This window comes from Magnolia sinica, chromosome 2, assembly GCF_029962835.1.
Source record: "Magnolia sinica isolate HGM2019 chromosome 2, MsV1, whole genome shotgun sequence".
Taxonomy (NCBI): domain Eukaryota; kingdom Viridiplantae; phylum Streptophyta; class Magnoliopsida; order Magnoliales; family Magnoliaceae; genus Magnolia; species Magnolia sinica.
In genome coordinates, this window is record NC_080574.1 from 120370340 (window position 1) to 120514518 (window position 144179).

Here is a 144179-nt window from a genome sequence, read left to right on the forward strand (position 1 = left end):
CAGGTATCGATAGGATGCAGTCGAGCTGAGGCAGGAGCGTGCGGCTGAGCTTCTGGAGTTTTTGATATCTCTATATTGTATTTTCATTTATGCATTGTACTTAAAGTTTTCAATTTATAGTGGATATGTGGTGATGATGTTATTCTTGTGATTTAGGTACACTTGTGGTTATACTTCTTTTTAAAAAAATCATACTGAAAATCTTCCTTATAGGTTCCAGGATCGAAATTTAGCGTATAGCGCTGGGAGCCGAGAATAGGGTACTACGGAGGCTGTCAGCACCGGATTCGGCGATCGAAAATTCTGTGAGCCCGGATTCCGAGTTTGGAGCGTGACATAGACCACATACATTCAAGGTGGGCCCAACTGAATTTACTCAGTACGATAAGCAATCCAATTTTGTGTACCACACACTAGCTATATAACTGGTGTACGTATGTGTCGTGCGAAGACGAGCGCTAACGCTCATTGGACTCTGAGTTGTACGATGAAAATGTTCTTTCGAAGATGAATATCGAATTAGAAAATGATATGCTTAAAGTGGAAAGAGTATTTGGAAACTTTAAACAAATTATTATGTTGCGAGAAGAAATTGCAGCCACACGTACGCATATAAATTATTAATTTTTTATCTATTTTTATGAATAATTATATTTCAATTTTCTATTAAGTACTTTATAGTTTATTTGAATTAAATAGGATAATTTTATTTTCATTTAATAAAAAATAATTTCTTTATAATATAAAACATTTCCAAAAAATAAGATCAAATGTATCAAATTAATATATCTCACACATTTCATATGTTTGTTAACAAACGAATTGTTTCAAATTCAGTAATTAATTTTCAGACTTGAGCCATATTTACTGGAAAAGATTTTTTTACTTCAGATTTCGTATTCGGCCTCAGATTTCAGTTTTAGACTTTAGATCTAACAAATGGGCCTACGTGTCATTTTTCAAGTAGTTTAATCTGCGTGTTTAAAGTTTCGTGCTACTTTACTTTTTGATAGTTACGTTGAAGGGTAAGATTTTATTACTATGTGCACGGTTCCAACACGTGAAATTGGATCGCGTGCTAAGTTACCCAGTACGCTTTTATTGTACCGAGTAAATACCGTTGCTTTTATCGTACCGAGTAAATTCTGTTGGGCCCATCGTGAATTCGCGTTGTTTAACCAAGCTGTCTGTCCATCTGCTTATATATCTCATTTTAGTAGTTGAGCCCAAAATTAAAAGAAATATAGAGCTCAAGTGGGCCATGCCATAGGAAACAGTGAGAATAATGATTTACACACTTGAAACCTTCCTAGGGCTTACAGTGGCGTTTATTTGTCACCCGGCCTATTCATAATATCAAAAAGTACATGGGCGCAGGGAAAACACAAATATCAACTTGGTACAAAACTTCTGTCTACCCAAAAAAATTTCAATGGTAGTAGTTCAATTCACACTATTCCCTGTAGTGTGGCCCATTTGAGCTTTTCATGTGCTTGATTTTTACCATCCCATGCTAAAATTAAATTATAAAATGGACGGGTGGAGTGGATAAAATAAATACATCATAATGGTCCCCCATAGTTTACTCAGTAAGCTTAGGGCGTGTTTGGGCGGTGGGAGTAAAAGGGGTTAGGTGGGATGGGATTCATCTAGTCCTGCGCCAATTCCACTAGGAAGAATGGAAAAGCTTGGAATTAGATCCGATGGAATTGCATTGGGTATTGTGCCAATTTCATTCAATGTTAGCAAGTTGTGCAGGTCCTACCATAATGTCTGGGCTATATCCACACCGTCCACCCAATTTTTGAGATTATTTTAGAGCATGGGTATATAAATCAGGTAAATCTAAGCTCAATTAGACCCTACCATAGAAAGCAACTGGGATTGAATACTTACCGTTGAAAACTTCTTTGGGGCCACATAAGTTTTGGATCTACCTCATTTTTAGGCCCGTGCATAAAATGAAGTTACAAAACAAATAAACGGTTTAAATATAACATACGTGTGTTATTCTCAATATTTTCAAATGATAGTGGGTATATCCATTCACTGTACCATCGTATTACCAGCAAAGCATTAATCTTCTTCCATGGCAACAGGAAGCAATCCCAGCCATGGGTAATGGTTATATTTTTTGAATCCCACCCCCACCCAATCCCTTCTAATCCCACCGCCCAAACAGGGTTACTCAGTACGCAATCCGCTTCCCCAACACGTGGTAATATGATACTGGTCCATGTGGTCTAAACGTCCCGTACATCCTCGGATCTCCCCAGCAATGATGAGACGGAGTTCCGAGTCACCTTATTTGCAACCATGCGTGCTGCCATGTGTCGCTTTGAGGGTGAAAGTCCGTTGGCCCCGACTGATGAGGTCCACGTGTTGCTTTGTGTCGTATTCGTTTTTGGCAGAGCGTGACTATTCGTGCCGTTTGATCTGGACTAGTCCAACATTAGACAGGGACACGGAACGCAATAATGCATCAGATATTTATCATCCATGTGGTCCATCAACCTGCGTTGGTCGGCAATTGGCAGTTCTGCACCAAGAAAACTCACTCACCTGCTATGGTGAAGTATGAAAGGTGTACAAAGAAAATGGTCCCAACGTAGCGTGTGTTTCAGATCTTGGCAGCTCATCGTGGCAAAATGATGTAGAGCGGGATGTGGATAATTTTATGACCAATATGGATCATAGAAGGCCTAATCAGAGATGGAGATATGATCCAGATCATTAGAACTTAAAACGGACGTTTCTTGCAAATCAGAATGGATTATTGGTTGTAAAAATATATGATTTTGGGTAGAACGGCTACTTTAGCCACCTAATCCCACGTACCAAGATGGATGGTCATTTCTCTATTTTAATTCCATTTTTGTTGTAAATAATAAGCTTTAATTTGATTATAACTCTTCATCCATTAAGCTTCAATGGTTCTACCAACATGAAAAGTGCTTAGAATAACTAGGAGAACATCATAGGAAAGTCAAATAGTACACTTACTGTTTTTGGCCGAAAACCTTGTACACTAGCCGGCACAGGACTGTCCATAAATAGTAAAGTAAGTTGTGAATTTCAAGAGTTTTAGTTGTAGTTTGATTACGAAATTTTTATCATTGTTTAATATTTCTATTTAAAGGTTCACGGACTTGTTTATTTGATCCATCAATTAATTTTAAATTTTATAAAATTTATTTTTTCTATTCTTTACCTCATAAATCCAAAAAGTTTATCCGAGGAGTCCAGAGAAGTTTTAAATTCAGAACCATTACCACCTTGAGGGAGATTGTGCTCGTCCTCACGTACTTCCCCATGACACAAAAGATTGTATACAGCAGTTGCATGTGATCTTTCATAAATACCTATTTCTTACACACGAACGTGTCACATGTGTGGAGTATCCAGTCGGCTGATCGACTTGTTGGTAGGCCATAGAAGTACCTGAAATCATATAATTGGCTGTCTATTGATTTTGCCAGTCCTCCTGGGATGAGTGGATCAGATTGGTTTTCATACTTGGTACCTAATCATCACGTGAGGCGCACATTCTTCCCAGATCAGATCATGTAAAAATGTGAAGCGCGGGAAAGAAATTGCTGTAGTTAAAAGTTCACGTGCAGCCGCACTGTATGCAATCAGACCTCGCCACCCCATTGAAGGCCTGCAAATCCTTCAAATTACAAAACTCAAAACAGCTGGATATCCAGAGCATTCCGATCAGTACCACGTACATGGCCCACCAGATCAACAGTCATGATCGCCACAAAGGTTACTCACATGCATGGTGATGAAGTAACAGAACAAAAATTTGGTGCACCTGCTTGCAGATTAGCATTCTCCTGATCCCACGTGCTGCTGAACAGGGGTGTCAAAGGGCTGGGTTGGGCGGTTCTACGTCTGACCAGCTGGGCACACTTAGGCTTGCCCGCGAGTCACACTCAAGCTTAAAATATAAACCCATTGCTAAATCAGATTAGATTAGGATTTGATATTCAAAAGCCTGATAGCCCAGGCCAGCCCATCATGCTCCCATTCTGACAGAGAGAGAGAGGAGGGGTGTGTGTAGAAATGGATTTTTATTTTTATTTTTATTTTTTGAGAGAGGTGAAGACAAGAATGAAGAGATTGGACCCAGAGAAACCGGATTAGATGTTAACCGGGTAACACTTTAGTGGGTGTTACCCAAACTATGTGGGGCCCCCCTTAATGATTATTAGTTTTTATATCCATGCCGTCCATATTTTTTTATTTCATCTCATTTTTAGGATGGGATCCTAAAATTTAAGAAAATAAAAATCTCAGGCCACTAGAAATAGTGATGAATTATTATTAAAAACTTTTTTTGGGCCACAAAAGTTTTGGATCAAGTTGATTATTGTATTTTTCCTTCATTCAGCTCTTCTTGACATTATCAATAAGTAGGATGGAAAATAAACATCACGCAAACCTTATGATGACCTCTTTGGAGTTTTTAATGGTGTGGCTCTCAATCACCACTTTTTCCTGTGGCGTGGTTCACCTAAGAGATACCGATGTGCTTAAATTTTAGGACCGCAATTTAAAATGGACCGTAGAAACGAATGGATGGCATGGATATGCAACAAATCATCAGGGTAGGCCCCATGATAAGGGTAACACCCACTAAGGTGTTAACTGGGTAACACCTAATCTGCTCTGACCCAACGATAGGAATGGTAGAGCTTTGGCTCAAGCGATGCAGTGGACATCTTCACTGACTTGTGTTCCTGTTGATGCAGAAATATGGTTAGCCCTCTCTAGGCCTACGAACCTGCACAGACAACAAGCAAGGAAGACCCTGACTCGTGCGGGGGACCCTCCAATGCCTAAGTCAGGTATGGATATGGGTCTAGTCGAATAAGGGGTTTTAGGATAGAGATTGTGCGTACCTTTCACCATTAGGGGTGCCTCTATTTATAGTTTAGGAGAGGCGGTAGTGTAAGAGTGGTTTTCTCATTTAGTAGGATATCTCGTAGACCATCGGCTAGAATCTAGGGTGGGCGAGGTTGGATTTCGATAGGAAGAGGCCCGTGCTAACCTGAAATGTATCAACTCGGGGCCTGCTGAGCTGGGGCATGTCAACATGTTTCCTTAGTCGAGCCTGCAGATTTCTTTCATTGAGGTTTGTGGTCCCTCCATCTTGTTGGCGAGGCGTCGAGCTCAACCTCATCTCCTGCTGGGCTTCGAAGCTAAAGGTCGATTCTGAGATTTATTACACGGCTCGATTGAGCGCATAAGATTTTGACCTGACATATTCCCATTGGTCGGTCTGTTTTTCCCCATAACAATTCTCATTGTGGTAATAAGAAATAGAAATGCATCCAATTTAGCTATGGCAAAGAAAGAGAGTAATGGTGAACATCTCCAAAGACTCCCACCACCACCAATGTTCTCTATCATGCGACAATAAATGACCCACATCATGTTCTTGAGAACCATACGATCTACAAGGTGGGCTTAAGAGGAGTAGTTCGGACTCAATGTTGGGTGTTTTCAAAACAAGAAAAGTTTTTTTTTCAACTTATAAAGAAATTGTAGTAAAATGGTTGTGACTTTTAGTGATTGTTGGTGACCATTTATTTATGAATGGTGGTGCCTCTTAGTAAATAGAGTATCCTTTGAATTTGAAATGATGGTGAAAATGTCATTAATGGTAGAGGGATGTCATTGTTGAAAAGACACCATGGAAGAAGATGTATTTCTATAAAAAAGATCTTAAAGCAACACTTATGACTCTATATAAATCCATCTTTAAGTCAATCCGAAAACAAATTCTAACAATCACCTCTCATTCTTCTTCTCCATTTTCATTTTTGGATGGCTTTTGAAAAGTTACAGTTTTTCAAGCGTTAAACTGCAAACAGTTTTCAGGGGGTAAACTGTAACAACATAGAAGTCAAGGGTGTACGATATAAAAGTGTGTTCGGTGTGCGGTTTTTTTAATTTTATAGACCGAAGCCCACATTTTTTCGATCTCGGAGAAGAGGCTTATTGTATCCTAGAGACGGATTTGTTATAACCCTCTTGCAAACTGATTAAATAACCAGTAGGGTGCGAATATCGCCTTAAAGATAACAACATTGTAACGCATATTAAGCCTATCTTTAAGTGATTAATTTTCTATCTTTTTGCCTCAACTCTTAAAATTTTAAGGCAATATTATGGCCTCTTTTATGGGTCATCACGACTTTATTCAAATTACGGCATTTGACGGCTCAAATTTTCTTCGATGGCAATCGAGGGTACATCTTTTCTTCACATCACTCAAGTTGGATCACGTGCACACTTAAGATCCTACTTCACCGCCATCTAACAATGATAAGGCGAAACAAATTCAAAAGCGACAAGATTGAGAGCATAACGACTACTTATGCAAAGGTCATATTTTCAACGCGCTTTCTGACTCGTTATACGCTCTTTATCGTCAGAAGAAGACCACTAAGGATTTGTAGCAAACACCGCTCACCAAATACACATCAGAGGACGAAGGTAACAAAAAATTCCTTGTAAGTCAGTTTTTAAAATTCAAAATGTTGGATGAAAAATGTCATTGATCAAGTACATAAGTTAAAGGTCATCATCCAAAAGATTATTGCCGATAACACTAATCTCGACGAATCCTTCTAGTATCCACCATTATAGGTAAACTTCAACTTAAATGGAAGGATAGTAGAAAATCTTTGAAATAACAAAAAAAATATCCTTGTAGGATCTCCTAATGTTTCTTCAAATAGAAGAAGAATCTAGGCTCCATGACAAAAAGGAAGAACAACAGGAGGCCCTAAGTAACGTTAATATTGTCAAGAATAGTATTAATCGGGAATCGAAAAAGCCATCTTTCAAGAATGATGATCGGCTCAAACCTATTAACCAATGGTTCAAAAAGAACACATCTAAGAAGGGTCCATACTTCTTTTGTAAAATCTCTGGTCACTTTAAGAAAGACTGTCGAAAATATTTTTTTTTAAAAATGCAAGAAAAGAAACGGCAACTCAATATGACAAAAGACATAAATCTCGCAACTATCATATCTAAAGTTAATATCGTAAATGAGGACATTGAATGGTGGATAGATTCTAGTGCTACCAAACGTATTTGTAAAAATCACAACATGTTTAATTCTTAAGAAATAGTGGGGGATAAAAAAAAAACTATATATCAGAAATGCCTCCACATCTAAGGTTGTAGGAAAAGGGTAGGTATGGCTTAATCTAACTTTCAGAAAGTCCTTACTCTGAACGATGCATTGCATGTATAGGATATTAGGAGGAATCTTATATTAACTAGGCTACTAAATAAGTTTGGCTGCAGACTCCTATTTGAATCCGATAAAGTGATTGTATCTAAAAATGGGGCATATGTGGGGAAGGGCTATGTATCCAATAGAATGTTCAAGTTGAACCTCATGAATGAAAATTCTTTTTCCATTTATATTAGTTACCGTAGTATGGATAATATGCTTGATTCACATGATGTTTGGCATGTTAGATTAGCACATATTAGTTACCGTAGTATGGATAATATGTTTAATCTTAATCTAATTTTTAAGTATACAAAACCTAATGACAAATATAGTATTTATGTACAATCCAAAATAATTAGAAAACCATTTCCTAGGGTGGAAAGAGAATCATAACTCTTAGACCTAGTTCAAAGTGACATATTTGCAATAAGCGGTCTAATAACGAGAGGAGGAAAGAGATATTTCATAACCTTTATAGATGATTTCTCCTATTTTACCCTAGTATGCCTATTGAAGAATAAAGATAAGGCATTAGAAAAATTCAAGATATATAAGGCAAAAGGAGAAAACCAGTTAGACCGAAAGATTAAAATCCTAAGGTTGGATAGGGGATAAGAATATTTATCCTTAGAATTCTTAGAGTTTTACAAAACTCATGGTGTAATTCACCAAATTACGGTTCCCTATTCGCCCCAACAAAATGGGATAACAAAATGAAAAAATAGGTCTTTTATAGATATAGTAAACTCTATGCTCAATAATGTAGGTTTAAGTTTAGGATTTTGAGGAGAAACCTTATTGACTGCCTTTCATGTCTTTAATAAGATATCTCACTCTAAGACTCGTAAGATTCTATATGAACTATGGAAGAATAAGATTCCAAACATCTCATACTTTAAGGTATGGGATTGTAGAGCCTTAGTTAGGCTTATTGAGCCTAAAAAATCCAAGATAGGGTTGAGATCTCTTTATTGTATTTTCATAGAATACGCACAAAATAGTAAGGCTTACCGAACAGATTGATTGATACTAAGTATTCTCTTATTCGAATAAGAGCCTTGTGGTCAAACTGTCAGGCCTCATGAACTTTTTTTATTTGATAAAAGAGTATCATAAGCTCCATACCATGATCGAACATCTTAAATCTGAGCACGCGAATGCGGCTTCTTAAGTAGCTACAGTTAGTGATGCTGCAAAGAAGCTCTCAATCAAATATGATGAGTTGAAGAAATATGATGCCAAGTTATAGGGTATGACTGTATAAATTGTCACTCTGGAAGCACAATTGGAGGTGTTGAAGAGAAGTTTTGAGGATAAGCAAATTGAGCGTGATAAGAGGAATAAGGCAATCAATGATTTGGTCGAGTTTGCCAAGGCACAAACCAAAGTAATTGGCCAAGTTAGACTGGCAACCTTAAGACATCAAGTCATTTTGACCAAGAAAAAGAATAGGCAAGAGGAAGTGAAGGATGCGATCACTGGATTTTCTTCTTTTAAATTCTAGCTTTCCTTTTGTACGTTTATTAATTAATAAAATAGGCTTGTGTACCACTTTGTTTTGTTTTCTTGGACGTCTTTTACTCAGCATTCTCTTTTACTTTTGCCATTCATAACTAACTTGATGACGTGGCACATGGAAAACAAGGAGTCATGCACTGCCTTAACCAAAATAACTGTCATGATGGCTACATGTTTTGACTTCTCAGGAACACGAAGCGTCATTACATGCCATAACTGCCCATAATACATCGAGCGCAGGGGAAAGCGTAATTCCCTATATAAATAGTATTAGATCCCCTATTACAACTCACTAAGAACCCAGATACTTCCCAAAACTCCTCTGATTTGCAAATTTGGCTCTCAACCAGTCCCTTCTTCTTTCCTCAATCAGGCCAAGGCATATCTGAAAGAGATCATTGACCTCAGCTTTATTAATTATGGCCGGTGTTCCCTCTTGTTTTAAACTACTATCTTCATCAAAGATGCTTCTAACGCAACCAATATTGATACCTCTCTAGGAGAAGTTGTGGAGGTACTGAGAAAACTCCACTATCTTGAAGATCAATACTTCCAAATCAAGTTTGAGTCACAGAGGGTCATTGAATATCTAAGACAATAAGCTTCTGCCCAAGAAAAGTCCAATCTCATGAGTGATACTTATAGGAGAGCATGGAACAACTGCCTCCACTAGAACAGGGTCCATCAATTCAACAAGACCTTGCTGCGAGTCTTTCAAGCTCAACGCAATGAACTTACGAATGACATCAAGTAAAAGGAGAATGCTTATATCGGAAAGGATCTTCTTCCCTTCTTGGACTCACAAATTGTTGACTACCAGGCTCGATCACGAGAGAGCTCTGCTGGGAAAAGAGATGTAAAAAGAAGAGTTTCCTCGATAGCAATCGCGTCGATCAACACCTGCACTTTCTGAATATATTCATGGATAAAGGATGTTAGTGGAAGAGCTAAAAGGAAACTGTGGAGGGCGATAAGTTGCATGTTGTCCAAGATTTTAAGAAAATAAAGGCAGCTTATGCCTAATCAACTCTTCTCGGCCGATGGCCATTTATCCTTCTTCCTTGTAACTCGACCGATGGCCCACATTTCTTTCAATAAATTTTTTTTTCATATTTTGCACATCACTCATATATTTCTACTTAGCCATATCATTTCCAACATAGAACAATATCATTAATGTTGCGATATCGGCATTTCGACATTCCAGAACACAAAATACCAAATAATAGTATTGCCATTGTGATCGACCGCATTCAATGTAAGATACTTGGCCGATGAGGATTTTCTAGTTGTATGCACCATTAAATGCACGTGAAAAGAGACCAAGATCACTATATTTATCGAAATTTACCTCATAAGTTAGCTTCATGGAGAGGAATGTTATCATTGATTGACTCATTAACAATTCTATACTTGATAAAATCAATAAATGTCATATTCTGAGCTTTGTCGTAGCCAACACTTAGTAGTTTCACTCTTTCCTTGTCATAATTGCTTGGCTGACGAGGCACGTAAAAGTGAAGAGACGTTCACGTCATTTTTCAAGGATTTGGCATTTATTGCGGTTGCTCGTTCTAACTTCCTAGGAATATGATTCGGCATTGCAAACTTAATTCTATTATTCCAACCTCCATGTCTTATTGCATGTGGTCATTAAAGGCCATTAATGACACTAATAAAATCATCAATCCTTTATGTTTTGCATCCTACACCACTCTAATATTTCCTTCACCTCCAAACTGTCCATAGACTTAGCCTCACGTCTTCCTCGATCTTCTACGCACAATCCATAGCCTTCCTAAAGGAGATTCTCGCCATGGGGATCGAGTATTTTTCTCAATTTGCTCTCCTCCACGATGTCTATCCTTTCATCAGAGATGCTATAAAGGCTTCTAAAATCGACCCTCCTCTAAAAAAACTTTTAGAGATTTTGACCAAATTGTAGCACCATGGGGATATTTACTTCAAGGCAGACTTAGAGGTCCATAAATATACTAATATGATGAAGAAGCGCTCTTCTATTCATGTGGAGTCCAAGACCCTTTTTGCCTACTATAACATGGCATGGAACTATCGCTTGCACTTGAACCATCAACACAATTTTAACAATATAGTGCTATGAACATTCTACGTCCAGAACCAAGAACTAGTCGATGATCTCAATGAGACTAAATGTCTCTATGCTGGGAGAGATCTCACTAACTCTCAGGAACTCATGGCCTTCGTAGAATCTCAAATTGACCTTTACCAAGCTCGATCGTAAGATAGCACTGCCTAGAAGAAGGAAGTTGAAAGCGAGATCACTATAATCAATCATTGCAATGATGAAGTTCTGGATTTCCTTGACTACATCGTAGTTGGGCAGTAAACTTAGAAGAGTCAGAAGAAGCAGGCCGAGGAGGCTAGATCTTCCATGTTCAAAGATTTCAAGGAAATCAAGGCAGCTTATACCTAAGCCATTTGATCGACCGAAGTCCTTTTCTTACATGTTTTTGTTTTTGTGTTTTGTAAACCCTACCTATAGTAATGAAATCCTCTCTTTCCATGATTGGCAATAGGATATTTATTAATCATCTCTTTTTCTACTACTCGGCCCGACCCTGCACTACCTCCCATAAAGAAGGGTAGTAAGTTTTCAAGAATCGACCGTTAATTGGAGTTTTTATAATTTTTCATTCTTATCGTGCAAGATATAAGCTTCACCCTTAAGGACTTGGGCGACAATATAGGGCCAATCCCAACTGGGTGACCATTTCTTGCCCAAGGTTTAGTCCTTATGCCCTATGGATAACACTATCTTCCAAACCTTATCTCCTTCTCTGAAGTATTTCTCTTTCACTCTTTTATTATATGCCCGAGCGACCATGGCCTTGTTGGGAATGATAGAGTCTAAGGCTCTCACGTGGGTCTCGTCTCACCTTTCAAACTTGACTAGCATGGCTTATGTAAACTCAAGAGGAGTCAACCCAGCTTAACGTGTAATCCTTAATGATGGCACCCTGACTTTTAGGGGTACCATTACATCGTGTCCATATGTTAATGTTAACGAACTCATTTCAATACTAGTGTAGGGTGAATTCTTGTATGCCTGAAGTGCCTCAGACATCTTCTTATACCATTCATGGGAATTCTCCTCAATTATCTTTCTCGAAATATTTTTTTATTACCTTGTTATTAGTCTCGACCTGACCATTCGCTTGCGCGTAATATGGCGTTGAGTATAAGATTTTGATTTTGTATTGGTCGGGCATGGCCTTGACTTTTTTCTCTAAAAATGTCGCGTCTTGATTCAGAAATTCCAAACCTATGGATGATATGAGTTTCGACAAAATCGATAATCTCCCTATGATCGACTCCTTTAATGGATCTTGCTTCCGCCCACTTAGTGAAATAATTAATGGTCGTAATGATGAAAGAATCAATGCATGATGAAGGTGGATGAATTTGGCCTATCAAGTCAATCTCATATCCCCGAAACGGTCATGGCTTGATAATCAGATGAATCTCAGCCACAGGTATGTGTCATACCCAGTTTTCTGACATGTCTCCCACCATTTGGCATACTGAATACAATCAACCATAATTTTTTTATCTTAAATATTCATAAGACCTGAGTGTAAGCCTCATTTTTCTTCCGATTTGATGAGCTCTACTGTCACGCCCTAAACTCGAAAACGAGGCTCACAAAATTCCCTATCGCCGAATCCGGTGCCGACAGCCTCCATAGTACCCTATTCTCATCTCTCAGCGTACATGCGCTAGATTTCGATCCTAGGATCCTACAAGGAGGATTTTCCAACGTACATTTGTCTCATAAGAAGCATAAACACAAGTTTACCCAAATCACAAAGGCAACATCATCATCACATATCCACTAATATAAACATTGAAATAAAATGCTGAAAGGGAAATACATATATCAAAAATTAAAGCTCCAGAAGTTAGATGCACGCTCTAAGCTCGACACTGCTGCAACCTAATGCCACTTGCACGCATCTATTGTGCATAAGCTTATAAAAAGCTTAGAGGGTGGTGTAAGTGTATGCACAAGATAAGTGCCAAGTATTCAATACAATGCCTTAATCATACAATATCGGAATTACAGGCAAAATCATGAATCATACGATATCAGAGTAAGCGAAAATACTGTAAGTTTATAAATCATACAATATCAGAGTAAGCAGAAATACTGAAAAGTCCATAAAAATATCATCAATCTCATACAGGATATACGATGAAAAGACATAACAAGCCAATGTCATATACTGAGAAAGTAATGTAAATCGGCTATGTAATGCGGAAACATAATGAACCAAATATCAGATATCGAGGATGCAATACAATATGCAATTCGGAAGAGCTACGCAAATAAGGAGTTTAAGAGAACCAAATATCAAATGTCGAGGATATTATGTAATATGTAAATCCTGCTAAGTCCGTCTAGGTCATATAAGTGCAGAAACATAGCAACCCAAAATGTCATATGCCTACGGATGTAATGCAATATGCGATGCGAATGAAAGGACCAAGCTGGAGTGTGAAGTTGGGATGATAGTACGTAGTATCGCAGGCTATGGGGTCCATAACAAGGGACTTTTATCCAAACTAGTCCCATACCTAATTTGGATAGTCAGACTCAATGTGGTAAACTCCTGATCTCAGGTTAGTTGCGCACCCCAACTGAAATCCTATCCATTGCGAAGGTATATATAACAAATAGTTGCGCACCACCAGCTCGAGTGGATAGTGAATAAATGAATGAATGAGTATGCAACTCCTACTCAAAAAGTCCACATAACGATACCATACGTCTCCGGGATCATCTCGGGGTCTAGTACACTCTACGCCAGCTTGCGGCCCCATCAAATGCACAATACAACTGGGTAAGTGGAAGAGACCTCACTACCCGCCTACCAATATCAGCCCGACTCATTTATAGTGGACCCATTTAGGAGCTGATTAAACTCACCTAGCTATGCCTACTCCTTCAGGCAGGTAAGACCACACCCCCTCCCAACCAACCATGACACAGAGGGAGACACGGCTTACTGGTATATAGCCCTCATGCGCTCACATATATCCACTCGGTATAGACATTGGGGCATCCTCTGGTACGACACTGATGTCGTTAGGGCGTACAGTAATCACAACACACAATGCAAGATGCATGAGTCATTCAATCCAGTCATGTATCAATCCTGTGCATACCGTGCGCTCATGTAAGATAACCTCAGCCTATCAGGGAGTCTCATAACAACCTGTCCAAGGACATATGCAATGGTCAATCACGCCTCATAACAAACATGCAAATGATGCGTATGGGCATATATCATGATGTTATGTTGTCACATACTCATAATCAATATCAATAACTGGCATTAATAATTGACCTCAATAATGTGGACATTTAACCAATATTGCCCCCAAGGAATGGCCCACATAGAGCCTAACATATAGTGGACACATGGCCTCACACAAGGGCCAAATGTACAACACCATGGGCCTCACTCAAGAGCTTAATACACATCACGATGTGCCTTTCACATGAGCCTAACATACATCACAATGGGCTCCATCGCTTGGCCCTCAAATGCATCACAATGGGCCTCATCACATAGCCTCATATATATCACATTGGGCCTTAAACACGGGCTGAATACACATCACAACCGGCCTCAAATACGGGCCGCATATACATCACATTGGGCCTCAAACACAGGCCGAATGCACATCACAATGGGCCTCAAATACGGGCCGTATATACATCATATTGGGCCTCGACAGTCGGCCTCGATAATTGACCTCGACAATCGGCCTCAACAATCAGAATCGGCCTCAACAATTGGCCCCGACAATCGAAATTGGCCTCAACAATCGGAATCGACTTCAACAATCGGCCTCGACAATCGGAATCAGCCTCGATAATTAGAATCGGTATCAACAATCTGAATCGGCCTCGACAATTAGAATCGGAATTGGCCTCAACAATCGGTCTCGACAATCGGAATTTGCCTCAACAATCGGCCTCGTCAATCGAAATCAGCCTCGATAAATGGAATCGGCCTCAACAATTAGCCTCGATAATCGGAATCGGAATCAGCCTCAACAATCAGAATCGAAATCGGCCTCAATAATCGGAATCAAAATCGACCTCGACAATCGGCCTCAATAATCAAAATTGGCCTCGACAATCGGAATCGGTGAGAATGGGCCTAACAAGGCCTAAGGGAAGGTCACAATGTGAACATCCAACCATCATTGCCCATCAATGTGGACATTCAACAAACATCGCTCCCAAATAGTGGCCCACATAGAGCTAAACATAAAGTGGGCCCATGGGCTCATACAAAAGCCTAATATACATAGCAATGGGCCTCATACAAGGGCTACATACACATCAGTATGGGCCGCATCACGTCGTCCTAACACACGTCACGGTGGGCCGCATCACATGGGCCTAATATGCATCATGATGGGCCTAATACGCATCATATGGTCCTAATACACGTCACGGTGGGCCTCAAATACAACAAGTGGGTCGTATTAATGGACCTCATATACACAACAGGTGGGCCCTACTCATGGGCCTCAAATACATAACACGTGGACCCTACACATGGGTCTCATATGCATCAAATGGGCCACGTATTTAGGTCTCAAATACATCAAATGGGCCACGTATTTGGGTCTCAAATACATCAAATGGACCACGCGTCATGGGCATAATACACGTCACAATGGGCCGCGCAATAAGGGCCTAATATACATCACAATGGGCCTTGCCCAGAGGCCACGAATACATCACAATGGGCCTTGCCCATAGGCCTCAAATACATCACAATGGGCCTTAACCCATGGGCTCCAAATATATCACAATGGGCCTTAACCCATGGGCCCCAAATACATTATATTGGGCCTTAACAAATGGGTCGCAAATACATCATATTGGGCCCCATACAAGGGCCTCATATATCACATCAGGCCTCACCAAATGGGCCCCAAGTTCATCACATCGGGCCTCACCAAATGGACCCCAAATACATTAAATGGGTCGTATCGAATGGGCTATACCAACTACACCATTCATCCATCTGTAGAGATCATTTTAAAGCATTATCCAAATAAATGAATCATATCAAAAGATCATCTAGACCATACCATAAATAATAGTGTGATAATGATTTCCACTGTTAAAATTTACAGGGCCCACCATAGCGTTTATTTTTCATCCAGCCTGTTCATAAGGTCACAAAGACCTGAATTAAGTGGAGAAACAAATTTCACATTGATCCAGAACTTCTGCACTCTCAGAAAGGGTTTCAATGGTGGACGTTCAATCCCCACTGTATATGCAGTGTGGTCCACTTGATAACTAGATCTGTCTTATTTTTAGTCTCAGGCCTTGAGACAAGCTTGCCAAATGGATGAACGGTTAAGATGTAACCACATACATCAGGGTGTAAGTTCCACCGTCTAGCCATCTGGACGGTGTGACTAAGACCCATTCATCATGGTGGTCCCCACGTGATGGACGGCTGGATAGTCCTCAACATCCAGGTGGGTCGTACGGCATGGCTAAAACATATACATTAAAGTGGGATCTCCACCATCTTAGACAGTGGACGGTGGAGATGAACGGTCTGGATATTACACATACCCCGTGATCAGACCCTCTTGCTGACATCACCACAGCAGGTAGATGGGACCCACAGAGTTGCTGACGTCAATGCAGCAACCACGGAGCTGGTGCAAGGTACGCCAGTCAATCCGCTTTTATCCACGTCCTGGATTGGATGGTGTGGATAGCCACATATCAAGGTGGGCTCCACCGTGGATGAATGGATGAAATGCATACATCTGGTGGGTTCCATGTGGGGTCCACCATATTATATTATATATATAATATATACATATATGTATAATATATATTATATTATATTATATATGTAATATATACATATATATATATATATATATATATATTTATAAGAATCTACCAACGTCCAACAAGCCACCGTCCAGGGGGTGTTGGACAATGTGATGTACATCACATCACAAGGTAGGGGCCCACCCCACACGTGTAGCACGTGTTGGTGGGTCCACGTCCTGCCATATGGATGGACGGTGATGGATATACATAATATCAAGGTGGGTTGCACGGGAACGTGGCCCACCTGATTGGGATCAATCTGATATTAGTGTTTTCCCTTCGGTCCAGCCAGTCCAAATGAACAGCTAGATTGGGCCCCAACCAAGGCAACTAGGTGGTCCCCTCTTAGGCAGCAGTGTGGCCCACAAAATGGACAGCGTGGATCAAGTGGGCCACAACCATCACAAGAAAGAGAGAGAGAGAGAGAGGCGGTGAGTGTGAGAGAGGTAAACGTGAGAAGGGGAGGGACCCCGCCACTAGTGGGCCCTCCCTAATACAATGCGTACATCAGGTGGGTCCTAAATTATGTAGACCTACATTAAAATCAAATACTATGAACACCCACCTTTGATCATGGACTTCTCCTTCCATCAACGCATTCTAGAGCTCTAGTGGATGAGATTCAACAGTCGAGATTGGTTTTGGAGGGTGGAGATGGGAGATAGGAAGTGGGCCACACAAAGCTCTCTCATGAAGCTTGCTTGGACGTGGGTTGATTGAAGAATGAGAGAGAGAATAAGAGAGAGAGAGGTGATGGGAGAGAAGTGATGGGAGAGAGGGATGGTGAGTGATGGAAGGGTGTACTTTGTTGTAAGAGAGTTGACTTTTGGAGAGGGTGGTTGTACTTGGGGATGGGTGTGAGTGATGAGAGTGATGTGTACTTGATTGATGTGATTGATGTGATGTGTCGTAGAGATTCCCTTAGTATTTGCAACACGTGGCGTTTTCCTCGAACTGAACGCAGATCCTCATCTCTTGGCCCGGGTATCGCCTCGGTGCGTAATATGCAGCATCGGGACCGTGGTGTCGGCGTGATCGCAAGAGTACAAGTTTCGAGTTGAGCCAACTCTGATATATGGGACACGACTTAAGATCACGCGCAAACGCCAATAACAGATCACGGGTCGCCGAAATTCGACCGGGAGGACCTCGAAAGCCTACAGAACTGTACGGTCTAGGATACGGGTCTCACATCTACACAATCCTTCATGGACTTCGCTTATAACCAGTACAGCTTCTCCTTTAGCTGAGCATTTCAATAGTACACCATCGACCTCTTTCTGGTACAATTCATTGTCAACCATGATATAATTGACAACTAATCTTCTCAGATCTCTATCAGCCTTAATCTGTGGGCTTTGAAGATAACACATAAGGGGAGCCCTCCAATCTTTATTTTCTATCTCGACCTAGCATATCTCCATAATAATTTCCCTCTCAAAGACTGGAGGTAAATATATCCTTTACACTGTGACCGTCCTTTCAGTCGATGCTTTCAGAATGCACAGTCCTGCAACTATCCGTGCCATTTCATTAGCATCCATATTATGATCTCGAGTTATATACATTAATTCTACCTCATCGAAGCTATCCAACATTTGGGATACCAATGCATAGTATGGTAATAATGTCGGGTTGGTGCACTTGAACAGTCCCGCCATCTGATTTATCATCAACTGTGAATCACCCACTACTATCACGTTTCGTGCGCCTAGATCCATCAGTAGTTTTAAACCAATTATCATAACCTCGTACTCGGCCTGGTTGTTAATGCATTCGATTTTTAATTAGAACACGAATTCTTGCCTATTTTCATTTGGTACAATTAGGATAATCCCAGCCCATGAAGCTTCATGGGTCTTCGAGCCATCAAAAATTAACTTCCAAGGAGTTAAATACACATAATGCAAATCTAAAACATCTGAAAAAAGTTGGCCCTCCAGGTGAGACGAATAGTTGAGTAGAAAATTGGCTATAGCCTGACCTTTTACTACTTTTTGGGGTAAGTATTTAAGATCGAATTCAGACGGACCTAAAACCCATTTATTGATTCGGCCGCTCAAAATTGATCGATTCAACATATATTCTACTCAATCGGTCAATGCTATTACATTAACTTTTTTAGTCGACAAATAATGCCTTAGTTTGATGGCCGCAAAGTACAAAGATAAGCATAACTTCTCTATTGCCGAGTATCGTCTATCGGTATCAAGGATCGTTCGAATCAAATAGTACATTGGTCGCTCTTTCCGATCATCATCATCTTGGACTAGTAGTGCTCTAACAGACTCTATCGATGTCATGATATATAGCTTGGGCAGTTAACCTTTGACTAGTTGCATTAACACTAACGACCTCATTAAATACTCTTTAATGTTTTCGAAAGCCAGATGATGTTTTGCCTCCCATTTAAACTCGACTCCCTACTTCAAGTTTATCAATGAAGAAAACATGTTAATTTTTCTTATACAATTAGAGATAAATCTTTGCATAAATTTGACATATCCAATGAAACGTTGCAATTCTGGTTTATTCCTTGATGGGTGAGCATTTATGACTGGTCGAGCCTTGTTTCGATCCACCTCAATCCCTCGCTGGTTTACAAGGAATCCCAAAAAATTATTTGCCGACACCTTAAAGGCGCATTTAATAGGGTTCACTTTTAACTTATGAAGCATTATTCGCTCAAACAACTTTGTGTAAATGAGGAAATGGTCCCTTACGTCGGTCAACTTAACTACTACGTCGTTAACATAAACTTCTATGAATTGATCAATCATATCATGAAATATAACATTCATTGCCCTTTGATATGTAGCCCCCGCATTGTTGAGCCCAAACGGCATAACGACCCAACAATAGGTCTCTAAAGGTCCAAGATACCTAAATGCCATTTTTGGCACATCATCGAGCGCAATATATATATCTAGTTATACCCATAATGGCTGGCCATGAAGGAAACTATTTGGTGTTTGGCTGCTCAGTCGATTAACTAGTTGGCCACAAGGATCAGATATTTATCTTTGAGTGTGGCCAGATTTAAAATTTTAAAATCGATGCATACCCGCACCTTACTGTTCTTTTTAATCATTGGGAACACGTTCAAGATCCATTCGGCGTACTTAATTGACTTGATGAAACTGACCTTTAGCAACTATTTTATCTCTTTCTTTATTTTTTGAGTGACTTCTATTGTCATTCACCTGGGCGACTGCTTGTACAATTGATACCCTTCCTTTATTAGAAACCTATGCTCAACTAAGCTTTGATTTAGCCCTGACATCTCATGATAGTCCCACACAAAGTAACCAACAAACTCTCTGAGCAAACCAGTGAGTTTAGCTTTATCTTGTGGCTTTAACAGTCCACTGATAAAGGTTGGCTTAGGGTCCTACTCGGTTCCTAAGTTTACCTCAACCAAGGGATCCTGAACTTGAGCTTAAAAATCTTCAAACTTATCAGGGGCTTCTTTTAAGTTCACGTCAATTTCATCTTCATCTGTTTCATCGACAGGTTCAACTGTATCGGCCAAATTCACAAAATAACCACCATCAACCTATTTTAGGCTCTCTTTGAGGCTCTTTTATTCTAGCTGTGAGGTTGGCTATTTGCCTCTCGTCTATCGATATACTAGTCATGTGATTTCTTCAATGGTGTAGTGTGGAACTAGTCGAGAAAGTACAATGTCCCTTGGTGGGTTATTAACTAGATGAATTATAGCAATAATGACTCGCACAATACTACTTGGATTCTTTTTTACAGATATCACAGTCAGACATTCATGCTTGTTCCTTTCGGTAAAGTGAATTGATCCTACTTCATCCCCGTAGTAGTTGGCCTCATTTACATTTGATATAGCCAAGAATGACTTGCTATCGGCCAATACCAATTCGACTTTATATTGGTTCTAAAATATTATGAATTGATGTAAGGATGATGGGACGAATGTAAAAGAGTGGATCCAATCTCTCTATAACAGAGCATCTAGATGAAGTATCAATTCCACGAAGAAAGGAGCCAATAGTCTTTTAGTTCTTATAGTCGAGTTGACCAGTAACACACCATATGTATTTGTTACATGCCCAACAAAGTTAGTAACCGTGACCTTAGATGGGATCAAATCAGCTGAAGTCTTTTCCAATTTTAGCATCATTCTTGTTGGGAGAAGATTAACGACAACCCTATTGTCAACCAGAATTTTGGTAACTAGGCAACCCTTGAGGTGGGTAGATATGTACAATTGTTAAGGGTCAAATATTGCATATCAGACCCCAGTTATTGCTTGGATTTACGAACATGGTACTGTTTAACGGCCCGATTTAATCGTGTTTGTGATGCATGGTGTATTTACGAGCTTGAACTGAAAAAGGATGCTAAAAGCACGAATTTAACACTCAAGAATCACCAAGGCAAGGGACGGGCCCCAGATGACAGAGATCGAAGAATTTACATGCCAGGGACCCGAGGAAATCACACCACTCACGTTAAACGGGCCTGAAAGTCAACCAGAATGCAAAATCACAGGGTTTCCACCATCCATTCAGCTCGAAACTTGATATCTAGCCTGAGGACCTTAAATTAATTGTACAAGTCAAAAATCAACCATTGGATCTTTGTAAAAATGCCCAACGGACAGATCAGCCCACAAATCATCAATTTGGGGCCCACTTGATCTTTGGATATGCTTCAATTTTGGTTTCAACCTATTAAATGAGCTGGAAAAGCGGATGGACGGAGCGGATTTCTTGAAACATCATGGTGGGACCCACTTTACATAACATGAGTGTGCACATCTCCCGTGCACAGGAGGTGCACTGAACTGATGAACATAGTCAGCGGGTGCTGAACCGACCGAATCTGGAAACTAGGATTTATGCAAACAGGGAGTTGCGTTCGACTCTTGGTGGGCCACCATCAAAATCTATTTCAATGATCCACACCGTTAATTGGATTGAGAGGGTCAAACCGACCGTACATTGCTTTGTGGCTCGATTCTCTCAGACATTACATGTATATGAAGGTTTAAAACGCAAAATGGATGGTAAGAAAGGGAATACTGTGGGCCACATCAAAAGACAGTCAAAACCATCCATGCTCAACCGGTTTTGCGACCTGAATCTAATGGACGGCTTGGATTTTTCTGTTGAAATCAACAATGGGCCCCACCAACGTCACAGCGCATTCTTGCGCAAGCTCTATTGCGCGAGCTCTATTTCGCAACCGGAACTGACGTTCCAGGTGGGCCATCACAGACGGCTCTTTTCAACAATCCAGACTGTTCATCTGAAAGCCATGCAAAAATCGTCCATAGGGACGTTTTCTTTTTACAAAAACTGGGCCCAACGCAGATCAGTTGCGTTGTTTTTCTGCTGCGTAAGTAACCCACCGATTTCTCTCCCTTTCGCACCGACCTCTTGGTGCGTAAGTTGTTACGCACTCCACCACCACCCCTGGCATGTATAAAAGAGAAGAGAGAAGAGAGAAGCGGGTATTGAATCCAAGCTTGGACATGTGATCAGCCGTGAACAACGTGGAATTTTCTCCCTCCTTCTAGTCTTTTTCTTCCTTTCCCTTTTATGTTTTTAAGATATTTTAAGTAGATCATGTCTGGCTAAACCTCTTAGCTAGGGCTAAGAGGTGAAGCTTGTAGCGTGATGGGAGAATTTATGCGTGTGCCTTTTGTTTAGATTGAATGGATTTTAATTTAATTTTATTATGGGAATATTTTTAGTTTTTAATAGTTTGTTGTGACTAAAATTACAATGGGTCTGCGATGGCTTTGAGTATTTCTTTTTTCTTATTTTGATTATGACGTCAGGAAGCCCTGTTGTTCGTCATCGTCTCCTGGGCATGGTTGGATGTCGGTACCCTTCCTAACCTTCATACATTGTTGATTGGTTATAATTAGTTAATTCTGTTGTTTACTTTGTCTCATGGGCATGGTTTGATGATGGAATCTATTCTAATTCATATACCTTTCATCTCTTAAAAACTATATCAAAGGAAGTTCAGTCTTGATTTTCATGAAGATGGGACTCTAAGTCCAGTTGAGTTCTTGAAACAGGCATAAGATCTCCCTGATCTCTACAAGTGGATCCTTTGAATCCCTAGTTTCCTACCTCTAAATTCTTTAAAGTTTTAAATAACTATTTCATCATTATTCCTCAAATTACAGTTGATTTAGATTTCATCTTAGTCTAGTTCTAGTTCTACTTAGTTTCAGATTACGTATAGGTATCAGTCCCTTGGGATTCGACCTCAGTCTCACCGAGTTTATTACTACATCACAACCCTATACTTGGGGAGTGAACAACAATGGCTTAAGATGCTGAGTCATATTATGAGTGGGCCTTTCTATAACTATTTTTTTGGATTATGTCCCTGACTCCACAGTAATAGTATTTACCTGTGGTGTCTCGCTCACTCTCGATGTTCCTTCACTTGTATCTTTTAGGGGAAAAAAACATGTTTTATCACTACAAGAGGACCGAGTTCCTCTACCTCACCAACCATCTTAGTGGTTAAGATGGCTTGGCTTTAAAACTGGATGGCAAAGTAAGTACCATGTTGCAAGCAAACAACACGGGTGACAATGATCTAAAAATGATCTTTGAACCTCAGCAATGCCTCTCAAGTGTTTCCAAACTGTGCAGCTCATCAAAACCTACGTTGGAACTTTCAGCCTTCTTATCGGCCATTAAAATCACCCATATCTACTTGAAAGTATGTGAAGATACTTTAAATACATCTTTCGTTGCCATTAGTTCTTCAATAAGCAGATCATCCCCTAAGAACCACCCATTGCTGAGAGTATCGGACAAGTTGTCACGATTGTCAATATATGCCCAATTCTGCTATATTGTTAGGCTGGGTACCATCTTTCATGACTTGATCATGTACGACAGGCTTTAGAATTACTTCAACCATGTTGATGGTTAGCTGTTCCTCTGGTCTAGGAACTCTCCAGAATGGACATGGCTGCATGGTTCGTAACTGAGATGCATTCTCGGTCTCTGTTAACTTTCTTCTTCTAGTTGCTTAACACTGCTGCAAATAAAGTTTATGGGTTCGAGTCATTACTTCAAGGGCGGTAGGGAATTTGGGATGCATAACCCTTTTCTAGACTTCCTTCTGAGTTGTTGGAGGTTTGACCACTCTTTGATTCAGAGTGCTCAACTGAGGCTGGCGGTTGTGGGGCAAGAACGCTTTTCACGGTCGATAGGGGTCTCTCTTGTTGGTCCCTTTAGGGTTGCATGTTTGACTGCTTCGCTGGCCAAGGCATAGCATCTATGTCTTGGGCCATTTTGGCGCATAGGCTGCATAGTTACGAGTCTCAACCGCAACATTGTATTGCCCTTGGTCACTCTATGAAAATTGTGGTCATTGCATTGGACTGATATCGCCCTGACTTTGGCTGTCACAATATGCCATGATATTTACCAATACTAAGATCAACCTTTTTTCTTGGTTGATCCAATTTTCATACATTCACCATGGCCATATTGATGTCCAGATTAGGCAGAAATGGATCAGTATTGAACAACGTTTCTTCTTCACCCTTCTCAGGGAACTTTAACAATCCACAATCAATGTTATCCTAGATGACGTTCTTGAAAACAACACACTTATTAGTGGAATGAGAACTCGTCCCATACCATTTGCAATACTCTACCTTTTTCAATTCATCAGCTATGGGTATTTTGTGATTACTAGGAACTTTAATAAGCGTCCTTACTAGTAATATCTCATCGACTCGAGTGATATCAAAAGTATATATCTTCTGAACCTTTTATGTGGTCAGGGTGGTTGTTTTCACCTTGACCAACGCTGAATATACGAGTGACTTTTTTACCACTACCTTGACAATTGCAACCTCATAGTTAGGGTTCTGATAATATGTTTGAAATGGTCGAGTTCTTTTGCCTAACTCCTTTTTTAAGAAGCTCCACATATCTGGAAACTTTTCCAGTTAAATCATATAAGTCCACAAACTCCGTTCTGATGAATTTCTTTCAGGGTTTATATTCCAGGACGTCTTGCCCAAGTTGCAAAAATTCGGCATTAGTCGTAATGACCTTACACTGGCTTTTCGCTCTTTTAAATCATGTAATGTAACTCTTACAAGATTCCCTTAATAACTACTGGAAGCATGCAAGCTCAGCCATGGTTATCTCTCTGTCCTTATAAAAGAACTAAGCACGGAATTTTTCTTCCATATCCTACCAGTATGGATTAAATTTGACAATAAGTTGGAGTACCGCGTGAAGGCCATTGCCATTAGTGAATGACCGAATAATTACGACTTGTGATATTCATTGTTAGCCAGTTCAACACATTGCATAGTGAATCGACTTACATGTTCAATGGTCGATTGACCAAGATTATCTAAGAATAGGGCAAAATCAGGTCGATAGTTCCTCGACAATGGGTATTGTCGATCAATCCATTTGGGATGTGGCTTATGGTAAATTGGAATAATATTACTGTCAAGGACTCATCTTGCTACCTCCTAGACATTTGGATGATCTAGTTACGATACACTCGTTGAGGTTTAACCATTGGTGGTGGATCGGGACCTACTCGGTTCTGTCCCTCATAGATCAATGGAATTTTGGAAAGGTTGTCCTCCCAACATACTCTGATTCTGGGCTTCAAGGATAAAATTCCTAACTTCCCGCTTTGGTCGGCTAAACTCGGCAGGTGGAAAAGCATTATGCACATCCTGGATCGAAAAGCTAGGGGTGTTCGGCTGCAGGGGAGGTATCAATGGCGGCTAAATCATATTACCGATAGAACTTCCTTTGGCATTATATTGTGTTGTCGTATGTACTCTTTCAGTAATGACGATCATCAACCGATGCATGACTTTGGTATGGTTAGTCATCCATATGTTAACATTCTCAGTCTGAACATAAATTGCTCGGCTTGGGTGTGTACCAACTCTGCTTAAGCTCTCCCATATTCTTGAACATGTTGAATACTCAGTCACATATCCCGGAGTCCGACCGTTATCTCTTCAAGAGAAGCAGTCCGAGAGGTCGATGCCCCCTCTTGGTTAACGGGATTGAGTGTTAGACTATTGTTTAGATCCAATGATTCAGAGTTTGCTTGAATCGGCACGTCCTCGGTCAGAGGTGGTGTGGTCGGTGTTAAGGGTTTAAACCTAGAAATTCAATTGCTTCTTCTATTCATATTTATGATTGGTAGATTATCAATGTTGCACCGATAAATAAACTAGAGAAATGGTCCCACTGGGTGTGCTAGAAATATGTTGTCCCTTTTTTTAGTTTCAATTCCGGTCACGTGGATTTGTGCAGGTGTGTTAGAATTGAATATACGGCTCAATTCAAACCAAACAACAATGACCCCAAGCACCAAGATAGGCATATACATTGGAAATCGACCATATACGATCAAGATCGAATAAGATCGGTCACTTATTTAATCACTTGCACAACATTGCTTAAGATGATCAGATGATTATCAGATGGTGGGGTTCGTCCTCTGAAAATGGATTATACTTCTACCTTCCGTACAAAAGAACTTTTTCAATATATATAAAATAAAAGAAAATTCTTACAGTCAGCTGCAGAGAACAACTGCAAGACATCTTTGTAAACCGAAGAACTCAGTTTGATACTCGAACTGAATCCAGTGTATGAGCGTAAGTTTAAATTACAGCTAAAGTTAATAGCTACTTGATCACTGCTATGAATTACACTAAGGAATATAAATGGCAGATAATACTAAGGTTAATAATTATTGCTGCAGATTACACTAAGGAATGTAAACAACAGAAAATGTTATAGAGTATAAGATAATTGAAAGATATATTTAGTTTGGTTTGGTTGACATGAGACCTCATTTTATACTGAATTCTCTTATTATTTATATCTCTAAACTGATTATCGGGATGTTTTCAACATTCTTACTATTGCTATAATTTTTTTAATATTATTGTCAGTTTTAAGTTTATAACCTATCTTATAACTGTTCAAGTTTCGTATCGACTTAACCATGTTCAGCTCGGCCAACGTTACTTTTATGGATGACAATGACATTATTGGATAGATATAAGCGGTATTATTGCATTACTCTCTTTAAACATCGCTACCCATCTTAAATACATCACGCAGCTCTTGTAGAATTCTGAGTAAAGATGAACCACGCAGCTCTTTTGGAATTAGCGGTGTACCTACCGATTGGCTCTAGCAGGAACAGATAGAAATATGGTAGAACACATCGATTGAGAACCACTCATTGGACGGTGAAAATTGGAAATCATCCAATGGGACTGTTTCAACCAACAAGTGCCCACAACCACCGTGATTTTTTGGACTTGCATGCGTACAAAGCGTCATGCTCTGTCGGAATATAAAATCACTTCGCCAATTTGAAATAGTAAAAGCAGAATTAAATCAGCGTCTTTGCCTCTCCTTCCCATTCATCCATCACAGGGCAGAAAATAATGACCCTGTCTACCACCCCCCATCGCTTCCTTTTTCCCAAAACCAACCCCAACTTTCCAAAATTCAGCCCCAAAACATGCACATTACACCCCCCAAAATGCACATTCCTGACCATCAAATCTCTCCAGAAAAGCCATGAACAGAAACCAGAGAAAAACCCCAGATGTGAAAACATTCTCAGCACAGCTGCAAGCCTATATCCGTTGTATGTGACTGCTGGAGGAGTGGTTGCATGTGTAAAACCATCAGCTTTTTCATGGTTTGTAGAAAGAGGGCCTGCTTCTTATAGCCTCTCTCTCGGTTTTATCATGCTGGTCATGGGATTGAGTCTTGAGCTTAAAAACCTCATCAGCCTCGTTTTGCAGAGGCCTCTCTCTGTAAGTTCTCCAAAAAAATAAAAATAAATAAATAAAACAAAAAAAAAAACAAATAAATAAAATAAACAACTTGATTGCTTTTGGGTTGATATTTGGTGATGTGGGTATTGCATATTTGGTTGTTTTTTGTTTGAATTTTGAGGTTTGGAAGACTACCCATGATATGGATTTCCACAGAATTGTCAGGCTTTTACATCATTTAAGTGGGTTTTCAACTCTGAGAAGCGGGCTGTTTGCTTTTCCAATCCAGACCAGTGATTGTTTGTGTCTCCGCTTGGATTGATCGTGCCTGAAAATTCTCGTCAATGGGATGATTGCAGCCTTTCAATTTGTGGCCTGTGAATAGATGGTTGAGAAATGATATTTGGCAATGGGCCACAGTTAACTCAATAGTCCCAAGATTAGCGGGTAGGGACTCCCAATCTTGAGATTGGCAGGACGTCGGATTGCCGAATATGAGCCCCATATGTCAACTGTGGAAAGCCTGCCGTTTTGAATACTAATATTCTTCTCGATTTGCATTTTGATTTGAAGTTTTATGTTGTGTTTGGATGCACAAGTGAGTCAATTGCAAACATTCAGTTAAATTGCAAATTAGGAAGCAGCCCCGAAAATTGTATCATGTGTTTTGTGTGTGTGTGTGTGTGTGTGTGTGTCCAACCAGAAAATAAATTAATTGCAAGATCTAGAATGGCAAGGAAGGAAAGTTCAATTTGGTTATTTTTGCTTGATAAATGAGACCAATAATTGAAATTCAATTTGATAATGCATCCAAATAACCTTGATTAGATTTGAATGGAGTGGATTGCTGGATCAAATTTATAGTTCACTGATGTGCAAGATTCTGTAGATGTGTGGCCCGTGGGTCCATGACTGAAACATTGGTCTGATGTGTCCACCATGCAGGATTCCCAGATCAGGAGATCCTAGTCCTTCACATTTGGCCTTTGCTCTGCTGAATCTGGATCATTGCTCTCTCTCTCTCTCTCTCTCTCTCTCTCTCTCTCTTTCCCCACACACACGTGTGTGTGTGTGTGTGTGTGTGTGTTTCTGTGTACACACACACACACATACACACATCTATGATAGGCTACCACATCAAAGGACTGGGATTCCCCAATTTGGAAGATTTCAGGGGCATCTCCTAGCCATGGGGGCTGATCAGATCAACGATTTAGACCACCAAACCATATGTTCCATTGTGCAAAAACCATGTGTCAATGAGCTATTATGTTTGTTCATGAGCAAGATTGCAAGACTGTATAAGTCTTACAGCTGCAATATGAATCTACACCTGGACCTTCTTTTACCACTACTCTTTGGATAACTCTTCTTTTACCACTAACTCTTCTTCGGTGATCATTCATGTTTTCCAACTACTCTTCGGCAATCTTTCGTATTTTCCGACTACTCTATCTGGCAATCTGTCATGCTTTCATCTGTGAAAGTGCCTCTCTTGGAAGAGCTTCATTCGGTGGTCGATGCTACGGAAGGCACACTTCGAGTCAGAAGATGATAGACCAAACGATTCCCAATCGAGGCGGTTTATGGCTTATTGGAAAGTTTATCAAATTAACCTTTCAACAAGCCCAAGATCACTTAGATCCGAAGTGCAAGGAGGGAGATCAGATCCCTTTACTGAAGTTGTGTAGTGTTGACTGTGCAAGCAACATAAGTTATTCCATTAGAGACTTAGGGCTTATTTTTTAAAGGTCAAACAATCTCTAAATAAGATTATTCCAATCCTATTTGAAAGTTCGTCGAATGATCTTTCCAACAAGCTCGAGATCAGATTTGTAAGGGAGTAATGAGCGTTTTGGTGGGATTGTGCGGTTCTGGGACAACCGCAATCGTGGCTTTGTGTAGACCGTGATCGTGGCTTTTCAGCATTGCGCAATCCCATGAAAATGCTCATAACTCCCTCGTAATAGGTCGGGTCAGGGCGATCTTGGGCTTGTTGGAAAGATAATTCAACGGTCTTTCAACTAGGACTAGAATCATCTCATTTAGAGATTGTTTAACCTTTCAAAAGTGTGCTCACAGTCCTTGAAACTCACATTGCTTGCACAGTCAACACGGCATGACTTGGGTAAACGGACCAAATCTCCCTCGTTACACCTCAGATCTGAGTGATCTTGGGCTTGTTGGAAGGATAATTCAATAAGCTTTCTAACGAGCTATAAGATACCTCGATTGGAAACCATTTGATCTGTCATCATTTGGCTCGAAAGTCATGGAGAAGTGAGTTACGCCATTAGGGACTTTGGACACACTTTTAAAAGGTCAAAAGCTTTTCAAATGAGATGATTCTAGTCATATTTGAAAATTCGTCGAATTATCTTTCCAATGGGCCCAAGATCACCTTGATCTAAACTATGATGAGGGAGTTATGAGCGTTTTCAAGATATCGCGCGATGCTGGAAAAACTGCAATTTTTTTTTTTTTTTCTAGCACACGCAATCTTAAAAAAATTCTCATACTCCATCATTACAGGTCAGATTGGGGTGATCTTGGGCTTGTTGGAAAGATAATTCAACGAGTTTTCAACAAGGACTAGAATAATCTCATTTAGAGACCGTTTGACCTTTCAAAAGTGGGCATGTAGTTCCTAATGGCATAACTCACATTGCTTTCACGATTAGCACCACGTGACTTGGGTAAACGGACTGGATCTCTCTCGTTACACTTCAGATGTGAATGATCTTGGGTTTGTTGGAAAGGTAATTCGATAAGCTTTCTAATAAGCTATAAAATGCCTTGATTGGGAATCATTTGGTCTGTCATCATCTAACTCGAAAGTCAAGGAGAAGTTAGTTACACCATCAGAGACTTTGGGCCCACTTTTGAAAGGTTAAAAGGTCTTTAAATGAGATGATTTCAATTCTACTTGAAAGTTCATCAAATTATCTTTCCAACAAGCCCAAGATAGTCTCGATCTAACCTGTAATCAGGAGTTATAAGCTTTTTTGTGGGATCGCACAATGCTGGAAAATATTTCAAGGGCCTTATAGAGTAAATAGGCATTTTGGTCTTGAAAAAATATAATCCCGTCAATCTTGCATATGAAGGTGTAGAAAAGTAAGTTTTAATAGGAGAGGTGATTTTAGGGCTCCCACAATACCTTGGGTGTATTTAGGCAAACACTCTTTTCTAGAAAATAAATATATCATATTAAGCCTGGTTTGGCAAGCGGTTAAAAATGAATTCATCTCATTTTAGTTAACAATAATGATGTATTAGAGATAATTATGTATCTAATTATTGTTAGCATGAAATCATTATGTATTAGAGATCAAGATCTCTAATATGTCATAACTATTAACTAAAATGAGATTAACTCATTTTTAGGCGTCTACCAAACAGGGTGTAAGTGTGATGGCCAATTGATCTTTTAATGGACACCATACAATGCAATTGTTTTTTAATAGATATTTGCAAGTTCACTGTCGTGTAGCGACATCTCCGCAGTGAATTATTCAAAGAATTTAGATGTATAGATACATTCTTTGGATTTCTTTTTTCTTTTTTCTTTTTCTATTTTAGAAAAATGCACAATGTTTCCCTGATGTCGTCTCTGGTTCATTGCAATGAACTCATGTTGGTTCACTGCAATTTGCCACATACATGTTGTTCTATGATTGTTGTGGTTGGGCCCTATTGTGAATTGCCCATAGTTGAAAAACTACAAGGACTCCATATCCTATATATCCAATCTCTTTAAATGGATGATGAAAATTAAAGGGTTCATGCATCAGATTTAGTGGGGCATGTCCAAATCGGGGATGGTCTTTACTCTTCGATTGGTGTGCTCTTATTGGTTATTTGTTTTGTTTCTATCAGCTATGGAATATACTGTAGCTTCTACTTCCTAAATTATTTGAATTTTCTTGGGCAACATTTTGTATATTCTTTCGATGTCTTGCGCAGATACCGTTTGGGTGTGCTGCTCAGTATACGATCATGCCAGCTTTAGGAGCGATTATTAGCAAATTATTCGGTCTCTCACCCTCTCTTTCAGTTGGTTTGATTTTGCTTGCTTGCTGCCCTGTAGGTACTGCATCTACTGTGGTAAGATCCACGATCTTTTGTACTTATAAATTCCTTAATTAGTTTGGCAATATGATTGGTCGAATGATCAGCACTTTAAACTGAGCTAAAAACAAGCTGACACACACACACACGCGCACATACCTGATTTTGCAAAAGTCAACATATTCCGTGAACCAAGGGACCTATTGCTTGACTAGTTAAAATTTGGATTGGACCCTCATTACATTATAGTACAGTTGTCAATGGGCGGGTCCAGGCTGCTCAAAGTCAAGATTTAGATATGGCTCGGTCCAGCTAGTTCAAAATCTAGGCCAAAACCAACCCAAGCCTGGTCAATTGAGAAGTCTACATAATAGGCAGGACAGAGATTATGTAGAGAGAAATCTTTAGGGCTGTCAATGGGTACCTGATGGACCCAGCCTGATTCTAATGGGTCCGGGTCCAGGTCCAATTTTTGGACCCATAAAATAATCAGGTGGTTCTTGTCTCAGCTTTTGGGACCTGGTTAAATATGGGTCTATTCAGGTTGAGTCCAGTTAGTTCTAATGGCAATATATATAGTTTATTCTGTCAATGGAATAAGGTTTCCCAAGCCATAGGCATGTAAGAGAGCCATTTACATACCATGCATGTGTGAAAGTGGTACATGCGTGTGATCTAAAGCCATTCATCAAGTGGCCCAATCATATACAGGATCTTATTTGACCCAAACCAACTGGAAACCTAGATCTAAAGACCCGATGGGTACCTAGATCCGTTCAAATCCAGGTATTCAAGAATGAGAACTGGACCTGAAGGACCCAGATCTGACAGGACCCGAACCCGGTTAGCCTAGTACGGTTACTGTAGGACCCAACCTGTTGACAAAATCCTTTGTAGAGCCATTAGCATCACATTTGTTTTGTTATTCTGACCATTGTCACTTCTTTGCATGCATATTAGTTGTACAAATTTGGAATGTTTAAATTCGAATAATCACATTTTCACAAGAGTGGTCACAATTACTTTTCAGAAAGCTGAATTCTCTCCACCCCATGTTCAAAAGTAGTTTCCACATTTGCTAGCCAGTAGGGATTTTTAAGTTTGATTATCTTTTTGAAATGAACCCTAGCTTTGGTCCTTTTAAAATTGGGGATCCATATTGTTTGTGAACTTCAATTTCTTTAGGGCCCGTTTGGGAGCTTGGATAGTATTTGGGTGGAAAATACTTTCCAAGAAAATGACATTTTCACCTTATTGGGAGTTCAGTTTTTGGTGGAAAACATTTTCCAAGTATGTGTTTTCATAGAATGTACTTCGAGAATGTGTTTTCTCCAAAAATTGTTCCCAGCCATTCCTCTGTTTTTTCGTTCTCTCCAAATAGGCTCTTGGAAAATAACTTCCAAAGAAACTGTCAGTTTCTTTCCTTTTATTTTCCAAGCTCCCAAACAGGCCCTTAATGTTCTTTTGATTTTCATGGAACCCCCATCGCCATGAACATGTAAGCATATCTTCTTCTGTTGATATGGTCTGGAGCTGGGGCGGGTGTCAACTGAGCAGGTCTGGCCTGTCACTGGTCAGCATTATGCCTAGACTAACCCTGTCAGGTAGGGCTGGCTCTAAAAGTTTGGGACCAATCAGTAATCTTGCCAGGCTTGCGTCAAGCCTGATAGGCAAATCGGGTTTTATGGGGTCAGGACAGACCTGGCTCATGGATTCCAATGATGACATATATTACCCATATATTGTAAATTGCATGTGTTAATATACAAGTAGAAATTTTTAAACGGGCCAAGCTTGGGACTAAAAGGCTCGATCTGTTTCATCTCTAGGTTTCTATTTTGGGGGCGAGCTCGGGCTGACCTTGAATTGGCTCTCTGACATCCCTTATCTAATTGAGCCTGGATTTTTTTTGTTTTTGTTTTTGTTTTTTGCTTTTTTGCACTAGATAACCTTATAGACCAAAGACGGTTTACGTGACCACAGAAAATGAATTTAAAGTCATAAAGAAAGGGAAAAAAAATAAAGTGGTCTTGCTAATGCTCGCAATCTTGCATTATCAATATATTTCCCATTCTTTTATCTGTTTCTGTGAAATAGTGTTACAGGTGACCTTAATTGCTCAAGGGGATGTGCCGCTCTCCATTGTAGTGACTGTGTGCACCACACTAGGTGCAGTAATTCTCACTCCTCTCTTGACTAAAACCCTCGCTGGAGCTTATGTACCTATCAATGCTGTCAGCCTTTCCATCAGTACTCTACAGGTGAAATCCGATTTTTTTTTTTTAAAATACCATTTCTTCAATTACATGTTATCCTATTCTCAATAGATAGACCCCAAAATAGCATATCCAAATGATAACAATTGAATCCACAGTTGCAAAACTCACACCTTGCCTACTCTGATTTTTCTAGTATGCAAATCCCAAAGATAGTCCAAGTACTTGTAGGCCCCCATCTGCGGATACACAATGTCCCAATAACTCCCTGTCAGATGATCCTGGCTTTATGATGTACATAGATGACTATCAATGGTCCACATTTAACCACCGTCCAACCAGTGACAGGATCATTCGGTTGGGAGACTTATATATTATCCACCTCGGTGCCTCTAGTCACCTAAATACGATCTCTGCTATCAGTTTACTGAGCCAAGTAAATGCTCGATCGAGCTTTGTGTATGTCTCCTCTTTTGAGGCCATCTTTAGTTCTTCCTTCTTTTTTCTTTTTTTTCTAGGGAAAACTCTTAAATGCATCTGTTGCAGGTGGTTGTTGCCCCAATTCTGCTGGGTTCATACATGCAGAGCACGTTTCCAAATGTTGTCAAAATGATTACACCTTTTGCTCCACTTCTTGCTGTCTTAACATCATCATTGCTCACAAGCAGGTTTGACATTGTCATGAATAGGTTTGCCTTTCTGCTTATATAATTTCCTAGCACTGCTGTGGCTATTTGCTAGAGTAGGATTCAGAATGCTACTCTTACAATTGTGCAAAATCCAAGTTATTCATCAGATTATCCCACCATGTATGTGCCATGCCCCAACAATCACTCTAGTCAGATCATCAGGTCAGCCTCACGGAGAACAAATATAGACCATTTTGCAAATCTAACTGTCCATCTTTTCATATATCTGTGGCCCACCTAACAATCTGATGGTTCTGATTTGCACACCAAGGCACATGCAAAACAGGCCCACTAGATGAATGGTTTATATCTTGCTCAAACAAGTAGTATTAGAAGTCCTACCATGGTATTGAAAATGGCCGTTATGTAATGGTAACGGTGGGACCTGTTATGTGATATGGGGATGTAACGCTCGTTCTGACCAAAAAAAAAAGGGCCCTTTCTGGGCCTGTAACCAAGGTATTCCATAACGGTAACAGCCACCACCTTTACCGTTATGATCGGGCCATAATGGCTGTTGCGATCTTTTTTTTCTTCTGGAAAAAAAATTGTATCAGCTCCATAACAGACCGTTACGAGTAATTTTTCCTGCAACAGCCATTATGACCCTGTAATGGGTAACGGTTGCCCCCACTACAGTTGCACAATGGCCATTACTGCACACCATGCCTGTAACGGCCTTTACAGGCTTGTACTTGGCCGGTACATTTTCTTTAAAAAAAATTGACCATTACAGGGCCGCAACGACCATTATAGCATGTATTGTAATGGCCACAAGGCTGGCTATTGCAACCACTGTTACCAGACGATACATTTTCTTCCATTAGACAAATTGGCCATTACAGGCCATAATGGTGTTACGGCTCGTATCGCAATGGCCATAAGGCTTGCTGTTACAGCCACTGTTACGATTATTGAATAACTTCAGTCCACGAATAACCATCTCTCTCTCTCTCTCTCTCTCTCTCTCTCTCTCTCTCTCTCTCTCTATATATATATATATCCCTCTCTATTTCTCTCTCTCACTATCGAGTTTTTGTCCTCTCAGTGTATTCTCGGAAAATGTTGTTTGCCTAAAATCATCAATGCTTGGTGCAACACTGGGGTCTGGTGGAGGGCCACTAGTTTTAGTCCGACAAATCTTCACTGGAGAATTGGGGGGTATACTATTGTCCGTTATGTTATTGCATTTTGCAGGCTTCATTCTTGGGTATGATCTTCCTAACTTCTTCATAAATGGTTTTGACCCTTTATTGCTTGCTTTATACTATATATGCGGTTTTAAATAAACATTTCATTGTTCGTTATGATGCACGCGATTAGAACATATCTAAAGTATTGATTACAGATGGGACACATTCTTAATTTCCAGCAAAGGATGATGATGATAAGCTTGACTTTGCAAGGTGTTCTGTATCTATTACCATACGGCCGTAAAGGCCGTTGTGTATAGGTAACGGCTGTAACCATTATGCAGTACGGGGGTTAAACGGGGTAGTTGGTTTTTTTGGTACTATATTGGCCATACGAGGAATAACAACCGTTACCCCCAAAACGGTCACTTTTTTCAATTTAAATTCAAATTTCTACTTTTCTCATTCCAAAAACTTTCCTAAATTAATCTACAGTAAATTTCAACCACTCTTACTGTAGTTCTTAGAATTAAAACCCTAAACCCTTAAATGCGCAGGTGAAAACATGGGCAAACCAGACACAAAACCCTAAACCCTAAACCCTAATAAACTCTAAAAACCCTAGAAATATATGTACTAAAGGAAGAGATAAAGAAAAGATAATGTTGATGTAGCTGTGTTACCATGGCTGCATTACTTTAGACGTGTTACTGTAGCTTCCTACTACGGCTATAATGCATGACGGACACATGAGAGAGATGGGAGTTGATGCGGTCGTAAATATACTGTGCGAGGAAAGGGAGTGACAAAAACAATATCTGTAATTAAAAGAAAACGGGGAATATTGTAGGGAGATAATTTGCTAATACGAAGTCTGAACTTAAAACGTATTTTACTTCTTATAAGCATATTACAAAATACACTAACGGAAAGACTAACTGCTACTACTACAAACTCACGCAATTAAACTACTTATCAACTCACTACAACACTTGAACTCTTTCAAGTTCTTCACTCTTTGAATGCTCTCTGCTTTACAACTGAAGGGATGCATGCTATTTATAGGCAACAGCGGACGTCAACTGAAATTTAAAACCAATACATTGTAACGATAATTGGTGCGTTGCAGGAGGGCGTGGGACACGCGTCTTCTGCCTGACTGCTTTTGCCGGGGATAATGAGGAATACGTGGGACACATATGTCCTATGGTACAGTGACTTGGAACAGGTGTTGACGGACGCATCGTTGTGGCCTGGGAGAGGTTGCTGTGAGTGGACACATATGCTGCTGCGGGAGGACACCTACACCTAAGCTGTCTGGATAGAGATGGGTGTGAGAGAGGAAGACGATGGTGACATCTAGCGAAAGTGACTTCTAGGATAATAACATCTGGCGATGATGACATCTAAGGATAGTGTCATTTGGGAAGAGATTTGCTTTGAACTTCTTTATCTCTTCACTGTTTTGGGTTTCGAAGCTTAGTCACTGGAACTGTCACTATCATCATCAGAAAGTGGGGCTAGTAGTATGTCCATGTTGCACTCAATGTAGGTGACGAAGTGTGAGAGACAGAGATCGCCATTAATGGCTGCAATGGGATGTTGCCATATGGAAGAAGGAATGTCTGCAACTTAGACATTGTTGAGTTCACGCATTTGGCGCTTGAATAGATGAAAGATACCTGTGTAAATGTTCGAGGTCAGCCAAATTGAACGTTCTCCAACCCCGTATGGTACAACGATTAGGGGCATAGGTGAGATAGTAGTTATCACCATTTTCCATGGGGAAGAAAGTTCTGGGACTGCGAAAATTGATTTCTAGATACTCAACATGGTGCTTGGCAAGTAGGGAATGCCAAACAAGGAGAGGATGGAACCTCTCAAGGAACTTCATTAGATTTTTGTTGCATTGAGTGAGGGCATTTGTGCCGGTGTCGCGTTCATCCTGGATGCGGCAAAAGTATGCAACAAGCTTTGCAAGTTCGAACACAAACATAACTATCCAGGTTTTAGTGAGATAGTACAGGAAGCAAAGAGCTTCATTGGGATAGTAATAAAGGTCTTTGAAATACATGGGAGTGAGAAATGGGTAATGAGGATTAGGGATGTGGAGGAAGACGGGAGCATTTCTAAACAGATGTATGTCGAGAAAGGTTCTCAGGTTGTGAGAGGGCCTATTGGCGAAATACATGTTGGAAATGATGGACTTGATTTCTGGAGGGAGGTTTGTAATTCTTTCGAGGGGAAAGATGTTAGGAATGGAGAGCGCATGGATGGCTGGTTGGGAAATGGCTTTTGGAGGGAGTTGAGGAGGAAGGCGAGACAAGAAGTCTGCAAGAATGTTGTCCTTTCCTTTGATTTTGTTGATGGTGAAACTCCATTGGGAAAACCAATTGTGCCATCGTAACAACTAAAGTTGAGAGATCATCTTCTGCTTGAACTCAACCATGTGCGGGAATGCGGGCATGTCCATCTCTAGCAAAAAATGGTGACCAATTAGATGGAACTGGAACTTCGAAATGCCATATTTGACTGCCAGAATTTCTTTGTAGGTAGAGTGGTAGTGTTGTTCGGAAGGCTTGAACTGACCACTGCGATACCCGCAAATTTGCCTAGTTCATGTGGGGGAATGTCGTCGAGGGTGAAGTGCTTCTTGTTGTCATTCTCAGGAATTACCATTCTTGGAATATTCTGTGGAGGTTTGTCTTCATCAATATCACTGGCTGCCTCGTCTATCTGAGGTTGAGGAGCCTGGGACTGCGGTGTAGACATGACACCTTGTGTCTGTTGCATCAACAGATTAGGGATGTCGAGATTGACATCGTCAGAATTGACGGAATTGTCTGACGCAACTGGTGAAGAGGGAAACAATGCAAGGGCCTTAAGAAAGGAGGCTATCAGATTTAATGGGTCAGGGGAGAGATACTCTGATGACGGGAGTGAAGAGGCCATTAAGTCATAGGTAAATGGGTGATCATCATCAAGGTGTTGCTTGCCTTTAGATAAAGAAGGAATGGAAGGCTGTGAAGCTGGCTGAGGTTTTGATGGAGTAGGCCGAAAAGATTGTGATGTGGGTATGGTGGATGAGGGAAGGTGAGGCTGAGACTGTTGGTGGACAGGAGTAGGTATATGGGTAGGTATAGTGGGTGTTGTGGCCCAAGAGACAGTTGGAGGTGGCGAAGGGATCCATGGTAACAGTAGAGGAGTAGGAGGAGGCAGACGCGGTGGCGTCTGGATAGAGTAGAGTTGATCCTTCAAGAACTTTCATTCCTTTTTCTTTTGCAAGAGGAGATTTGAATCTCGAACTTTAGTCGCAATCTCATACAGTTCCTTTTCAACTGCTGCAATGCTGGCTTCAAGGAGAGGAATGACTAGACTTTGCTTTTGGACGGAGGCAGCAAGCTGTTGTTGAGTGTGCAAAATCTTTTGGAGCGCTCGATTTTGCTGGGTAGCATTCTCTGCTTGCCAATTTAAAGCTGCTTCAGCTGCAGAAACACGTTTGGGAGTGCCATCGAAATGTAGACCAGGAGGGTCTTTGATCTTCCAAACGTAATGAGTTCGTTCTGCTGGGTGGTCAAAGTCATCAGTTGCAGGAAAGCTTGGATCATCTATTGGTTCATATGCACACACCATGGGTGGAAGAGAGACTGGATGAGGCTTTTGAGGAATGGATTGGGAACACTTGAGATGGGCTAAGGCTTTTTGGTAGTATAGCATAAGAGGTGGCTTTGGCAGTGTGCGTTTTGGCTTTGGTGGTGAAGGCTTATAAGGTGGAGGAGTGCACAATGGCTTCCTTTTGGGATAGAGGACGTAATAGTCGAACTTTCTAGAGGATTCTCTAAGGAGTCCAACTTCTGGATCTTCTGCTTCATATCTGCATTGAAGCTGTGCTTGGAAGGACTTGGATTTTTTGGGTTTGTCCTCATACTCATTATCAAGACAATCATCACATGAGCATGCATCCCAACTGATGTGTAAGTTATTGCGGCGACGCTAAGCAGTATAACGGGAACCAAACGGATCTGGCCCAATAGGAGTGGGCTCAGCAACATACTTGCCATCGATCATCTAACCAGAGACCGAAGAGGTGGTCGTGAAGCAATTAATCTCAGGGAGAGGCGTGGAGAAGACTGGCGTGGCCTGAGAGCTAGTCTCAAACCTGGTCTCCAAGGACTTGTCTTTTTTGCGCACGAAAGTGGCAGCGTCATTGGAAATGACTTGGGAGGCCTCGACTTGGCATTCATAATTGGTGACCCAGTAAGAAGGAAGAATCTCCTTCAGCTGTTCTTGTGTAAGTTGTTGCGGGACATACGTACACGTGGGGGTCTTGTTCTGGTTAACAGAGATCAACAGGGCATCTTGACGTGATGCAAGCCCTGGAAGCTGCAAGTCGATGGAATGATTCTGCACCCGGAAGGCTACCTAGTAGTGAAGGGTAGCTGTCATAGCACCCTCTTGGAAGTCAGCACCAGAGGGTTGAACTTGGGCTTGGAGAGCTGTGAAGAGGTGCGGATCACTGAACGGGATATTGAAATTGGGATACGGGGTGACAAATACCGTATCCTGGTTTAGTGTGGTTTGGATAGTGCCGATAACTGCATGATGGTACTGCTTGAATCTAGTATCCAGCAAAGAGAGTTTGCAGGCTTGGGGAAGACCTTTCTTCCCATGGAAAGTAATCGCAGGACGGACAACACTAAAATGCAAATGAGTGAATCCTTGCGTCCTCCATTCAGGAAGATTTTCTTTCGGCAATCGAAGAGAAATTCTTCAAGCTAGTTGGCTCGGATGGGAGCCTGGTCAAACTTTGAAGACAAAGCATACTCCTTGATGGAGTTTGGCTGTTTTTAGACAAGCTGTTTGAATTTGGCTGAAATGGAACCACGGTTTTTCTGGAAGAACTGATAAGGATTTGAGACTGGAGTTTATGTAGCAGGGACCTTAATATTTACATATTCTACCTCATATAAAAAATCATATTTATTATGACTACATGATGCAAGGAGAAGAGACTTAGTAGAAGAAGAAGAAGACGAAAACGAGGAACGAGCCGTAGACATGATGGAAGAGAGAGAGCAAGATGTATGGTCAGGATAAGGCAACCCTAGGAGACCCGATGATACTCGGTGTGTCGCTTAGTTTGATACAATTCTTATTCCTTCTATCAAGAACATATTGGCTAAAAGGGGGGTGACCTCAACGCCTACCACAGGCTAAATGGTCGAAACTCACCAACGTTTCCTTGATATCCAGAAAGGAATTTTATAACCTGCTTTTTCAATAGTTACTGTCAAACCAAGTTTTCTGATACAGAAGATTGCACGAAGCGTAACTGTAGAGCATACTAATCACGGTGACTGTAGCTATCTACTAATAAAAGGAGATGGACTATGTTAACACCGAAAGTCACAAGGTTTACCTGAAGGTAGTCCTGTCCATCGCATACATGATACATCCCACAAAGGGAACTTAGAAAGACATGGTCATGGCTCTAATGCTAGATAAAAACCGTGGTTCCATTTCAGCCAAATTTAAACAGCTTGTCCAAAAACAGTCAAACTCCATTAAGGAGTATGCTTTGTCTTCAAAGTTTGACCAGGTTCCCATCCGAGCCAACCAGCTTGGAAGAATTTGTGTCTCTTCAGTTGCTGAAAGAAAATCTTCCTGAATGGAGGACGCAAGGATTCACTCATTTGCATTTTGGTGCTGTCCGCCCTGCGATCACTTTCCATGGCAGGAAAGGTCTTTCCCAAGCTTGCAAACTCTCTTTGTTGGATACTAGATTCAAGCAGTACCAACATGCAGTTATCGGCACTATCCAGACCACACTGAATCAGGGTACGGTGTTTGTCACCCTGTATCCCAATTTCAATATCCCGTTCAGTGATTCGCACCTCTTCACGGCTCTTTAAGCCCAAGTTCAGCTCTCTGGTGCTGACTTCCAAGAGGGTGCTATGGCAGCTACCCTTCACTACCAGGTAGCCTTCCGGGTGCAGAATCATTCCATCGACTTGCAGCTTCCAGGGCTTGGTTCACGTCAAGATTGTTAATAGGATAGACAACAAACCTACCATATATTGCTGTAATTAAGGGCTGTGATTAGGGGATATAGATGCTGCTGTTATGCTGTAATTAAGGGTTGTAATTAGTGGATATAGATGTTGCTGTTATGCTGTAATTAAAGGCTGTAATTAGGGGATATAGAGGTTGTTGTTATGCTGTAATTAAGGGATATATTGTAAGTGGGGAAAATGATTTCTAGATAAGAAAAGGACCACTCGATTGAGGGTCATTGAGCAAATTTGACATGGTATCAGAGCCACTCTCTGCAACCTTGTCTTTGGTCCAATCTTCATGGTTCTAGGCTCTGGTTTTCTGGTTTCTTGCGTGCGGGTTTTGGTTTGCAGTTTTTTTGGTGCATTTCGAGAGATTCTAGTTATGGCTAACAACTCCAACTCAGAAGTCTTTCAAACTCGGATTACAGGGAAGAATTATGCTGCCTGGGAGTTTCAGTTTCAACTTTTTGTCATGGGAAAGGAGTTGTGGGGTCATGTTGTGGGAGTGATCTAGTGCCTACCGATCCTACAACGTTGGTTCAATGGAAGGTGAAAGATGCTCGCGTGATGACTTGGGTTCTTGGGTCTATTGATCCACTGCTTGTACTCAATTTAAGGCTGTACAAGACGGCTAAATCGATGTAGGAGTACTTGAAAAAGGTCTATCATCACGATCATTCCGCCCGGCGATTTCAGTTGGAAACTGATCTTGCTACCTATTCCCAAGGTATGCTCTTTGTTCAGGAATATTTCTGTGGTTTTCAGAATCTTTGGGCTGAGATTTCTGACATTGTGTATGCCGACGTGTCGACCGAGTCCCTCTCTGTTGTTCAAGCAGTCCATGAAGTTAGCAAAAGAGACCAATTTTTAATGAAACTAAGGCCAGAATTCGAGTCTATTCACTCCAACTTGATACACAGGGATCCTTCACCATCTCTTGACGTGTGTTTTGGAGCACTTCTTCGAGAGGAACGTCTTCGTACTCAATCTTTGCTTCCACAAGAGAATGCTGTCGCATACGCTGCTTAAGGCAAAGGGAGGGTTCGAGACATGCGTACAGTTCAGTGCTACAGTTGCAAAGATTATGGGCATATTGCTGCCCATTGTGCTAAAAAGTTCTGCAACTACTGTAAACAGACGGGGCACATCATCAAAGAATGCCCAACACGTCCTCAAAACTGACTCGTGAATGCTTATCATGCTACTGCTACTGGCCACACTTTGGATGGGGTAACCAGCATTCAAAATCTCGCTCCAGTGTCATCTTCCACTGCTGCTACACCTGCCCTTACACCAAAAATGGTGTAGCAAATGATTGTATCGGCATTTTCCGCTTTAGGGCTGCAAGGTAAGGGTAAATACCCTCTCAATCTTGGCTTGTTGACTCCGCTGCATCCAATCACATGACCAGTTCTCCTGATATGCTTAGCAATGTTCGTAAGTACACTGGTTCTTCTAATATTCAAGTTGCTAATGGCCATCATTTACCGATTACTGGGTTTGGTGATATCACACCATCACTTACTAATATTTTTGTATCATCCGGGCTTTCTACGAGTCTTATCTCGGTTGGACAATTAGTTGATGATAATTACAATGTTCAGTTTTCTCATGATGGTTGTCACGTGCAGGATCCGGTGTCGGGGAGGACAATAGCGAAGGGGCCTAAAGTTGGAAGACTGTTTCCATTATACTTTTCCATTCCTAATATTATTTCTTTGACTTGTACTACTGTCTCTAATAATTGTAAAGTATAGCACAAACGTTTAGGCCATCCAAACAATGTTGTTTTATCTCATTTGTTGAATTCTGGTTCGTTGGGAAAAAAAAATACTTCTTTGCCTCATGCTTTGTCTTTTGATTGTTCTATGTGTTAAATTGGAAAAAGTAAGATTCTTCCATTCCCTTCTTCCGGGAGTAGGACAAAGAATTGCTTTGACCTTGTTCATAGTGATGTATGGGGCATTACTCCTGTCATTTCTCATGCTCATTATAAATATTTTGTGACATTCATAGATGACCATAGTCGGTATACTTGGGTATATTTTCTGCGCTATGAGTCTGAAGTCTTTGTTGTTTTCATATCGTTTCTAGCATATGTTGAGAATCAATTTACCACTAGCATTAAGACTTTACGATCTGATTCTGGTGGAGAATATGTCTCATGAATTTCTTGAGTTTCTTCGTCACAAAGGAATTGTTTCTCACCGCTCGTGTCCTTATATGCCTCAACAGAATGGCGTGGCTAAGCGCAAAAATCGACATTTGTTAGATGTTGCTAGGACCTTGTTACTTGCATCTTCTGTTTCTCCTAAATTTTGGGTTGAAGCTTTAGCTACAGCAGTGTACTTGATTAATAGGTTGCCTTCTAAAGTGCTAAATTTCGACTCTCCATTCTATCGTCTGCATAAACAACACCCTAGCTTTCTTGACTTACACACTTTTGGCTGTGTCTGTTTTGTGCATCTACCTCCGCATCAACGTCACAAACTCTCTGCGCAATCTGTGAAATGTGTCTTTATGGGATATAACTTATCTCAAAAAGGATTTGTGTGCTATGATGCTTCTTCCAATAAATTTCTTATATCTCATAATGTCGTTTTCCTTGAGCATCAATATTTCTTTCCTAGTTCTATTATATCATCTCCTGCAGTTTCTATTCTTCCTCACTTTGATGATTTGATTTGCCCTCCTGAACGGTTCAAGCCTGGTTTTGTGTATGAACGCCGTCGAACAACTCTACCCCTTCCTGAGTCTGATCTACCACCTGATCCCGTTTTACACCCTCGACGATCTGGCTGTACTTCTCATCAACCGGATAGGTATGGTTTCTCTCATACCTCCTTCACGGCTACCTTATCAACTGTGTCGATTTCTAATTCCTACTCACAAGTTGATAAACATGAGTGTTGGAGAAAGGCTATGCAGGAAGAACTTCAAGCTCTTCAAGAAAATCAGACTTGGGACATGGTCTCTTGTCCTTTTCATGTCAAGCTAATTGGGTGCAAGTGGGTTTTTTCTGTGAAACTTCGGCCTGATGGGTCTGTGCACCGTTATAAGGCTCGTTTGGTTGCCCTTGGTAACCGCCAGGAGCATTGGGTTGACTATGAGGAGACCTTTGCTCCTGTCGCTAAAATGACAACTGTGCGTACTATTATTGCCATCGCAGCCTCTCAGGGATGGTCCCTTTGCCAGATGGATGTAAAGAACGCATTTCTTCACGGTGATTTACAAGAAGATGTTTACATGACACCTCCTCCTGGCCTCTGCTCGTGATCAACGTCGAATGTGTGTAAGCTGAAGCGCTCTCTGTATGGTTTGAAACAGGCTCCCTGGGCTTGGTTTGATAAGTTTCGGGCTACCTTACTTCGATTTTCTTTCATCCAATGCCAGTATGATTCTTCGTTGTTTCTTTGAACGACTTCTGTTGGTATCGTTCTTCTTCTAGTTTATGTCGACGACATTGTCATCACTGGGACTGATTCTGCGCTCATTGATCAGCTCAAACAACATCTTCATGATTCATTCCATATGAAGGATCTTGGTCCTCTCTGGTATTTCCTCGGTTTGGAGGTTCAGTCCGATTCCTCTGGGGTTTTCCTGCATCAGCATAAATACACGGAGGACTTGATTTCCTTGTCTGGTTGGCAGGACTCCTCTTCAGTGGAAACCCCTTTGGAAGTGAATGTCAAGTATCGACGTGAGGAGGGGGATCTCCTTCCTGATCCCATGGTGTTTCGACAGTTAGTTAGTAGTCTCAATTATCTCACTATTACACGACCTGACATTTCCTTTGCTGTTCAGCAAGTCAGTCAATTTCTGCAGTCTCCTCGTCACCTACATCTTGCCGCAGTCCGCCGAATTATTCGATATCTCCGAGGTTCCTCTCACCGTGGCTTGTTCTTCTCTACTGGCACTCCTCTTTGCCTTGTGGCTTTTAGTGATGCTGATTGTGCAGGATGTCCTGATACTCGCCGGTCTGTCACCGGGTGGTGTCTGTTTCTTGGTGATTCACTTATCTCTTGGAAGAGTAAGAAACAGGATCATGTTTCCAAATCTTCGACTGAGTCTGAGTATCGTGCCATGTCGGCAGCCTGCTCGAAGATTATGTGGCTCCGTGGCTTACTTACTAAAATAGGTTTTCCTCAGTCTACTCCCACTCCTCTTCATGCTGAAAATACGAGTGCCATTCAGATTGCTACCAATCCCGTCTATCACGAGCGTACCAAACCTATTGAGGTGGGACTACCATTCTATTTGGGAAGTTGTTGATACTCGGGTTATCTCTCTTCCACATGTCTCCAGTGATCTTCAGATAGCGGACGTCTTCACCAAAGCTATGACACGACTATGTCATCAATTTCTTGTTGGCAAATTGATGCTTCTTGATTGACCAGCATCAATTTGAGGGGGGATGTTAGTAGGATAGACAACAAACCTTCCATATATTGTTGTACCATATATTGCTGTAATTAAGGGCTGTAATTAGGGGATATAAATGCTGCTGTTATGCCCTAATTAAGGGCTGTAATTAGGGGATATAGATGCTGTAATTAGAGGATATAGATACTGCTGTTATGCTGTAATTAAGGGCTGTAATTAGGGAATATAGATGCTGTAATTAGGGGATATAGATGCTGCTATAATTAGGAGATATTATGCTGTAATTCGGGGATATAGATGCTACTGTTATGCTGTAATTAAGGGCTGTAATTAGGGGATATAGATGCTGTTGTTATGCTGTAATTAAGGGTTGTAATTAAGGGATATAGATGCTGCTGTTATGCTGTAATTAAAGGCTGTAATTAGGGGATATAGAGGTTGTTGTTATGCTGTAATTAAGGGATATATTGTAAGTAGGGAAAATGATTTCTAGATAAGAAAATGACCACTCGATTGAGGGTCATTGAGCAAATCTAACAAAGATGCCCTGTTGATCTCTGTTAACCAGAACGAGACCCCCACGTGTATGTTTGTCCCGCGACAACTTACATAAGAACAGTTGAAGGAGATTCTTCCTTCTTACTGGGTCACCAATTATGAACGCCAGGTCGAGGCTTCTCAGGTCGTTTCCAATGACGTTGCCACTTTCGTGCGCAGAAAAGACAAGTCCGTAGAGACCAGGTTTGAGACTAGCTCTCAAGCCACGCAAGTCTTCTCCACGCCTCTCCCTGAGATTAATTGCTTCACGGCCGCCTTTTCGGTCTCTAGTCAGATGATCAATGGCAAGTATGTTGCTGAGCCCGCTCCTACTGGGCCAGATCCGTATGGTTCCCGTTATACTGCATGGCGTCACCGCAACAACTTACACATCAGTTGGGATGCATGCTCATGCGATGATTGTCTTGATGATGAGTATGGGGACAAACCCAAAAAATCCAAGTCCTTCCAAGCACAGCTTCAGCACAGATATGAAGCAGGAGATCCAGAAGTTGGATTCCTTGGAGAATCCTCTGGAAAGTTTGACTATTACGTCCTCTATCCCAAAAAGAAGCCATTGTTCACTCCTCCACCTTGTAAGCCTTCACCACCAAAGCTAAAACCTACACCGCCAAAGCCTCCTCTTATGCCATATTACCAAAAAGCCTTAGCCCATCTCAAGTGTTCCCAATCCATTCCTCAAAAGCCTCATCCAGTCTCTCTTCCACCCATGGTGTGTGCATATGAACTAGTAGATGGTCCAAGCTTTCCTGCAACCGACGACTTTGACCACCCAACATAACGAACTCGTTACGTTTGGAAGATCAAAGACCCTCCTGGTCTACATTCCGATGGCACTCCCAAACACATTTCTACAGCTAAAGCAGCTTTAAATTGGCAAGCAAAGAATGTTGCCCAGCAAAATCGTGCACTCCAAAAGATTTTGCACACTCAACAACAGCTTGCTGCCTCTGTCCAAAAGCAAAGTCCGGTCATTCCTCTCCTTGGAGCCCGCATTGCAGCAATTGAAAAGGAAGTGTACGAGATTGCTACTATAGTTCGAGATTCAAATATCCTCTTGCAAAAGGAAAAGGAAGAAATTTCTTGAAGGATCAACTCTACTCTATCCAGAAGCCATCGTGTCCGGCCCTATATCCGCCAGATAATCCTTTATTCCCCCAGCCGAGGCAATACCATATTCCTACTCCACCGTTACCATGGATCCCTTTGCCACCTCCAACTGTCCCTTGGGCCACAACACCCACTATACCTACCCATATACCTACTCATGTCCACCAACAGTCCCTCATCCACCATACCCACGTCACAATCTTTTCGGCCTACTCCATCAAAACCTCAGCCAGCCTCACAGCCTTCCATTCCTTCTTCATCTAAAGGAAAGCAACGCCTTGATGATGATCACCCATTTACCTATGACTTAATGGCCTCTTCACTCCCGTCATCAGAGTATCACCCCCCCGAGCCATTAAATCCGATAGCCTCCTTCCTCAAGGCCCGTGCATTGATTCCCTCTTCACCAGTTGCGTCGGACAATTCCGTCAATTCCGACGATGTCGATCTCAACATCCCTGATCTGTTGATGCAATGGACACAAGGTGACATGCCTACACCGCAGTCCCAGGCTCCTCCTCAACCTCAGGTAGACGAGACAGCCAGTGATATTGATGAAGACAGACCTCCTCCGCAGAATATTCCGAGAATGGTCATTCCCAAGAATGACAACAAGAAGCTCTTCACCCTCGACAACATTCCCCCACATGAATGGCAACAACGCCTTATATATAGAGAGAGAGAGAGATAGATGAAAGCAGAAATGCATAATCCAAGTGCCACAGCTCTCGCAGAACCTGTGAAAAAGTCATTGCCAGATTCAGTGGTATATTACGAGAATGGTGGAATATCCTTGGTGAATATTGTCAACTCCAGTTCTTACAAGAGAACAACATTGAAGCCTTCAATGGTTTCATCTACATTGAATTTATTGGCGATTCAGCATCTTACATAAGCACTGCGCGAGAAGACTATTTACAGATGAAAGTCCGTTCCTTCAAGAAAGCTGATTTGGATAGACACTATGCAAAGATGTTAAAAAGGTTTTACATCATCGGCAGCAAAGATGATATTAACCTCAAACAGGTCTATCTCAATTCTCTCTTAGATCCTCTCAGTGATGAGACCACCAAGCTCCTCGAACAGCGAAATCTCCCCCTGCATTCTGTTATGTTGGGGTAGATGCATCAAATGTCGCTCCATGCAGTTCAGAAATTGTGCAACCAGCGCAAGTTCCTGAAACATGCAGAGAAGATGAACACTCGTCTCAGTACGGCTTGTGAGAAGCCATACCTCTCCATTAAATGCAAAGATAAAGTCTTGTGATTGTTCTTTCAAGAAAAAGAAGCACCATTTCCATAAGAAACGCTACTCCAAAGATGATGGTTCACGACCACGTCGAAAATTCAAGAAAGGGCGTAAATGGCGATTTCTAAAGAAGAAACCTTTTTGACGCAAGACTACTGATCGGTGTTACATTTGCAACCAAAAAGGGCACTTCTCCAAACAGTGTCCCAAGCGCAATCGTCTGAAATATGCCAAGATGATTGAAAAGGCATTTCCTCTTCTTCCTCACAAAGATAATGACCTTGAGTCCCTCTATTCTCTCTGTGATGCCTATGACCCATCAGCTGTTCTGGCAATCAGGCATACAACTGAAGAAGCAGCAAGTAATTATGATTTTTCAAAACCTTCTTCTAATTCAGATGACGATGAGCAGCAATCCACTCCTGAAGATATTGACGGCATTTTCGAAGCTGTCATGCTCCCTTCCATAACTTTAGTTAGTCCGACTCCACTCATTTAAGTTGAACTATACTGCCACCAGTCTTCCTCTCCAATCTCAGTCATTGCTCTTGCTGATACTGGTGCGGCCATCTCCATACTCAATCCATCCATCCTTCTTGAAACCTGTTGGTATCCCCACTCTCAACTTTTTCGAGCAGCCGATGGATAAGTCTTTCATGTCAACAAAATTACCCATCCTTTATCCATAAAGCTCTTACCAGACTTAACCATCTCCCATTCCTTTCTCAGCTCCTCCTTGTCCGGAAAAGACCTTATCCTTGGTTTTGACATTCTCCATAAAATCAAAGGTCTTCAATGGTTACCAAATGGTCTCCAGTATAATTCCTCATTTTTACCATGGTCCCAGATTCCAAATCTCCATTTGATACAACCCATCCTCAACATAAAAAATCTTGTTGTTGACCAGTGTTGTGCCAATTCCCATTCTAAGTTTGCCAAAAAACATCCTTCTCCCCTTTGGACTCGCCTTGAGTTTTATGTGAACCTTCCGTTCAAACAACAAGTGGCAGTCACTCCGACAAAAGCAAGTCATCAAGGGATGAATCCCGACCATCTGAAACTTGCAAATGATGAACTTGCTGGCCTTCTGGCTGAAGGTCTCATTGAGCCCACTGACTCACCTTGGGCTTACGAAGCTTTCTACGTGAACAAACATGTTGAACAAGTTCGCAGTAAACTTCGTCTTGTCATCAACTATAAGCCATTAAATAGATATCTTCAAGATGACAAGTTTCCATTGCCTTATCGTGCCTCTTTATTTCAACACTTGACCGATGCACATCTATTTTCCAAGTTTGATTTAAAGGCAGGTTCTGGCAACTGGGTATCAACCCAAATGATCGACACAAGATAGCGTTCATTGTCCCAAATGCACATTACCAATGGACAGTAATGCCCTTTGGATTGAAAACCGCCCCGTCTCTTTTCCAAAAAGCGATGGTTCGGATCTTCCAACCCATCCTTGACAATTGTTTGGTCTACATTGATGAGTTGTTGCTGTACTCCCCAGATGAGAAGTCTCACAATGATCTTCTCCAACGCTTTCATGCGATTTGTGTAGAACGCGGTATCATGCTCTCTGAAAGAAAGATGCAGTTGGCTTAAACCAACAGTGATTTCCTCGGCATGGAAATCAAAGATGGACGTTATTGCCCGTAGCTGCACATTGCTGAACATCTCCTACAATTTCCTGATGTTCTCACTTCTACGAAGCAAATCCAGCAATTCGTCGGCATCGTGAATTATGTGTTTGATTTCATTCCACGTGTGAGTTTGTATCAGAACATCTTCATCGCATTACTCAAGAAAGATGCTCCTCCTTGGGATGATTCTCATACAGATGCAATCAAAGCTCTCAAAAAGATTCTCTAATCTAGCTGCACTGCAAATCCCGAGCGCGAATGCAGTTCGTATCCTCCAGACAGATGCCAGTGACACTCAATGGGGTGTTGTTCTCCTTCAAGAGATCAATGGCACTTGACACATTTGTGGTTATCGAAGTGGTATATTCAAGTCATTTGAACAACACTACCACTCTACATACAAAGAAATTCTGGCAGTCAAGTATGGAATTTCCAAGTTTCAGTTCCATCTGCTTGGTCACCATTTTTTGGTCGAGATGGACATGTCAGCATTCCCTCGTATGCTCGAGTTCAAACAGAAGCAACTTCCTCAGCCACAGTTGCTATGTTGGTCTAATTGGTTTTCTCAATGGAGTTTCACAGTGAAAAAGATCAAATGAAAGGATAACATCGTTGCAGACTTCCTGTCTTGCCTTCCCTGTCAATCCCCTCCAAAAGTCCTATCCTCCCTAGTCATCCATGAACTCTCCATACCCCATATCTTTCCTCTTGAAAGAATTCCAACTCTCCCTCCAGAACTCCAGTCCATGATCCGTACCATGTATATTGCAAACAGGCCAACCCACAATCTCTAAACCTTCCTTAAGATCCATCTGTTACGAAATGCTCCTATTTTTCACCATATACCACATCCTCATTATCCATTCCTGACACCCAGATCCTTCCGAGGTCTGTACTACTTGCCCAATGAAGCCTTTTGCTTCTTGTACTATCTTGTGCAAAGTTGAACTATTATGTTCATTTTCAATGTGGCTTTGCTCCATGCGTACCTTGCTCTCATCCAGTGGGACAGCTCCTCCGGTACCAACCAAATGACTTAGACTAACAAGAATCTGTTTATGTTCCTTGAAATGTTTCATCCACTCCATGTTTGGCACTCGCAGCTCCATCATCACAATGAATTTGTTGAGATCACATTCAGAAATCCTAGGGATCTCGTCATGGCTATTGACGATACGTACTACTACATTCCTTTTGTTTCCGATCGTGTGGTAATCCATGGATACAGAAACTTCAATCTGGCACATCATTGACACTATTACGATGGTGCATTCCACTTGTTCAAACGCCAAATGTGTGAACTGAATAATGTTCAAGTCGTTGATATTCCTAATTCCATCTGGCTGAACCCGATCACCACCGCCAGCAGTTATCTCTGCCTAGATCACTTCATCACGTATGTTGAAAGAAACATGGAGATCCTCATGGCTCCTTCTTCCAGTGACAGTGAAACCTCCTCTGACTCAGATGCTTGAAGTGTTAAGTGTCCAGAGAAACCCAAGCAAGCTTATTCATGCAAAGGTCACTTTTAAAGTCACTATCATGAATAGTTTAAAGATCTCACATGTCACTTTCAAAGACATCGCTTTCATCCAGATGTCATTTTCTCAAGCTCTTCACTTAAGCCATCTCCAACAAATGATGCAGGTGTCCCTGCATGTTGACATGCAGGGACACCTGTTAGGGAAGAGCTTGCTGTGGCCGGTGAGAAGGATGCACAGAGTAGCCACGTAGCTTAGCTGATGTTGACATCTAGGGACACCTGCATCATTTGCGGGAGATGGCTTAAGTGAAGAGCTTGAGACAATGACATCTGGATGAAAGCAATGTCTTTGAAAGTGACATGTGAGATCTTTACACTATTCATGATAGTGACTTTGAAAGTGACCTTTGCATGAATGAGCTTGCTTGAGTTTCTTTGGACACTTAACACTTCAAGCATCTGAGTCAGAGGAGGTTTCACTGTCACTGGAAGAAGGAGCCATGAGGATCTCCATGTTTCTTTCAACATACGTGATGAAGTGATCTAGGCAGAGATAACTGTTGGCGGTGGTGATCGGGTTCAGCCAGATGGAATTAGGAATATCAGCGACTTGAACATTATTCAGTTCACACATTTGGCGTTTGAACAAGTGGAATGCACCATCGTAATAGTGTCGATGATGTGCCAGATTGAAGTTTCTGTATCCATGGATTACCACACGATCGGAAACAAAAGGGATGTAGTAGTACGTATCGTCAATAGCCATGACGAGATCCCTGGGATTTCTGAATGTGATCTCAACAAATTCATTGTGATGATGGAGCTGCGAGTGCCAAACATGGAGTGGATGAAACATTTCAAGGAACATAAACAGGTTCTTGTTAGTCTAAGTCATTTGGTTGGTACCGGAGGAGTTGTCCCACTGGATGAGAGCAAGGTACGCATGGAGCAAAGCCACATTGAAAATGAACATAATAGTCCAACTTTGCACAAGATAGTACAGGAAGCAAAAGGCTTCATTGGGCAAGTAATACAGATCTTAGAAGGATATGGGTGTCAAGAATGGGTAATGAGGATGTGGTATATGGTGAAAAACAGGAGCATTTCGAAACAGATGGATCTCAAGGAAGGTTTGGAGATTGTGGGTTGGCTTGTTTGCAATATACATGGTACAGATCATGGACTGGAGTTCTGGAGGGAGAGTTGGAATTCTTTCAAGAGGAAAGATATGGGGTATGGAGAGTTCATGGATGGCTAAGGAGGATAGGACTTTTGAAGGGGATTGCGAGACAGGAAGTCTACAAGGATGTTATCCTTTCCTTTAATCTTTTTCACTGTGAAACTCCATTGAGAAAACCAATTAGACCAACGTAACAACTGTGGCTGAAGAAGTTGCTTCTGTTTGAACTCGAGCATACGAGGGAATGCTGACATGTCCATCTCGACCAAAAAATGGTGACCAAGCAGATGGAACTGGAACTTGGAAATTCCATACTTAACTGCCAGAATTTCTTTGTAGGTAGAGTGGTAGTGTTGTTCAGATGACTTGAATGTACCACTTCGATAACCACAAATGTGTCGTGTGCCATTGATCTCTTAAAGGAGAACAACACCCCATTGAGTGTCACTGGCATCTGTCTGGAGGATCCGAATTGCATTCGTGCTCGGGATTTGCAGTGCAGCTAGATTAGAGATAATCTTTTTTGAGAGCTTTGACTGCATCTGTATGAGAATCATCCCAAGGAGGAGCATCTTTCTTGAGTAATGCGATGAGGATGTTCCAATGCAAACTCACATGTGGAAAGAAATCAGATACATAATTCACGATGCCGATGAATTGCTGGATTTGCTTCGTAGAAGTGAGAACATCAGGAAATTGCAGGAGATGTTCAGTAATGTGCGGCTGCGGGCAATAAAGTCCATCTTTGATTTCCATGCCGAGGAAATCAATGTTGGTTTGAGTCAACTGCATCTTTCTTTCAGAGAGCATGTTGCCGTGTTCTATGCAAATCACATGAAAGCGTTGGAGAAGATCACTGTGAGACTTCTCATTTGGGGAGTATAGCAACAAATCATCAATGTAGACCAAACAATTGTCAAGGATGGGTTGAAAGATCCGAACCATCACTTTTTGGAAAAGGGACGGGGCGGTTTTCAATCCAAAGGGCATTACTGTTCATTGGTAATGTGCATTTGGGACAGTGAACGTTGTCTTGTGTCGATCATCTGGGTTGATACCCTGTTGTCAGAATCCTGCCTTTAAATCAAACTTGGAAAATAGATGTGCATCGGTCAAGTGTTTAAATAAAGAGGCACGATCGGTTTGACCGAAGTGAGGATTTGGTACGACCGAAAGTACACAAAAAGCTCTAGCGAAGAATGATGAATTTAGGAGTTAATTCGGTCCGACCGATAACTTTAGTTCGGTCCGACCGAAATCGGGCAACTGCTGAAACAGAATCCTTTCCAAATTCGAACTCGACTTCGGTTCGACCGAAGCGTAATGCGGAAAAGTTGCAAATTGCGTAAATTGAGGCGGTTTACGGAAATTCCAAGTCGATGCCTAAGATGGAGATTCACAACTATAAATAGGAGTCCCTAGGACATTCTTAGGCATCTTGTAGGGTTTAAGGAGTGGAGCCAAAGGGTGGAGAGCCGCCACCAAGAGTTTTCTTTTTCTTCCTTTGTTTTTATATTTTTATTTGAGAGTTCTTAGATCAATCATGTCAATGGTTGGCTAAACCTCTTAGATAGGACTAAGAGGTGAAGCTTGTAGCATGATTGGGATATTTACTTTGCTTTGATTCATGTTTATATTGAACTTCATTGATTTCTAGTTGATTTTAATGATTATTTTCAGTTTTTTTATGGTTTATTATGACTCAAATTACAATAGATGCTGTGATAGCTTTGAATATCTTCTTTTCTTATTTGAGATTGTGGGATTGGTAAATCCTGTTTTTTGCCATAGTCTCCTGGGCATGGTTAGGTGATGGAATCCCTTCCAAATCTTCACAATTTTCTTCCATTGCGGCTGGATCAATGAGAAGTTCAGAGATTTGATCATCTCTCCTTCCAATTGGATAAGATAGGACTCTGACTCCAATTGTGTCTCTTGAATCAAGTAAGGTAATATCTCAATAGCTACAAGTGGATCCTTGGCACCCTAGTTCCCACCTTTAAATTCAAAAGTTTCAATCTTCACTATTCACAATTGATCTCTTTATTCTAAATTTCTAATTTAGTTCTTCTTCTAGTTTTAATTCTAGCTTCTTTCAGAATACACACGAGTTTAGTCCCTATGGATTCGACATCAGTCTTACCGAGATTATTCCTACATCGCAACCCTACACTTGGGGTTGTGAACAGGTTTTTGGCGCCATTGCCGGGGACTACGGCTGTATTTTTTTGAATTTAATTAGTATTAGAATTAGGTTAAGATTAGGATTAACTTTCTGTTTTGTTTCTAATTAGTTCTTCTTCTAGTTTTAATTCTAGCTACTTTCAGAATACGCACGAGTTTAGTCCCTGTGGATTCGACCTCGGTCTTACCAAGATTATTACTACATCGCGACCTTACACTTGGGGTTGTGAACAAGTTTTTGGCGCCGTTGCCCGGGACTACGGCTATATTTTTCAGAATTTAATTAGTATTAGAATTAGGTTAAGATTAGGATTAACTTTCTGTTTTGTTTCTAATTAGGATTTTTTTGAACTTATTTTTAGAATCTAACTTGGTTTTTTGTTTTGTAGGATTCTAACATAGAGATCTCCAATCCGGTAACCTCTTTCTAATTCTCCTTAAATTTTTTAGATATCTTATTTGTTTTAGTTTTCTTTCTTAGGTTTTGGTTTAGTTACTTGAAGGCTGCGAGTGTTTCATGCCCAAGTGGGTTCGTGACAACACTAAACGTCTCTTAAGTGAAGGAGGATTAGTCGAAGGCCTGCCTATCCATCAGCGGATTAGACACGACTTGAGATCCTCAAAGTCAATAGAAGTGATGGCTTAAGGAAATTTAGAATGAAAACGAGGTGCATAATGCACCCCCGCCTCGTACTCTATAAGATTATTTACAACCGGCGGGGGTGAGCACACCTTCCTGTATGATTTTTCCAAAAAATACGAACAATATGGATATTAAGCCAGGGGTGATCCAACTCTTTTCAAAATTCCATGGACTTGAATCTGAAAGTCTATATTTACACATGAAAGAGTTTGATGAGATCATAGCCACTTTATACTTTCCTAATGTGTCTGAGGACACGATCAAGCTGAAACTCTTTTCCTTCTCCTTAAAAGAAATGGGTAAGACGTAGTTGCATTCACTACGTCCACGATCCATTGGCAGATGGGATGACATGACAAGGGAATTTATAAAAAAAATTTATTCCCATACCATAAGACGAACACCATTAGAAAATCGATCATGAACTTTACCCAAAAGGAAGATGAGACATTCTTCCAATGTTGGGATCGGTTCAAGGATCTTGTCAGTTCATGCCCACAACATGGCTTTGAAACATGACGCATAACAAATTTCTTCTACGATGGGCTATCATCTTCCATGCACCAATTGGTCGAGACAATGTGCAATGGGGAATTCACGAACAAAGATGTTGATAATGCGTGGGATTACTTTGATAGACTTGCTGAAAACGCGCAATTATGGGACCCAACTCCACTTCTAAGCCTATTCAATCAAAGAAGAGGCGAAATATATGTTTTGAAAGAGGAAGATGATATCAATGCTAAAGTGGCTAATCTCACAAGAAAAATTGAGGCCATAGAACGTAAGAAGGATAAAGCTAGAAGTCGTTTGCGGTATTTGTGCTTGCAACGTACATACAACTGAAAATTATCCAACAATACTTGCTTTTCAAGAGGTATCGAATGAGCAATCGAATGCCATAAACAATTACCAAAGACCTTTCCGTGGACCCACCTCAAGTACATACAACTCCAGCTGGAGGACCCATCCCAATTTCAATTCGAGGAATGGACAAACTGCTACTTCTCAAGGATTCCCTAACCAACTCTTAAATCAAGGGAAACCTTAAGAGGATCTAGTCCTAAAACACATCCAAAACCAAGAGCTATTCAACCAGAATACGACGCAAACATTTCAAGATATCTAAACAACAATGGGAATGCTTGCATCATCCATTCAACGGATGGAGTCACACTTAGCGAGTGGGGAGAAAGGGATGCTTCCAGCCCAACCTCTCTCCAATCCAAAGCCACAATATGAAATTAGTGACCCAAGCTCTTCAAAGCAAATGGAGCAAGCTAAGTCTATCACCACTCTCAGGAGTAGGAAAACAATTGACAAATCTATTCTAGTAAAGACCGAAAAGTCTAAAGACCCGAAAGAAGATAAGAATGATAGACCTAGCACTGCCCTACATGGATTAGAACCGGAACCTCAAAGCAAGCCGATTGCTCCTTTCCCCCAGCAGTTGATTGCACCAAAACTTCTAGCTAACTCACGGGATATTCCAGAGGTGTTGAAACAAGTGAAGGTCAACATCCCACTTCTGGATGCTGTAAAATAAATTCCTTCATATGCCAAATTTCTTAAAGACCTGTGCACAACCAAGAGGCAACAAAGTATTAAAAAGAAAATTTTCCTGACAGAAAAGGTGAGTGCCATCCTCAAGCAAAATATGCCACAAAAATATAAAAATCCTGGTAGCCCAACTATTGCTTGTATAATTGGGAATCACCAAATTGAGAACACACTTCTTGACTTGGGGTCAAGTGTAAATCCGATCCCTTACTCGGTCTATGAACAACCGGGTTTAGGTGAATTAAAACCCACCTAGGCCACATTACAACTTGTTGATCGCTTAGTTCGTGTACCGAGGGGGATGATCGAGGATGTGTTGGTCCAAGTTGATAAATTCTACTATCCAGTAGATTTTATCGTTCTAGATACTTAGCTCATTGTAGATATGAGCACTCAAATCCCTATTATACTTGGCCACCCATTCCTTGCTACATCCAATTTTATCATCAATTGTAGGAATGTAGTCATGAATTTGTCTTTTGGAAATATGACGTTGGAGCTCAATATCTTCTTTAACATGAATAAACAGGCAGAGGATGATGACGAGGCCCACGACATTAATATTATAGACTCTTTCGTGGAAGATAGAGCCCTGATGACCTTCTCCTCTGACCCTCTAGAGACATGCTTGGCACACTCCCCCAATTTGGATGATGACACGATTAAGGAGATGGATGCCATGCTTGATATTTCGCCAGTACTTGAAGTTAATCGGTGAAGGCCACAATTTGAGAAATTGCCCCAAACCGATGTAGTGCCTCTACCGTCTAGCCTTAAAGCACCGAAGCTTGACCTAAAACCTCTACCCGCTGATCTTAAATATTTCTACTTAGGTCAAGATGAGACATACCCGGTAGTGATTTCTTCCCACCTTGAGCAAGAACAGGAGAGTTTGCTTATCTCTACTCTCATTGAACATAAAAGAGCCCTTGGATGGTCGATTGCAGATCTCAAGGGAACCGATCTTTTGATTTGTACCCACCGCATTCATCTTGAGGATAATGCGAAAACCTCCGGACAACTACAACGTCGACTCAATCCAAACATGAAAGAAGTGGTTAAAGGAGATGTATTGAAATTTTTGATGTGGGTATCATATACCCTATATTCGACAGTCAATGGGTGAGTCCAACTCAGGTTGTTCCTAAGAAGTCCGGAATCACCATCGTAGCCAATGCCGACAATGAACTTGTGCCAATTAGAGTTACCACTGGTTGGAGAATGTGCATTGACTATGGAAAGTTGAATACCGTCATAAGGACCACTTTCTTTTACCATTCATTGATTAAATTTTGGAAAGGCTAGCTGGTCATTTTTACTACTGCTTCCTTGACGAGTATTCGGGCTACAATCAAATAGAGATAGCCCTTGAAAACCAGGAGAAGACAACATTCACATGCCCCTATGGCACCTTTGCGTACCGAAGGATGCCATTCGGACTGTGTAATGCCCCAGCCACTTTTCAACGATGTATGTTTAGTATTTTTTCAAACATGGTAGGGCAATATCTAAAGGTCTTCATGGACGACTTCTTTGTTTTTAGTCCATCCTTCAACGAGTGCTTGAAAATTGTTAAATGTGTGTTGAAGCGATGTAAAGAAAAGAATTTGGTTTTGAATTAGGAGAAATGTCATTTCATGGTTCCCAAGGGAATTGTTCTTGGACATAATTTCGTCCAAGGGAATCGAGGTGAACAAGGCCAAAATCGATCTTATCTCCAACCTGGCACCTCCCAAAAGCATACGCGATATGCGATCCTTCTTAGGACACGCTGGATTCTACAGACGATTCATAAAGGACTTTAGTCACCTCTCTCATTCTTTATGTAATCTACTTCAAAAGGATGTACCATATGAGTGAACTGAGCAATGCCAGGAAGCTTTTACTAAGCTCAAGGGCATGTTAACTACCGTACCTATCATGCAGCCACTCGATTGGAACATCCCTTTTGAGATTATGTGTGATGCATCCGACTATGCTATTGGGCCAGTATTAGGCTAGAGAAAAGAGAAGAAGCCCTACGTTATTCATTATGCAAGTAAAACTCTAAACTCTACCCAAATGAACTACTCTACTACGAAAAAGGAACTCTTAGCTGTAGTGTTCGCTTTGGACAAATTTAGATCCTATTTGATTGGATCCAAGATCATCATCTACACTGATCATGCGGCGCTGAAATGTCTTCTTTCTAAGAATGATGTTAAGCTCCGCTTGATAAGATGGATCCTTCTACTCTAGGAATTTGATTTAGAAACAAAAGACAAAATTGGAATAAAGAATGTAGTGACTAACCATCTCTCTAGACTTGATCTCCTCGATCCCCTTGAGACGATACCCATGAACGACTTGTTCCCTGACGAACAACTGTTCAAACTCTCTCAACTACCTTGGTTTGCTGATATTGCAAATTATCTTGTTACAGGTTTCATGCAAACACATTGGACTGCACAAGATAAAAGAAAATTCTTCATCAAGGTACGAAAGTTCTTCTAGGACGATCCATATGTGTTTAAACACTGCCCATATCAAATTTTAAGGAGATGTGTACCAGAGAATGAACATCAAAGTGACATCTCCTTTTGTCACTCTCAGGCTTGTGGTGGTCACCTTTTTGCTAAAAAGACCACAGCCAAAATTCTGCAATGCGGCCTTTTCTGGCCCACTGTATTCAAGGACACTCATGAGTTCTGCAAGGCTTGTGAGCGTTGTCAGAAATTGGGAGCATTGTCCCGTCGAAATATGATATCGCTGAATCCCATTTTGATGATTGAAGCATTTGATTGCTAGGGAATTGATTTCATGGGACCATTCCCCCAATCCTTTGGGAATTTATATATTCTATTAGCAGTAGACTATGTCACTAAATGGGTCGAAGCGATTCTATGTCGAAACAATGACCATCGTACAGTCATTCGATTCCTAAAAGAAAATATCATTTCCCAGTTTGGAACGCCTCAAGCCAATATTAGTGATGGAGGTTCACACTTCTATAATAGACATTTGAGAACTTAATGAAGAAATATGACATCTCTCATAAAGTGAGCACTCCATACCACCCGCAAACAAACGGGCAAGCTGAGATCTCCAATAGAGAGATTAAACATATCCTGAAGAAAACGGTTAACCCTGATCGCAAGGATTGGTCAATCCGTTTGACTGATGCTTTGTGGGCATACCATACAGCTTTTAAAACCCCCATTGGAATGTCTCCCTTTAAATTTGTCTATGGGAAAGCTCACTTGCCTATAGAGTTGGAACATAGAGCTTACTGGGCTATCAAAAATCCAAACTTTAACTTGGACAATGCTGGATCGCTGCGCAAACTTCAGTTAAATGAACTCGAGGAAATCCGGAATGACGCTTATGAGAACTCAAGAATTTACAAGGATAAAATGAAGGTGTTCCATGACAGGAATATCTTTCGGAAATCATTCTTAACCGGTGAAAAAGTCCTGTACAATTCTCGATTACACCTTTTTTCGGGTAAATTCAGATCTCGTTGGACCGGCCCTTTCACTATTACTAATGTCTATCTGTATGGGGCCATCAAGATAAAAAATCCAACAAATGGCAATGTTTTCAAAGTGAATGGACATTGTCTCAAGCAATTTGTTGAGAAATTTGATTCAGAGGACATGTCCATACATCTAACTAATCCTGTGTATCAAGACTAACCTCCTAGTTTGATGGAGGTATAGTTAGGTTTATTGCTTTTATACGAATTAGGATTAGGATAGTTTGCTTTCAGTTGTTTAGTCATTTTGCTAACCCATCTTCACATTGGGAACTTTGAAAGAACTGCAATTCGCCATCTTCAGGTACCACCTTTCCATCACGTATCCATTATTTTCGTTGTCTCATTTATATTGCATGCTTATATCTTTTACATTGAAGACAATGTAGATTTTAGGTTGGGGGAATGGATTAGGTAAACTAATCAATATTTTCCCAGTCCTTGGGCAAAAATTTTGATAATTTTCAATCTCTGAAATCAAAAACCTATTTGGAAGGCGATAGTTTGTGCACTTAAGAATGTTTTGAATATGATGAGATTGAGATTGAACTTTGAATTATTGGAGTTTGATCAACCAAGTATACTATCACCCAAGTTCTTACACTCAATTGATTAAGAGGAAGTTTTGAATATCACGTGGATCTAAATCACAAGACACATTCAGTTTGCTTTCTGTGATTATGCTAGAATATCTAATGGTTAGTATGTGAATCATTGATAGATGTCGAGAATTCAGTCTGAAGAATTTTATCCACCTTAAAAGATGGAAAGAACCAGTTAAAAAAACAGTGAGATCGACAAAAAGGTCATGCATGATGAAAAGACTAAAAAATGTTTGAAAAAGAATAAAAAAATTCTTAAAAAAATCTGGAAAAAAAAAAAGGACTGTTGATATAAAATCAAAAACTGGCAAAAGAAGGAGAAGGGGATAAGTTCGGAATCAGCACTTGAGTTTTAACTACTCTTGATATGATGAACATGGCTAACATTATGAAATGATAGTATTCTCATTGATTTCCACTGAGCACATTGAAAAACATGATATAGGAACTTATACTCTGAAGAAATTGATAAAGAACCTATGTGATTGACTGCTCATATGATTCGGCTCTAGGTTTTCAAAATCCCACTGTCTCATCTTAAATTTTACTCATTCATACTTGATTGCACAAAAGATAGTTTTCCGAAAAAGGTTTGAACATTGAGAATTGAAGTTCACTTCACGTATGTTTTGCTCGGAACTCCCAAAATGCTGGTTGGGGAGTGTGTTGAGTGTCAAATATTGCATATTCTCCCCTATTTATATCTTGGTTTTATGAACATGGTAATGCTTAATGGTATATTTTATGCATTTTTGTGTTGCAAAATCTGAGAGCTTGGATTGAAAAGAATGTTAAAGCATGGATTTGATGCTCAAGAATCACCATGCCAAAGGTTAGATCTTAGAAGACTAAGAATGAAGAATTCACATACCAAAGATCCAAGGAAACCAAGTACAAAGGATGAAGAAAGGACTTGAAAGACTTCAGAATCCGCAGCAAAAAATTGACGGGTTCGGTCTGACCGAGCTTACAACAAAACAATCCAGCGTCAAACAATCAAATTCAGAAGTTAATTCGGTCCGACCGAACCTATGTTTGGTCCGACCGAAGGGAGGATTCTGTGGGACCGAAAGTGCACAAAAAGGTCCAACAAAGAACGGTGAATTTAGTAGTTAATTCGGTTCGACCTAAGATTAATTCGGTCCGACCGATAACTTAAGTTCGGTCCAACCGAAATCGGGTAACTGCTGAAACAAAATCCTTTCCAAATTCGGACTCGACTTCGGTTCGAGAAGCGTAATGCGGAAAAGTTGCAGATTGCGTAAATTGAGGCGGTTTACGGAAATTCCAAGTCGATGCGTAAGATGGAGATTCACAACTATAAATAGGAGTCCTTAGGACATTCTTAGGCATCTTGTAGGGTTTAAGGAGTGGAGCCAAAGGGTGGAGAGCCGCCACCAAGAGTTTTCTTTTTCTTCCTTTGTTTTTATATTTTTATTTGAGAGTTCTTAGATCAATCATGTCAATGGTTGGCTAAACCTCTTAGATAGGACTAAGAGGTGAAGCTTGTAGCGTGATTGGGATGTTTACTTTGCTTTGATTCATGTTTATATTGAACTTCATTGATTTCTAGTTGATTTTAATGATTATTTTCAGTTTTTTTATGGTTTATTATGACTCAAATTACAATAGACGCTGTGATAGCTTTGAATATCTTCTTTTCTTATTTGAGATTGTGGGATTGGTAAATCCTGTTTTTTGCCATAGTCTCCTGGGCATGGTTAGGTGATGGAATCCCTTCCAAATCTTCACAATTCTCTTCCATTGAGGCTGGATCAATGAGAAGTTCAGAGATTTGATCATCTCTCCTTCCAATTGGATAAGATTGGACTCTGATTCCAATTGTCTCTTGAATCAAGTAAGGTAGCATCTCAATAGCTACAAGTGGATCCTTGGCACCCTAGTTCCCACCTTTAAATTCAAAAGTTTCAATCTACGCTATTCACAATTAATCTCTTTATTCCAGATTTCTAATTTAGTTCTTCTTCTAGTTATAATTCTAGCTACTTTCAGAATACGCACAAGTTTACTCCCTGTGGATTCGACCTCGGTCTTCTCGAGATTATTACTACATCGCGACCCTACACTTGGGGTTGTGAACACCTGCTCCTTTGTGGACACGCCCTGAATTTTATGTCAACATCCCATTCAAACAAGAAGTGGCAGTCACTCCAACAAAAGCAAGTCACCAAGGGATGAATCCCGACCATCTGAAGCTTGCACAAGAAGAACTTGTTGGCCTTCTCAGTGAAGGCCTTATTAAGCCCACTGATTCTCCATGGGCTTGTGAAGCTTTCTATGTTAACAATCACTCTGAACGAGTGCGAGGAAAGCTCCGACTTGTCATCAACTATAAACCATTAAATAAATACCTCCAGGATGACAAGTTCTCACTTGCATACCGTGCTTCTTTGTTTCAACCCTTGGCAGATGCACACCTTTTCTCTAAGTTTGATCTCAAAGCTAGTTTCCGGCAGTTGGGTATTAGCCCAGATGATTGTTACAAGATGGCCTTTACTATTCCAAATGCACACTACCAGTGGACAGTCATGCCGTTTGGATTGAAAATCGCCCCGTCACTTTTTCAAAAAGTGATAATCCGGATATTTCAACCCATCCTCCATCATTGTTTGGTTTACATTGATGATCTCCTGTTGTATTCAGCAGATGAAAAAACTTACAGTGAACTCCTCCAGCAGATCCATGCAATTTGCGTGGAAAATGACATCATGCTATCAGAAAGAAAGATGCATTTGGCACAGACAAATATTGATTTCCTCGGCATGGAAATCAAGGATGGTCGTTACTTACCACAGCCGCATATTGTTGATCACCTTCTGCAGTTCCCAGATGTCCTAACTACAACAAAACAAATTCAGCAATTTGTGGGCATTATCAATTATGTCTCTGACTTCATTCCGCATGTAAGCAAGTATAACAGTCTCCTCACCTCCTTGCCTAAGAAAAATGCGACGTCATAGAATGATAGTCATACTGAAGTAGTCAGAGCACTTAAGCAAATTATTCCTTCTCTTCCTAGACTCCAAATCCCCAGCGCCAATGCAATTTGAAACCTTCAAACTGATGCCAGTGATACACAGTGGGGAGTAGTTCTCATTCAAGAACTCAACGACGTCCGACAAATATGTGGATATCGAAGTGGAACTTTCAAGCCCTTTGAACAACATTGCTACTCTACCTACAAAGAAATCCTTGCAGTCAAGAATGGAATCTCCAAATTCCAATTCCATTTGGTTGGATGCCATTTTCAGGTGGAAATGGACATGTCGGCATTCCTGCGCATGCTTGAATTCAAACAGAAAACCATTCTTCAATCACAACTGTTGCGATGGCACAACTGGTTCACACAATAGAGCTTCACAGTAAACAAAATTAAAGGTAAAGATAATATTTTAGCCGATTTCCTCTCACTCTTTCCCCCTCAATCACCATAAAAAACCCTCCATCCCATACTGACCCATGAAATCTCCATCCCAAATATCTTCCTCTTAGAAAGAATTGAAGAACATCCCCAAGAAAGCAAGAACCATATTTTTGAAATCTATTTCGCTAACGGACCATCTCATAATCTTAGAACATTCCTCGATATACATTTTATTCATGAATGGTCCAGTCTTCCTCCATATACCAAATCCTCATGACCCGTACCTCACTCCCATGTTCTTCCCAGATTTGTATTGATGTCCAAATGAAGCTCTTTGTTTCTTGTGGTATCTCATTGAAAGATGGACTGTCATGTTCATCTTTGACCAGGCAAAACTTGTTGCCTACCTTTGTCGAATCCAATGGGAACAAGAAAATGGCCTTCACCAGCTTATTCAATCAAACAAAAATGTGGAAATCATTGCTCTCGAATCGTCGGAATGTATATGTGGAAATCAGCTTCAGAAATCCAAGGGATCTCATCCAACTGGATGGCGGTGATGCCTACTATAATCATTTCGTTCCAGATCGAGCAATGATCCGGAAATGGAGAACTTTTAATATGGCCCGATTCTAGCATGTTTACACGGGCATATTTCATCTTTTCAAAAGAGAGATGTATGACATGAACAATGTCCAAGTTGAAGATATCCCTGCATCTGTATGGGAAAATCCTATCACGGAAATGATGGCGATCTCAGTCTCAACCACTTCTCAAACTACATTAAACGGAACATGGATGCACCACTTACCCTTTATACCATCTGTCCCAACAAGTGGCCTGGCAAATGTCACTTAAGCCCCTGATAATAAGATTTCCAGTGTTTGAAGTTCGTTTGAAGTCCCCAGTTCTGAAGGAAGCAAGCAACATAACCATCTATAAATACCCCTCACTATTGTAACAGGCAAAGTCTTCCTGAGTTTGAAAAGAGTCTTTGTTTGAGTTTGAGTTTGCTGTAATATTTATGAGAAATAAAAGTTGTTTTAAATTCAGAATTCGCATTCAAAGATTATCAGGGTTTTGTGTTTCGCAATTTCGTTTTATAAAATATATAATCTTTTACGTTCTTTATCCCCGCACTATCCATTTACGTCCTCATCAGCTTCCCTCATACAAATGTGTCCGTCATGTGTTATTGCCAGTGTAGGATTTACCATCTGTTCCATAATCATGCTTTGTGGTTTATTACTTCATTGTTTCATGAAAAAATAGTAGTCCATGTTTCATCAGTTTCAGGTATCCCAAGCAATTCTACTATAGTACTTTAGCTACAGAAACACCAGGTTTAGGGTTTATTTAAAAATCCCTAAAAGTATATTTTTAGTTATATAAATGTAAATAATTAATTGTCTTATTATTAATATTACAGTCATGCTAATATAATATTGCCATTAGTATTAGAGATTTACGAAACTAAATATAGGAGTTTGCCATCAATCTAAGCTTGTCAGGTTCATACAATCATCAGACATATGGAGACAACATTCTCGCCAAAGAGTGGACCGTTACGTCATCATAAACATGGTTTTTTAAAAAAAATAAATAAATAAATACATATCAGAAATCCTCTAAATGTTTGAGATTTCCATTGATTGGATTTTTTGACAAAAGGAAAAAAGAAGGAAAAAAAAAATAATCTGACCATCGATGATCATAACAGCCGTTATGCGTAATGGTATTGGTGGGGACCGTTATGCACACCGATATCGTTACAACACACCTTGGTTGGGATAGGCTAGATGCTGATATTGAAACAAGAGAAATCTTTCCAACAACAAAAATCTTTGTACAATCATATGGGCACTCTATGGACTTGATTCTTTGAGCTTATTTTATGGAGTACTATGAGAGATGTGTCATCACACAAAGCAAATAATTTATTAGTTGAAAGTGTTGTACAATACACCGTCCGAAACTCCTAAATCAAAAAAGGAAAATCTCCGTCTATACTTTTTTCTTGAAGATCAAAACATTAAACTTAGCAATAGGTGCGATGAAAAAACAAAAAACTAAAAGTCTGTGGATTGATATCTAACAACCTATCAGCTACTATGTTAGTAATCATAATCACAACATTCCCCTGCTCCACCACCACAACCTATCAGCTACTATGTTAGTAATCATAATCACAACATTCCCCTGCTCCACACCCCCACACCCCCCCCCCCCAGTATGGAAGAAACTCATGATTTAATAAATTTCAAATAACCATCATAACTCTTTACAAAAGAATCTATAGCTGTTTATATACTTATTCTCAAAGAAAAAGAAGCCTATAGTCCTAATCTTAAATTGCTTCTAATCCTAACCATCAATTTCAATAAAATCGTTAAAATGACAAAAAATATCTCTTCATTGGTGTACAGGTATTTGTCAGCAGCTTTTTGTGGGTTCAAAGAAGCACAACGACGGTCGATTTCAATACTGGTATTGCTTTCTGAATATTTATTTCTTACTCATGTTCCACCATGAATAAACCACACTGATTGGGATGATCCTATCCATCCTGCCAATGACCTACCTACAAAAAATGGACAATCCAGATCATCCACAACAGAGGAAGCCTAACAGCCATTATAATGGTTCTCAGGGATCAAGTTGATTAGTTGTTACAATACTGGCCATTGGCATAGAAAACAAAGACATGAAAACCCAATTTTGTTACCTATATAATCATCATAACTCTCTCTCTCTCTCTCTCTCTCTCTCTCTCTCTCTCTCTCTCTCTCTATATATATATATATATATATATATATATATATATATATATATATATCCGAGTCGAGTCGAAGGTGCAGGTGAGCATTCCTCTCTCTCTCTCTCTCTCTCTCTCTCTCTCTCTCTCTCGATATATATATATATATATATATATCCAAGTCTTAGTACACAAGGGGTCGAGGAGTCAACAAATCTCAAGTAATTCAACCAAATTACTCATTTATGCAGGTTGGGATGCAGAGCTCGGCCTTGGGAGTGGTTTTGGCAACATCCCATTTCACCTCCCCAATGGTTGCATTGCCACCAGCCTTGTCTGCAGTGATTATGAATATCATTGGTGGCAGTTTGGGCTTCGTTTGGAGATACATCGATCCCTCCGATAAAGAAAACGAACCTAAAACCGCTGCAACATGACAAGGAAAACCTCCATGTTCATGTCCATGCTTTTCCGCCAGATTCAGGTAAACTGCAAATCTTTGTTGCTGTGCATGTATCTATGTTTGTTAAGTTTCATAACAATGCCATTTCAATATTGTTAGCAGTTACGATGACTTATTTTCAGCTGGAAGTTATTTGATACTCTGGTAGAACATGATTGTTGATACAAAGGCATTCAGAAATTCTACACATGGCATACATCAACTCAAATTAAACTGTCCAAATTGCTGGGCCCAATCTAGATAGGTCATCTACCCAAAATCAGATTGGTTGAAGAATCTTGGCCTCAGAGAGGGGCTGTCAAAGGGTCTGGTTAGAATAGGGTGCTATAGTACCCATACCCAGGCTTGCCAGGTCCAGTTCTAGAATACCTAGACCCAGATCCAGTTGGGTACGGGTACACATCGGATACTCATCAGGTTTTTGGAACTAGGTTTTTGAGTTTGGTTCGGGAAAATAAGTGCATTACATGGTTTGTTGGCGTGCATCAAAGTCTGCTGTGTTGGCAAGTATTCCATGACTCACCTGTTTGATATCTTGCCAAGCCGGATTTTTTATTCATGGTTTAAAGGTAGGAATGAATTTGATGCGACTCTGTCGTATTCCACTCAAAAGTCATTAAGACCTAATCCAGTTTGACACCATGATGCACCCCTGACTCAACTCAGGACAGAACGAGTCGGTTAGAGTGGTGGAGTCTTTTAACCATGGTTTCATTGCCTCATCAGCTTTGCTTCCAATTCTGTAGTGAGGTATTCTAAAATGCTCCAACCTGGAGTTTTCACAAGTGCCCATTGTTTGTCATTCAAACCGTTGGTATGAGGCCTCACAATGGATGGTCCATTTGCAAATAATCAATCAGGTTGGAAGAACTTTGTTCTTTTTAAGGTAAGCAGTGCTCGATTCGAATCCGCATTGTTTTCCTTGCCATGCCCTACTCGAGTCCTTGGTCAGCCTGGGGTGATGGCCTAACATGGGCCTCTAACATGAGCTTATGTAACAAATGTACGGAGTGGATGTCACAGTCATTAGGTCAGGTCCCATAAAGCCTTTGTCAATCAGCCTCCATAGTTAAAACTCTTTTCATGGGTGCGAGCTATACAAAAAAGGATAAATTTATGCTGTCCCTTGTGTGGCAAAATCTCGACTGTTCCTTGCTAATCAGCTACATTTTTACAACGAATTTACCTCTCATACCCACAGTTAGCTGACTCAGCGAGTTGACTCGAGACTCACCCAAGTCACCCAGGTTTTTATGCCCCACCAAGTCAAAAATGATGCTGACTCGGTTTGGGTGAAAATGGGATATGACCCCGGTGAGTTTCCCCGATTTTTGAAATGACTCAGTGACTTAGACGAGTCACAAAACCTGGCCGAGTCATATGCTTCTCTTCAGCCTTCCTCTTCTTCTCATTCATCTTCCTCCTCTTTCTTCTTCATCCAATGTTGTTCCCAGGCAGCTCCATTCAACCCTAAAAAAGGAGTTAGATGATACTCAGGCTTTGTATGATGCTTGGTACATGGGCACTTATGCACACATGGTATGTATTAAGTCAAGCTGAACGGACTAGATTGTGTGGCCCATTGTCATAAAATCACAATTCCAAGATCAGATTTCTTAAGCGATTCTAACCTCTGATTGGTGGACACTTCATCATCATCATCATCATCTAAGCCTTATCCCAACTACTTCAAGTCAGGTACATGAATCCTTTTATTTGATTCCACTCTATCTGGAGCTATGGACAGTTTGGATTCATGTCGAAAGTTATGGCATAAGTTCGACGCCACGGGCATTGTGCAACCTTCCTTTTATCTAGTCTAGGGACCGGTAATGAGAGTACAAAACTCCTACAAACACAATGTAATAGACCATTACATGGGTTAGTTGCAATCAATGCTATCTAATGTCTATTACACAAGTTGATTATAATCAACGGGTTGATTGGTGCGGGAATGGATTACATGTGGCCCTTACCGTGAGGCCCATCTTGATGTATGTCTTTTATATCCATGCCATCCATCCATTTTTCCAAATCAGTTTAGGGCATGAGCCCAAAAAGGAAGTAGATCCAAATCTCAAGTGGACCGGACTATAGTTAATGGTAGTGATTGAACACTCCACCACTAAAAACTTCCTAGGGCCCACAGTAATGTTTCTGTAATGTTTATTTGCCATCCAACCTGTTGATAAGGTCACACAAACCTGGATGAGAATCAAGAATTTAGTTCTCTTTCATTTTTTGGGCTTATGCCCTAAATTGATCTGGCAAAACAGATGGATAGCATGGATATTGAATACATGCATCAAGGTGGGCCACACCGTCTTGGGTGAGGCCAGGCCACACCTAATCCGCTCCTGATTGGTGCACACTTGTTCGTGAAAATATGACCATTGGATGTTTTTCATTTTTACCTGTGCAATGGATGTGTATTGTCCATCACGCTGCCAGAGAATCAAAGCTTTTCTCTAAAATAAAAAAGAGAGATACTTTGATAATCTGGTGGAGCTTGATGGTTGATACTCAGGGCATTAAGAAATTCTACAAAATGCATGTAACCAAATTAAACCCTTGAAATTGTGGTCTAGATGGATTACTTATATATGAATTTTCAGACAATTTTTTAGCTAATAGTTTAGTGCATATTTAATAAATAGCTGAAACAAAAATTAGTGGACAGTTTTAATTCAACAAACAAATGTTCATTAATCAAGGGTTATGGTCGTTCACTCAATTTGATTTTGATATGATGAACTAGTTGTTGTGGGCCACACAACTTGATTTAAAGGAAAAAAAGTCCTATGGACCCAGGAGTATGGTTTGATTGGGATGGCTTAGACCCCACCTGACCTGATCTCACAAATAGGTTATCAATGGGCTGGATCAAATGACCGAACCCGAAACAAAATATAGAAGATAAATATACATGCATAGACATATGATCATGTATGTTTGTTTGCATTCATTGAGCTCAAGACCATAGGGTCGGGCCAAAAGCTTGATGAATTTTAAGTGGGTTTGGTTGGGCCACGAAAGACATGGTCCCATGACTGATCAACCATTCATGTGGGGCATCCATCTCTGATAGGACTGATTGTGGGGCCTACTCTTTGAGTATTATATCCAGTTGCACCAGACATCCTTTTTACTCACACCCTCGCACCTACACCCACACACCACATGAGCACTCGAACCCATGATATCAATGTTGAAACCCACAAGGTCTACCACTTAGCCATGAGTAGGAACCCACACACCATATGATGAAGATTGTAATGGTGAATGAATATAGAATATCTTTTCTTGGTGTTTAACACTTCTAATGTTTTCTTCACCTAGAGAGAACTATTGAATTGTGTTTGTGTGAGGGTGTCATAATTTGGTATAAGAGATCGTAGTGACACTACGAAGATATGATGCCGATACACAATCATAAGACAGACGCAAAATGGATGCCAAGATTGATCAGCTTAAGGAGAGCTTGGATCGACAATTATAGATGTTAGAACATATCAAAGAATTAGTTCTTAGAATGAACCACAAAGATAATCATCTTGTTACAACAATGTCGACTGTTCAAGAGGTCTTAGCTATTCAATCCGGTGGGGAACGATCAAGCACTTTCGAGGGTCATTCCGATCCTCAAAATGGCACAAGCAGTTCTATTCATACCAAATACACCATAATTAAATTTTCTAAATTTAACAAAGAATATCTTGTGGGTTGGATCGCACGAGCTGAGTAGTTCTTTGATTTCAACCACACCATAGATCATGAAAGGGTTCCATCGGCATGATTTCACTTGGAACGAGAAGCTTTGCAATGGTATATATGGATGAAGAAGATCAACGAGGTATTGCATTGGGAAGAGTTTACTAATCCATATGTATCAGATTAGGCCATAGCGAGTTTACTGATTTTACTGCAACCCTCATGAAGCTGACACAAATATCTATAGTACAGGAATATCATAGGTGTTGAAAATGCTTATCTAGTTGTTCAACCATCACCAATGAAGTTTCTTTAATTAGTTGCTTCATTAGTGGATTGAAGGCCGACATCCGACATACCATTCAAATGTTTCATCTAAACACGCCATATGTAGCAATTGGTTTGGCAAGATTGTAGGAAGACAAGCTGAATTTTAACTGCCCCAGCCAACAGACGATGACCACTATATCACCTCTTTTCCCAACACCATCCACATCTTGTCCTCTGTTAAACGCCGCAACGCCATCTAGGTCTAGCCCATCAGCCATGGCATGAGCCCATATTCGCCACCTGTGTTGTTAGTTCAGAAAAAGGATGAGTCATGGTGGTTGTGTATCAATTATCACTCAGTAAAGTCACCATCAAAGACAAACTTCTAATATCAGTCATTGATGAGCTACTAGACGAGTTGCACGGGGCTTGTTATTTTTCAAAGCTAGATTTACAGTCCAGATATCGCCAGATTTGAGTTCATCAACAGGACATTCCTAAGGCAGCTTTTTGGATGCATGAGATTGCTATGAATTTTTCTTCATGCCCTTTGGATTGTGTAATACCCCTTAGTCTTATGAATAATGTATTTCGGCCATATCTTCACAAGTTTTTTTTTTTTTTTTTTTTTAAATTACTGACATCCCTATATACAGTCCAAGTTGGGAATCTCATGTCCATCATGTTTAAGTTGCATCAAAAGTACTTCATAAACAGAAGTTGTATATGAAGCTAAGTATCTATTTGGCCAAACCAAATTAGAATACCTAAGCTATATTATATCATAGGATGGAGTTGCGGTTTATCCATAGAAGATTACAAGCATGGTCAAATGGCCCAACCCGACCGCCCTCAAGGGGCTACATGGGTTCCTCGGCCTCACCAGTAATTACCAGAAGTTTGTAAAGAGCTACAGCTGCATTTGTACCCCACTTACAACACTTCTAAAGAAAGAAAATTAGCTTTGATACCAATTTGATGCAGGACAATTAGCCACTTGCTCTAAAAGCTCAAACCATTAGAGCATGGTGAATCAATCCCTTTATCTCATAAGCCCTGGCCCCACATCTCATGGGTTAGGATATCGGCCGAATCCTCCTCATTAGCCCCAAATTACATGGGTACCACCTAACACGAGCCACCCTCCTCACACAAGTGGGGGCCGCCTCACACGGGCCGCCCACCCCGAGTGTGCCCTTGCATCCCATAGGCAACCCCACTCAAGCCCAGTGTGAAAATGCCCCTGCATTACCTGTCCTTGCGCTACCTGATTTCTCACCCATATTCATTGTTGATTGCGATGCATCATGCTTGGGAATAGGAACTATTTTGATGCAAGATGAACGACCCATTGCATTCACTAGTAAGGCATTATTTGGATGGCATTTTGCACTATCTACATACAAGAAGAGATGTTTGCAATAATATGTGCAGTAATAAAATGGCGGCCTTATCTACTTGGACGACACTTCAAGATACTCATTGATCATCGCATCCTCAAGTATTTGTTGAATCACCGAGTCACCACGGCGATGCAACAACGATGGTTCTCAAAGCTCCATTAATGACCGAGATCATGATCGAATTTTATGCATCACACATTGTTGGACACTCAGGGTCGTTGAAATCTTACAAACGTGCTTCAAGTTCATTTTATTGGAGGAGAATGAAGGGTGATATTGAACACTTTGTAGCAGTATGCGACGTTTGCCAGTGTCAGTAAGGTGAACTGGTTACTGCTTTGGGTTTTTTTTTTTTACAATGGTTGCCCATATCAAATTGCATTTGGATGGACCTTTCAATGGATTTCATCGATGGTCTACCCCCCTCTCATGCGCATTCAATCATTTTGGTGGTGGTAGACCAATTGATGAAAGGAGCTCATTTCATTCCACTCAATCACCCATACACAACCCTTTTGGTAGCTTGAGCTTTCTTAGATAATATTTTAAAACTCTATAGCATGCCTAAGTCAATTGTTAGTGGTAAGGATGCTATTTTTACTTCTAAATTCTAGTTTAAACTATTTCATTTGTGAGGAATGTAACTAAAAATGAGCATGGCATACCATCCCCAAACAGATGGGCAAATTTAGATCATTAACAAGTGTTTAGAGATGTACCTCTGGTGTTTCTGCAGTGAACGACCCAAGTAGTGGGTGCGTTTATTCTAAAGGAAAGCTTATACATCAAGCTCAAAATCGTATGAAATAATTGATAGACAATCACTGTATAGAAAGAGAATTTCAGGTAGGCGACATGGTATAGTTGTGCTTATTACCATATCGTCAAACTACTGTTGTTGGGTGAACTTCTATAAATCTATCACTGCGTTACTATGGCCCTTTTTGCATCCTCCACATTGGATCGTTTGTTTATCTTCTACGATTACCGAAGGGTGCCCAGATTCACCCATCTTTCATGTCTCCAGTTTGAAAAAAAAAAAAAGAAGCTTGGACCTCTTATCACTCCCATGGGAGAAATACCAGCTTTCACTGAAGACGGTGTCATCAAAGTAGAACCCATTGTCATATTGGATCGGCGATGTGTTAAGCGACACAACCAAGCTGTCACGGAGGTTTTGGTACAATGCTCGAACATGATACCTGAGAACGCTACCTGGGAAGTGTGGTAGTCGAAAGCAAACCTTGGGCCTGTTTGGTTTACCAATTAAGGCAACAATGTACTGTAATGTATGATAAATGAGTAATGATTATCATTACTATAGTTGTTGGAAGTAAAACAGAATAATAGCCATACAAAATACTCCTCTCTCACTTCGCTTATTAAATGAAAAGTGCTTTCCATAATTAGATACACTTGGATGTAATTTCGTCATTATGTGTTATATCCATACTGTCTATCCATTTTGCATTATCATTTCAGGGCGTCCCAAAAAATGAGAAAGATCAAAATCTCAAGTGAACCACACTACTAGTGTTCAATACCCACTATCAGTTGTGGTGTGGGCCATTTCCACTTTTGATCTGCGTTGTTTTTTGTCTCATTTCATAAAATGATCACGCAAGATGGATGGACATGTGGATATAATAAACACATCATGATGGGGCCCACAAAACTGTCACATAAACACACTTTGGCCAATCCATGTCTTGCGGTGATTCTGAAAGATTATAGACCATTGGCAATATCCAATCACAGATAAGATGTAACGACGTGAGTTTTGTACCACTTTACTATGGTAGTCCATGAGCGAAACAGACCCTTTTTTTTTTACACACGCACACACACCACCACACACTCACGCCTTAGTAGGATTTCACCACCTATGGGTACTCGAACCCTCAACCGGGTGTTGAAACTCCTGAGAGTCGACCACTGGAGTAAGAGCAAGGACCCAGCTAAACAGACCCTTGAAGACAAGGTTCAACATTAAGATGGGTAGAACGTTACATCCAACACTTGCAATATTAATCACTATTGTATAAGGGCATTCCGTCCAATTTGTTTTCTTAAGCATGCCAGCATACCTAGGTTTATTTTTAGAAGATTGCATGATGAAGGTTGTAATGGTGAATAAATATAGAATATCTTTTCTTGATGTTTAACATCTCCAAGGTTTTCTCTACTTAGAGAGAACATTTGATTTGTATCTACGTATGAGGGTGTAACATTGAGCTTTTGCGGGACTAAACATTCAAGATAAATTACTTCATTTTGTGGTTTCTTATGCAAGACCCAAAAATTCAGTTGAACTCAATTTTCAGTGACGGGCGTGGTCACAGCTATTAGCGTATACATGGGGAAATGACATTTGAACCATAGTTCTAAAACTTGCTGGCTTGACTTGAAACTTGCTTGAGTCAACTCGACTCGACAAGGCTTTGAGCTGAGTCAACATAAAAATTCGCTCTTTTTTTTTTTACACACGCACACACACCCCACATGCTCACACTAGTGGAATTTCACCACCTATGGGTACTCAAACCCTTGACCAGGAGTTGAAACTCATTAGAGTCTACCACCCGAGCAAGAGTAAGGACCCTATGTATGCGCTAATAGCTGGACACATCACTCTTAAGACTGACACGAATCGGGGGCAGGTGAGACTCGACGAGTTGGACTCATTACTCGGCCAACTTGACTCTCATTTACAAGCCCGAGTCACTTGCTTGGTCAACTGGTCGATTTGGACTGATGACCCCATCAATTCAACGCAACTTGCAGTGATATGAGGTGAGTGGCATGCTTGTCAAACTGCTAATTTAATGAATCGTAGTTTAAAAACCTAAAAGCTCGACTGGACTTTATGTGCAGTCAAGTCAGGTCTGTCGGGAAATCGTGGAAGCAAATCAGAATTCGAATCAAATAAGAAAAAGTCAAATGCAAACAAAACACACGGAGAACAAACTATTTTTTTGTGTGAAAAGCACGGCACAAAGCGATAAGCAAATCCATTATGATAAAAGAATTACAAGAAATCCATTATGATAAAAGAATTACAAGAAATGGATACACTGACATAGATGAGAACCCTTGAAAAACCCTCTCCGAAACCTTAGCTTTCTCTCTAGAATCCTTTAATGTCGCCTTAGAATGCCTAATCCTGATTACACCCGATATATATAGTGTTACAATCGAAATAGAAAACAAATCGGGTAACTATTCAAAATTGTGCGCTGTTGATCTAAGTATCGATCGAGCAACCTTCAATTAATCGAGCTTCACATGCCCGATTGCTCGAACATGCTCAAAAGTATCTAGAGAATTTACAAGCATTTTTTAATTTTGTCGATTGATTAAACATCGAGACTATCTAAAACTATCTAGAAGCCAATCTGAATAATTCGAAGTTCACTCGATTGATCAACCAGGGTAATCAATCGATCAAACCCCTGTTCTATGTACAGATTAAAGACATCTAACAACAAGGTCGACCCGAAGACTCACATAGGTCAACTCAACCACAAAATATAAAAGATGTCAATAAATATTCAACATAAAATAACATTCAAGTATCGAATTGAATTGTCGGGTCTCTTCAAGTTTAGAGTTTATACCGAGTGAAGCTCATGATTGAGTTTCTAAGGGCTTATTTGGGAGCATGGATACGGAAATCCCCCCAATTTGAAATCCTCTTTTTGTGTTTGTACCGTGGATTGGGAATCAACTTAGTCCAAAAGTAGATATGTATGGTATATTCATAGGGGTTTGAATTTAATTATTAAATCAACTTTAATATCTCTAATTAGTGTACGTATGTAATATTTGCCACAATGGTTGTAATAAGCCTACTAAAATATATGCTTTGCCCAACAATGATGAAATTTCAAATCTTGGATGGGCCACAAAGACAAGATCATGTTCGAGTGACTAACCAACAAATTTTAACCATTGATTTACATGGAAAATGGTTGGACAGTGATGATCATCATATTAAAGTAATTATAGTGATGCAATTGATAATCCAATTACTTTGGGATATCATTAGTTCATGTGCCCAATAGAGTAATAACATAGTGACATGCATGTTACACATGCAACTCTTGAAAGGATTTTATATGTGATCCAAGCTTTCACCACCGTGGATTTGAAACCCCCGGTCACTTTGTGTTGCAAAACAACCAGGGGAATCCCCCCAAATCCATGGTGCCAAACGACCCTAGCTATGAAAATCAGCTCAAAATCTAGTATGGTAGAATTGAACCAGCTGAGTTTTGGGTCAAGTCAGTGAGTTTTTTACACCTTTGCTCTTTAAAATGATACATTGGTCACAGAACTCCATAACTAAAATTGAAATTAAAAAAAAAGAAGTGGGCCCTTTTATTAAACTTCTCAAACTTCTAATGGTTCTAAACTTCATGCATGCGAGTCTCCATGAAACATGTAACGGACGTACAAGATCCACACTACTCATCTAGCTGGCCACACCATGCACAGGCCATTTCCCAAGAAATAATCACCACCCATGATCAGCCCATTCGACAAGGATTAACCAATCTGCCACATTTTTCAGCCATGGCCCATATATGGTGTGACCCACAGATGAGTGTCCCAATCTTGTCCATCCTCCGCATGTGGCAATATTAACTCGTGTGCAAAATACAGCATGTAATAAGTATTCTACCAAAAAACAAAAGGAACCCAACTAAGAAGCGTTTGGTTTATGACAAATTCCAAGGGATTCAATCCAAACCTTCCAAGACTTTCCAAATCCAAGGAATGATTTCCATGACTTCCCACCAGCTCCTTTAGCTTTAGCTTTATCGACCTTGGGCCCACCAACAGACGGTGCTCCAGCTTCAGCTTCCTTCTCGATAGATTGGTCCACCTTTGGCCCACTAAGCGATCCAGCTACGGCTTCCTTCATACGAAACCGCCTGCAATCAGCTCCCATCTTCGAAAATGCACCCAAAAACCTTGGAAAAATCAAGCTCAAATGAGCCTTAAAATTCTTATCATCCACACCCTCTCCTCCACCCATGCCCCCCTCAATATGACATTTACAAGCATCTAATATCGCTATCGCACGATCTCGAAAATGCGCCGTCACGAACTCCTTAAAATGCATCGGCGGTCTCTCAATCGTGTACAGCATCGACTTGCAAGATAGCATAAATACCTTCTTATTATAAGTACTGGACTTTTTCTCTCCCGAACGCTTTCCAGCCATCTTGGCATAAGAAGGCTCATTGAACAATGGATTTGTGTTCAACACTAGCCCTTGAATCGAAACCAAGACTTGTAACATAGTCGATTTCGATGGGTCCCAAAGCTCGGATTTCCGTCCATGTGATGTATTAAGAAGACTAAGACAAACGGTCCCGTTCGCGTATAAGTTCGGATTCAACTTCAGCCCCCTCGAGCGGTAGTATACGTTGGGAGGCCGGCGAGGATAGTCGAAGGGGAAGCAGATATCAAAAAAGAAGAGGCCATCATGATAGGGAGTTCCTGTGGCCCCAACAATGACAGCTCTCATAAGATCCATCCTCTCTTCATAGACTCTAACGAAAATCGAGTCCGGTAGATTTTTACTGAGGACCGTCCATTCTTGTTGAATCTTCTTGTTCCATTCCTTGGCCCACCTACTTGGTTTATGCAATTTTGCATAGTGATGATCAGAACAACCATGGACGATGTCGAATTGATTGAATGGTCTGGATTTGTTGCTGATTTCAGCTCCGATGATCTCGTCCGCATGATTGTTGCTTGTGATTGTTGAATGAGCGGCGGCTCTTTGAGTGCCGTTCATCTCCATTAGATGAAAATTGAATTTGAGAAGGCTTTGGTAGAATTTTTTTGTTTTTTAAAAATGAGTTTGAATAGTCGAAGTAAAACCTATCATGTGTGAAGTTTATGTTTTTTTGGTAAATCGTTGCATGAAGCTTTCATGCAGTTACATGTGATAGTGAAAGATTCTTAATTAGAATGGGACGTGGATTTCCTGCGAAGTTCCTGCGCTGGGAACTTAAGTGGGGCCCACCGTGATGTTTTTAGAAATCCACCCCGTCCATCCGTTTTGTGAGATTATTATAGAACAAGAGGCTAAAATTGACCTGATACAATGCTCAAGTGGGCCGAAAACGTGAGTATTCAACGTACGCAGTTGAAATATTCGAGTGGCCACGGAAGTTTTGAATCAGGATATTATTTGTGTTTTAAGTTCATCACAGTATGAATGATGTTGTGAACGGTATGGATGGTATGTAAACATCACTGTCGACACCAGTGAGTTTTCAACGGTAGGAATTTTCCCACCCACCTTTTACTTTAGTGCGGCTCACTTGAGACTTGGATCCTGTTCTCTTTTGGCCTTATGTCCTAAAATGATCTCAAAAGACGGATGGACGGGTTGGATATCTAAAAAAAATCACGGTTGGGGCCACCTAGGTTTCCAGTGCAGGAACTTCCTGCGAAAGGCTTTCTCAGGAAATCCTAGTCCTACTAAAACGGACGCGGATTTCTTGAAGTTCCTGTGGTGGAAACTTAGGTGAGGCTTACCGTGATGTTTGTGAGAAATCCACCCCGTCCATCCGTTTTTTGAGCTCATTTTAGGACTTAGGACCAAAATTGAACGGGGTCCAAGAATCAAATGGGCCGCACTAATGAAAAATGTGTGTGGGAAAATTCCTGCCGTTGAGCGTTCCTAGCGTCAACGGTGTCGTTTATATGCCATCTATACTGTTTATCACGTCATTAATATTGGGATGAAATGACAATACAAGTATTATCCTGATTCAAGGCTTCCGTGGCTACATGAATATTTCAACTGTTGACGTTTAATACTCACGTTTTTGGCATACCTGAGTATTGGATCCGGATCATTTTTGGCTAAATTTCCTAAAATGAGCTCACAAAACGGAGGAATGGAGTGGATTTCTCAAAAACATCACCTTGGGCCCACCTAAGTTCCCAGCGCAGGAGCTTCCTGCGAAAGGCTTTCGCAGGGAATCCCCGTCCTACCAAAACTCAGAAATCTGGAAAAGGATTGGCTACTCCCCCTGCCACCAGCCCCGTGGCTGGTGGTCAGTGCTCTGTGGGCCTCACCATGATGAATATGTTTCATCCATTCCGTTCATCCATTTTTCCGGATGATTTTAGAGCTTCCCAAAAATTAGAGGTATGTATATAAATCAAAGGTGGACCGCACCGCAGGAAAATAATATTTATTGGATATCCACCATTAAAATCCTCCTAAGGCCCACTGTACTGTTTATTTGACATCCAATCTGTTAATTACTTCATACAGGCCCAGATGAATGGAAAAAAACAAAGATGATCTTGATCCAAAACTTTTATGTCCCCCAAAAGGTTTTTAATGCTCGACACTCATTCAACACTGTTGCCTGTAATGTGGTCCACTTGAGATATGGATATACCTCATTTTTCTATCATACATAAAATTATCTGAAGAAATAGATGGACAGTATGGATGGAACACATAAATCATGGTGGGGCCACAGAGCACCGACCATCAGCCACGGGGCTGGTGGCAGGGGGAGTAGCCAATCCGTTTCCCAGAAATCTTAACCTCTGATTGGTGAAATTTATTTGTTCAAATAAGAATGCTGGATGCTTTGCTTTCTTAACCGTCCGATGAGTGTCTAAAACAAAAGGATCAGAGTGTTGAAATATCTGGTATCCTTCGTTAACGGTGAGGCCCATCTTGTAAACGGTTTGGATCATTGTGGAACTTCCCAAGGTCTGACCCTACTGTTCTGATGCATCAGGGTGTACCGTAGCAAACTCTCTCTTTTTCTGGGCGTGCTTCGGGGGATCCCCGATTATGGGGCACCTGATGTATTTTCATTTACATCCACGCCGTCCATCCGTTTTGAAAGGTCATTTTAAAACATCATCCCAAAAATTAATCAAATCCAAATCTCAGGTAAACCACAACATAGGAAACAGTGGTGATTGACAATTAAAAACTTCTCATGGCACAAGTTTTGCCCTTCATCCATGTATTTTTGACCTTATCAACAGGTTGGTGTGGTCTACCGAATAACTGGATCTGCTTCATTTTTGGGATCTTGTTCTAAATTGATCCGTTAAAAACGGATGGACGAAGTGGATCTAAGGCACATACATCATGGTGGGCCCCACTGTCAGGGACCTACCGACCTCGATGGATCAAAGCCGTCCCTTTTTCGGTCTCTATCGTGGCAAGACTTATCCACGAGTGGAAAACAAAAACAACTGATGCAAGTTGCCACAACTTATTGTATCGTACTTTTCCGCCCAAATGACGATTCTATAGGAAATCAGTACCATTAAATCGGTAGGACCCACTACAAGGATTACCTGATAAAAATAGGAGTCTGATCCGTTCATTAGATGCATTAAATTACTAGAATCAATGGACAACCGATGTTTTGATTCAACGTAAAATCATTGCCATCTAATAAGCGGATCAGCTTGATTTTAGAGAATAGAAATCTGTATGGTGAGAAATATCTTTTCCATGGTACTGATTTCCTAGGAAAGGTCCTTGTTTGGCGGAAAGATGTTATGGTACCACTACTTCTGGTACTGCCGCATGCAGGTGATCAGTTTTTTAAGATAAATAAATAAATAAAGGAATCAAAGAAAGAAATTTACGACTGTGGACCCCACCTTTTATCTATTGGATATTCTTGAAATAATACAAACTTAACTTCCGAACTTGGACCTGCTAAGATGGACAGCGAAAATGAGGATGAGACTACCCATTCTTTGTTAAGTAAGCTGGCCTATGGCTACGAATTATAACCGTAGCCATAGGTACATGGTCCAGGGACCCAATAAAGTGGGTCAGCTAGTTGAGGTCGACCGGTTCAGTTGTTTTGCCCACTTGGTTTTTTAGATTTATCTCATTTTTTGTCTTATATCATAATGAGAGTAGTCAATTCATTTTTTTAAGATTTGTCTCATTTTTTGTCTTATATCATAATGAGAGTTGTCAAAATGAATTGAAGTGAGACCCACATAATTTTCAATAGTAAGGAGTTCCTACCCTAAGTTGTTGTGGGCAATCTGCATCCCTTTAGATTATAGGGAATTCATAAAACCCTAGGTTATAGGCAAGTTGCATAACTTTTAAACAAGTTAGTTTGCATATGGCTCAATTGAGTTTCAAAACTCCATATTTGAATAACTTAGAGTCGAACAACCTCTAAAAAAGGTTTTTGGCAAGTTGTGTTTAAGCCCCACCATGTGGTGTAATCTACTTTAGCACTAGATCTTCTTCATTTATTTTATCATCAAAACCTTCCTAGTAATTCAGCGAGGGAACCTAGGAATTGAGTGAGAGAACCTAGGAATCGAGCGAGGGAACTTTGAAATTCAGCGAGGCAACTTAGAAATTGCACGAGGCAACGTAGAAATTAAGCATGGGTTTGGGATTACAACAGAATATTCGTCACCTTCTTAAACCACCATTTCAGTATATACCTAGAGCTTGGGTTTGGGATTACAGCAGAATTTTCGTCACCTGCAAAGATGAATTGAAAAACATATCAAACATTAAATTCACAAGATAATCATAGTGTACAAAATTAGAAATAATTGAAAATAGTGTAGCATTTCATGAATTTGAACTAGCTTCATATGAAATCGAGATAGAAATTGAGCGAGGAAATACTGGAAATTGAGTAAGATAAACTACAAAAATAAGCAAGGCAAACTAGAAATTGAGCGGGGCAAACTGAAAATTGAGTGGGGCAAACTAAATATTCAGCGGGGCAAACTAGAAATTGAGTAGGGGAAATTAGAAATTCAATGGGGCAAATATGAAATTGAGTGGGACAAACATGAAATTGAGCGGGGAAAATTGAAAATTAAGCGGGGTAAACTAGAAATTGAACAGGGCAAACATGAAATTCAGTGGGGTAAACTGGAATTTGAGTGGAGAAACTAGAAAATCAGCGGGGCAAGCGGGGCAAACTAGAAATTGAGCGGGGCAAACTAGAAATTCAGCGAGGTAAACTGGAAATTGAACGGGGCAAACTTGAAATTCAGTTGGGCAAACTAGAAAAGAGTGGGATGTTTTGTCATTTTGTAGTTCTTGAAACATGACAGCTAAAAATGACATGCTTTGAGCCATATCAAATTGATCTTAGCGAGGTTCTTACCTTTCTCAACAATTGAGCCTTGATGAATCACGGCAATCATATTAGCATTCCTCTCCAACCATTGTGTCAAGACCCTGAATATACAGTATTTCAATAGCAAAAGATGTAAGTAGTCATTCTCTCCCCTGAAATCAACTGCAACTTGTATATAAGAAACCATGACCAAGGTACAGATTCTGTTGTTAGCTTCTATGCAAAGCTATGGCTATTCCGCAACTTACTTTAATGAACCGAGGTACCCCAAACTTTTCTTTTGTACATTGGTGTAGCTCCAATAGTTCTGGAGGTGTTAGGATGTATTATTGGATTGAATTGCATGACGAATGAATGATGAATGATGGAAAATATCATTAAAATTTTCCATTTCCTCTTGATGAAGGGTGCATTACATTGCACCAAATATCATGATATTTCATGACATTTGGTGCAACCAAATGCGGCCTAAATTAACTCTCATTATTCGGTTCATTTGTGTCCAAATGCAAGGTAAGTTACGGTTAAATGGAGATGAACATTCACAATATTCTTTCAGTTAGAAACTTTAGCTGTTTCGTTATATTATCGCAATTTTATTTTCACCAGTCCAACTTAAAATGAAGCCAACTGCAATTTGGGACTGGCTTCACCTCTTATTTGAAGTGCGACTAACCCAAGTTTGGGAATCTCACTTTGCCGCAACTTGATTATCAAAATCCAATTCAATTCTACATCCAAACATAGACTTTAAGAAATGGTTTCAATCACAAGAAGATTTGAAATACTATTAACCTGAGGCATTTTGTCTATGAACTTTGCAGCATTGGCAATCTCAGCTGCAGCTCTGATCTCTTCAATGGTTGCGTCATCCTTACTGTAGGCAATGTTATCTCTAATGCTAGAAGTAAATAGCACCGGTTCCTGGCTAACAAGCCCTATTTTTCCTCTTATCCATATGAGTTGTAACTCCTTGAGATTTATACCATCTATCAGCGGGGCAAACTAGAAATTGAGCGGGCCAAACATGAAAATCAGCGGTGCAAATATGAAATTGAGCGAGGCAAACATGAAATTGGACGGGGCAAACATGAAATTCAGCGGGGCAAACATGAAATTCAGCGGGGCAAACATGAAATTGAGTGAGGGAAAAGATGCCTGCATTCAATTTAAAATCCAAGTAGACAATAGTACTGGTATACAAACTGGTAAGTGATTATATGTAAAGCTAACTTACACGGGACTATATATATAACCTTCAAACTTGATAAGTTTGATGTGTGGTGTGTGTGGTGTGTACATGCGCTTTATTGCACAAGTGTGTGGACTTAGCAAGGCTCATGTTCAGTGCGAGTATAAATATTAAGTTGGCATACGCATTTCAGTAAATTAAGATTTAACCGTTGATTCAAGTTTCGATTTTTGTTTATTAAGATATACTCATTATACATGCATAAGGTGAAATGAACAGTTATGAATGCCCTGTTGAATTTCATGCTTGCCCCGCTGAATTTCTACTTTGCCCCACTCAATTTCATGTTTGCCCCGTTGAATTTCTAGTTTACCCCGCTCAATTTCATGTTTGTCCCGCTCAATTTCTAGTTTGCCCCACTGAATTTCATGTTTGCCCCGCTCAATTTCTAGTTTGTCCCGCTCAATTCATGTTTGCCCCGCTCAATGTTATGTTTGCCCTAGTAAATTTCTAGTTTGCCCCGCTGATTTTTTAGTTTGCCCTGCCCAATTTCATGTTTCCCCCGCTGAATTTTCAATTTGACTGGTTTAATTTCATGTTTGCCCAGCTGAATTTCTAGTTTGCCCTGCTCAATTTCATATTTGCCCCACTCAATTTCTAGTTTGCCCTGCTAAATTTCATGTTTGCCCTGCTGAATTTCTAGTTTGCCTCGCTAAATTTCATGTTTGCCCCGCTGAATTTCATGCTTGCCTCCCTAAATTTCTAGTTTGCTCGCTGAATTTCATGTTTGCCCCACTGAATTTCTAGTTTGCCCCGCTCAATTTCATATTTGCCCCGCTCAATTTTATGTTTGTCCTGCTAAATTTCTAATTTGACCGCAAACTGATTGAAATTGACCGCGAAGTGAATAAAATGGATTTTCGACCATCGACCTGATGGAATCTTGGAAAATAACTAGATTGGTGGCTAAAGTAGCATCTCCTACCCCAAAATCATATGTAGTACGTCAAATAACTAATTTTGGTTTAGAAGATATTCTTGTTAAATGAATAAAGAAAGAAATGGAAAAAAAAAAAAGAGAGAGAGAAAAAAAAAAATATATATATATATATATATAAATATAATATGTGTGAGAAAAATGTAGGTAGAATAAAGTTCTCCATGTAAAAAAAGAAAAAAAAAAAGTGCATAGCACTACAGTTATGGCTACGGTTATAATCTGTCGCCATAGGCCCAACTCTGACGTGGTTTCTTTTTTTTTTTTTTTCCCGTTGTAATCCCCACCAATTTTTGTGGGTCCCATTATTACGTATGTGTTATATCCAAACCGTCCATCTATTTGGCGAACTCGTATTAAGGCTTGAGATGAAAAATAAGATAGATCTATCTTTCAAGTGGACCACACTGTAAACGGCGGCGAGGAATTAAACATCTACCATTGAAGCCCTTTTAGGGGTTACAGTAGTTTTGGATCATTATGAAATTTGTTTTTCCTCTTCATCCAGGTCTTTGTGATCCTATGAATGAACTTAGATGGAGAAGATTTCTCACAAACATCATGGTGGGCCCCACTTGAGTTCTCAGCGAAGGAACATTCGTCAGCGCTTGTCTCTGCACGCTAGCCAATCTACAAGGCAGGGGTATTTACATCCTGGAAGCCGGTGGCCCTACGGGGGAGGTCTAAGTTGGGAAGTTAAGTTTGTATTGTTTCAAGAATATCGAATGGATTAAAGATGGGTTGTACAGTCGTAATTTTCTCAATGAAAGAACCTTAAAAAAATTATGCTCTGCATAGCGTGATGGATGATACACATACACTTAAATTTTACTTATAAATTACTTACATGTCATACAAATAATTCAAATTATCAGTCCTTTACATGTATCATGAACCGAAGTTGCACTTATTTGATAATCTGACCATTAAATTGGTGGACATTTGTTGGACGGTTAAATTTTTTTTAAAAAATGCTAAATCAGAGGTTAGGATTATTCAAACTATCTTATTTTAGGATTATGACCAAGAGAAAGTGGATTCCATAATTTAGTCAGCTCAGATTAAGTTAATGTATTGTATACATACAAGTTCCGAGTGGCTACGTATCAAAAGCCATACGATGGCAGAGTATCAAATAACTCCGTTTCCTGGGGAACGTCTTGCATTGGAACCGGTCTCGTCCGGTCCAGCTGCCAGCTTCCGTCGGGTAAGTATACATTCTGCTTCCTGGTGCGTATTAAGGAATTTGTACAGTTGTGCTCATGGTTCGTGAACCGAACCGTTGAAACGAAAGGCCATATCGTGAATGGTGCGTGAGCGAATAATCAGCTAGATTAGAAGATCTTAGCCATTGAACAGGTTGCCTTTTCTCAGTTGAATATAAACTGATGCTGGATTTCTTTCTTAATCGTCTGTTTTCAAGACAACTTATTAAAGGGTAAGGATTTTTCCATATGGGATTCTCATTTTCCTTTTAACATTTTGCACGGACCAAGGGCATGAGAGCCCTCTGCCGGCCCTACTCCTATTAAGGGTCCCACCAAATAAGTTCCTTTTTCTACCGTAAGTGTAATATGCCGCAATTCCTATCGAGAGTGTGGGAATATAGCTCACACAACGAGTACTTCAGTTAAGTATTCATGTTGTTTTCATGAAGGCTCACGATTAATGTAATCTAATTTTGGATAAATAATCACTCCTTAAGGCATTGCACTTTCAATCATCCTAACTATTCAAGTACATCAACTAATCAAAGGTATTCAGAATCATGCAGCACATATATTCCAGGATGCAGATTCCTTAGCACGAAGTTCCTGCGAAAGGATGTTGGGTGGATCCCACTGCAATATATGTGAGAAATCCATTATCTACATCCGTTTTTAGAGATTAATTTAGGACATGTGACTAAAACTGAAGTAGATGCAAACTGTTAATATGCTATCAAAATTGAAGTGGGAAATTGGGAAAAGAAATTCCTATAGTTGAAACCTTTCTAAGCTCTACCTTGATGTTTATACACTATATATCCAAACTGTTTATAAGAATATTCCTAATGGGATGAAGTAAAAATACTAAAAAGATAACTGTATACAAAACTTTTATGGTCATAAGAATGCTTCAATGATGCTCACTAAATGCCAAATATTTCCTCTCGTGTGGCCCACTTGAGTGTTGGATACACTTCATTTTTTGTCAAACATTCTAAAATGAGCTAGAAAAATAGATGGACGGGGTGGATATCTCACAAATATCTCATAAAGCCCCAATTAACCAACATACTTGCACAGGAACTTCCTGCGAAAGGTTTTAGCACTAAATCCGTGTACTATATTTCATATATTTATATAGTACTACTTATTACATCTACAAAATCTGGGCTTTATTTAAATTTGACACATTTTCTTCTTTTTTCTTTTGGATTATATGTTAGGTGTTGGGTTTTTTCAAAATAAGAAGAAAGAAAATTGGAAAAGAAGGATTGTGGCTTTGGTGATTGTTGGTGTGAATGGTGATGCCTCTTGGTAAAGGGAGGGATGCCTCTTGGTAAAAGGGAGCATTTTTTGAATTTGAAATCGAGAAATGCCATTATTGGAAAGACACAACTATTGATAAAAAGACACCATGGAAAAAAATGTCTTTTCATGAAAATGGCCTTAAGCATCTCTTGTGATTCTATATAAACCCATCTTTTTCCTACATGTGTTGAGGTCACCACGAATCCGTCCAAGTGGTTTGCGTGGTGTGCCGCACAACACGGACTTAGGTGATGTGATGACGTCACCAAATTATGTGGGCTCCACCATAATGTATTTGTTATATCCAAACCATCCATCCATTTTGCAGAATTATTTTAGGGCATGATCCAAAAAAATGAAGCTGATCCAAAGCTTAAGTGGACCATACCACATGGAGCAGTGGTAAGTGATTGTCTACCATTGAAAACTTTTGAGGTGCCACGGAAGTTTTGGATTAAGCTGATATTTGTTTTTTTTCCCTCCATCTAGATCTGTTTCGCCTCATGAACAGCCCGGATGGAAAATAAACATGATGGTGGGCCCTAGGAAGGTTTCAACGGTACGGATCATTGTCCCTGCTACTTTTTGTGGTGTGATCCACTTGAACGATCTACTTCATTTTTGGCTCACGCCCGAGAATGATTCCCCACTTGGAATGTGAGAAATCCATTATCTACGTCCGGTTTTTAGAGATTAATTTAGGACATGCGACTAAAACTGAAGTAGATACAAACTATTTATATGCTATCAAAATTGAAGTGGGAAATTGGGAAAAGAAATTCTTATAGTTGAAACCTTCCTAGGCTCCACCTTAATGTTTATATGCGATCCAAACTGTTTATAAGAATATTCCCAATGGGATGAAGTAAAAATACCAAAAAGATAACTGTATACAAAACTTTTATAGCCGTAAGAATGCTTCAATAATGCTCACTAAATGTCAACTATTTCCTTCCGTGTGGCCCACTTGAGTGTTAGATACACTTCATGTTTTTGTTAAACATTCTAAAATGAGCTAGAAAAATAGATAGACGAGGTGGATTTCTCACAGATATCTTGGTAGGCCCTAATTAACCAACATACTTGCACAAGAACTTCCTACGTAAGGTTTTAGCATTAAATCTGCGTACTATATTTCATATCTTTATATGGTACTACTTATTACATCTACACAATTTGGGCTTTATTTAAATTTGACACATTTTCTTCTTTATTCTTTTGGACTGTATGTTAGGCTCCAACGACTCTATACTATGAACAGTTATATATTGTATATTTTTGAATTGTTATTTATTTTAAATACATTTATTTAAGAGTATATTTCATTATTTAACTTAGTTCTAAGATTTGAGCCCAAAATTTAAGCATATCCAAAGATCAAGTGGATCATATCACAGGAAACAGTGGAGTGTATTTGTCATCCAACCTGTTCAAAAGATCATGCAGACATAGATGAAGGGAAAGAAAAAATATAACCTTGATCCAAAACTTTTGTGGCCCTCAGGAAGTTTTTAACGGTACACATTCAATTAAACTTTTTCCTATGGTGTGGTCCATTTGAACATTGTATATGTTTCATTTTTGGGCTCAAGAGCTAAAATTATCTGGTAAAATGAATGGAGAGAGCGGATAAAATACATAAATCATAGTGAACTTCAGATAGTTTATTCATTACGCCGATAGCAGTGAGTTACTCACTACGCAATCCGCTTCCCACGCTGCCCCACTGCGGCACTGCTCGCAGGCTAGAATTTGTCTCATCCACCGAACATACCATGCTTGCATGTACATCCGAACCATCCAAATCGTAGGCCCCATCATAGTCAGAGCATAGCCCAAATTCCACTTTGATTGCATGATCTTCATCATCAGATTCTTCTGGTTCAATTTGGACAACTGGCCAGTTTATGTTTAACCGTTCGTTTGTAATCAGGGATTATATGGTAAAGATCATGTCTGTTGGATGTGATTTTAGGGCCATGCTCCATCTCCAATCGATAATATGATTTGGGTTATCTCAATTGAAGTGCATGTATGCCATGCATGTGTACACGAAACAACTTCAAAATTAGTGGTCCACTATTCCGGTAGACCTGTGGGATCACACATACTGTGACCATGAAGAACAGAACTTAGTAAGTGGTAGAAGCCTTAAAAGGCATTGACTTTAATCTTTGAGTGGACATGTGAGATGCCTGATGTTGGCATGGAATCACGATCCAATAAAAGAGGATGAGATGAGGAACCGTGCATGAGGTTCCCTGGTTAGGCACTGAAATCATGTTCCAGAGCTCAAAAACTCGAGTCAATGTCTAGTTAGGTTAGGTCGATTCGGACACTCGATTGAGTCTTTGCGTAGGAAGCTGATTGGCTGGTGTACCTCACACCAGTTATATAGCTGCTGTAGGTACGTGTCGTGCCAAGACGAGCACTGACGCTCCTCGAGCTCCGAGTTGTACGAACGGTTCAGAGGAGATCAAAGTTACATGAGCCCCACATAGATGTATTTATTATATCTACACCGTTCATTTATTTTTAGAGATCATTTTAGGGCATTATCCAAAAGATGAATCATATTCAAAGATCATTTGGACCACACCATAAATAGTAGCGGAGACAATGATTTTCACCATTAAACAGTTTGTAGGGCCCACCATAACGTTTATTTTACATCAAATCTGTTCATAAGGTCACAGTGATATGAAAGAAGAGAAAAACAAATTCCATATTGATCCAAAACTTTTGTAACCCCAAAAAGGGTTTCAATGGTAGACGTTTAATCCCCAACTAGTTTTTGCAATGTGGTCCATTTGATAGTAAAATCTTTCTTATTTTTCATCTCAGGGCGTTAAGACTAGCTCACCAAATGGATGGACAGTTTGGATATAACACATACCTCATGATCAAATCCATAGAACTTGCTGACGTCAATACAGTAGCTATATACTTAGTGTGAGCTACACCAGCCAATCCGCTTCCGCTTGCTTGACTCCACTTTTTTTTTTTTAATTCAAGAAAGGTTTTTCTTGAGGTCAGAAATGACCAATATGGCCTTGCTCATTTTTTCTAAGGCTGTGAGTAGGGGTGTACACGAGTCGATCCGAGTTGAACTGGGCTCAACCCGGCCCGGCCCGGTCACCAGCCAAACCCAGCCCGAGCCCGGTCATCGGGCCAACATGTTCATTTCGAACTCGCCCGATTGCTGACCAGGCCGAGTCAGGCCCGATTGCTGACCGGGCCCGACTCGGCCCGATCAGCAATCGGGCGAGTTCGGGCCAGTTTCGGACTTTACAACAAGTTCATGGGAGAGGCTTTAGCAGGTAATCCACGTCCCATTACAAGGCTCTCGATCAACGGTTTAGATAGTTGAACTATAGACTCCACAAAAAATTTAACTAGTCAGGACATTATAATTCTTTTTTGTATTTGGATGAATCTAGGTCGTTCAAGTTATACGTCTGTGAGGTGGATGAGTCACTGTCACTTCAAAGATGGGCGGTGAACTATCCCAGAAGGGTAAAGAGAAAAGTGACAGATAGGGTTTTGAATATATAATATATATATATATATACCGAATCGGGCCGAGTCGGGCCGAACTACGACCTATCTGAACTCGGCCCGAACTCAGTTTCGAGCCTAAGAAAATGGCCCGTCCCGACCCGAACTAAGTTCCGGATCAGGCCGAGTTGAGCTTTTTCAGGCCGAGTCGAGCGAGTTAACCGGGCTAGCCCAGTTCGTGTACAACCTTAGGTGTGAGGGATTCAAGCTCGTGTGTAAGGCTGGACACAAGTCGTATGGAGTCAAGTTTTACACAACTCGGCTCAGTTTGACCAGCAGTAAACCCGAGCTTGAACTGAGCTTGGCTTAGTCCTTGAGCCCAACTAGCCCGATCGGCTCGGTTTAGTCAACATCTCGGACTGGCTCAAGCTTTAAAGTTAAGTTCAAATAGTTTAGGATTTAAGGTTATATATATATATATATATATATATATATATATATATATATATATATATATAGAGAGAGAGAGAGAGAGAGAGAGAGAGAGAGAGAGAGAGAGAGAGAGAGGGTCATACCATCTAAAACCATGTGAAGACATGCTTAAAACATATAAAAGCACTTGGTGGGGCTCGCCTGAGTTTTGGATGTGGCTGAAACTTGATCTGACCCCTCATCCAAGTGGGACACACACAATGGATGGGCTGGATTTGTGAACCACATCTTGATAGGCCCAATAAATGATTATGAATGTTTTAATGGGAAGGTAACCCCTCTCAAATGTTACATGTGGTATGGCCCACCCAAGTCATGGATTGACTTGATTTTTAAGCCTGTCGCCCACCATGGAATAGTGCATCTAACTGATGGGGTAGATGTTCGACGCACATCACGATGGGGCCCACACAGCTCGACCTCATGGGAAGTTCCCATGAGGTTGACCTCATAGTGTGTGTGTGTGTGTGTGTGTGTAGTCCCAGTCTCTTACGCACAGTACCGCATGAGATATTTTGCACACCAACCAACACAAGTAAAAAAGAATGGGCTGGGATTAGGCCCCACCATGATGGATTCATGAAATCCACCCCGATCATTAGGTCTGTGATAGAAATTTAGTAGTATTTCTTAAAAATTAGGTAGATTCGTGATTCATATCAGTCACACCAAGTGAAACTGTTTGGGTAGTTGGCATCCCCTACATTGTTTTTGCTCATGTGGCCCACCAACATTATAAATGTGGCTGATCTTTTATCCCTACAACTAAATTATTGTCACACACCTTATGGATGGAGCAGATTCAAATAAACATCAAGGTGGGCCAACCCCTAGCCGACTCAATAGTGGTTGGGATGCATTATTAAAGACGTGGATTGCATGCCAACCCTGTCGGTAACTAACAACCTTACTACTGGTCGGTGCTATTGGGCCAAACGATGATGTATATATTTAATCCAGGCTGTCCATTCATTTTTCTAGCTCAATTTATGGCATGATCCCAAAAATGCGTAAGATCCAAATTTAAATTGGACCACACCACATGAAAATAGTGGTGATTAAATGAATTAAATGTCCATCATTAAAAATTCTTAGGTACAGTTTATCTGCCATCAAACCTATTGATTAGATCCTAGAGACTTGGATGAAGGAAAAACAGAAATATCAGCTTGATCCAAAGCTTACATCGGCCCAAAGAATTTTTTAATGGTGGGCTTTGCAGCAATCTTTCTTGTGGCATAGTCCACTTGATATTTGGATCTGACTCATTTTTTGGAACATGTCATACATTCAGCTAGAAAAATAGATGGACAGCTTGGATTAAACACATACATCATTGTTGGGCCGACTAGCACCAACTAATTGTTAGGCAGCTAATGGCCGTCAGAGCATCTAATCCACAGCTAGGGGTGTACACGAACCGAGCTAGCTCGGTTAACTCGCTCGACTCGACTCGAAAAATCTTAATTCGACTTGGTTTGAAGTTGAGTTCGAGCCGAGTTGAGCTGATTTTTTTAGCTCGAAAATGAGTTCGAGCCGAGTTCGAGCAAGCCCCAGCTTGACTCGACTCGGATCGAATCCAGCTCGAATCAAACTTGGATCGAACCAGTTCGGTGACTCAGTTACTTTGTCATTGATGTTGCTCACGAACTGTTTGATAAAATGACTCAACGAAATGTGGTTGGTGGCAAGGAAGGTAAGTACATGAAACAAATACCATTTTTCTCTTTGTTTTTCTTGGTTTTTATGTTGCTTAGAAGGTGTTTGATAAAATACCTATAAAACCATTGCTTCTATTTGTAAAACAGTGGGATTTTGAAGTTGTAGTTTAGGTGTTTGTGGAAATGCCTTAATGGCAAACTCGGCTCGATCTTGGCTCGAACTCGGCCCGAGCTGCTGACCAAACTGAGCCGAGTTGGCCAATCAGGCTCAAGGACCGGGCCGAGCCGAGTTCGAGCTGAGGTCAGCAAGTGGCCGAGTCAAGTCGAGCTGAGGCTAGCTCGACTCAGTTCGACTCGATGTATACCCCTTATCTACAGCCTAGAACAACGTCCTAACTAATACTAGGTCAATTGGAGGTGGGCCCACCTTGACATGTATGTAAAATCCACTCAAACCATAATGGGTCTATATGATAATTTAGGGGTATTGATCCAACATCAGCCACATCTATAATTCTAGTGGGCCACATGAGTGGAAACCATGTAGGGAGCACCCACTATCAAAATCACTTCACATAGTGTGATCCACATACATCAAGTATGGGTCTAATGTTTGGTCTCCATGATTTAACCCCTACGAGGCAATTAATGGATGGAATGGATTTCGCATAAACATCATGGTGGGCCCTGTAAAAATTCAAAATTAGGCTTTTCCTCTCCCACTGTTTTCTATTTTGTGGCCTAGTAAATCACAAATCAGTTATATTTTTTACACCCTATGGTTCAATTGATATCACGGACTAAATTGTCGGAATGGATCACAGGAAAGCATTATGGTGAGGCTCACTTACAACACACTTGTTTAAGTTGGCATGACCGGTGGTAATTTGGTGCACAAAAGTTTTCATGTGGTATGGTGCGTAGGAGACCATTACTCTCTCTCTCTCTCTCTCTCTCTCTCTCTCTCTCTCTCTCTCTCTCTCTCTCTCTATATATATATATATATAGAGAGAGAGAGAGAGAGGAACGCTCAGCTACGCACCGATTCGCACGTCATTACGTGTGAACCTTCCTATCAACCGTCGGATAAAGTTGATGTTCTAGATGAAGGCGCTGGTAGCGCGATCTTGAAAAAGCGAGTTTCCTTCTCTCGCACGCCTCTTCACCCTCTAAAGGATGCGCGAGAGAAGGAAAATATGAAATTCTTCCGCTATGATGCTAAGTGGGTGCCACCAAGATGTTTGTGATAAATCCACGCCATCCATACATTTTTAAAAATAAATTTATGGTATGAACCCAAAACTGAGGTAGATCAAAATCTCAAGTGGGCCACACCATAGGAAGCAACGGTGATAATAATTCTCACCGTTGAAATTTTTTTAGGGCCCAGCATGATTTATATTTGCCATCCAACCTATTCATAAATTTACATAGATCTGAATGAAGAGAAAACACAAATATCAGCTCCATCCAAAACTTCTTTGGCCCCATGAATTTTTTAACGGTGAGGGTTTAATCCCCACTGTGTAGCCCACATCTATCTTGGATCTGCCACATTTTTGGGCTAATAGCTTAAAATGATGAAAAAATTGGATGGACGATGTGGATAAGACCATAGAAAACATCACGGTGGCCACTCAAAACTCCTGCCTGTTCCCAGAGATGGGCAGAGGTAGGACGCAACATGCATCCCTCACCTCCCTAATGACGGGCACGATTAGCTACTAGTGGGTTAAGTAACCACACTCCCCAATGAAGTGATGTCACCAAGTTCTGTGGGCCACACCATGATGTATGTTTTGTATCTACACTGCCCATCCATTTGGAGAGATCATATTAGGGCATGATCCAAAGAATGGGTCATATTAGATTGGATCTCAAATAAAAATCATGGTGGACCTTTTAAAGGTTTCAACGGTGGGCGTAACTCTCACCACTGTTTTTTGTGGTGGGGCCCACCCCAGCCTTGGATCCACCTCATTCTTTGGACCATATCCTAAAATGATCTCTCCAAATGTATGGACGGTGGGGATACAACACATACATCATGGTGCGGCCCACGGAACTTGGTGACGTCACTTCAATAGCGAGTCTGGCTACTCAACCTCTGTCAGTATCTAATCCGCGTCACCTACTCAACCTCCGTCAATATCCAATCCGTGTCCACTAATGACACACCCACCATGATGTTTTTGAGAAATCCATCCCGTTCATCTATTTTTTTAGCTCATTTTAGGACTTGAGATCAAAAGTGAGCGGCATACACTACTCAATTGAGTCGTACAGAAGAAAAAGGGGGTGGGGAAATTCCTACCGTTGAAACCTCCTTGGGGGCAACAGTGATCTTTACATGCCATTTATATCATTCATAACGTCATTCCTACTAGGATTAGTTGAGAACACAAATATTATCATGATTCAAAACTTCTGTGACCTACGAATATTTCGGCTATGTAAATTCAATCTTCACTTTTTTGGCCCACTTGAGTATTAGATTTAGCTCATTTTTGTATGCATGTCCTAAAATGATCTCATAAAATGGATGGACGGATTGGATTTCTCAAAAACATCACGGTGGGTCTCACTTAGGTTTCCAGTACAGGAACTCCATGTGAAAGGCTTTCGCATAAAATCCGCAGCGCAGTTTTTTCGAACACGGATTTCCTGTGAAAACTTTTCGCATGCTGAAAACCTAGGTGGGGCCCATTATGATGTTTTTGAGAAATCTACCCCGTCCATCCGTTTTTTCTTATCATTTGACGACATTATCCCAAAACTGAGGTAGATCTAAATCTGAAGTAGACCACACCACAGGAAGCAGCAGTGATAATGATTCTCACCGTTAAATATTTTTAGGGCCCACCGTGATATTTATTTGACATCCAACCTGTAGATTAGATCATACAAACCGGGATGATGAAAAACACAAATTCAGCTTGATACAAAAATTTGGTAGCCCCAGTAAGTTTTTAATGGTGAGAGTTCAATCAACACTGTGTGGCCCACTTGAAATTTTGATCTACCCCAGTTTTGGGTTCATATCATAAATTTATTTTAAAAAATGTATGGATAGTGTGGATTTATCACTAACATCTTGGTGGGACCTACTTAGCATCCCAGCGGAAGAATTTCATGTTTTCCTTCTCTCACGCATCCTTTGGATAGTGAAGAGGCGTGCGAGAGAAGGAAACTCATTTTTTCAAGCTTGCGCTACGAGTGCCTTCATGTAGACCATCAGCCTTATTCGATAGTTGATAGGAAGGTTCACACATAATGACGTGCGAACCGGTGCGTAACTGAGCGTGTTTGTGTATGTGTATGTGTGTGTGTGTGTGTGTGTGTGTGTGTGTGTGTGTATATATATATACACACACACACACTGACGCCGGAGTTAGAGGCACTCGAGTTTGTTACGAGGCAAACAGGAATGCAGACGGTCTGGACGAATGGGCGCACAGGGCAGGTAACAATCTTGGATGGAGGCAAGGAAGGCCGCTCGGACGAGCAAGGCAGTGACCTGCTCGGATGGAGCCAGGGATTATATTGTGCCCATGTTATCATTGGATACGCGATTTTTTGTACTTCTGGTAATCTTAGTGGGGTACATCTGTTGGATGGGTTGGAAATCAGCCATATACCTCGTGAGTCCCACAATTCTCAGTTTACCACCTTTTAAAGAAAAAATAATTAATAATAATATAGGGGTGTTTAGATTATTTCTTTTTTCAAAAATCACTACCCAATAATTTTGATCCGTGGAAGCATTATTTGGTAAAATCCAATTTTCTGAGTCATTTCACCGTAAAATTCCCTTAATAAGTGTCTGTGTGTGAGAGAGAGAGAGAGCCTTCATAGTATACTCTTTTCACGGTAATATCAGTTAGAATAATTTCTATGATATTACAGCAAAATTTTCAAAATATCAGTGATATTTGTCAAAATGATCAGTTCATCCTCTTATAGCACTTTTCGGCACTTAAAGGAATTTTGCTGTAAAAATCTGAATAATCATTTTAAATTTAAATTAGTATTAATTATTAAAATGCATGGTTTCATTGAAGTTAAAAAGCATCATGTGTCTTTCAAATCAAGAACAAGTCACACACGCACACGTTTTTTTTTTATTGACCGGGCTCGAAAAATCTGATCAAATCGTTGAGTCACCGAGTTGCAAGGACAATTTTGTGCATTTACTTCTCTCCAACACCGGTGTGACAAATATTGCTTTGATTTTGAAAATCTAAACCACGATGTTATCCTAATTAAGATTTTCAAAATATTGCTCTATTTACCTGAAATTTTTAAAAACTTAAGCAACTCATAAACAAAGGGATTTTATGAAAAATTTAATTTCTTTATTAATCTCATATTTACCAAAGAATTACTCTACCAATCAACATATCAGGTAGTGCATTTTGAGAATAGAAGTAACCAAGTTCTCTTTTGTATTTATTTTTTTTAATTAAAAAGTAAAGAAGTAGAAAATTTTGAGGCATAGGTGGTATGTGTATAACATTCAACTTGTCTACTATATACACCATTCATGATAACCACGCTGACCAAATATCTTAAATTACCAAATGGGCTTGTGGTTTACCCACCCAAAATGAACAAACTCCTCTTCCAACTTCAATACAACTAAGATAAAATTGTCCCATAAAAACTTGCCAATAGTTGAAAATCCAAATGAGTTGAATGGGAAGCATATTTGGCTATTTTCGAGAATAATTAACTAATCAGATGAATAGATCCGAAATCCAATAAATCAAATTCAAGCTAATTATTCAGACTACTAGGAAACACTGATTGGTAGATCACTTCGATAAAATGTACCTATCCCATCTAGAGATGCATCGAAAGCTTAAACAATTAAGCATGTAAGGACCCAGGCATGTTCTGAAAATATCTATCGAGCTGGATTGGCATATCCAAACTCCAAATAATCAAAAACTGACCCAGCATCCAAGTCATTTATGAATCCTAATTGTGTATCACATCGAAAAAATCTCCTCTGATTGATCAGACAAACATTGAAAATCTAGATGGCTCAAGTAGAAAGGGTCCCCGAAACTTCTCGAAAACAGTCATCAGACATGCTCAATTAATTACCAAATTCAGTAAAAATCAAATCTTGGCCACTCATTTGGACTTTTTAGAACTTTGAAAACTCCATGTATGTAACAACTAACAGGTAGAATATGACAAAATAAACCACTTTACAGTCAAGGGCTAGCAGTCCAAAAGAACCCTCTTTTGACATAGGCTCTCATCACCTAACAACCAAAATATGAAAAAGAGAATCTTATGATTGAACACCAACCATCCAAGGGTTGACCCTCTTGGTCTATATAAAGTGCTCAGCAATGAACCCTTAGGAGGAGGGTGTGGTGGCTAGAGAAGCTGCGAGAATTTGGAGTAACAGAGAGAGTCCGCCAGAGGAGTGAGTAGTCCTGAAATGTCCAATTTTTTATATATAAATGTTGACAAGTTACCGAATTTAGGAGACCTAGTAGCCCACTATAGAAGTCAGTGAAGCTAAGATAGGGTTGAAATTGGGAATATCTAACCATCCCTTTTTTAGAAAATGGTGTTTGGTATCTCCTTTTTCTTCTCACATCTTGACTTAGACTGCATAAGCATATTTGCAACATCCATTCACATCTTCTTTATTTTTATTTCTTCAATATTTTTTCCTCCCACCTTTTTTCTTACTTTTGTATGTTAGGAGTCTTAAACTCCATAAAACAATGTTAGGTGCCTTCTTTTTTTTGGTCTGCCTAGAGTCTTAAACTCTATGAATCAAGGATAGATGCATTTTATTTTATTTATCAATCTGCAGTTTTAAACTATGTGAAATAAGGATACGTGCATTTTACTTTCTTTGTTTGCCCTGACCTTTATGGATTCTGTGAAGCACAGGAAAATATAGTGACCCTGAAATTTTGTCTAAATTCTAAAAATAAATCATAAAATCCCATAAAGTCGAGGCCATACAACTATGTGAGAGGAAAATGGTGCTCAACCCCTTCATTTTATGCCACCAAGGTCTTTGTTGAGAATCTACGGTCGCAGATCAACCGTATGAGTCACTTGAATTGGATAATCTAACGATTCCCACATATTTAAGCGATTATATGATTTCTAACCAGCAGTAGATTTTAATTTTCATTTGGCTAATGACAATTACATATTTATTTATATCTAAGTCAATATTACACTCCAATCATTGTAACAAAAAAGAAAGAACGCCGAGGACGTGAGAGTGACGACACTCATGTGAAGGGCACCTTCATAGTGCTGCACATGAAGTATTGTATATTATTTTTATGAGGTGGATAATCTTATGTTTAGATCTATCTTTTTCTCTCTTTTTTTACATCAGGGTGGATTACATCTACGGGAGGGTTGGATACCATACAAACATTGTATGAGCTCCACAATTTTCTAATTTACCACTTTCTACTAGAAAAAGTATATAAGGGCATTATGGTAATTTCATGGCTAAACAAAAGCACATCCCTGGCATTTCCGTCAGAAAGGCATTATTTGGTAAAATGGTAATTTGTGTGGAATTTTACAGTAAAACCTGCTAAATAAATATAATCTAAAAAAAAATCTGAAAATCTATTGAAACGCGCTACACCTTGGCTTATTTTTAGCAACATTTCTATTGAAACCTTGTGACGTAGGAAATAGTCTTCTTAGTAAAGGCCTTGAATCCATAAGGTAATTTCTTAAATCCATAGGAAAAAATGTGAAAACTCAAATAAAATCCTAATTTGAAATTATCCAAAATAGCAAAATTCTAACCTTAATTGGAAGTTAACCAAAATAATAAAACTTATCTAAAGCTTAATTTATCAAAAAATAAACAGTTTGGATAAACCTTATTGGATGAGTCCTAGATTACAATTAATTTTTAAAAAAAAATAAAATCTAAAACTCTAAAAATAAGTAAATACAATAAATATCTAAATTACTAAAAATAATAAATTTTTCTAAAAATTTTAATTTTGAATTGGAAGCATGTGTTTTCTCGCGAAACAGATGGATGCGACCTACTATGTGTCGTATGACCCTGGATGGCCGGTTAGGGTAAAGATTGATAGGTCGTGCATCCCGTAAAGATACTCAGATCAAAAGTTATGCCTAATTTACGGTTCACACTTCAAATAACATTTTTTCTCTATCCAAATTGAAATTCTTCGAACTGGAGGCACCCAGGGCCTAATTACATCATGCCTTACAAAGGCATGGTTCCAAATCTGATGAACTGCTGCCGCTTCCATTTGGCCTTCTTTTGATCTAACCACGCTAGTACAATTGTGCCTCGTCCTACATCACCTTGGCCCGAGCAGGGCCTGACCCCATGTCCAGGCCCATTGCGCTAGTTGTGGGTTAGCTTGACCTTAGTCCTGTTCCCGAATTTCAGACCCAAAACCAGGTGGGCCCCACGACATGGAGGTTGAGGATAGCTAAGAGGTCAAATGCCACTAGCTAAAGGCCACTTTCATATCCAACGTGCCGTATCAAATGGTATGCAACTTGCCTAGCTAATGTGACATGTCAAATGCTAGTCCTCTGTGACAGGATGTGGATGATGATGATCACCACCATAGACATTTGGTCCCATGATCAGTAAGAATATATTCCACATTGCCACAACAGGGTTGAAAATGTCATGGTTGATGCGAATCGATGTGAAGTTACTTGATGCAGCATGTCGAATCGGATGTCCCACTTGCGTCGGCTATAAATAAATGCACCCGAACGGTTCATCAACATCCCACGACCGAATGCTGTGTGAAGGAGAGAGGTCTTACATGAAAATAAGAGTCGTTGTAGATAAGCCAAGAATGACTTGCCGTTGTCTGCTCAAGGGTTCTAGAGATGTAGAATACTGAGCCTGAATGCCACGGCTGGAAAGCATGGGCTCATTTAATTGTGAGAACTTGTACCGATGGTTAAGATTGTGTTCATGAATAATGCCCGCTTGATTATCCAATGGGTTAGATTTTTAGAAGAGGGTCACCCAAACAGGCCCTTTTGTCGTCACAGGCAAGCATTCTTGGCGCTCTAACGTGTTCTTATCTCTCATGCTAGACCTACTTTCCTTCGTAGAACTTTGCCAAGCCATAAGTCTTTGAAAGAGATGAAAAGAAAGGTACGTGACTGATTGATTGCATGCATGCATGCATGATGCACTAATTGTATGCAAATCAAATGACCATTCATCAATTTCAATTTGCCAACAACATCATTAATATCATATGCAAGAGTGCAAGAGTGTAACATGGGTGGTCAACCCGATCGTGCTCGACTTGTAACCTGACCCTTACCAAATTCTGATGTAGAACGGGTCGCATTCAATTTCATGGTCAAGATGGACCAAAAAAGGCCTGATCGGAGGCGGAAGTGATTCGGACCGTCAGAACCTTAAAACGAGCGTATCTCGCAAATCGGAACGAGTTATCCGACGTGCCATATATGATTTTCGGGTAGGAGAAGCTACTTTAGCCAGCTAACCCTGCTATGCCAGGTTGCCCACACCGAATTTGTCAGATTCTATTAGATCAATGGTCAAAATCCCATTTTATTTTATTTTTTACTATTTACAGTAAGTTTTAATTTGATTGTAACTCTTCATCCGTTTAGCTTTAGGAGTTGTGTCCAATATGAAAAGTGCTTAGAAAAATTAGAAGAATAGCATTGTTAAGACAAATAGAACACTTACTATTTTTGTCCGAAAACCATGATGTCTAGTAGACCGTCTATAAATAGTAAGTTTACTATTTATAGTAAGTGATGATTTATGAGAGTTTTAGTTGTAGTTTGATTCCGAAACTTCTTTCTAGGGTTCATATTACTATTGAAGAGGTTGTAAGCTCCTTTTTTTTTTTTTTTTTATCATCAATCGATTTATTACGAATTTCTAAAAATTACTTTTATTTTCTTATTTTCCTCGTGAATTCGAGGTATCTCTATGAGGAGTCTAGAGAAGTTTTGTGGATTTGGAATAATTATCCCCTGATGAAGAGAGTGCTCGACCTCATCACATCCAAAGAGTTCTCTATATGAGTAGAGAATATAGAGAACTTAAAGCTTGCGTCAAATTCCAACATGAGGTGCCCAACCCGAACTCAACTTGAAGTTCTCTATATTCTCTATTCATCCCATCCTAACCCGTTCCAATCTAACCCAAATACATGTGATTATTCACAACCTGACCTGAATTTGATCAACTTGAATCCAATCTGAATTCAAATCAGGTTGGTGATTTCGAACCTGAACCTAACCTGAGGAACTTGACAACCTGACCCAACCCAACCAGGTCTTGAATTGTGTCAATCGAGTTTGGACCCAAACCCAAGTTGCAGCCCTGCATTCATTTATTTGTGAACCTAGGAGGTGATCAATCTGGTGCAGAGCTGCAGATACATTCCGGTAAGGGTAGATGGTTGGCAAATCTCTCACTTCTCTGACAGGCATCCGCCATCCATCTCCTTTATTTGGTTTAATTCTCCTCCCCCTTCATGTTCGATTATTTATATAATGATGCATTGGCATGTATGTATGTTCATCTTGCATGTTAGTGTGCATACGTGAATGCAAAGACATTGATGTTTGTGCACACACATGCATGTATGTGCAAGAATTATGCTTGAATAATGATAATTTGTTTGATATTCTAGCAAAATAAGGTGGATCATGCTCATTTGCAAATCCACTATACACTTAATGGACCATGTACTGAAAATCCATTCAATTGCAATAGTGATTCCTACTGTGGATGGTGTGTAGCCTGGAAATGATACACTTGATAAGGATTGTTAACTGTTGATATTTAGTTATGAATTTCTAAACTCTTCATTATCATCATCATCATCTAAGCCTCCCAACTAATTTCTGTTGGCTACATGAATCATTTTTTGTCGTTTCACTGTATTAAGGCTCATAACTTTAGTTAGACCATAGGTCATTAAGTCTTTTATTATTACTTTCACCCACATTCTTTTGGGCCTTCCCCTTTTCTTTTTAGGGCTTTCAGCTTATACAAACTCACTGCTAACGTGTAGTCCTTGGTCCCCATTACGCATAATTAAACCATCTAAGCTTACTTTCCCTCGTCTTCTTATCCATTGGTGTTACTCCTAAATTCCCTGAAATGCATTTATTTTTCTATTCTATCATTCCTTGTCTTGCCACTCATCTATCTCAATATCCTCATTTCAATTACACTCATTCTATGGATATGTGGTTCCTTAATTGCCATGTACACTCATTTTATCCCGTAAAGCATGGTTGGTCCTTTAAAAAGCATGGTTGGTCCTTTAAAAATTTCCCTTTCAATCAGAGTGGTACACGGTGATCACATAAAAATCCAAAGGTACATCTTTATTTCCTCCACTTCTCTTGAATTCTATAAGAAATATCCTTTTCAAGCTCTCCACTCTCACGAATTATCAACCAAAAATATCAAAAATGGTCATTTTGAAGACTTCATGTTTAGCAATCTTTACTAATTCTGCATTCTCACTCGTATTGTTACTAAAATTGCACTAGATATACTTTATTTTAATCCGACTAATTTTAACTTCTTTAAATTCTAAAGCACCACTCCATAAATTTAGCTTTGTATTTGCACCCTTCCTCTTCTTGCCAACCAAATTATGTCATCAACAAATAACATACACCATGAGATCTCTTCCTATAAATGCCTAGTCAGCTCATCCCTAACTAATGGATAAAGCTATTAGCTCAATGTCATTGTGAAAGCCTACAATAATTGAGAACTCATTTGTCTTTCCACTAATGATCCTCGTATTTGTTATTATTTCCTTGTACATGTCCTTATATAATCAAGTCAATATATCCTCTTAAGAGTCCTTTATCACCTAACACTCACCAAATTAGCTTTTTAGGTACCTTGTCATAAGTTTTCTCTAGGTCAATCAAGACTAGTAGCGATCATTCCTCCTGATCTCCTCCATCAATTGAAATCGGAAATTAGCTTCCAAAACTCTACCTTCTATTATTAGCATCTTAGTTTGTTTCATAGTTCATAACCTAGAAAACTTGCCTCAACTCAGTGTATAGTTGAGTCGAGCTGACCTGACAACTCAACTAAGTCTTTACTTGACCCAACTTAATAATTTTAAAATATTTAAGAAAATTATATAAATATAAAATATATTTTAAAATTTTACATGACCAGTAGTACATTGCGAGATGTGCTAGCCTCTTTCCTTTAGGACAGGGTTCACTTGACAAGTTTTTTCAATTTTGCACAAGTCCCTCTCGAGAATGAGTTTCTCAGTGACACAGCTCAAAATGTCACTTAATCAAATCAATTTGGCCAAGTTCCAAGTCGAAGTAGGTGAGTTCTAGTTCAGTCGAGGTAGGTGAGTTCCAGTTCGGGTAGAATGTGGCGTGAAAGTCACATTGCTTGGAAGATGCTAGCAATGGACCAACTTGATTCTTAAACCAAAGAATCAATGTATAGATGTCTCCTTTGGTGGATGGATTGTGTGAGACCCGTATCCTAGCCCATACCGTTCCGTAGGCTTCCGCGATCCTCGCAGTAGAATTTCGGCAACCCGCGACCTGTAATCGATATTTGCACGCAGCCCTGAGTCGTGTCTCGTATTCGAAAGTCGGCTCGACCTGAGACTTCTACCCTTACGACCGCGCCGTCGCCGCGTCTCGCACGCCGAGGCAATACATGGGCTAGGAAATGTGGACACACATTCAATTTGAGGAAAACACCGCGCGTTGTAATTCCGAGAGAATCTCTACGACACATCACATCAATCAATCAAAGTACTCTATCCCATCCCCAAAGTCAACTCTCTCTCTCTCTCTCTCTCTCTCTCTCTCTCTCTCTCTTTCTCTTACAACTAAGTACACATCCATCACCTATCACCCATCTCTCACCCATCACACCCCATCACTCACCCATCCCTCTCTCTCTTACAAACTCTCTCTCATCTCTCTCTCCCTTATTCTCCAAGCAACCGCCCATGACTTCCATGGGAGAGAAGTTAGTGTGGTCCACCTTCCTACCACCTAATCCCACCCTCCATGACCCATCTCAACCGTTGAAATTGTCCCCTTGGAGCTCTATTATGCCTTGATGGAAGTAGAGGTCCAAGAAGATCTACCAGGTGGGTGATTTTTGTATGATTTTGATGATTAGAGGGCCCACTTATGGTGGGACCCATCTTAATGTATGCATTGTAAAGAGGGACCTATAGTGGCGGGGTCCCTCCGCTATTCCGATCTCTCTCTCTCTCTCTCTCTCTCTCTCTCTCTCTCTCTCTCTCTCTCTCTCTCTCTCCCTTTTTGATATGTAACCCACCATGATCTTATCCACGTTGTCCCAATTGTGGGGCCCACCTTCCTGATGTCCAACGGCATGCCACCTACATGTCCGCTTGGACAGACCTGGATAGAAGAGAAAATACAAATGTCAGCTTGATCCAAATGGTGGTGGGCCACCACGTGGGATCCACCTTGATGTATGGAATTATCCACACCGTCCAGCATTTCTGGACGGTGGGGACCCACCTTGATGTTGTATTTGCACACCGTCCAACCTCTGGACGGTGGAGTGGATGGGCTGGAGTACCTCAGCAGTATGTCTGTGGCGCCCACCATAAGGTATGTTTATATCCAAACCGTCCATCAACTCCCTGACCGAATGAGACAGATTCAATCCCTGGTGGGCCACGCACCGTGGACCCACCTGTTGATGTGTTGTATATCCAAGTGCGTCCCACGCTGACCGTCCAGATCATGGGATGCACCATGCTACATGTGTTTGGATCACTGGACGGTGGAAACCACCATGATGTAAGTGTTTTATTAGCACCGTCAAGACAGTGGGACCCCCTTCACATGTGTTTTATCCCAGCCGTCCATCATCTAGATGGTGGGTGGTCACCTGATGTATGTGAGATGTACTCACAACGTCCAACATTAAAGATGTTTCCTTTTTATTATTATTTTTTTCTTTTTCTCTCATGGTATTACAGGGAGATTGGGATAGATCTAAATTTCACGTGGGACCCACCACGTGTACGTGGATGTATTTTATAATATATATATATATATATAAAAAATATTATATTATATTATGGTGGCCTCATGTGGGGCCCACCTTGATTTATTTATTATAATCCACACCGTCCAGATTATGCTGGACGGTGCTAGACAATGTTTGGACGGTGCTGTCCAATGGTTGGATGGTGCTAATTTACATGGACAATGGTTGGACAATGCTGATTTACATAGGAAATGTTTGGATAGTGTTGATCATCGTTAGTGGGCCATGTGCCCCATAGATTAATTGTGTATAGTTATACACATGTTGCACCTGCAACTATTGAAGTGATTTTAGATGTAATCCTAACTCCCACTTGAGGCCCACTTTGATATACTTGTGGCCCACCTGTGAGGCCCACCTTGATGTATATTGTAGCTCATCTATGAGACCCATTGGTGGAGCCCGTTGATGCGGCCCACTTGGCGTATATGAGGCCCATATGATGAGGCCTAACTTGATGAACATGAGACCCATTATGATGTGTATTAGGCCCTTATCATGCGGCCCATTATGACATGTATTAGGCCCATGACACGTGGCCCATTTGATGTATTCGAGACCCAGATATGTGGCCCATTTGATGCATACGAGACCTATGTGTAGGGCTCACATGTTATGTATTCAAGGCCCCTGAGCAGGGCCCACCTATTGTGTATATGAGGTCCATTGATGTGGCCCACTTATTATATTTGAGGCCCATGGGTTACGGCCCATCATGATGCATATTAGGCCCATGTGATGCGGCTCATAGTGTTGTGTATGTAGCCCTTGTATGAGGCCCATTGTAATTTATATTAGCCTTTGTATGAGGCCATGGGCCCACTTTATGTTTGGCTCTATGTGGGCCATTCCGTGGGGGCAATGTTGGTTAAATGTCCACATTATCGATGCCGATTGTCGATGCCGGTTATTGATACCGATTATGAGTATGTGGCAGCATAGCATCATGATACATGCCCATACGCATCATCTGCATGTTTATTATGAGATGTGATTAACCATTGCATATGCCATAGTACAGATGGTTTATAGGACTCCCTAGTCGCAACAGCAGTGTTGAGCTTGGAGCGTGTAGCAGTCTTCTGTAGCTTTAGTTTTAATATATGTATTTCTCTTTCAGCATTGTATTCAAATGATTATATTAGTGGATATGTGATGCATATTACAAGTTTATTAGTGATGATGATGTTGCCTTTGTGATTTAGGTAAACTTGTGGTTGTGCTTATTACGAGTTAATTGTACATTGAAAAATCCTTCGTAAAGGATCCCAGGATCGGAATCTAGCGTATGGACACTAGGAGCCGAAAATGGGATATACAGAGGCTATCGACATCGGATTCGGCGATCGAAAATTTTGTGAGCCCTGTTTCTAAGTTTGGGGCGTGACAGTAGATGGTATCAGTGCATAACTTAGGAATACCTGAAGATAACATCACATATCTGCTAATAGCTACCATACACTCTATGATTATTGAGAACTTAAAATGGTTAGATCCCCGAGTTCGAATAACTTAGAGATTTTCTGATATAGCTCCCTACCGTTGAGATTATAAGGCTACATAGTATTCCATTTTCGATCGTTTCTGATCCGGAATCCGAGGTTCAGTAGGATCACCATAGTGTTAATGATGCGTCTTGAGAGGGCGATGTTGAGATTAGAGAGTGCTATCTTCATCCTTTTGTAGATTGATTAAGCCTCGACATATATACTTAATGATGTTTCCTCTTCCCTTGTCCGTTCTGTAAATTTCGAAGACAAAATTTTTTTAGGCGAGAAGAGTTGTGAGACTCGTATCCTAGCCCGTACCGTTCCTTAGGCTTCTACGGTCCTCCAGGTAGAATTTCAGTAACTTGCAACCAGTTATCGGCATTTGCGCGTAGCCTTAAGTCGTGTCCCGTATTCTAGAGTCGGCTCAACCCGAGACTTGTACCTTTAGGACTGCACCGTCGCCGCGGTTCCGACGCTGTGTCTTGTGCGCTGAGGCAATACATGAGTCAGAAGATGTGAACCCGCATTTAGTTCGAAGAAAACACCGCGCATTGCAATTCTGAGAGAATCTCTATGACACGTCACATCAATCAATCAAAGTACTCCATCCCATCCCCAAGTAAAATCACTCTCCCCAAAGTCAACTCTCTCTTACAACCAAGTACACATCCATCACCCATCACCCATCTCTCACCCATTACACCCCATCACTCACCCATCCTTCTCTCTCTTATAACCTCTCTCTCTCTCATCTCTCTCTCCCTCATTCTCCAAGCAACCATCCATGGCTTCCATGGGAGAGAACCTAGTGTGGCCCACCTTCCTACCACCTAATCTCACCCTCCATGACCCATCTCAACCGTTGAAATTGTCCCCTTAAAGCTCTAGCATGCCTTGATGGAAGAAGAAGTCCACGAAGATCTACCGGGTGGGTGATTTTTGTATGATTTTGATGATTAGAGGGCCCACTTATGGTGGGACTGATCTTGATGTATGCATTGTAAAGAGGGACCCATAGTGGCGAGGTCCCTCCGCTATTCCAATCTCTCTCTCTCTCTCTCTCTCTCTCTCTCTCTCTCTCTGATATGTAGCCCACCATGATCTTATCCACGCTGTCCCAATTGTGGGGCCCACCTTCCTAAAGTCCAGCGGCATGCCGCCTGCATGTCTGCTTAGACAAACCTAGATAAAAGAGAAAATACAAATGTCAGCTTGATCCAAACGATGGTGGGCCACCACGTGGGATCCACCTTGATGTATGGAATTATCCACACCATCCAGCATTTCTGGACAGTGGGGACCCACCTTGATGTTGTATCTCCACACTGTCCAACCTCTAGACGATGGAGTGAATGGGCTGGAGTACCTCGTCAGCAAGTCTGTGGCGCCCACCATAAGGTATGTTTATATCCAAACTGTCCACAACTCCCTGGCCCATGAGACAGATTCAATCCTTGGTAGGCCATGCACGTGGACCCACCTGTTGATGTATTGTATATCCAGGCGCATCCCACGCTAATCATCCAGATCATGGATGTACCATGATTTATGTGTTTTGATCTCCACCGTCTAGTGATCTGGACGGTGGAAACCACCATGATGTAAGTGCTTTATTAGCACCGTCCAGACAGTGGGACCCCCTTCACATGTGTTTTATCCCAGCCGTCCATCATCTGGGCGGTGGGTGGTCACTTGATGTATTTGAGATGTACTCACACCGTCCGACATTAAAGATGTTTTCTTTTTATTATTATTTTTTCCTTTTTCTCTCATGGTATTACAGGGAGATTGGGATAGATCTAAATTTCACGTGGGACCCACCATGTGTACGTGGATGTATTTTATATAATATATATAATTATAATTATATTATGGTGGCCCCACGTGGGGCCCACCTTGATTTATTTGTTATAATCCACACCGTCTAGATTATGCTGGATAGTGCTGTCTAATGGTTGGATGGTGCTAATTTACGTGGACAATGGTTGGACAGTGCTGATTTACATGGAAAATGTTTGAACAGTGCTGATCATCGTTAGTGGGCCATGTGCCCCATAGAATGATTGTGTACAGTGATACACATGTTGCACCTGCAACTATTGAAATGATTTTAGATGTAATCCTAACTCCCACTTGAGGCCCACTTTGATATACTTGTGGCCCACCTGTGAGGCCCACCTTGATGTATATTTAGCTCATCTATGAGGCCCATTGGTGCAGCCCGTTGATGCGGCCCACTTGGCGTATATGAGGCCCATATGATAAGGCCTGACTTGATGAACACGAGACCCATTATAATGTGTATTAGGCCCTTATCGTGCGGCCCATTGTGATGTGTATTAGGCCCATGACGCGTGGCCCATTTTATGTATTCGAGACCCAAATACGTGGACCATTTGATGCATACGAGACCTATATGTAGGGCTCACATGTTATGTATTCGAGGCCCCTGAGCAGGGCCCACCTATTGTGTATATGAGGTCCATTGGTGCGGCTCACTTGTTGTATTTAAGGCCCATGGGTTGCGGCCCATCATGATGCGTATTAGGCCCATGTGATGCGGCCCACCATGACGTGTATTAGGACTATATAATGCGGCCTATAGTGATGTGTATGTAACCCTTATATGAGGCCCATTGTGATGTATATTAGGCCTTTGTGTGAGGCCATGGGCCCACTTTATGTTTAGCTCTATGTGGGCCATTCCGTGAGGGCAATGTTGGTTAAATGTCCACATTGTCAAGGCCGATTGTCGATGCCAGTTATTGATACCAATTATGAGTATGTGACAGCATAGCATCATGATACATGCCCATATGCATCATCTGCTTATTTATTATAAGATGTGATTAACCATTGCATATGCTATAGTATAGATGGTTTATAGGACTCCCTAATAGGTGGAGTTATCCCACATGAGCGCACGATATTCGCAGGATTGATGCATGATTGGACTACATGACTCATGCACCTTGCATTGTGTGATTGTGATTACTTTACGCCCTAGCGACATTGGGGCTGTGATCTGCACAGGCATGTTGTGGATGGCTAGATGGGACACTGAAAATATTTGGTTCAAGCATCTGGGCACTTTGGATGTCCGTGGGTGAAAGTTTTTAAACCTCCGAGGCCATGAAACGCTCCAACGTCGATACCAAGTGGATATATGAGCGCCAGAGTACCGAATACTAGGAGGCCGCGTCTCCCACTATGTATTGGTCGGTTGGGAGGGGGTGTTGCCTTACCCGCCTGAGGGAGTAGGCATAGTTAGGCTGAATCTGACCAGCTCCTAAATCGGTTCACTATCGATGAGTTAGGTAGGCATTGGTATACTACTGATAGGCGGGTTATGAGGTATCTTCCACTCGCTGGGCTACGCGGCCTACAGGGGCGATAGCCAGCTTGGAGTGTACTAGACCCCGTGATGATCTCAGAGATGTATAGTACTGATATGTAGACCTATTGAGCAAGAGTTGCATACTCATTCATTCATTCATTCACTATCCACTCGGACTGGTGGTGCGCAACTGCTTGTTACGTGTACCTTCGTAATGGCTAGGATTTCGGTTAGGGCGTACGACTAACCTGAGATCAGGAGTTTACCACATTTTGTTTGACTATCCAAATTTAGGTATGGGACTGGTTTGGATAGAATTTCCTTGTGATAGTCCCCATAGCCTGCGATACTACGTACTATCATCCCGACCTCACTCCAGCTTGGTCATTTCATTCACTTCACATATTGCATTACATCCGCAGCATATGACATTTTGGGTTGCTACGTTTCTGCACTTATATGGCTTAGATGGACTTGGCAGGATCTGCATATTGTATTGCATCTGCAATATATGATATTTGGCTCATTATGATCTATATTGCATACGCTGATATTATATGACTCATGGACTTACCAGTATATTTCTGCTTACTCTGATATTATATGATTCATGATCTTGCCAATATTTCTGACATTGTATAATTATGGCAATGCATTGAATACTTGGTACTTATCTTGTGCACACACTTTCACCACCCTCTAAGCTTTCTATTAGCTTAAGCACGATATATACGTGCAGGTGACGTTAGGTCACAATAGCAATGCTGAGCTTGGAGCGTGCAGCGGTCTTCTGGAGCTTTAATTTTGATATATGTATTTCCCTTTCAGCATTATATTCAAATAATTATATTAGTAGATATGTGATGGTGATGTTGCCTTTATGATTTAGGTAAACTTGTGGTTATGCTTATTACGAGTTAAATATACATTGAAAAATCCTCCTTATAGGATCCCAAGATTGGAATCTGGCGTATGGACATTGGGAGCCAAGAATGGGATACTACGGAGGCTATCGGCACCAGATTCGACGATGTGGAATTTTGTGAGCCCGATTTTCGAGTTTGCGATGTAATAGATTGGAACTCACACCTAGGTGCTATTAGGGCACATGTGTGGTGTGTACATGAGTTGCCTTGTCCACTCACGTGGGTTTAACAAATCCTTACTATTGATTATATCTTATCTTGCAAGACTGATCACATTGCTACAGAAGCAAACATGGTGTGACTGAAAATGACCTTGGTTTTACTTCATAGATAGGGATGACAATTGTGAGACCTGTACCCTAGCCCGTACCATTCCATATGCCTCCGCGATCCTCCGGTTAAATTTTGGTGACCCGCGATCTGTTATCGGCATTTGCACGCGATCCTGAGCCGTGTCCCATATTCAAGAGTTGGCTCAACCCAAGACTTATACCTTTGTGACCGCGCCGTCGCTACGGTTCCAACGCCGTATATTACGCGCCGAGGCGATACCCAGGCCAAGAGATGTGGGCCCGCATTCAGTTCGAGAAAAACGCCGCGCTTTACAAAACTCAAAAGAAATGTCTCATCAATCACACCACATGCTAAGTACAATACCCCATCCCCAAGCAACCCCAAAGTCAAACAACCCATACCCCTTAAGTCAAGTACACCCATCACACTCATCCCTCTCCCTTACAATCTCTCTCTCTCTCTCTTCCTCTTCACTTCATTGCTAGCCATGGACGTTCAAGCAAGCTCCATTTTTTTCTAGCCCTTTTACCTTTAGATCCCTCAGAATCTAACCCTTAAAAGCCCATCTCCACCATTGAAAGGGATCCTAGAAGGCTTGAGAACCCAAGGGAAGAAGAAGAAAGTTATGTGGGTACTCCTCTTCTCTCTCTCTCTCTCTCTCTCTCTCTCTCTCTCTCTCTCTCTCTCTCTCTCTCTCTTTCCTAGTTTGATGGCCCACCGTGGATGTATATTTAAGATCCACGCTGTCCACAAATGGGATGGCCTTGTTGGACTGTCTAAGGCCACCTTACTATCGTTTTAAGCAGGCTTGGATGGTGGGGAAAACACCAACATTGGCTTGATCTCTAGCCGTGTGGACCCCAAATGGACCCACTGTGATGTATGGGATTTGTCTACACCTTCCACCACTCTCCCTGATCGCCCAGACCATGGGGTAGTTGGCCCATTTCCAGCTGACCTGCTGCTGTCCAGCAGCAGGCGTTGATGGAGAGAGAAGCACAAATATCATCTTGATTCAAAACTGGTGGACAGGTGGGCCACACTGACGTGGACCCCACCTTGCTGGAAGTGTAAAGTATCCACACCATCCAGATCCAGAGCCCATATGAGCAGATCCAATGGTCCAAAGTCAGGCAGATTCACCTGCTGCTGGACTGACATCCAGCAGCTGTTGGATCTGCTGCATGACTATGGTTTTAATCCACTTTGTCCATCCATCATGTGGTCCACCTCGTATATATGTGCTATATCCTAAGCCGTCAATCTGTACGTTCAGATCCAGCCATTTGGTGGGCCACACCACAGCAACAGTAGCAGGACCGTCCACCTGCTGACTGGCTACCTATTTGAAGGGAAACCACAAATATCAGCTTGATACAAGCTGGTGGGCCACATGTGTGGACCCACTAGATGTGTGCAGCCCATCTATCCATCCACCGTCCAGACGGTGGAGCCCACCTTGATATATGAGCGTCCATACCGTCCAATACAGGACGTGAGATGGACACTGATTGGCCGGCGTCCCTCACTCCAGAAGGTGTGTCCCACCCTCCTATTTTTTTATATATGTGTGTGTGTATAATATTATTATATCATATATTAGGTGGTGGGCCCCACGTGGGACCCACCTTGCTGCATGTATCTGATCGGCACCATCCAGCAATGGACGGTGCTCGATCACCAAGATGTATTTGTTTCATCCCACCCGCCAGATGGGACGGTGGGGCCCCTACTTTAATGAATGTGTTGAATCATCACCGTCCATGTTGAATCATCACCGTCCATTGCATGGACGGTGGGACCCACCCTGCACGTGTGCACGTGTGAGGTGTGGGGCCTGCCATGATGGATGTGTTTGTACCGTCACCGTCCAGGGAAAGGATGATGAAAAGCAGATTGGCTAGTGTACTTCACACCAGCAGAATAGCTGGCGTAGTATTGACGTCACTAAGCTATGTGGGACCCACCTCGCTATGTATCCACACCGTCCATTTGGACGGTGTGCTGTGAGCCACACCGTGCTCTGCAGCCACACTGTCCATCTGACCGTGTGCTGGGTGGGCCACCATGATCTGTAGGTTTGATCCACACCGTCCAGTTTATTGGATGGTGGGACCCACCTTTGATGTATATGTCTTACATCCAACCGTCCATCTGGACGTGGGCCACCTCGATGTATACCTCCACCGCCCACTGCTATATGGAGTCCAGCATGATACATTTGTTTCAGCTAGATCATCCCTCCTGGACCCTACACGTGTTGCAATTCGCACCGTCTACTGTTTGGGACGGTGGGACCCACTCTAATGTGTGTTTTATCCTCACTATCCGTCCAGACAGTGGGACTCCACCATGATGGCTGTGTTGCATAGCATCCATCTATGGGGCCAGCTGTGATGTATTTGTTATCCATGCCATCCAACTATGTGGACCCACCGGCAATTCAGTTGCTTTGTCAACGTTAGCAAGTTCTGTGGGCCTGATCATGGGTATGTGTTGTCCCAACCGTCCAGCCCATTGGACATGGACCCCGCCTTGACGTGGTGTTCTATCCACTGTCCAGTTCATTGGATGTGGACCCCACCTTAATGAGATGTATCTATGGCCCATGGGCAAGGCCTTTGTGGTGTAAGTGAGGCCCATTGATGCGGCCTACTTGTTTATTTGAAGCCCATGTGATACGGCCCATTGTGATATGTGAGGCCCATGGGCAAGGCCCATTGTAATGTATTCTCGGCCCATTTGGTAAGGCCCAATGAGATATATTTCTGACCCATATGGCGTAGCCATTGTGATGTTCCTGTAGCCCACTTGATGAGGCCCATGGTGATGTGCATAGGCCCATGGGTTGTGGCCCGTGTAATGTATTTGTAGCCCATGTGCAGGGCCCACCTATTGTGTATATGCGGCCCACAAGTGAGGCTCGATGTGATGTATTTATGGCCCATGTGCCGAGGCCCATTATGATGTATATGCAGCCCATGAGTGAGGCCCATAGTGACGTGTATTAGGTCCTTGTGTGAGGCCATGGGCCCACTATACGTTTGACTCTATGTGAGCCACTCCTTGGGAGCAATGTTGGTTAAATGGCCACATTGATGGGCAATGATGGTTAGACATCCTCATTATGACCTTCCCTTAGGCCTTGTTAGGCTCATTCTCATCATTCTTTTAGTGGGTTAACCCAAATAAGTGGGTCTCATTCGCATTAGACGAATGGCTCATACCATTGAATTTGATATAACCATAGCCGAGGGCCAATCTTTATATTATGGTTTGATCGGTCATTCATATATGGATCCTGCCGTGTATATTGACCGATTAGCGATTGAGGTTGATTATCATGACCGATTACCGATTCTGATTGTCGTGGCCAATTGACCGATTAGCAATTGAGACTGATTATCATGACCGATTGTCGATTCTGATTGTCGTGGCCGATTAACCGATTAGCGATTAAGGCTGATTATCATGACCAATTACCGATTCTGATTGTCGTGGCCGATTGACCGATTAGCGATTGAGGCTGATTATCATGACCGATTGCCGATTTTGATTGTCATGGCCAAATGACCGATTAGTGATTAAGGCTGATTATCATGACCGATTGCCGATTCTGATTGTCATGGCCGATTGATCGATTAGCGATTGAGGCTGATTATCATGACCGATTGCTGATTCTGATTGTAGTGGCCGATTGACCGATTAGCGATTGAGGCCGATTATCATGATCGATTACCGATTCCGATTATCGATCGATTCCGATTGTCGTGGCCGATTGATCGATTAGCGATCGAGGCCGATTATCGTGACCGATTGCCAATTCTGATTATTAAGGCCGATTATCGATCGATTCCGATTGTCGTGGTCGATTGCCGATTCTGATTGTCATGGCCGATTGACCGATTAGAGATCGAGGCCAATTATCGTGACGATTGCAGATTCTGATTATCGAGGCTGAGTATCGATTGATTCCGATTGTCGTGGCCGATTGCTGATTCTGATTATCGTGGTCGATTGACCGATTAGCGATCGAGGCCTATTCTGATTTGTCGAGGCCGATTGTATAGGCCGAATCCAATTGCCAAGGCCGAGTATTGAGGCTGATTTCAATTGTCGAAACCGATTTTGATTACCAAGGCCGATTATTGAGACCTATGTGATGTATGTGAGGCTTATGTGATGAGGCCCATTGTGATGCATTTAAGGGCCAAGCGATGGAGCCCATTGTGATGTATATTAGGCCTATGTGAAAGGCCTATCGTGATGTGTATTAAGATCTTGAGTGAGGCCCATGGTGTTATATATCAGGCCCTTTGTGAGGTCATGGGTCCACTATAGGTTAGGCTCTATGTGGGCCACCCCTTGGGGGCAATGATGGTTAAATGTCCACATTGTCGAGGCCGATTGTCGATGCTGATTATTGAGGTCGGTTATTGATACCGATTATGAATATGTGATAGCATAACATCATGATACATACCCATACGCATCATCTGTATGTTTGTTATGAGATGTGATTGACCATTGCATATGCCATAGGGCAACTTGTTCATAGGGCTCCCTGATAGGCGGAGTTGCCCCACATGAGCACATGGTATGCGCAGGATCGATGTATGATTGGACTGTGTGACTCATGCATTTCGCATTTGTGTGACATGACCACTGTACGCCCTAGCGACATCAAGGCCATAGCCTCCACAGGTATTTCATGGATGGCCAGATGGGACACCGAAAATCTATTCTATATGGGGTGCTATAGATATCCCTGGATGAAAGTTCCTAAACTCTCTTGGTTCCAGAGGCTGCTCCAACGTCTAAACTGAGTGGATGCATGAGCGCATGAGGGCCGTATACCATTAGGCCGCATCTCCCACTGTGTCGTGGTCGATTGGAAGAGGGTACGGCCTTACCTACCCGAGAGAATGGGGCAATGCTAGGCTGAGTCTGACCAGCGCAAGGAATGGGTCCGCTATCGATGAGCTGGGCCCGATATTGGCAGGCAGATAGTGAGGTCTCTTCTACTCACCTTGTTGCGTGCAATGGGGCAGTAATCTGGTTTGGAGTGTAATAGACCCTGGTGATTTTCCAGAGAGGAACCGTACTAATATGTGGACTTATTGAGCAGGAATTGCATACTCATTCATTTATTCATTCACTATCCACTCGGGCTGGTGGTGTGCAACTATTTGTTATGAGTACCTTCGCATGGCTAGGATTTCGGTTGGGCACGCGACTAACCTGAGATCAGGAGTTTACCACATTGTGTCTCACTATCCAAATTTAGGTATGGGACTAATTTGAATAAAATTCTCTTGTGATGGACCCTATAGCCTTTGATACTATGTACCATCATCCCGACTTCACTCCAGCTTGGTCATTACATTCACGCCGCATATTACATTGCATCCTTGGTATTTGATATTGGCTTATTATTTTCTTGCATCGCATAGCCTTAGTACGGCTAATAGCATTCATGGATTTACTAGTATGTTTTCATTTACTCTGATATCGTGTGATTCATGAACTTGCCAATATTTCTAATATTGTATGATTTATGGGCTTGTTAGTATTTTCGCTTACTCTGATTACTCTGATATTGCTTACTTGACACTTACCTTGTACACACACTTTCACCACCCACTAAGCTTTCTATAAGCTTATGCACGATAGATGCGTGCAGGTGGCGTTAGGTTGCAGCAGCATTGAGCCTGGAGCGTGCAGCGGACTTATGGAGCTTTGATTTTTGACATATGCATTTCCTTTCAGCACTGTACTCAACTGTTTATATTAGTGGATATGTGATGATGATGTTGCCTTTATGATTTGGGTATACTTGTGGTTATGCTTATTACGAGATAAATGTACAAAAAAATCCTCCTTATAGGATTCCAGGATCGGAATTTGGCGTATAGGCGTTGGGAGCCAAGAATGGGGTACTGCGAAGGCTGTCGGCACCGGATTCGGCGGTCGAAAATTTTGTGAGCCCAATTTCCGAGTCCGGGGCGTGACAACAATGGTCGTAAGTAACCCAGACAAGTTTGGAGTCATTAGATAAGGATTGATCAGGATGAAAATGGGTCAAGTCAACCTTATGGATCAATGGACTTGACCCGACACTAAGGTCTCGTTTAGACTGTAACTTACTTTATATAAGCTACTTATACCTTAAGTAGCTTATCTCGATTTTGTGCACAATTGTAACGTCCTGGAAAAATCCATACTAAAACTCAATCTCAACCATAAACGAAATCGCCTAAGGACCATATCAGACTAACTAGTGATGGCAAGAAGTACAGTAGTATGTAGAGTTAAGGTATCAAGCATCCAATTCTGCAAATGACGGGTGGTGAGGATTAGAAACATGGCACGCTCTAATGCCAACTGAGACCTTAAAGAAATTCTGGGGACTTACCCTTCTCGGAAGTACCCCAATTCACCATAAGGGAGCTTGACCATGCATCGGGGGTCCATTATCCTAGAAACTATAAGGTAATCTTTGTCTTACCGGGCTCGATGTCCATCGCGGGAGGCGAACCAGGATAGTGCCTAAGACCACTCAACTTGAGCCAAAGGTCCTGTGCATGAGAAGTGCGAATGCCCTAGGAAAGTATAACACCCCAAAAATCGACACCCAAGTATAAAGACCTTGATCCCAAGTTTTCGAGTTTTAACCAAATAAAATGTACGTGACCTCATTCATATTCACACTCATTTTACACACGAGCAATCAGAGTAGCGTAATTCAAATTAGTGGATCCAAAGTGAGGTAAAGATAACAAAAATAAACAAATATAGGGCTGATGATAAAGATACAATTAAAATATGGTGTTCGCCCAAATGGGGATTATACAAGCCACAATATGCATACCCAAAAGTATTAAAGTATAAATTTTTTGGCTTGGTCTAATCTTCTGAGACACAAAGTCGGCGGTGCAAGCCACTTTAAGCTTACCCGTCTATGAACTTAATAGTACCTGCATTAATAATATCGCCTGGTTGGTATTTTAAAACACCATCCCAGAGTGGGAGTGAGTGATCAACTCAGTGGTTCCATTAATTTCACTAGCACAAGTAATGATAAAGCAACTTAAACACTCAGTTCCTAAATGTTCTTATTAATACATGTGCATGCTATCATGAGATGATGCATGCCCTCACAATCCAACACTCCCTCATAAGCAACTCCAACACCTCATTCACAAATGTCAATACTCCCTCAACACGCGACCACAACACCCAAGTCATCATAACCTATGCTAATGCAATGCTATGAATGTTCATGTTAGCCGAGTATTTAATTAAGTCCGTTCATTCAGAAAGATTGGGGAAGTTGAAATACCTCCATTTAATCAATGGCCTTATCCAGATCACTTGCCCCAGGGCAGTCGTAGCAAGTTTAAGCCTGCGATCCATGATCCAAATTTAGGTATCACCCATTTATCTCGTAAATCAGTAATTTCAAAGATAATGAATGATACTTAAAGGTATAAGGATCAACTCGGTATGGATTGTCACCCAAACATCGAGTATAATCACTCAGTTATGAGATGCGAGCTTGTTACATTAAACTAAATCAATATAAAGGAAATGGGCTCATCACCCAATTCCATTCATACCCGAGTCATTCGAACGGTGTTATGGCATGGAACCATTGGCCGGGTAATTTGACAGGGGTCATTCGAACAATGATATATCACCTCCATTAGTGCTCGCTGGTCACTACGGGGAGGTTTGTCACCCCGGCGTATGCCAACAACACGAACATAGTGTCTCATACCACCATGCCCAGCTCCCGAGACTTGGGGATCATATCACTAATAGTTATTAGTAGGTATCTCTATGGTATGGGGTGCTCTAGATTTAGGAAGGCGTGATTATATATACATGATTGACACATATGGTTGGTCGGCTGTTAAGTTAAGTCAGTTGATTCGGACTAAATTCGGCATAACCAGCATTAGGTGCAAGCATCCTGTGTAGTTCAACTATTACCAGTTATCCACGTTCGAACCAAATCAATCGGACTAGTCTGGGGCGACCAACCGAATCAGGACCACCCTCATGGATTCATAGTTTGTCGGCCAACCCAACTACCCAGGTAGTCCCGGTCAGTCATTCACACTAACAAATTGACTACTACGACTACAGGGAGGGATATAAACAATGAATCAGAAAATTCTACTCATTTCAACGAACATGCAGGTGGCATTACACTGAGATAGCAACTCATGAAAAGAAAGCAGTCATACAAGTGCGCACTGGTTAGCATGCATTCATCTACTTATTATATCAATCATCAATCGGCACTAATTAGCATGCATTCATCCATATGTTACCCAAATCAATAATTGACACTGGTTAGCATGCATTCTTCTACGCATTACACAAATCATCAATCAACACTAATTAACATGCATTAGTCCATCAACTACCCAAATTAATAACTAGCACTAGTTAGCATGCACTCGTCCACGCATTACACAAATCACTAATCACCACTAGTTAGCATGCATTCATCCATTCATAACATAAATCAATAATTGTGACATGGGGTTCGATAAACGGTAGCTTAAAGGTAATGGTCCACACCTTAGAGTTGTGCGCCGGGTTTCGAGCTTGCTCTTAAGGCTAAGGTCATGTGGATTTGCTTTCCGGCATCCTGTCCTAAGACAGACGACTTGTAAGGCCTCATACATTCAATTCTTAAGAAAAATATTCATGAAAGGGTTTGCTATTTACCTCAAATCATTGTCGAGGAGATTCCGACAATGTAACGCCCTGAAATTCGGGGGTCGAGCATAACTCAGCTCCCGAGTTTCAAAACATCACTTATGCAACATTTTTAATGATGGATGTATGTTGTCTGTATGAGTACATAAAACATGGAATAGATTAAGCCAAACTGCAAACATAATTCAAGGATAAGTGAAAGACGCAAGCGGAAGACTTAAAGAAACATATGTGTACATGTGCAAGTCCCTGAAGTACGTATACCTGCCAGGTCATAATACAAGTATTGCTATCAAAAATACGAGCATCAAATGACATTATCTATTCCAAAAGAAAACTCAGAATTCCCGCGCATCAGGACATGGCTCACAGGAACCCGCCTGAGAACTGCATAAAAGAAAATGCGACCTCATCATCCTCGAACTCCTGCTCTGCCTCAGGGGTCGTATCAACATCAACATCTACATCTAAGACAGAGTCTGGTTAGTGTTTAAACACCACCCTAGAACGTGGGAGTGAGTGATCAACTCAGTGGAACAATAAAGCAAAGGTTAACATGTTATCAATTCAATCAAGCAGTAATGGTAAAGCAGTACAATCAAACATGTCCTAATTACTCTTGTTAATGCAAGGATGCATGCAGAATGATGCATGCCCTCGCCTTACTCCCTCAGCATCTTCATCTCACGTTACGCATGAAACCTCCCACAGTGGCAACGACTTCCACGCACATGCAGATGCGGTGCATGAACATGATTACCAAGTTGTTATTAGTCCTTTTCATACAGCAGGATTGGGAAGCTAAGGTACCTTCCTCATATCAATTTCCATACAGTGATCCATTCTAGGGTCGTCAGTCCTAGGCAATCTCATACGATTATATGGTTTTAGGTCGCTGCAAAGGGCTCGTCACCAATCAATGCACGCCTATCATACTTTCGTTACTACTCTAAGGCTCGTCGCTTTAATGCAGTATCTAAGTATGCTCGAGGTCACTACAAAGGGCTCGTCACCAATCAATGTAGGCCGACAGCATGAATATAGTGTCCCATACCACCATAATCGGCTCACGAGTTTGGTTGCTCACTGGTCACTACGGGGAGGCTCGTCACCCCAGCGTAGGCCGACAGCTCGACCACGGTGTCCCATACCACCATGTCCGGCTCATGAGTCTTAGCGGATCAAGGTACAACGGTTAACAGGATTTCATCAGTAAGTTTGGTACCCTAGATTCAAACAATAGCGTCCATACATGGTGAACATACATCGAACAATCGGGTTACTTGACGAACTCGACTAGCACGAGCGCACGTTGGGTTGAACGACATAGAGTGCGCAAACACTCTGTGTGGCCAAACCACTGCCGACAACTCTAATACGACTCGGGTTCGTCAAATTACGTCCTTCGTGGCGAAAGCAACCTCAGCCACAAACTCAAGGCCGATTATCGATTTCCTGGACTATTCCATAGTCCCAAACACATTCCATTATAACAGCTATGCATCTATGAAAAGGCCAAGCTATATGTCCTAGAGGGGGGGTGAATAGGACAGTGCCAAATTAAAACTTATAACAGCGGAATTAAAATAAATATGATAGCCAAAGTAAATCACAATGCAGTAAATTAACATAACCTCAAAATTCAGATCTTGAGAGGTTGATACAAACGTTGTTCTAAGGACAACCTTACACCAAAAACAGAGTTTATGGTAGGACAACCTTATTTCTAGAAAGATCTTTGTATCAAGTCTCAAACCGAAGAGGAATACAATAATAAATATAAACTGAATTGAAATAACTTGTAATTAAAAATGTATTGTTCTAGGGACAGCCATACACCATAAAAATGGCAGGGCAACCTTGCTGGAATAACTTTCAAATGAAATTGAAAATCAAGCGATAAAGGAATAGCAGAAAATAAATTCTAAGCTATTACAACATTCTCACAAAGCTTGAATTAAATAATTACAACATTCACCACCATACATACATCCCACAAAAGAATAATTAAAAATTAGAAGAATAAATCAATCAAACACAAGGGTTTATAGTGGTTCGCCTGTGTGTTCACCAACTGTTAAACAACAGCCACACAAAAAGCTACTCCACTCCTAATATCCTCACACAAGGGGATATTAGCGTTCACTAAAAATAGGTTTTCCCAGGTTCACCCAAAACCCTTACAATTGTGTCTTTGTATGTGGGCTTACACAATTAAAAAAAACCCCACTTCTGAGTTTTCCTAGCTTTCCTCAGATAACCAATATAACAAGATTTTTCTGGCAATTCTTGAAAGAAACCAAAATAATAGAAAGGAATTTACAATATGTAAAATACCTGAATATCTCCTTCGTTGTAGCAGCCCGGTAGAACCAAATCAAAGTAGATGATTGAATGTCCAAGTTCAATGTCCAGTACTCGATTACAATGGTTCTAATTCTAATAGATTTTAAATTAAACCAAATAGGGCTTGCCTTAATTGATTTTGATTCTAAAGAAAGGGAATAATTCCTCTTATCAAATCAGATTGGAATAGCAGAAACAAAATCAATTAAATAAAGCTAAGGAAAGAGAATATTAAATAAGCACACTTAGCTTAGATGGAGCACAGAATTATCTCTCAGAAGTTCGATGAAGATTGGCTTGAATACTTTAATTAATTCGATGATTTCTTCTGAGATTCGTGCACTATTTATAGGTGAGCAGATCGTGTCTTCGACTGGTCTAGAGTGCTCTTTGACTAGTCAAAGCAACAACAGATATTTGAAAAATCCGGCGGGATATGCTCTGACCATTCTACGACTGGTCGTAGGTCTCCTACGACTGGTCGTAGGTTTCCTTCGACTGGTCGTAGGTCCTAAAAATCTTCGCTGGACTTCTAGTCGAAGATTGTACGACTGGTCGAAGAGCAGTCGACACTGTTCCTAGACTGGTCGAACAGATTCCTGGACTAGTCGAAGACTAACAGATTTTATCCGGAATTTGTAACAAACTCACGACTGGTCGAGGAATTTCTTAGACTGGTCGAAACAAGTCTAGGACTAGTCGAAGAAGGCCTAGGACTAGTCGAAGAACAGACCAATCACATGTAAAATAAACATTCGGTTTATGTATCCAAAATGACCTACTTCTAAGGTCAACCTATGGTCAATCAAACCTCAACCATGAAGTATGGACATTGAAACATTCGGAACTTGAGACCTTGAAGTATGAGCCTTGAAGTCTTGATGTAGATCAAACCTTGATGTAGCTCAATCTTGAAAGTGTACAAACTACCTTGAACGCTTCTTGAAGTCTTGCAGCTTGAGTCTTGTCTTGTGAGCAGTTCTTTCATTCAAGATTGATCCTTGTACTTGTGAGCAGTTCTTTCATTCAAGATTGATCCTTGTACTTGTGAGCTTTGCTTGATGTGAGCTTAGCTTGTTCATGAATGTTGATCCTTGAGAGAGCTTCACTTAAGCAAGTTATATATAACATAACATTGATTTTGTCACCACAAATTTGACAATAGACAGGGATATAAACTATAGCACTTACAATATACAATTTAGAACAGTAATGGAACAATAATTCAAATCACACAGTATGTGAGCATTTGAAGAATATCACTTAACATGGATTTCAGCATAAGTAGTGCTTGAACTTAAAGAACAAGGAATGTAAATCGAATGTAAGAAATCATACACACCAGTAGGAGAGTTGAGAATCTCTTCTCAATGCTCGCAAATAGGATAATGTATTACACATTAGCCCATTCAAACATTTCTACAAACACTTAGACTACGTAGTTCAACATACATGACGTATGTTGGAATACATGCATTTGGACAATTCCTTTTGCCAAGGAGTTGACACACATACAACTAGCACAAGTACACGACACATAATCATGGCAAACACATGTTCATATTTTATACGTATACGATACTTCCTACATATACATAGAATACACAAATCTCAATATAACCCATACATATCAGGAACGCAACATAAACATAGCATTTGGCATGTTAAATTTCACCCACAACAAGAATAAACCATTAACTGACATTGAAAACCTTGAAAACCATAACCTATACGAATATAGTCCGCACCTTAAACCAGAAAAAGCACACCGAACTGATTCAGACGATATGTCTTCGTCAACGGCGACTAGATAACCTAAGGCAAGGATAGAAATGAGCTACATCAACACATAGACTATTCTATGCTCTAAACAGATTAGGGTTAGGTGAACTTACCTAAGAAAGAACTTAGAATCACCGGAATAACGATTCAAAAGTGATGGTTTAAGGATGTAGAGTAACAGGAAAGAATCTTAAGATGATTCACCAACTTCTCTCTCACTTTCTCTCTCTTTTCCTCTCTCTTTCTTAGCTAGGGTTAGGAAATACGTATGAAAAAGAGAGTGAGGCTTTTAAGGTCTTTATATAGGCCTAACATTGATGAAAATAGCCCCAGGGCCAAGGGATACTTAGGTTATAACCAAATCAGGCCTCTCTCGATCCAACGGAGCACTTCCGGTGGTCCTTTTTCCATGTGCGGTCGGACTTAAGCTCACTGACCATGGATCTAGGTTGGGCTGAGTTTTCGTACCGATTGGATTTACAGATCAGCTGTGGCAGACCACACTCAATTCAACGGTCACTGAAACTCGATCAGGTCCACAAGCATAATGACATGCTTGGGCCATCTTCCCTGATCCGAGGGTGACATTGGGTCAGAATCCAACGGTCAGATTGCTTAAAATTGTCACGCAAGCAACACGACTCAGATTTCATAAAATCATATTTAATTTCTCACCGTTCTCACACTCTTCACTCCGAACTCAATCAAATCAACCCAGGACATTATCTGGACTTGATTTTTGATGTGATGGTCAAGTCCAGCATGGTGACCATAACTGTTTAAGATCATCGCTATCGGACTTTCGACGCGCAGTCCAGGTCCGATCCAAAGCTTCTAAAAATTCTCAAGAGCAACTAGATTTAGCGTTGAATCCCAGATTTCAGAGTAACATAGCGCTAACCGTTCTACAGGTTTTGAGTCCTGCAGATCAAATTTAAAGTGATTAATGCTAATTTCACAAGCAATCAAGTTTAGCGCTAATTAACCCACAAATAACTTTTAAGGAAAATAGAGGTAGTACTCGGGTCTTAGTACAAAATTTTTCGGGTCATTACAGTCTACCCCCCTTAAAGAAAACTTTTGTCCTCGAAATTCGTACCTTCTCATATTCCTCAAGGATCTAAGGGCAGCTCTTTCTGACCTCAGCTTCAGTCTCCCAAGTAGCCTCTTCTTCACTATGATGCGCCCATAGTACTTCCACAAGAGGGATAACCTTGCTACGCAATACCTGCTCCTTCCTGTCTGGGATACGCGTCGGTCGCAGTACATATGTGGCATCCTCGCTCAACTGCACCTGCTCCCAACTGATAATATGCGAAGGATCAAGAACGTACTTCTTCAGCATAGAAACATGAAATACGTTATGCACGCCCGCAAGTGGTGTGGGCAAAGCAAGGCGGTATACAACCGCTCCCACTCAATCCAGAATTTGAAATGGACCAATAAATCTCGGCGTAAGCTTTCCCTTCTTACCGAACTGCAGAACTCTCTTCATAAGGAAAACCTTAAGAAATACATGGTCTCCAACCTCAAACTCAAGCGGTCGCCGCCTCGTATCGGCGTAACTCTTCTGCCTGCTCTGAGCTGTCAGAAGTCGACGTCGAATAATGTCAACTTTCTCTGAAGTCGCCTGCACCAACTCCGGGCCAATCAAACTACGCTCGCCAACTTCTGCCCAGCAATGCGGTGCTCTGCACGGGCGACCATACAATGCCTCGTAGGGAGCCATGCCGATACTCGCCTGGAAACTGTTAATATACGTGAACTCTGCATAAGGGAGACAATTATACCAACTGTCCTTGAAATCCAAAACACAAGCTCGCAACATGTCTTCCAAAATCTAATTCACACGTTCCGTCTGCCCATCTATCTACGGATGAAACGCGGTGCTAAACTTCAATTTCACACCCATCGCTTCCTGGATACGAGTCCAAAAGATAGATATAAAACGCGTGTCTCTGTCAGACACAATCTCCAAGGGAACTCCGTGCAGACGTACAATCTCCTTAATGTACAACCTAGCCAACTCATCTACAGAGTTTGTGACTCTGATTGGTAAGAAATGAGCCGACTTCGTCAATCGGTCGACGATCACCCAAATAGAGTCATGTCCCTTCTTCGTTCTCGGCAACCCTGAAATAAAATTCATAGAGATGAAATCTCACTTCCATTCTACTATGGGCATGGGCTGAAGCATCCTAGGAGGTCGGCAATGCTCTGCCTTGACCTGCTGGCAGTGAGACAACGAGATACATACACAGCAATGTGGACCTTCATATTGTCCCACCAATAAGATCTTCTCATATCTTGATACATCTTCGTGCTACCTGGATGCATCGCAAGCTTAGAATTATGGGCTGACTCGAGAACCTCCCGTCTCAAGTCAGGAATGTCTGGGACACATAGCCGGCCACGAAATTGTAGGCCCCCATCTGAACTAACACTCCACTCGGAGTTCTCATCGGTACCAACCCGCTCTCTCATCTTCGCCAACAGCTCATCATCTGCCTGAGCTACAATGATCTTCTCGTCAATGAGGGGCTGTACACGAATGTGTGCGATAACCTCATACGACTCTTCCACCGTAAGTTTCTACTCAAAGTCTCGCACAAACTCCAACATGTCCCATTCTGCTATCATTAGCGGAGCCGCAAACTCTATAGTCTTCTTGCGACTCAACGCGTCTGTCACAAGGTTTCCTTGCCCGGATGGTAAGAAACATCGAACTTAAAATCTTTTAATGTTTCTATCCATTGGCGTTGCCTCATATTCAAGTCACGCTGGGTGAAAATATACTTAAGGCTCTTGTGGTCGCAAAAGAACTCGAACTCCTCTCCGTAGAGGTAATGTCTCCAGAGCTTTAATGCAAAAATGACAGCTGCCAACTCCAGGTCGTGTGTAGGATAATTTTCTTCGTGTTTCCTCAACTGTCTCGAAGCATAAGCTATCACCCTGTCCTTCTGCATAAGGCCAGACCAATGCGAGAGGCATCAGTATATATCGTATACTTAACCCCTTGCTCTGGCAATACTAGCACAAGGGCGGACGTCAACTTGTCCTTCAGCTCTTGAAAAGCTATCTCCGCCCTCTCATTTCAAACAAACTTCAAATCTTTCCGTGTCAACTGAGACAACGGTCTGGCTATCTTCGAAAAGTCTCGTATAAAGCGTCGATAGTAGCCTGCTAGACCCAGAAAGCTCCTCACCTCAGTAACTGAACCAGGCTGCTTCCAGTCCTGAACTGCAGCTACCTTAGCAAGATCGACAGTTATCCCTTCCTTGGACACCACAAGTCCTAGGAACTTGACTTTCTCTTTCCAGAAATCGCATTTCTTGAACTGCGCAAAAAGTTGATTCTTCCTGAGAGTATCCAAGACCGCTCTTAAGTGCTCCTCGTGCTCTTCCTGACTCGCAGAATATATCAAGATGTCATCGATAAAGACAATGACGAATCAGAACAAGAATGGCCGAAATACCCTGTTCATCAGATCCATGAACACGGCCGGTGCGTTCGTAAGACCGAACGACATCACTAGGAACTCATAATGGCCAAAGCTAGTCCTGAAAGCGGTCTTCTACACGTCCTCATTCTTGACGTGCAACTAGTGATACCCTGACTGCAGATCAACCTTCGAGAAGTACCATACCTCCTTCAACTGATCAAATAAATCATCGATCCTAGGCAAAGGGTACTTGTTTTTCACCGTCACCTGATTCAACCTGCGATAATCAATACATAATCGCAAGGAACCATCTTTCTTCTTAACAAACAGGACAGGTGCTCCCCAATGAGACACACTAGGCCGAATAAAACTCAAATTCAACAAGCCATCTATCTGCTTCCTCAATTCTTCCATTTCACTCGGAGGCATACGATAGGTGGGCAAAGAAATGGGCGCCACACCAGGCATGAGATCGATAGTAAAATCAATCTCGCGCTGAGGGGGTAATCCAGGAATCGACTCAAACACATCTTCAAACTCCCGAACTACAAGCGTGCTTTCAAACGCCGATCCAGCAATACTCTCCAACAGAGAAGTATAATAACTAAGATGAAAAGGGTAACTGACCTGAACTGGGAAAGTAACTGTCTCGCCCTCAGGTCCATAAATTGTCACCGACCTAGTTTCACAATCAATCTCTGCCCGCATCTTCGTGAGCCGATCCATACCCATAATGACATCGTAATGGTAAAGAGGTGCGACAAAAAGGTCAACAAAAATCGATCCACTACCTAAATCAATCAAACAATCCATACAACGCTTGTTCATAGTAAAGGAGATCCCTGTAGCGGTAGTGAGCGTCACTCCCTTCATAGTAACAGTGCCCAAACTCAGACGCCTAACTGCCGCATACGATATAAGAGAGGTAGTGGACCCTGTATCCACCAACATAGAAACAAGAATACCTTGGATGTGAGCAGTAACCTCAAAGGATCTTGGCACCAAGTCAGCCACAGGCGCTTCAGCTGAGAGCGCTGAACTCGAGCCTTCTGCTGGCTATTCGGCGGAGGAACCATGGGCCGCTGAAGTGGCCTGAAGCTAGGTACAGAAGGTCTGAAGGATGGATGAGCCGACGCTGAACGAAGAGGTGGAGGTGATATAACCTGAGGCATTGAACGGCTGATCCTCTACAGTGGTGTAAATCCACTATACTGCATACGCGAAAAGCAAGTACGATCCGAGTGCCCCATCCTCCCACAGTACAAACAGTGAAAATCAGCTTGCACTTACTGAGCGGGCGGCGTTGAACACCTCGAAGGAGAATCTGCCCGCGGCCTCTTACCGAGAAAAGGTGCACTCTGAAAGTCAGGTCGTGGTCTGGGAACCATAAGTGCTTGCATACGGAACGACCTGTCCCCGTCCTGCTCAGCTCGCAAGGACATGCTCACCAACTCCACATAGGAAGATATGCTAGCACAGCACATCTTCGATCGGATCTCAGGCCTCAACCCCTCAGAAAAACGTCGCATCCGCAGCAGCTGATCACTCAGAATCAAAGGAGTATAGCGACCTAGCTCAGTAAACCGGTTCTCATATTCCGTCACCGACATCCCTCCCTGACGGAGGCGAAGGAACTCACTCTCCTTCTCGTGTCGATACGTAACCGGAAAATACTTATCGTGGAAGCGTGCCTCAAACGCCTGCCATGACCACGCATACCCTTCCTCAACAGTGCGAAGAATACTGTCCCACCATAAACTGGCCTCCTTCTCAAACATGAAGGAGGCAAGCTCGACCTGCTCAACCTCAGAACAATGCAGCGGTCTCAGCATCATAGAGATGCGATCAATCCAATACTTAGCCTCCTCGGGTCTATGAGAACCTGCAAATGTGGGAGGTCGTAAGCGCTGGAATCGCTCAAATGTGCCGCTTACATTAGCGCTCCCAGATGGGTGCATAGGTGAAGCAGGTGGAGTTGCCCCCACCGACTGAGCAAAGATGCCAGCCATAGAAAACAGAAACAGCTACTGCTGGTGCTGTTGCTGCTGAATCTGTTGCTGCTGCATCAACAGCATCATCTGCTCAAACCTATCAGGAGGTGAAGCAGACGAAGATGCATACGGCATCGACGCAGATGCACGGTTCGGTTCAGGAACCGAAGGCGTGACTGGAGGAGCCATAGGTGGAATCACAGGTGTCGGCCCAGCACCAGTATGAGACGGGCCCGACTGTGGATCCATCTGACTATCACTCAGGGGAGAAACCCCGGCAAGCGACTCGACCAAAGAGAGACGGGCCGAAGTCTTCGAACCCTTAGGAGGCATACCCTACATTCAACAAAGGATGCAACCTGTAAGATTCAACATCCATATAATCCACCCACACAGCATTCATAGCACAACTTCAACGATAAATAACATACAAGAAGTGCAGCATTACATTAATCGCGACAGAGAAAGCATGTGAACTAAAACATCTAAAACTTCAAACAACAAACAACTTCCAACTACTATGCCAACACGGCAAACAATAAAACAAAGCAAAGGACGACTACAACTGTAACTACTCATCGAAATCAGGAGATGGAGGTGGGGCACCCTTATCTTATAAACAACATAGGATAGACTTCAGAGTTCGAGTCACCTTCTTGAACTTATGCTTCACAAGGCCTCGAAGATCCATGATATCCTGGCGTAAAACACCCTGACCTTCCTCAAGCCGAGCGATACGGGCATCCCTAGCAGCCTGATCTGCGCTCTACTCTGGTGCCACAGGAGGAGAACTCTCACTCGTATCCTGTGCCTCAACCTCTTCCTCGTCCTGCTCTGCTTCTTCTTCAATCTCAGCTCCACCCTCGCCATAACTCTCTTCCTCATCGCTCTCTGTCTCATTCTCACTTTCTGAGGCTTGTCGACGAGGCCCAATGTCCATCCGATTTAGGGTCGTCTCATTAATGTAGCGAACAGGTACCGGCTTTTCTGCCCCAAGCCTAAAGCCAAACTCATGTGCAAGCTTACAAATGAGTCAACCAAATGGGAGTGATTCGGTCCTCCTATTCGAACGAGCGATAAGGATAATCTGACATAAGATATACGTTGGCACACATATCTTCTCTCCTTGCCCCACCTGATACAGAAAATCTACCATCAAGTGCGTACACTAGCTGCAGTTGCCCCACCTTGAATATACATTGAAGGTGCACATGTGGTGAAGCAAGCGAAAGTCGCCCGCCATGTTGGTAGCTAGAAGGCTTCTATTAGGCTGTCATTCGACTAGACGACCACACAGGAGCTGCGTGCGGCGATCCCTCTCGGGCGCACTGCTCAAATTCTTCTCACTGGCATGTACCTCACCAAGCGGCACATTCAAGAGTTGGGATATCAGAGCGACGTTGACCGTGGCCTCCCGACCGCTTCCACAAGGGATCTTGAACTGTAGAGGCTCCAGCGAAGGATCACGAATGAGGGCATAAAAAGCTCGAATAATGCTTGCATTGGCGCGATATTCACCCTCAAACAAGGGACACCAACCAGCCCCTTCCAGGCGCTCTAACAAGACAAACTCGCCAAATAGCCGCGGATCTACATGAGCCTCAAAAAGGACCCTACGGCCTTCATAAACTCTATGAGATAGCTATGCCAATAAGGTTCTTCCAATAGGAGCTTGAGGATCAAGGTCCCGCTTGGTCTGAAACTCAAAGGTGGCGGTCGTGCTCGCGGCGGCACCTCTCAGCCTCCGTGCACGGGTTGGGCGGCTAGGCCCGGCTTCATCCACAGGCGCTCTCTTCTTTCCCATCAAAGAGAGAAAGGTGGAGATGGAAAATATGGCCGTAACAAACTCAAATAGGGCCATGGAAAATGAGAGAAAAGGGAGAAATGAGAAGAATAGTGAGGCTTCCACACACTTGAGATCCCAAAGAAGGATTTGAGAGCTTAAATGAAGAGAAAAGGGAGTAAAAACAGCAATGGGGATGGGTTTTGAGATGGATTGAATGGGTGTGCACGAAAATGGAAGAAGAAAGAGTTTGGGGAGGGAGTTTTGTGGAGTGTTGAGAGGGATTTCAAGAAAAGAAAAGCTTGGAGGGTGAGTTTGTCAAGGAAAGGGGTTTTAGAAAGACCTAAAATCGTGTAACCCTGATTAAGTGGGCCACACAAGACCCCATGAGCGTCGGCCCGAGCTGGCCCGCTAGGTGGCGAGGGCTCGCCGAACCGGCGAGGTCATCGCCGGTCTCTGGACAATCCGGCGATGACTCGCTGTTTGGGCGAGGTCCTCCTGGCCCCCTAAGTGCAAAATGATGTGGGTCCCCCCTGGGTCCCCCTGAAATTGCCCCGATCGGCCCCTTAGTCCAATTCGACTCATATCAGGCCACTCGGGTTAAAATCTGATACAAACACAGGTTTACTGACATTTTAAGGGCTGAGATGGGAATATAAACCATCTAAACTCATCAATGGACGATCTAGAAGAGATTTTGGGTCGCTGTGTGTGATCAAGAGTGAGCACAGACTCGATCTCCGCGATCGTTTTCAGTAAACTTTCGCCAATAGAAGCAACGGAAACACATACACAAATTCTACAATAAACTCGCACCCTCTTACACTAAAGTGGTGACAGCGTGCGGTGTGTGACCATAATCTAGGTCCGGTTTAATCCAATTCATGCTCTGATACCAACTTGTAACGCCCTGAAATTCGGGGGTCGAGCATAACTCAGCTCCCGAGTTTCAAAACATCACTTATGCAACATATTTAACGATGGATATATGTTGTCTGTATGAGTACATAAAATATGGAATAGATTAAGTCAAACTGCAAACATAATTCAATTGTAAGTGAAAGACGCAAGTAGAAGACTTAAAGAAACATATGTGTACATGTGCAAGTCCCTGAAGTACGTATACCTGCCAGGTCATAATACAAGTGTTGCTATCAAAAATACGAGCATCAAATGACATTATCTATTCCAAAAGAAAACCCAGAATTTCCGCGCATCAGGACATGGCTCACAAGAACCCGCCTTAGAACTGCATAAAAGAAAATGCGGCCTCATCATCCTCGAACTCCTGCTCTGCCTCAGGGGTCATATCAACATCTACATCTAAGACAGAGTCTGGTTGGTGTTTAAACACCGCCCCAGAACGTGGGAGTGAGTGATCAACTCAGTGGAATAATAAAACAAAGGTTAACATGTTATCAATTCAATCAAGCAGTAATGGTAAAGCAGTACAATCAAACATGTCCTAATTACTCTTATTAATGCAAGGATGCATGCAGAATGATGCATGCCCTCGCCTTACTCCCTCAGCGTTTTCATCTCACGTTACGCATGACAACCTCCCACAGTGCCAACGACTTCCACGCACATGCAGATGTGGTGCATGAACATGATTACTAAGTTGTTATTAGTCCTTTTCATACAGCAGGATTGGAAAGCTAAGGTACCTTCCTCATATCAATTTCCACACAGTGATCCATTCTAGGGTCGTCAGTCCTAGGCAATCTCATACGATCATATAGTTTTAGGTCGCTGCAAAGGGCTTGTCACCAATCAATGCACGCCTATCATACCTTCATTACTACTCTAAAGCTCGTCGCCTTAATGCAGTATCCAAGTATGCTCGAGGTCACTACAAAGGGCTCGTCACCCATCAATGTAGGCCGACAGCACGAATATAGTGTCCCATACCACCATAATCGGCTCAAGAGTTTGGTTGCTCACTGGTCACTACGGGGAGGCTCGTCACCCCAGCGTAGGCCGACAGCTCGACCACGGTATCCCATACCACCATGTCTGGCTCATGAGTCTTAGCGGATCAAGGTACAATAGTTAACGGGATTTCATTGGTAAGTTTGGTACCCTAGATTCAAACAATAGCGTCCATACATGGTGAACATACATCGAACAATCGGGTTACTTGACGAACTCGACTAGCACGAGCGCACGTTGGGTTGAACGACATAGAGTGCGCAAACACTCCGTGTGGCCAAACCACTGCCGACAATTCTAATACAACTCGGGTTCGTCAAATTACGTCCTTCGTGGCGAAAGCAACATCAGCCACGAACTCAAGGCCGATTACCGATTTCCTGGACTATTCCATAGTCCCAAACACATTCCATTATAACAGCTATGCATATTCAATTTAGAACAGTAATGGAACAATAATTCAAATCATACAGTATGTGAGCATTTGAAGAATATCACTTAACATGGATTTCAGCATAAGTAGTGCTTGAACTTAAAGAACAAAGAATGTAAATCGAATGTAAGAAATCATACACACCAGTAGGAGAGTTGAGAATCTCTTCTCAATGCCCGCAAATAGGATAATGTATTACACATTAGCCCATTCAAACATTTCTACAAACACTTAGACTACATAGTTCAACATGCGCATTTGGACAATTCCTTTTGCCAAGGAGTTGACACACATACAACTAGCATAAGTACACGACACATAATCATGGCAAATACATGTTCATATTTTATACATATACGTTACTTCCTACATATACATAGAATACACAAATCTCAATATAACGCATACATATCAGGAACGCAACATAAACATAGCATTTGGCATGTGAAATTTCACCCAAAACAAGAATAAACCATTAACTGACATTGAAAGCCTTGAAAATCATAACCTATACGAATATAGTCCGCACCTTAAACCAGAAAAAGCACACCGAACTGATTCAGACGATATGTCTTCGTCAACGGTGACTAGATAACCTAAGGCAAGGATAGAAATGAGCTACATCAACACATAGACTATTCTAAGCTCTAAACAAATTAGGGTTAGGTGAACTTACCCAAGAAGGAACTTAGAATCGCCAGAATAACGATTCAAAAGTGATGGTTTAAGGATGTAGAGTAACAGGAAAGAATCTTAAGATGATTCACCAACTTCTCTCTCACTTTCTCTCTCTTTTCCTCTCTCTTTCTTAACCAGGGTTAGGAAATTCGTATGAAAAAGAGAGTGAGGGTTTTAAGGTCTTTATATAGGCCTAACATTGATGAAAATAGCCCCAGGGCCAAGGTATACTTAGGTTATAACCAAATCAGGCCTCTCTCGATCCAACGGAGCACTTCCGGTGGTCCTTTTTCCATGTGCGGTCGGACTTAAGCTCATTAACCATGGATCTAGGTCAAGCTAAGTTTTCGTACCGATCAAATTTACAGATCAGCTGTGGCGGACCACACTCAATTCAACGGTCACTGAAACTCGATCAGGTCCACAAGCATAATGACATGCCTGGGCCATCTTCCCTGATCCGAGGGTGAAATTGGGTCAGAATCCAACGGTCAGATTGCTTAAAATCATCGCGCAAGCAACACGACTCAGATTTCATAAAATCATATTTAATTTCTCACCGTTCTCACACTCTTCACTCTGGACTCAATCAAATCGACCCAGGACATCATCTGGGCTTGATTTTTGAGATGATGGTCAAGTCCAGTATGGTGACCATAACTATCTAAGATCATCGCTATTAGACTTTTGATGCGCGGTCCAGGTCCGATCCAAAGCTTCTAAAAATTTCTAAGAGCAACTGGATGTAGCATTGAATCCCAGATTTCAGAGTAACATAGCGCAAGCCATTCTACAGGTTTTGAGTCCTGCAGATCAAATTTAAAGTGATTGATGCTAATTTCACAAGCAATCGAGTTTAGCGCTAATTAACCCACAAATAACTTCTAAGGAAAATAGAGGTAGTACTCGGGTCTTAGCACGAAATTTTTTGGGTCATTACAGACAATGCGGTGTGATGCGGATGCGTTGTTGGCAAGTGGCGGCGGGGTGGGTCTTCCACACTAGCTCCTCTCCCTCACTTTCTCCCTTTCTTCTCCTCTCTCTTTCCCTTTTTGTTAATAGAAATTTGTATAGAAGTGATAGGGTGAAAATGGGGGGCTATTTATAGTGTCATAATGTGCATAAATAGCCCCAATGACCCTTTTTCCAATAAACTTGCCCTAGGGGAAGTTGTTTTCGATCCACAAGGTCCTTTTGGGGGCCCACTGGCTCATCCGTGTTAGGGGAGAGGTTCTCCGCTATAGGATCTACGTTTGGACACAACCGGGCCGCAATCGGACGCTCCGATTAGCTGTGGGGGCCCCACTTGTGATGGACGATCATTGATGATCGATCAGGGCTGCGAATATATGGATGTGTGCAGGAAAATATCATTAACTCACACACCGAATTTGGTTGAAACTCAATGGTCGAAAAGTTGTAACTTCACAAAAGAGTAGACAACCCAATTCACTTAAATTCCATGTTTCTACCTAGGACATTTGCACATCCGGTGCACCTGCCCTTCGGTCCAAGTTGAACAATTCTAGATACTATCCCGGCTTGACATCTATCATGGATGTCAAGCCCGGTAAGATGGTCATTATTCTATAGTTTCGAGTCTAGTGACCCACTAATGAGCGGTCTAGAGCTTATTCGAATAATCAGGGCATTTTTGGAATGAATTATACAATGAGATTTCTCATACACGATGATTAGGGTTTTGATTAGCTAAATTCATAGTGTGACATATTTACAATTGGCGAAAATGGTGATTAGGCTCTAATCACTCTAATCAAGGACCATAATTCAACTATACTCAAAGTTATCCGTATTCGTAAAATATATCAAAAAAATAGAAAATATTAATTTTATTAAATAGGATGATTTTTAGTATAATTAGAAGTAATTCCTAAGAAGACATCGAGCATAAAAACTCTAAGATGAAAAACATATGCACGGCACGTCGACAATGTGTAATTGTAGAAATTTTTAGTTTAAATACGTATATTTCATATAATATTTTTGGTACTTTCAGTTAATAGATTATTTTTATTATTTTTCTAGTAATTCATCATCAAGTATACTTTAACCCCCACCAAATTTCATCTCATTTTGAATTATAGAAAAATTCTAAAAATTATGGGAGTACTAGCTGCCTGAAACCAATGATTTTGGTACAGTTTTCAAAACATCCTAAACTTAACAAGATTCAATCGGAGTTGTAGAAAAATAGATATGAATTTTTTAATCACTTTAATCGGAGTTGTAAAAAAATATATATGAATTTTTGAATTCAGTGCACTAAAACTGTCAAAATCCGAACGTACAGAATATTGTTGAACAAAGTTACTCGGTTGCACTGAGTCTCGGTGCAACTTGAACCCTGCTGTGTAGATTTACTCGGTTGCTTGATGTTTACTCAGTGCAACTGAGTAGTGCTACCCTAGTTTGTTTGGTGCAACCGAACCTTGTTGTCCATTTCTTCAAAATTCTCAAATTTCACTCAGTCATGCGGTTTTAGTGGATCCAAGGTCACTCTTTTTTGTCTCAAACACATGCAAATACACACACAGACTAGCACTCAAGTCGGTAAATTAAAGGCATTACCCCAAGACATCCAATTTCCAGCTGGTAAAAATCCGAGGCATTATAGAAAGAACTTGAAATTTAAGTGAATTAAGTTATACGCTCTTTCACGAAGTTGTGACTTTCAGACGATTGGTTTACGGCTAAACTTAGGATGCAGGGTAAGAATAACTCCCCACACATATTTTTATAACCACGACCCCAATTGAACATCGCTGACCGTTGATCTGACTCAGGGTCCCCACGATCGATCGTGTCAAGGCTGTGTCCTAGCATAGATCACTTAATTGGGCATTGACCCCATAGTGTAGACGAGCCAACTGGCCCCCCTGGGGCCCCATTAGTTAGAAATGACCTCCCTTAGGACAGGTATGACAAACAAAGTGGCACTAAGGCCACTGATGCACAAACTGGTGTTATAAATAGCTCCTAAATTGCACTCATTTATCTCCATCCGAATTTTACAACCCTAAGATTGAGAGAAAGGGAAGAGAGAAGAAAAGGGGAGGAGCAAGATTAAGGGAGTGGCTGCTAGAAGAGGTTGCCCCTCTCCCCCACGAACAGCAGCCTTACTGTAGTCGTTCCCACGATCGGAATTTCTCCATCAGGGACTTGAGGTAAGATCGTGGATTTTTGCCCCTTTTACGTAGTTCTTCTAGTTGATTTTCACCCAACCCTGACAAGCCTGTACACTCGTGTAGGTGATCAGTGAGTCCTTCGAGTTGGACGAGCTAACAAGAGGTGCGGACCATAAATGTTTAGGTTATCATTTATCAATTCTGTTATGTCAGTCAATGATTTATACTTTCCAACTTGGAATATGCATGATAACCTATGTGTATTTAAATTTCAGTCCATGAATTACAAACTCTAGTCTAGTGATGCCTGCATGTTCGAAGAAATGCCGGAATGAGTATATTACTAATTTGATGGTTAAATTTGAATCTCATGATCCTGATGCTAGTTGTAAGACTCGTATCTTAGCCTGTACTATTCCGTCGACTCTCGCGATCCTTCCCGTCGAATTCCAGCAACCTGCGACCTATGATCGGCGTTTACGCACGACCCTAAGTCGTATCCTGTAGATTTGAGTTGGCTTAATCTGAGACTTGTACCACTGCGACCGCACCGTCGCTGCGATTCCAACGCCGTGTCTCGCGCATCAATCCAATACCCTGGCAGGGAGATGTGGGCTAGTGTTTATTTCGAAGAAAACACCGCACGTTTACAATCCCAAGAGAATCTCTACAACATGTCTCATCAATCAATCAATCAATCAATCAATGCTTTCTTTCTCCCCAAGTCAACTCTTTCTCACCCTCTCTCTTACACACCCATACATATCAAGTACAACATCATCTCACCCATCACTCACATCCATCACTCTCTCTCCTTACATCCCATCTCTCCCTCTCATTTCTCAACACAAAATTCCAAGAAACACCAAAGAAGAGAAAAGAGAGTGCACGTCCATGGTTTTTCATGAAAAAAATGTGTTGAGAGTGGACCATTCTCATCACAAGATCTACCATCCTAGCCATTCAAACCTCATCACCCTCCATCAAAGTGAAGCACAAGGAGATCGGCTTTCCAATGGACCAAGAAGATCGAATAGTGGGTGCTTCTATAGGCTAGTTTCATGTTTTTATGAAGGGCCAAGTGAGGCCTACCGATCGATAGTATGGATCTCACTTTGGACCCTAAGATGTGGCCAATGGCCCACCTTGATCCTCATGATCATTCCATGATGGGGCCATTCTCCATGGACCCCATCATGATGTTTATTTCCTTATATGGATAGAGTCATCTAAACCTTACATTTGGTAGAGAAAGGATCTCCACCGTTGATTTTCGGTTTGATGGGTCCACTGTAATGGGACCCACTTGATGTATGATTGCATGCAAGGGAGGGCTCATAGTGGCGGAGCCCTCCATCACCCGTGTCCCTCTCTTCTTTTATCTCCCTTTCCCTCTCTTTTTCATTTCTTTTCATGTGATGATGTGGCCGTGTGGCCCACTTGGAAGGACCCCGCCATAAGGCATGTATTTTATCCACGTCATCTATAGATGGGGCCCACTTTATGAGTGTTGTATCCACACCACCCATCATTTAGTGGCCCACATGGGCAGCTCACTTGAAATGTACAACTGTTCAGCGTCCCTGGACGCTAGAGTTGATTAGAAAACACAAATATTAGCTTGGTGTAAAGCATTTGGGGTGGGCCACTTGTGTAGGCCCCACCTTAATGCATGAACGTAATCCATGTCGTTCATCCTATTCTTCAGATTATTTGAGGCGTTGAGCCGAAAAACAAAGCTGATCCGATTTCCTAGTGGGCCATAACATAGCAAATAGCATTTTTATCGTTGAAATACCCCCCTGTCATTTCCATGCCCCAAAATATATTGAATATTGGGCTTGTTTGGCTTGTCTTGAGCTATGGGGACAAGTGAGCAGGGTGGATTCTTCCGATGTTAGCCCCACACACGAAAAACCATGAGAAAACACGATTTTTTAAAAAAAATACATGTATAAGGCAGCAGGCGCTGCTGACGTTGCAGCAGCCTCTGCTACAGTTGACGGACGGACAGCAAGGACCCACGGTCCCAGCCGGCCCCACCATGATGTGTGTTGATAATCCACACCGTGCATCTGTTAGGCCCTTAAGGCAATGGGCCCCCCTCCAAAATTCAGCCATATATGTGGCTCAAGTGGCCCACATCATAGGAAACAGTAAGATAGAACGTCTGCCCTTGAAACTTTTTTTGGGTTGCAGAAGTGTTGAATCAATACGAAATTTGTTTTTACTCTTCACACAAGTCTGTGTGACCTCGTCAACGGGTTGGATGGCAATTAAGCAGTATGGTGGGCCCCACGTGGGACCCACTGATGTATGTATTATGTCCCACACCGTCCACGGTGGGGCCTACATTGATGTATGTGTTTTATTTGCATTGTTCACAGCTGTGGACGGTGGAACCCCACCTTGGCCTATGTGTTTTACCCACACCGTCCACCGCTGGACAGTGGGACCCACCATGATGCAAGTGTTGCATCCAAAACCGTCCATCCATTTTGAGAGTTCATTTTATGCATGAGCTAAAAATGAGTCAGATCCACCTAGTTGGTGGGACCCGCACCATGATGCAAGTGTTGCATCCAAACCGTCCAACCCTTTGGCAAGCTTGTCTTAATAGGCTTGAGACTAAAAGTAAGTCAGATCTAAAGTTTAAATGGACCCCACCATTTAAAGTAATGGACAATGACGTCCATCGTTCAAAATTTCTAAGGGGCCATAGTAGTTTCCTAATAAGCTGATATTTTCTTCCACTTCAGCTATCACATGTTAGTTTATGAACAGGTTGGATGGGAAATATATGTTATGGAGGGCCTTAGAAATTTTAATGGTGGAAATCATTATCACCACTTACCTTTGGGTGTGGCCCATTTGATGTACATATGGGGCCCGTTGGTGTGGCCCATCTGATATATATAAGACCCGTTGTTGAGGCCCACCTTGCTATTATAAGGCCCATTTGGGGAGGCCCACCTTGATGTACTTTGTGGCCCATCCGTCAGGCCCACCTTGATGTACTTTGTGGCCCATCCGTCAGGCCCACCTTGATGTACTTTGTGGCCCATCCGTCAGGCCCACTTTGATGTACTTTGTAGCCTAATCGAGAGGCACACTTTGATATACATGTGACTCATAAGGATGTATCTTTGACCCATGAGTGGGGCCCACCTGTTGCGTGTTTTGAGGCCCAGGTGTAGGGCCCACCTGTTATGTATTTGAGGCCCGTGTATTGAGGCCCATTGTGATGTATTTGGGGCCCATGGGTCGAGGCCCATTGTGATGTATTAAGGCCCATGGGTTGAGGCCCATTGTGATGTATAAGGGCCCGTGGGTTGAGGCCCATTGTGCTGTATTTGGAGCCCATGGGTTAAGGCCCATTGTGATGTATTAGGGCACGTGGGTTGAGGCCCATTTAATGTATTTGAGGCCCGTGGGTTGAGGCTCAATGGGATGTATATAAGGTCTATTGCATTGTGTGATTCCACCATGGGGTATGTAATAACATTTATGGCTGGCCATGCCTTGAGAGCAATGTTGGTTTAATATCCACAATGTAAGAATAATGCTGGTTAAATGTCCGCATTATAACTCTCCCTAGGGCCCATTGATAGGCCCGTACTTGTTATGTGTAGGCCATCAAGGCCTATCTTCGTTGTGAGGATAGTTCATCACCATATAAAATGCTTAGTATAACTCCATGATTCATGCCCATACGCATCATATGTATGCCTGATATGAGGAATGTTTGATCATAGCATACGCCATTAGACAGATTATTTACAGGACTCCTTATGAGACGAAGTGTTCACATTATCGCACCGTATGTGCAGGATTGCTACATGACTGGATAGTGTGACTCATGCATCTCGTATATATGTGACTTGATCATTGTACGCCCTAGTAATATCAGGGCCGTGACCTCCACATACACATCGTGGATAGCCAGATAGGACACCGAAAATGCTTAGTTCTAGCACTGTGGGCACGTAAGATGTCCTTGGGTGAAAATCTCAGAACGTCCTTGGTACCAAGAGATGCTCCAACATCTAAACGAAGTGAAATATGAGCGTCGGTGCCTATACCATGAGGTCGTGTCTCTCACTGTGTCGTGGTCGTTTGGAAGGGGGTGTGGCCTTATCCGCCCGAGTGAGGGGGCTATAAGCTAGGCTGAGTATGACCAGCACATAAATGGGTCCGCTATCGATAAGCCGGATAGGTATTGGCAGACTACTGGTCAGGCGGATAGTGAGGTCTATTCCGCTCGCTAGGCTGTGCAGCTAGGGAGGAGGCAGTCGGTGTCGAGTGTAATAGACCCTGGTGATTTTCTCAAAGAGCAACCGTACTGATATGTGGACTTATTGAGTAGGAATTATATATCCATTCATTCATTCATTCACTATCTACTCGGGCTGGTGGTGTGTAACTATTTATTACGTGTACCATCGCATGGTCAGGATTTCGGTTGGGCGAGCGACTAACCTGAGATC

The 144179-nt window shown here is 41.3% G+C and overlaps 2 protein-coding genes, 1 long non-coding RNA gene and 1 other non-coding gene across 6 annotated transcripts; 2 read left to right on the plus strand and 2 right to left on the minus strand.

Moving 5' to 3' along the window:
- The first annotated feature begins 27054 nt into the window (after nt 1–27054).
- LOC131237488 (sodium/pyruvate cotransporter BASS2, chloroplastic-like) lies at nt 27055–68579 on the plus strand. 3 transcript variants are annotated; one of them, XM_058235280.1, is made up of 7 exons: nt 27062–27555; nt 31483–31623; nt 33693–33848; nt 34350–34471; nt 35541–35702; nt 67601–67661; nt 68181–68579. In XM_058235280.1, exons 1-7 carry the CDS (start codon nt 27178–27180, stop codon nt 68364–68366), a joined length of 1206 nt encoding a protein of 401 aa, XP_058091263.1. In that variant the 5' UTR covers nt 27062–27177; the 3' UTR covers nt 68367–68579. The 3 variants fall into 3 exon arrangements, with proteins under 3 accessions (XP_058091265.1, XP_058091264.1, XP_058091263.1); XM_058235282.1 differs by lacking the exon at nt 34350–34471 and having other exon boundaries at nt 27055–27555; XM_058235281.1 differs by lacking the exon at nt 31483–31623 and having other exon boundaries at nt 27061–27555.
- On the minus strand, nt 56516–56622 carry LOC131238310 (small nucleolar RNA R71). Its single transcript, XR_009167713.1, has one exon. It is a non-coding gene; the product is annotated as a small nucleolar RNA R71 (small nucleolar RNA).
- Nucleotides 68580–70619: 2040 nt separating the features above from the next.
- On the plus strand, nt 70620–74823 carry LOC131237489 (uncharacterized). The gene is made up of 2 exons (XR_009167272.1): nt 70620–74063; nt 74254–74823. It is a non-coding gene; the product is annotated as an uncharacterized LOC131237489 (long non-coding RNA).
- Nucleotides 74824–78481: 3658 nt separating this feature from the next.
- LOC131227189 (putative ubiquitin-conjugating enzyme E2 38) lies at nt 78482–79591 on the minus strand. The gene has a single exon (XM_058222949.1). It carries the CDS (start codon nt 79589–79591, stop codon nt 78482–78484), a length of 1110 nt encoding a protein of 369 aa, XP_058078932.1.
- Between the last annotated feature and the right edge of the window lie 64588 nt (nt 79592–144179).

Coding starts and splice junctions, on each gene's coding strand:
- LOC131227189 (XM_058222949.1), bottom strand. CDS start 79,591: ATGGAGATGAACGGCACTCAAAGAGCCGCCGCTCATTCAACAATCACA.
- LOC131237488 (XM_058235280.1), top strand. CDS start 27,178: ATGACCCTGTCTACCACCCCCCATCGCTTCCTTTTTCCCAAAACCAAC. Junction 27,556..31,482: donor TTTTGCAGAGGCCTCTCTCT/GTAAGTTCTCCA, acceptor TGTCTTGCGCAG/ATACCGTTTGGGTGTGCTGC. Junction 34,472..35,540: donor TCATCATTGCTCACAAGCAG/GTTTGACATTGT, acceptor TTGTCCTCTCAG/TGTATTCTCGGAAAATGTTG.